The sequence below is a fragment of the Schistocerca cancellata genome, chromosome 4, assembly GCF_023864275.1.
Source record: "Schistocerca cancellata isolate TAMUIC-IGC-003103 chromosome 4, iqSchCanc2.1, whole genome shotgun sequence".
Classification (NCBI taxonomy): Eukaryota; Metazoa; Arthropoda; class Insecta; order Orthoptera; family Acrididae; genus Schistocerca; species Schistocerca cancellata.
The window spans coordinates 42,550,031-42,694,209 of record NC_064629.1 but is presented as its reverse complement, the minus strand read 5'-3'; the positions used below and the strand labels follow the sequence as shown (position 1 = coordinate 42,694,209).

At 41.7% G+C, this 144,179-nt stretch overlaps 1 protein-coding gene across 1 annotated transcript; it reads left to right on the top strand.

The window, feature by feature from the left end:
* Window positions 1-45,409: 45,409 nt before the first annotated feature.
* Window positions 45,410-135,145, top strand: LOC126184669 (speckle targeted PIP5K1A-regulated poly(A) polymerase-like). The gene is made up of 8 exons (XM_049927154.1): window positions 45,410-45,510; window positions 57,729-57,840; window positions 61,664-61,755; window positions 62,891-63,193; window positions 75,788-76,010; window positions 99,294-99,520; window positions 109,335-109,663; window positions 134,449-135,145. Exons 1-7 carry the CDS (start codon window positions 45,465-45,467, stop codon window positions 109,655-109,657), a joined length of 1,326 nt encoding a protein of 441 aa, XP_049783111.1. The 5' UTR covers window positions 45,410-45,464; the 3' UTR covers window positions 109,658-109,663; window positions 134,449-135,145.
* Window positions 135,146-144,179: the final 9,034 nt, after the last annotated feature.

Here is a 144,179-nt window from a genome sequence, read left to right as displayed (position 1 = left end):
TCAAGTAATGCTACAATCGGAGTGCGCTTGAAACTTTTCCTGGGAGTCCAGTACTAGTTTGCGATGCACTGCAGCAGTTTTACTGCAGTCATTCGACCTTCAACGTGACGATGGAACACAGAAATTACATCGCTATTGAATGAAACAGGCACCATGACGACTTACGTTAAGTGAAGTAACGCTACAATCGGAGTGTATTTGGAACCTTTCCTTGGAGTCCAGTAGTAGTTTCCGATGCACTGCTGCCGGTTTACTGTAACTATTCGTCCTTCAACTATACGATGGAACACAGAAATTGGATAGCGTTTGAATAAATCATGCACCATATCAACTTATGACCAGTCAAGTAATGCTACAATCGGAGTGTGCTTGAAACTTTTCCTTGGAGTCCAGTAGTAGTTTCCGATGCACTGCAGCAGTTTTACTGCAACCATTCGATCTTCAACTTGACGATGGAACACAGAAATTACATCGCTATTGAATGAAACAGAAACCATGACGACTTATGTCCAGCGAAGTAATGCTACATTCGTAGTATGTTTGGAATATTTTCTGGGAGTCCAGTAATAGATTCCGATGCACTGCTGCAGGTTTACTGTAACTATTCGACCTTCAACTATACGATGGAACACAGAAATTACATCGCTATTGAATGAAACAGGCACCATGACGACTTACGTACAGTGAAGTAACGCTACAATCGGAGTGTGTTCGGAACCTTTCCTTGGAGTCCAGTAGTAGTTTTCGATGCACTGCAGCAGTTTTACTGCAACCATTCGACCTTCAACTTGACGATGGAACACAGAAATTGCATCGGGATTGAATGAAGCAGACACCATGACGACTTACGTCCAGCGAAGTAATGCTACATTTGTAGTATGTTTGGAATATTTTCTGGGAGTCCAGTAGTAGATTCCGATGCAGTGCTGCAGGTTTACTGTAACTATTCGACTTTCAAAGTGGTAAGCACGTGGTACTGGTCTCACAAAGTACACCCCATGTGGGTTGAACATAAAGAAAAGTTGCTATATTGAAAAATATTGTCAAGACGAGAAGTTATAATCTCATGCACATTCGCATTTAAGATTGATGATATTAGTTAGAGTTACTGATCAACACGTGCTTCCACTTTACTCACAAAGTAGTGACAAAGTAACTAGTGGAAGATATTCTGAACTTCACACTCGAAATACACTGCGCTGCAATTTAAGATAACATTAGATATTTTAGAGCTAAACCTGAAATAAAGGTGATTAAATTTTCAGGTAGGCTGAACTTAAGAAATCCATTGTCCTACGGACTTAGCAGACATGCGCTTAGCTGGAGATCTTACCACTTCAGACGCTCGCCACGGACAGACTGCCCTGGTCCCTTCCTGAGGGTGGCTCACAAATACAAACGGAAGTGGCCAGAGGGGCAGCTTCCTATACCAACATGACAAGGGACGGACAGGACCATACTAAGGATAGAAACCTCTTTGGTTTTAGAAAGCGTAGCTACCTGTTCCGACGTTGGTCCTACTGTTCTCTAGCAGACAGGCTTGTCTGCTACCCTCAAGCATGCAACTAGAAATACATTTGCTCATTCATCCTCTCACACAGAAGGGAAGGGGGGTGACAGTATCTTATCATATACAGTATATAAAAGAAAGTGGATGTAGGTTCCGTATGAGACTGTGTGACATGAATTACATATAAACTGTTTTAAAGTGTTGTATTGTGCCAGATCGTTCTTGTTTATGTGTAAAAGTAACACGTTCCACTACTCAGTCTCCTCCCAGATAGTCAGAAACGCCACAGTAAATTTAGAAGAGGAATTTATGCCGTAAATGGCAACATATTTTAGAAATTAACATGAAAGGAATTCAACAGAGACCTTTCAAAGTAAACCAAAATGTTGCATTAAAATCTCATTAGCAGTACTGGTAAATGTTCTAAGTATGTGATCCTTATAGTCTTTACGTAATTGTGCTACTAACAACCAAGAATGCACACACACAATAACACTGTGTCGTCTGGTCACAATAACAATGCATTCGTAATTTCTGTTTAAATAAGTTCTCTTGGTTCTTGACTGGATATTTAACTTCAAACATTGTTGCATGTTAACAGGTTCTAAGTCTGACAAAGCATACTAGCGATGTAAAGTGAAAAGTTATATGGCAAAGACAAAGTTAAAAAACAGATTATCTTTCAATAAACGGTTTTACATGTAAAATGTGGTGCAATCCTTTACTCTTCCTAGTACGCAGAGGTTCAACTTGAACGGAATTATCATGCGGTATACGTCGGTGAGGAATGCTAAAATTTTTCTCAAGGTTAGCGTCTATGTTATTTTTCTCTGAGCCAGCCGGCGCACGCGATTGCCTGCGGTGCGAGTCATTGTCTGTTCCTTTGTTGGCGCGCGTCGTTATTGGGAATAGGAGACCTAACTTCTACAAATTCACCTTGACGAGAAGGCTCTGCCCTGTTTGAAGCTCGCCAGTTCTGATGGAATTCAGATCTGTCTTTTGACGGTAGTTTACATAGTTTCTTGTTTGTCGGTCATGTGATGGAGAATTTCTCCTGGAATAGTAACTGCGTGGTGGACCGTTGCGTCTGAAGTTATTCTGTCTCCCTTGATAATAATTATTTTGGTTCCCATATTGTCTGTTTCTATGGTTGTCTCTGTCACATTCATTACTACGGAAAAGCGATCTTTCTCTGTAACTATTCTTCTGCCAACGGTTGACATACGGATGGTGTCTGTTTTGGTCACGATTTGTGTTGTGAGAATAGCCTTGTCGTGTCCAGTTATAATTTCTTTCATCGCGGAATTGTGACGGATGTGATCTGTAATTGTTGTGCTCCTGTTTTCGCGTTCCGCGATTGTCAGTGTCAATTTCCAGTTCTTGTAACAGTCCCTGAAAAACTTCAATGTCATCTTTGCAACGTCCTGCTAAAATAATATGTCGTAAATGTTCAGGCAGTTTGATTAAACAAATGCGGATGAGTTCTGAGTGGCTGTATGGGTTTGACAGGTACTGATTCTTGTGCAACATGTCTTCAAAATATTTAACAAGACTGTAAAATTCAGATTGTTCAAAGTGTTTCATCGTCATGATGCTATGTTTTACTCGGTCTTGTGTAGCTTGAGACCAATATGCTGAGAGGAACGCATGGTAAAATTCTCCTTCACTGTGACAATCGTGAATGACCGATCGCATTCTTTCAGCTGGTTCATTCTGTAAGTATCCACACATAAATTCTCTAACGACCAGTTGGGAGGAAAACAATGAGAGAATTGATGGAGCCATGCTTGTGGATGAATGTCGTTGCTAGAATTCTTAAATGTTTTGAATTTACGTGTAGTAATGAACAGCTTATAGTCAAAATCATCATGTCGACGAGTCGCATGTCGGTCATTGTTACGTCATTTCGGCGGTTCCATCTCAAAATTCGGTGTGCCTTGCCAATTTCTTTCATAATTTCCGAAGTGTCCTGTGTTATTATTTTGTGGTTGTTCCGTATTTCTAAGTCCCTCTTCCCGTGTTGGAGCGCGAGTGTCCTCTGAAATATGTAATTTTTGTATTACTTGTGCCAACTGATCTTGTACTTCCCGGATTTCTCTTTTGTGTTGCGTATTAATTTGATTCTGATTTTGTTTGAATTTCTTAATTTGTTCATACTCTTCTGTGTCAGTGATGGCTACAGGTCTTGTGTCATTCAGATCATCATCTACCTTTGTAGATAAGTTAGTGAACTGATCTGAAAGTTCGGCTACTTTATCCGTTGCTGAAATTATTTCCTCTGTTTGTTTTTCTGAACCAAGTTTCAGAGTGTCTATTTGTGTTGAAATCGTATCTACTGTGTCCTTTAAGTTTTCCTGAGTTTTTACAAGTTGCATAACCAAATCGGTAGATGCAACTGAGTCAATTTTAGCTTGCAAGGTGTCGTGATTTTCATGAACAATAGTTTGCAGTTCTTTTATGGCTGTTTCATGATTCCGTAATGCATTTTCATGACGCGAAAAAATAGGTTGGAAATGCTCACAAATTTGTGTTTTTACGTCATTACAGACTTTTTGACATTTCGATTCGATTTTATGTAACTCAGTAGTTAAATCTTCACGTGTTTGTTCAAGTGTGGTGTCTAACTTTTGAAGATTTTGTTCCATTGCGTCTAACTGTTGCTGTGTTTGTCTCTGGTGTTGTTCCATTGTGTCTAACTTTTGAAGATTTTGTTCCATTGTGTCTAACTTTTGAAACTTTTGCTGTGTTTGTCTCTGGTGTTGTTCCATTGTGTCTAACTTTTGAAGCTTTTGCTGTGTTTGTCTCTGGTGTTGTTCCATTGTGTCTAACTTTTGATGCTTTTGCTGTGTTTGTCTCTGATTTTGTTCCATTTGTTGAATTAGCTATAATAACAATGCATTAGTGTCTGGAATCTGTTCCTCTACGCTTTTCGGCAGTGCATTTGCACCGGCAACATTCACATTTTGACAAGCAGAAAATGTGTCTTGACTTATTTGAGAAAATGGTGAGGCCGCAAAACCTGAATCTACAGTATTTGTAAAATTGTGTTGTGTCATTTCGGATTCCTGAGGCGAGCTGTTGCCAAGCGATCGATCGATAATGCTTCCCTGTTCACTAATTGTTTCACTGCCTACGCCATTGACTGCCGCCCGCTCCATTTCCCTATGCACAATTACCAAATTACTATGTTGAACATTAGTTAATTCATTACACGGTGGCACTAACACACTGCTTTCGTCTTCACTGTCATTTCTCAGTTTACTTTGGATTCTAGTATTACGTTTTTCACACGCCATTATTGTCACAATATTTCACACGACAACACAGAAAAACACAATTTGAAGAGCAAAAATAGGGGAACACATTAACATAGCACTGAAAATAATATCTAGTTAATTGCAAGCGCAGCTGCGAAATACTTGGTGCAACTCTACATGCATGCCACAACTGTTTTACTGTACAAGAATGAAAAACTACAACTACAAAGGAAATTCTCTCTACAATTACGCGCTAGCAATAAACAATAGCTACACTAATTACACAAACTACAAGAAAAAAAAAATCGGAAGATTCCAGTGAGGTATCCTCGGCTAAGGGTCGACATATGAAACAACCCCTTAGAAAAATTATATACGACTGTGCTTAAACTGACACACAATATTTTTAGCGCAACGCAATCTGACTTTCAAAAATCCCTACAAAAGAATGGCCCTGACTAACATTAACCTATACCTTTCACAAATCACTTACCTCACAAAAATCTTCATTACTTGAACTACTGCAATACAGCGAGCGCCACTACTGCCAGCTAAATAAAAGATTCAAACTACGGAAGGCACTAACTACTGATAGGGATAGTTAGCAAATGAAAGATTTTAATAGAGAACCAACAATGTATTTACCTTAACAGTCATAATATATATAGCAGTTCATGACATCCAGTCTTACAAATTTCAAAACTCCTCCATCTCTCTCCCCACATCCACCACTGCTGGCGGCTCACCTCCAACTGCACAACGCCACGCGCTGTTCACATCCAGCTGCCCAACACTACAATGGCAGACAACAATGCAAACTAGCCACAGACTGCACACAGCACAGCCAGTGATTTTCATACAGAGCGCTACGTAACGTTGCCAATAAGAAAACATAAACAGCCTACTTACACATGGCAGACGCTCTATCCATCTGAGCCAGCGAGAACACAGACGAATAGCGCGATTGCAGGGGCTTATGCCTTGCACGCTTCCCGTGAGACTCACATTTCCAACTGTCCACAATTCTACATATGTATTGTACCTTATAGACATTTGCCCACCCACTCATTACTCGCGCACGCTTTGGCGATTCCCGTAAGAGTTTGGGCAACCTGTGCGCATTCGCACAGACGAAGGTCAATGGCTGGGTAGCCTTTAACTATATATACGAAGACAGTAACTAGTTCTCGAAAGAACAGTTACTGTTGATAACCGTGCAGCTTTTCCCTGGAATAAATGATGACTAACTGACAACCTCAGCTGCCGACAGGTGTTGTTGATGCGAGTAATGAGTGGGTGGGCAAATGTCTATAAGGTACAATACATATGTAGAATTGTGGACAGTTGGGAATGTGAGTCTCACGGGAAGCTTGCAAGGCATAAGCCCCTGCAATCGCGCTATTTATCTGTGTCCTCGGTGGCTCAGATGGATAAAGTGTCTGCCATGTAAGCAGGAGATCCCGGGTTCGAGTCCCAGTCGGGGCACACATTTTCAGCTGTCCACATCGAGGTATAACAACAACACCTGTCGGCAGCTGAGGTTGTCAGTTAGTCATCATTTATTCCAGGGAAAAGCTGTACGGTCATCAACAGTAACTGTTCTTTGGAGAACTAGTTACTGTCTTCGTATATACATATTGAAGATATTTATAAATAACTACCTGGTTCAGAAAAAAAAAACGCGATGGTTTCAAACCAACTTTCCAGAATGCATTAAACAAATTTTAGTATGTCTGTGGCGATATGCTAATGTAGTACTGTACTTAAATAAAGGCAAGTTTCCACTATTTCACTTATTCAACTGTAGAGCCCTTTTCTGTCTACAGAACATTGACTGTACTGTATTCTATACCGTATTTTTATCCTTTTCTCAATAGCGGACACTCCTTAAAGCGGATAGTTTCACCATAGGTATCTGTTATTCAGACGTTTTACTGTATTTTAACAAGACACTTGAAAACGTTCTAGTAATGGCATTGCATCATACGACAATTCATTGTTTTTCCAAGAACTTATTATAATTCAAAACAGTGAGCAATTTATAGATTGATTGCTATCAAATGAACAAATCATTGAGAATTTTATAGACTGATTTCTATCTAATTAACAATAATGTAGGCATCAAAAATGTGTAGATCATTTACGTACTGTATCACGCACATTGCTAGTAACTTTGTACTTACCTGAAGACATATCTTTCAAAAGGTTTGACTTGGTTAATAGTGGCCGAGCGGTTCTAGGCGCTACAGTCTGGAACCGCGCGACCGCTGCGGTCGCAGGTTCGAATCCTGCCTCGGGCATGGATGTGTGTGATGTCCTTAGGTTAGACAGGTTTAAGTAGTTCTAAGTTCTAGGGGACTGATGACCACAGCAGTTAAGTCCCATAGTGCTCAGAGCCATTAGAACCATTTTTTTTTTGTGTTAATAGCAGACTGTATAACTCCTTGCAGATAAGGTCTTCATAATGATGTTTACCTATTACAATTGCTTCAATAGTTTGAGCGGTAAAACGGTTCTTCTCATTAATCAAAAGGGAACTCACAACTGAAAATAGTCTTTCCACAACAGCAGTTGTGACTGGTGTAGCAAGAGCAAAACTCACAAGCGTCTCTCTATTTTTACATGAAGTACCTGTACTTTTAAGGGGGTGGAATACATCACACTATCTCTTAGCTGCTTCCAAATTAGCTTCTTCCCATTCCTCAAGTTTCTGCGACACAATGTTGTTCACACATCCTATCTGAAATTTTGCACATCAGTCTACTGTCTTCAGAATTATCAGAAAATTTAAAAGTTCAGCCCAAGAAACAGAATTTTTTAGCGTTATACAATGAAATGATTTCAGAGGTTGAAGTGGAGAACTCCATTTTTCCAAATAAGTCAGTTGAGTGTCTTAAAATAAATTGATAACAGGCTCGTATTTTGACTGAGTAAAAATACTTTCTTTTCCAAGTTAATTAAAAATGAAAAAATTATTGAAGTTTGAAATTTACCAAACTTCCTCTTAACGGTTTTTTCTTTAACTATTGCAACTTTTGGATTGAATTTAAAAACATTTTGAATTGACATTGTGTGAAATGAAGCCAAATAAGTGACTGTGGCTTTTCGAAAAATTGTTTCAGCAACGTAGGACACCTACCCTGAGATAGAAAATAGGATTTCCAAGGTTCATACATATCAACTCCTCTTAAAATCTCCTCTCAACAATGTCAACAATCTAGTTTTAGTGCTACCTAGAACTTTTTTGTATACGGTATCAAGGAAATCACAGAATGATTTCAGTTCATCCATGTCAAAATATTGACAAATTTAATTCACTGTTGTTTCTGTGTCAGTGGGAAGAACTTATTTCTGCAATTGATCTCCAGTGTGTACCACATGGACTGCACAACGGGTGCCTTCCATGCTCACCTCGAGAACACTGTTCAGTTAGGAACAGACTGTTTATTCCACCCATCTTGTGGCCACCAAAGGTAGTATTACAATTACCTGCACAAAACGTGAGACTCTTGTCAACTGTATTTTTCCTTTTTAATCCAGGCTATATCCCAGCTAATAATCCTGTCGTTTCTCCGCCGGTGTTCGGAAGACAGATTACTTTGCACTGAACACCTTTCGCAGGAACGAAATATCTAGCTAGAATCAGTAATAACATTAAGATTTCGTGCGTCAACCATGACAGACACACACTTAGCGTTTTTAAAACGTTCACTAAAATCGACTCCTACTTTGTCTTAGAACATTCAAATTTCTTCTCAAACTGCTCTCTGACGAGAACAGTGGTGCTGTCCATTGAACGGAAAGAACAATTGTGTTTTGTGGTATGGAAGCCAAACAGGACTTCTTCCACAGCGATACGTTTCTGTTCCTCTATTTGCAGTATGTGACATAAATTTCAGTTTCATACGCCAAACTATCCCACAGAAAAAGACTCTACAAAGAACGAAATGGAAAACGACTAACGGATAAAAGAAAAACCAGCGTACTTTTTCGGGCTATGTAATTACAAATTAAAAACTCTCCATTACTTTCCTTTAATCGCAGCGCGAAGCTTTGTTTCTTTTCACGTCTCATGTTTTCATTGTTATAGGTCAACGCAAATAACGCTACTTCTCTTGACCGTGCATCGTTTCGACTGTCAAAAAGTGTCACATGAGTGGCCGTAACTTTTCTCTGGCTTCACCTACAAGCACAAAACTTTTCCACCACCAACATGCCATAGACGCTAGTATGTGACATAATTTTCAACTTGATACGCCAAAGTCTTCCTCTGTTTGTAGTTCATCCGCACTTAAAAAGAAAGTTATGCTGCCAGAAATTCTCGCAGAAAATGCAAACAGTCGCTTCTTTTTCTTTGTGCGTTGCGTTTTGCCCAACACGTCCCCCATGTTCAATAGAAAATACTGAACGACACAGAGTACATTTGTATAGTCGTGCTTTACTTTAAGAAAGGGAACTCTTCTTTCATGGTTTTAAAGGAAGATCACTTTCTTCTCCTCGTATTAACGGACACGAGTTTGTCTCACATGCAGCAAACAACAGACAATGGAGCGTACTAAAGCGGGCCTGCCGAACCCTGTGTTGCAACTGCCGGCTGCTTCTAGCTGTTGTCTGTAACAGTCTGAAGACATCGTGTCGGTTGCATCTGCGCGCCTGCCCCCTCCGGAGGTTCGAGTCCTGCCACGGGCATGGGTGTGTGTGTTGTCCTTGACGTAACTTAGCTTAAGCTGGATTAAGTAGTGTGTAAGCTAAGGGACCGATGAGCTCAGCAGTTTGGTCCGATAGGAACTTAACACCACCACCTCGGTTGAACCTAATACAAATTTGTCACATAACAGTGAATAGCTTATCAGTAACTATGAATACAATTGAACATTGATAGTCCTTTATCGTTCTTTGATGACAACTTGTTACATCCGTGCTTCACTTCTGGGGTAGCAAATGATCGAGACGAATCGCGAAGCTCGCGCATAAGTCACTGGCAGTGAGAACGAGGACGGAAAATCATCTGTTCACACCCGTCCTCATCCCGTGACCAAAATACAGCGTCTTCGTTTCCTCTTTGCGTTCACCGGAAGCAGTATTTGGTAATCGGTTTACGAAATCCGGTTTTGGGAGCCCCATGTAGGAGGGGATGTGTGTTACCAGCTGTATAGCGCGGAACGAGATGAACGGCCTGTGGCGTGGATGGGACGTAGGCGGTCCGGCCGTGCCGACACCGACGTAGACGCCTCGCCCGCGCTGCTACAGCCGTTCCCTCGCCTGCCTGGCAACGCCGCCCCATTGACGTCAGAGCCGGGTGGGGGCAACCGCGCGCCCCGGCTGTCTGTGCGGCCCAGTTGTTACGGGGCGACCTGAGAAAGGTAAGGCGGCCAGCTGGCTACTGGAATTTCTGGACGCTGCCGTTGTTCTGCATGCTTTTGTGTGGTTTGACGCGTAATTTACGAAGGCAACGTCAAGGAACTGCTCTTGTCTAATATAATGTCTTACTGTTAAAAATCACGATGGCTGCGAACAAAGGGGTCGCGAACAGGGTGTTAAATTACCGGTTTGAGTGTTTAGTAATTTATTGCTCGTTATTTATCGCCTCGCCTTTTAACCGGTCAAAACTTGAGCGAGAATAAGGTAGAACGGATGGAAAATACCACCACATTCAGTCGGCTAGTATTTCGATGTGGCAGTGTAGATTTCTCCAGAATTCTCGTACCAAAGGTATTTAATATGAAAACCTCGCGTTCTTGATTATGTTCGTAGGACGCAAGTTTGCGAAAACCATTAAATTCGGCACTTGTGACTACGTGAGTTTTATGGCGAAACGGCGTCTTCTGCCACAGATTCCAACAGCCGTGGTTGTCTGTAACAATGGACCGCCTGCCTGGAACCGGAGGTCGTTTACAGGTTGCCTATCTAGCAGTTTGCAGGGATGACAAAAATTTGTTTTTCAATATTTCGCTTACTTTTGCCGACATTAAACATCTAAAATGTTGTCCTACCGTACTCATTCAGAGGTATAATCTGACATTACGGGGTCCACACAGTAACATAACTACCGCAGTTAGTAACTTGGCGTGTTTCGAGGTGACGTAAGTCATGGCGGTGAAATACGCGGACGTTATTCAGCCAGTCTTTCAGGATGACGGCAGTTAGCGATTTGCAATAAACTCCAGACGACATTTCAAACACTAAAGATATTTTTCGCCCCCCCCCCCCCTTACACACACACATACGTGAAGTAGCACATTTCGCCGGTCATGCAGTCACCTTCGGCATCAGACTTAACGTTTTAATTTATTACTTCGTTGGAACTGACTCTATATTGCCAACAGTTTGCAGACTGTATCCACGCACCCCATACGAAGTGTTGGCAGAATTACATCGTCGTACAGATATAACGTCACACACGTTTAGCCGCGCGAAAAACTGGCTTTTGTTTTGGCGACTTCGAAAACACGTTAAGAATAATTTCAAACCGTCCCTAAACTTTTTCTCGCCTACAGGCTTAACATCAAGTATTACACACGTTAAATCGTCTGGAAAGTAATCAGACGTCGAAAGTTGTTTTGTGCATGGGCATTCCGAATACTGTGTAATCCACTCGCGGATCACGGCACGTGGCGCCATGCCGACGTGACGTACTTCTGGCTATGAAAGGCAGCACTCGCGCTCATTTCACTACTTTTACGATTCTGTGGAGTTGAGGTTGCGATGCGCGAGCGATTTGTTGCTTTGCTTAATATCCTGGTTAGACTGAGGCGAAGATTTGATTAGTAGTTGGCGAATTCTTGAGAATTTATCGTAATGTTTGTGCCTCTTGAAGTAAACCTTTCGTATTGTTGTTTATCGTTCTGTGACGTCACGTCCCCTAGTATGAGATTACTAATGAAAGGGAAGCGATAACACACCACAATTTTTCTGTACTACACGACGCTGCAGCGCTTTGTCTGTCCGTTCTCGTGTTAATATTTGTCTGATAAGAGAGCACGGTGTGTCGACAAAGCAACGCATCGGCGATCTCTTTGAGACGCGTCGTGTTCTGCGTGGCTTGTCGTGCTTGCGCATCGTAAGTGACGAAAGAATGAATGTTACCGATTGTGAAACTGTCACTTACCAACTTCTGTACTTGAGGTTCAAATGACACGATTAAAGTGCAGTGTAAATTTTTGTGTGCAGGCTATTAACGACGGTAGAGTAGAGATTTAATTTCTCATTTCCAGTGCAATGGTATCGAACGTGGAGATACATTTCTGTTGCCACTTTCCGTCAGAGGAGTGAATCACGTCAGAATGGTAACATTTGTAGACAGATTTGCTAATTATATTTGACTGAAACCTATAGTAAATACTTCGTTTAACCACTTACTGTTAATGAAGCCTTACCCATTATCGATGTTAAGTCTCTGTTTCGGAATTACGGGCTGGCACTAACGTCTTACTGACGCAGTGCTGAAAATGTGTATCAGTTAAGAGTGCACATCGCCATAAAACGCAAATTTGAGTACCACAACTATATAATTTTCAATTTGGACGATCGGTGTGTTGATGTACCGGTTTTCGTAGTTAAGTTTTCTTCCCTGTCGCAGGGACAGGATGATTTGATAAGTCGCACGAATTCTGTGAATAATAATTACCCCGATATCGGTGCTCTAAATTGCTTTCACTCTGTTGACGTTGAAGTTTGTGTGGTGGTTTTCGTATTTATACTGGTCTATCAGAAAATATGCAACGCAATTGATGCACACTGTATTAAAGACCTCTCCAAAACGTCTCGTGTGTAGCGAGATTAGTTGTGTCGAAGTGTGGGGGAATGTGACGTTGACGGATGAACAGTAGCCGCAGCAGAAAAACAGTTTCATAAAAAGGCCGCCAGTTATTGACGAATGTGTAGATGGTTGGTTGGTTGGTTGGTTTGGGGAAGGAGACCAGACAGCGAGGTCATCGGTCTCATCGGATTAGGGAAGGACGGGGAAGGAAGTCGGCCGTGCCCTTTGAAAGGAACCATCCCGGCATTTGCCTGGAGCGATTTAGGGAAATCACGGAAAACCTAAATCAGGATGGCCGGACGCGGGATTGAACCGTCGCCCTCCCGAATGCGAGTCCAGTGTCTAGCCACTGCGCCACCTCGCTCGGTACGAATGTGTAGAATCCACGCTTTGAGTCACACATCGATTGTCCATAATAAGGGACTAAGATCACTTACGTCTTACGAGTGTCTACAGTGTTCCTTGGTGCTTTTAATTCTTTAGGTGTTTTGTCCACGGGCAAAGTGTGTGACAGTTGCGTAACTTTCCTCAGTGCGGTGCTTGACATGGTACTTGGGCCGGCAGTAGCCGCGACTCAGGTGGAGACGGTGGCGAGGCAGCGCCCTGACGCGAGGCTGAGGCAGTGGCAGGGCTCCCCCACTGGGTGGCCACACTCAGGCGTTCAGACACTCGCCGTTAGCTGTCGTATGGCCGCGAAGCTCGGTAGCTATACTGATGCGTCAATGGGGAACGCATTTACACTGGAAAGAAATTATTTCCAATTTTGGAAATGTTTCTATAAGTAATGGATTGGGAACGGAACGTGGGCAGCAAGGGCGAAACAAGTTGAAAAAGGCGGAATGTTGATTTTATTATTAACCGCCACTTGCACAATTTCCTTCAGTATGAGCACCGTAGACTTCGGCGAGATGTAGCACAGCGAGAGATTCGCACCTGATAACCTTTCATATAGCATATCTACCAAGTTTCGTTGTTACACGCCAATTACAGCCCACATTGGACCTCCATGACTACATTGCATTATTTATAAACACCCAGTACATTCATGCCTCTGTTGGCGAAAAGCGGTTCGTAAAAATTTTGCTGTCGCCTATGTGGTCCATTTGGTCATAAATTATTTAGTATCTGGTCAGTTAAGAAAATAAACTGTTCTGATTTTCCTCGTGTGTTTCAGTTTTCTTAAAGCATCACCATTCGTTACGTCAATAACGAACATCAAAACCGATTCAGGTATTAGTGAATATTGTAATCCCCAAATCCTCGAAAAATAAGCGAAAAATATACCTATTCAAAAAAGCAAATAAAAATTCACTTGACGCCTTCCTCAGAGGCAATCTCTACTCATTCCAAATTAATAATACAAGTGTAGACCAGATAGGCTTAAATTCCAAGAAACAGTATCGGCAGCAGTTAAGAGATTTATACCGAATACATTAACAAACGACGGAGTTGATCCTCCTTGGTGCACAAAACGGGCCAGAACACTGTTGCAGAGACAACGAAACAAACGTGCTAAACTCAAACAGGCGCAAAATCCCCAAGACTGGCGATCTTTTACACAAGCTCGAAGTTTAGCGCGGACTTCAATGCGAGATGCTTGTAACAGTTTCCACAGCGAAACTGTCTCGAAATCTGGCAGAAAATCCAGAGAGATTCTGGTCGTACGTGAAGTGTGTTAGCGGCAAGAAACAATCAATGCCTTCTCTGCACTATAACAGTGCAGATACCATCGAAGACAGTGCTGCCAAAGCAGAGTTACTAAACACAACCTTCCGAAATGCCTTCACAAAAGAATTCGAATCGAGAACAGTTGCCAACATGAGTAACGTAGAAGTAAATATCCTCGGAGTAGTACAGCAACTTAAATCACTTAATAAAAGTAAGTCTTCTGGTCCAGACTGTATACCAATTACGTTCCTTCCGGAGTATGCCGATGCATTAGCTCCAAATTTAACAATCATATACAACCGTTCACTCGACGAAAGATCGCACCCAAAGACTGGAAAGTTGCACAGGTCACACCAATATTCAAGAAAGGTAGGAGCAAACCACTAAATTACAGGCCCATATCGTTGGCGTCGATATGCAGCAGGACCCTGGAACATATATTGTGTTCGAACATCATGAATTACCTCGAAGAAAACGGTCTGTTGAAACAGTCAACATGGGTGTAGAAAACATCGTTCCTGTGAAACACAACTGGCTCTTTATTCACATGAAGTGTTTAGTGATATTGACAAGGGATTTCAGATCGATTCCGTATTTCTGGATTTCTGGAAGGCTTTTGACACTGTACCACACAAGCGGCTCGTAGTAGAATTGCGTGCTTATGGAATATTGTCTCAGTTATGTGACTGGATTTGTGATTTCCTGTCAGAGAGGTCACACAGTTCGTAATAATTGACGGAAAGTTGTTTAGTAAAACAGAAGTGATTTCTTGTTCCCCAAGGTAGTGTTATAGGCCCTTTGGCGATCCGTATCTATATAAACGATTTGGGAGACAATCTGAGCAGCCGTCTTGGCTTGTTTCCAGATGACGCTGTCTTTTATCGGCTAATAAAGTCATCAGGAGATCAAAATAAACTGCAAAACGATTTAGAAAAGATATCTGAATAGTGCGAAAAGTGCCAGTTGACCCTAAATAACAAGAAGTGTGAGGTCATCCACATAAGTGCTAAAAGGAACTCGCTATCTTCTGTTACACATTAAATGAGTCTAATCTAAAAGCCGTAAATTCAACGAAGTACCTAGGTATTGGCCGCGTGGGATTAGCCGAGCGGTCTGATACGCTGCAATCATGGACTGTGCGGCTGATCCCGGCGTAGGTTAGAGTCCTCCCTCGGGCATGGGTGTGCGTATTTGTCCTTAGGATAATTTAGGTTAAATAGTGTGTAAGCTTAGGGACTCATGACCTTAGCAGTTAAGTCCCATAAGATTTCACACACATTTGAACATTTTTTGGACCTAAGTCTTACAATTATAAACAGCTTCAATTGGAAGGAACACTTAGAAAATGTTGTGGGGAAGGCTAACCAAAGACTGCGTTTTATTGGCAGGACACTTAGAAAATGTAACAGACCTACTAAGGAGATTGCCTGCACTACGCTTGTCCGACCTCTTTTAGATTACCGCTGTGGGATCCTTACCAGATAGGACTAACGGAGTACATCGAAAAAGTTCAAAGAAAGTCAGCATGTTTTCTGTTATCGCGAAATATGGGGGAAAGTGTCACAGAAATGATACAGGATTTGGGCTGTAAATCATTAAAAGAAAGGCGTTTGTCGTTGCGACGGAATCTTCTCACGAAATTCCAATCACCAACTTTCTGCTCCGAATGTGGAAATATTTTGTTGACACCTACCTACATAGGGAAGAACGATCACCACGATAAAATAAAGGGAATCAGAGCTCGTACGGAAAGATACAGGAGTTCATTCTTTCTGCGCACTATGCGAGATTGGAATAATAGAGAATTGTGAAGGTAGTTCGATGAACCCTCTGCCAGGCACTTAAATGTGATTTGCAGATTATCCGTGTAGATGTAGACACGTTGTGCACAAGACCGTATTTCCGGTACGGGCGGCTGTCCACCGATACCAGGAGTAGACATTTCCCCGTGGCGTAATGATGTGCTGTGTGATGTCATATACAATTACGGATTCAGCAGAACGCAGTGATGTTTACGTGGCTGCTACATTATTTTTTTTAATGTAGGCTGTGGTGGAAGAGTGATGTGTTGCATAGCCCGAGGTCTAGGTTAGGTTAACAGGTGACAGTGTGCTGGTCAGTTAGCGAAGCCAAAGAAATGGTACATCGTAATAACAGTATTCTTGCTATTGCAATTATATCTTCGTTTTGAAAGAGTGTCTTGTTGGTGATGTCCTGGAACTAAACAGTTGGAATCGGCAGGTTCAGTATTTTTGAGTGTTGGGCACCGTTCGTCCCTAGTGTAGAGGCGATGGTACACACAAATTGTGTCGCGATTCAATACATCGTCCTCCAGCCGACTTGTCTCCAAGGGTCTATTGCTGCCTCGGGCACCTTATGGTTGTTCTCCTGTGAGTCTAGTTTTTCGAATACGACGTAAAACTGACATTTAATTGTAACGTTCCGACCCCTTACTGACGATGGAACACACAAATTGCGTCTCGATTCAATACATCGTCCTCCAGTCGACTTGTCTCCAAGGGTCTATTGCTGCCTCGGTCACCTTATGGTCTATCTCCTGTGAGTCTAGTTTTTCGAATCCGCCGCAAATCTGACACTTAATTGGAACCTTCAGACCCACTTAATGACGATGGAACACACAAATTGCGTCGAGATGTAATACATCATCCTCCCGTCGACGCGTCTCCAACGGTCTATTGCTGCCACGGTCACCTGGTGGTCGTTCTCCTGAGAGTCTAGTTTTTCGTGTCCGACTCAAAACTAACAGTTTATTGCAATGTTCCGATCCTCTTAATGACGGTGAGACACACAAATTGCGTCGCAATTCAATACATCGTCCTCCAGCTGACTTGTCTCCTAGGGTCTATTGCTGCGTCTGTCAGCTCATGGTCGTTCTCCTTTGAGTCTAGTTTTTCGAATCCGACGCAAAACTGACATTAAATCGTAACGTTCCGACCCTGCTAACGACGATGGAACACACAAATTGCGTCGCGATTCAATACATCGTCCTCCAGCCAACATGTCTCCAAGGGTCTATTGCTGCCTCGGGCACCATATGGTCGTTCTCCTGTGAGTCTAGTTTTTCGAATCCGACACAAAACTGACAGTTAATTGTAACGTTCAGAGCCTCTTAATGACGATGGAACACACAAATTGCGTAGAGATTCAATACACTGTCCTCCAGCCGAAATGACTCCAAGGGTCTATTGCTGCATCGGTCACCTCATGGTCGTTCTCCTGTGACCGTAGTTTCTCGAATCCTCCGCAAAACTGACATTTAATTCTAACGTTCCGACCCTGCTAACGACGATGATACACACAAATTGCGTTGCGATTCAATACATCGTCCTCCAGCCGACTTGTCTTCAAGGGTGTATTGCTGCCTTGGGAACCTTATGGTCGTTCTCCTGTGAGCCCAGTTTTTTCGAGTCCGACGCAAAACTGACATTTAATTCTAACGTTACGACCCTGCTAACGACGATGGTACACACAAATTGCGTCGCGATTTAATACATCGTCCTCCAGCCGACTTATCTCCAGGGGTCTATTGCTGCTTGGGGCACCTTATGGTTGTACTCCTGTAGTCTAGTTTTTCGAATACGACGTAAAACTGACATTTAATTGTAACATTCCGACCTCTTACTGACGATGGAACACACAAATTGCGTCTCGATTCAATACATCGTCCTCCAGTCGACTTGTCTCCAAGGGTCTATTGCTGCCTCGGTCACCAGGTGGTCGTTCTCCTGAGAGTCTCATTTTTCGAATCCAACGCAAAACTGACAGTTTATTGAAACGTTCCGATCCTCTTAATGACGATGGGACACACTAATTGCGTCGCGATTCAATACATCGTCCTCCAGCCGACTTGTCTCCAAGGGTCTATTGCAGCCTGGGGCACCTTATGGTCGTCCTCCTGTGAGCCTAGTTTCTCGAATCCAACGCAAAACTGACAGTTAATTGTAACGTTCAGAGCCTCTTAATGACGATGGAACACACAAACTGCGTCAAGATTCAATACATCGTCTTCCAGCCAACTTGTCTCCAAGGGTCTATTGCTGAGTCGGTCACCCCATGGTCGTTCCCCTGTGAGTCCAGTTTGTCGAATCCGACGCAAAACTGACATTTAATTGTAACATTCCGACCCTGGTAACGACGATGGTACACACAAATATCGTTGCGTTTCAATACATCGTCCACCAGCCGTCTTGTCTACAGGGGTCTATTGCTGCCTCGGGCACATTATGGTCGTTCTCCTGTGAGTCTAGTTTTTCGAATCCGACGCAAAACTAACAGTTAATTGTAAGGTTCAGAGCCTCTTAATGACAATGGAATACAAAAATTGCTTTGAGATTCAATACAACGACCTCCAGCCAACTTGTCTCCAGGGGTCTATTACTGCCTCCGGCACATCATGGTCGTTCTCCTGTGAGCCTAGTTTTTCGAATCCGACTCAATAGTGACATTTAATTGTAACATTCCGACCCTGGTAACGACGATGGAACACACAAATTGCGTCGCGATTCAATACATCGTCCTCTAGCTGACTTGTCTCCAAGGGTCTATTGCTGCCTCGGTCACCTTATGGTCGTTCTCCTGTGATTCTAGTTTTCGAATCCGACGCAAAACTGACAGTTAATTGTAGCGTTCAGGGCCTCTTAATGACGATGGAACACACGAATTGCATCGAGATTCAATACATCGTCCTCCAGCCGAAATGTCTCCAAGGGTCTATTGCTGCCTCGGTCACCTTATGGTCGTTCTCCTGTGATTCTAGTTTTCGAATCCGACGCAAAACTGACAGTTAATTGTAGCGTTCAGGGCCTCTTAATGACGATGGAACACACGAATTGCATCGAGATTCAATACATCGTCCTCCAGCCGAAATGTCTCCAAGGATCTATAGCTGCTTCGGTCACCTCATGGTCGTTCTCCTGTGAGCCTAGTTTTTCGAATCCGACGCAAAAGTGTCATTTAATTGTAACATTCCGACCCTGGTAACGATGATGGAACACACAAATTGCGTCGCGTTTCAATACATCGTCCTCCAGCCGACGTGTCTCCAGGGGCCCTTGGTAGCTTATGGTCGCTCTCCTGTGAGTCTAGTTTTTCGAATCCGACGCAAAACTGACAGTTAATTGTAACGTTCAGAGCCTCTTAATGACGATGGAACACAAAAATTGCTTTGAGATTCAATACAACGTCCTCCAGCCGACTTGTCTCCAAGGGTCTATTGCTCCCTCGGGCACCTTATGGTCGTTCACCTGTGAGTCTTGTTTTGTCGAATCCGACGCAAAAATTACAGGTAACTGTAACGTTCAGGGCCTCTTAATGACGATGGAACTCACAAATTCAGTCGAGATTCAATACATCGTCCTCCAGTCGAAATGTCTCCAAGGATCTATTGCTGCGTCGGTCACCTCATGGTCGTTCTCCTGTGAGTCTAGATTTTCGAATCCGACGAAAAACTGACATTTAATCGTAACGTTCCGGCCCTGCTAACGACGAATGAACACACAAATTGCGTCGCGATTCAATACATCATTCTCCAGCCGGCTTGTCTCCAAGGGTCTATTGCTGCCTCGGGCACCTTATGGTCGTTCTTCTGTGAGTCTATTTTTTCGAATACGACGCAAAACTGACAGCTAATTGTTACGATCAGAGCCTCTTAATGGCGATGAACACACAAATTGCGTCGAGATTCAATACATCGTTCTCCAGCCGACTTGTCTCCAAGGGTCTATTGCTGCCTCGGTCACCTTATGGTCGTTCTTCTGTGTGTCTAGTTTTTCGAATCCGACGCAAAACTGACAGTTAATTGTAACGTTCAGACCCCCTTAATGACTATGCAACACACACATTGCGTCGAGATTCAATTCATCGTCCTCCTGCCGACTTGTCTCCTAGGGTCTATTGCTGCGTCTGTCAGCTCATGGTCATTCTCCTTTGAGTCTAGTTTTTCGAATCCGACGCAAAACTGACATTAAATCGTAACGTTCCGACCCTGTTAACGACGATGGAACACACAAATTGCGTCGCGATTCAATACATCGTCCTCCAGCCAACTTGTCTCCAAGGGTCTATTGCTGCCTCGGGCACCATATATTCGTTCTCCTGTGAGTCTAGTTTTTCGAATCCGACACAAAACTGACAGTTAATTGTAACGTTCAGAGCCTCTTAATGACGATGGAACACACAAATTGCGTAGAGATTCAATACACCGTCCTCCAGCCGAAATGACTCCAAGGGTCTATTGCTGCGTCGGTCACCTCACGGTCGTTCTCCTGTGACCATAGTTTCTCGAATCCTCCGCAAAAGTGACATTTAATTCTAACGTTCCGACCCTGCTAACGACGATGGTACACACAAATTGCGTTGCGATTCAATACATCATTCTCCAGCCGACTTGTCTCCAATGGTGTATAGCTGCCTTGGGAACCTTATGGGCGTTCTCCTGTGAGCCTAGTTTTTTCGAGTCCGACGCAAAACTGACATTTAATTCTAACGTTACGACCCTGCTAACGACGATGGTACACACAAATTGCGTCGAGATTCAGTACATCGTCCGCCAGCCAACTTGTCTGCAAGGGTCTATTGGTGCGTCGGTCACCTCATGGTCGTTCTCCTGTGAGCCTAGTTTTTCGAATCGGACGCTAAACTGACATTTAATTCTAACGTTACGACCCTGCTAACGACAATGGAGCACACAAATTCAATACAGCGTCCTCCAGCCAACTTGTCTCCGAGGATGTATTGCTGCCTCGATCACCTTATGGTCGTTCTTCTGTAAGTCTAGTTTTTCGAATACGACGTAAAACTGACATTTAATTCAAACGTTACGACCCTGCTAACGACGATGGTACACACAAATTGCGTCGAGATTCAGTACATCGTCCACCAGCCAACTTGTCTCCAAGGGTCTATTGCTGCCTCGGGCACCTTATGGTTGTTCTCCTGTGAGTCTAGTTTTTCGAATACAACGTAAAACTGACATTTAATTGTCGCGTTCCGATCCCTTACTGACGATGGAACACACAAATTGCGTCTCGATTCAATACATCGTCCTCCAGTCGACTTGTCTCCAAGGTTCTATTGCTGCCTCGGTCACCTTGTGGTTGTTCTCCTGAGAGTCTCGTTTTTCAAATCCTCTAAAAAACTGACATTTAATTGTAACGTTCAGACCATGCTGATGACGATGTAACACACAAATTGCGTCTCCATTCAATACATTGTACTCCAGCCGACTTGTCTCCAAGGGTGTATTGCTGCCTCGGTCTCCTTATGGTGTATCTCCTGTGAGTCTATTTTTTCGAATCCGTCGCAAAACTGACACTTAATTGGAACCTTCAGACCCACTTAATGACGATGGAACACACAAATTGCGTCGAGATGTAATACATCGTCCTCCCGTCGACGCGTCTCCAACGGTCTATTGCTGCCACTGTCACCTGGTGGTCGTTCTCCTGAGAGTCTAGTTTTTCGTGTCCGACTCAAAACTAACAGTTTATTGCAATGTTCCCATCCTCTTAATGACGGTGGGACACACAAATTGCGTCGCAATTCAATACATCGTCCTCCAGCTGACTTGTCTCCAAGGATCTACTGCTGCCTCGGTCACCTTATGGTAGTTCTCCTGTGAGTATAGTTTTTCGAATTCGACTCAAAACTGACATTTAATTGTAACGTTCCGACCATGCTGATGTCGATGGAACACACAGATTGCGGCGGGATTCTATACATCATCCTCCAGCCGACTTGTCTCCAAGGGTCTATATCTACCACGGTCACCTGATGGTCGTTCTCCTGAGAGTCTCGTTTTTCGAATCCGACGCAAAACTGACAGTTTATTGCAATGTTCCGATCCTCTTAATGACGATGGGACACACAAATTGCGTCGCGATTCAATACATCGTCCTCCAGCCGACTTGTCTCCAACGGTCTATTGCTGCCCCGATACCTGTGGTCGTTCTCCTGAGAGTCTCGTTTCTCGAATACGCCGATAAACTGACAGTTAATTGTAACGTTCAGACCCTCTTAATGACGATGGAACACACAAATTGCGTCGCGGTTCAATAGATCGTCCTCCAGACGACTTGTCTCCAAGGGTGTATTGCTGCCTCGGTCACCTTATGGTCGCTCTCCTGTGAGTCTGGTTTTTCGAATACGACGCAAAACTGACAGTTTATTGAAACGTTCCCCTTAATGATGACGGATGTTTGTGTCGATTGTTAACGCTCGGTCGCCGGCCCTTTGTGGACGAGCGGTTCTAGGCGCTTCAGTCCGGAACCGCGCTGCTGCTATGGTCGCAGGTTGGAATCCTGCCTCAGGCATGGATGTGTGTGATGTCCTTAGGTTAGTTAGGTTTAAGTAGTACTAAGTCTAGGGGACTGATGATCTCAGATGTTAAGTCCCGTCGTGCTTAGAGCCATTTGAACCTTTTTGTTTTGTCTACCTGGTGAATCCACAGGGAAAATGCTAGTGTATTATTTACATGATCCACCCCGCCTCTGGCTGGACGACTTGTCTGGCACAACGATAATAAATTATACAGGGTGGAGAAAAAGTGTCACGAAATTTTAACCCTGAATAGTTTACGATAGAAGGAACCAAAATTACTAAAGTTGCGTAGCTCGACAACGCACAATTTTTAAAGTACGGAAACTTGGCGCCACGCGCTCCGATTGGGCGCGGGATTGCCCTGTTGCCTATTCGACACGTGTGCGTATCACGATGGGGCAGTGATGGGGCGAGAGACGTTTGTATGTCTGAACCGACAAGCATTGCGCTGCCCGTTAATGGACGAACGGCAACAGGGCAATCCCACGGCCAATCGGAACGCGTGGCGCCAAGTTTTCGAAGTTTAAAAATGGTGCGTTGTCGACATACACAACATTAATAATTTTGGTTCCTACTGGCATCAGCTATCCAGGGCTAAAATTTCGTGACAATTTTTCTCTACCCTTTATAGCCTGCTCAAACCTTCCTCGGACATAAAACTATGCTGGTGCCTTCAGCTCATCATAGTTTAATTAGTTTTCACGAAATATTTATGAAGTATGTACACAAACCTTCCTCGTCAGTCAGTCTATTGGTGAAAACGGTATCAAAATCACTGCAGTACTTCCTGAGATTAACCTTCATATAGAGACGAGAAAGCGTGGCGGGGTAACTATAATGTACAATATGTATACTGAGAGCCTATGCAAGTAGTGTGAGGACAGCATAAAATTTTGTTTTGTCTCATGTTGTACATGTGGCTGAAATGATTCTCCTAAAATAATTTTAGTATGCTGAGTAGAAAGATCATAATTTCATAAATGTATACGGAGGAGACAGTTAGGATTTGCAATTAAAAAAGTAATGGATGCAAGATACAGTTCACGTGAATCTGACAATGTTCTTCTGCTGTTTCAGTAATCAACGTAGGACACGGATACCTAATTCGGCGACAAAGCCAGTATTCCTATAACAGCAAAAAGCAAAAGGAAACAAAAAGTTAGCAAAAATTAGATATTTATAATAAAAATAGCCTTTATAAAAAATAACTTTAGTTCAAATCCCTAGTAAATTGTTTAGGTTTAAAAGTTAACATTAATTAAAGAAAAGGAACTGAATAATGTTAATTTATCAGCACATATTAAAAGATTAGCCTATTTCTTCTTTTCTAAGTAATATCACCTCACTCATTGATGAAACTGCAGAGATCACACATGCAAATATGTCCCATTACAAATTCGCTTCGGGAGAGTTCATGGTATGGAGTGAGGCAGAATGATCATTGCACCCATTTCCTTCCACTTTTTTCTCTTTTGTCAGTTAAATATTGGCCGCCACATGTGTCAGAAGTCCAGTCATGTTCACTGGGTTTTTTAAAACTTTTCTAGCTTTTGTATGCTGTGTGAGAAGGGAATGTAAGTAAACAGATATCACTTTGGTTAGCAAGCTCAAGTACTTGTGAAGAAATAAGTGCTGCAAGTGAATCCATCAGCAATGGCACTGGCGTTGTTCTGTTAGATTCAAGAAAAAATTTTAATGTTTTAAAAATAATTCTTCGGTAATTCACCCTTTTTCAGACAGACGAACCTTGGTGTACAGCAGACAGTCCCTCCCTCTTGTAATCTTCATTCCACCGAGAACCTTTGAAAATTATAAACGGGGTTATCCTAATGCCATTAGCACAAACACAGCCTACCAAAGCTTAGTTTCTCTCCTTTCTGTGTAGGTACAGCTACATGTGATCTTTCCAATGTCAGTTGCAACCTCATTAGGCCTAACAAATATCAAGCTGGTTTCTGGGACAATGCACAAATGATCGTCCAACTTGCTTAGAAGAGACAAGCCTGGTTTCTGGCATTTGAAAGTCTGGTAAAATAATAGTCTCTCATAATAGGATTAGCCATGGAAGCACAGTATGGAAATAAATTTTTCTAATACTCTCAAAGTCAGCCCATATCGACATTTATAGCTAACTGAACCAACATTTCTTTCTTGCAGTTTTCTTTTAACTGTTAATAAAATTCTCACGGTGAACCACACCTACCAATCCATTTGCAATCACCCTCACTTGTTTGGCAATAAGTCAAAATCCCATCACTTGCATTGTTATTAGGGTTACCGTATTCTGGAACGCTAATATGAGGATAATCCCTCAACACGCTTTTAATTTTAAGACGGTTTGAGTTCAGATGTCAATAAAAGGATAGAAGAAAGTAAACAATACTGATGTCATGTGCTAGAATTTTTTTAATGCAAAACTGTGATTGACACACGTCTAACCCATAGCCTAGCTCGGCTAATCGGATCTAGATTTGGATTTTTTTTGTTTTGTTTTAACTAAGAAAGTACGATTCCCGCACAATCTGGATTAATCCCTTGAGAACTGCCGAATGGTACATTCTTAGTTCAATTTTATGATGTCAAATGGCTATATTTCATACGAAATAAGAGATAAATAAAAATTTTACACCCGTGTCTACATTACTTTAGAGCCCATGCCCCGTGTATATTTTCCAGTGGACTGGATCTTCTTTAAAAGTTCTTTTTGTTGACACAAATAAAATTTTACGCAAATTAAATTTTACCATTACAGTCTCTTTTACAGGTTCAACTGTTAAGTCGTTTCTCTACTTTGCTCACTACAGTATGCATGTACGAGGGTTGGAACTTTAATAGTGGCAACTATTTATTTACCGCTCGTACAAAGTAGATACGTGTTTCAAAGTTTTACTGGCCTTCAAAGTAGTCAGCAGCATTGTGTATAACCCGTTGCCAGCAATGTGGAAGTCGTATGATACTCTTAGCAGTGCCAGTTGTGTTGACAGTTCGAGCGGCGCGGTCTATTGCCCGACGAATTTTTAGTAGTTCTGAAGCGAATGCCATGAAGCGTTTCCTTCAGTTTAGAAATCGAGTTGAACTCACGAGGGCTTAAGTCAGGGGAGTGCAGCAGGTAGTATAGCACTTAGTAGCCCCATCAGTCAAATAAATCAGTAACAGCTTGCACTGTATGTGCTTGAGCATTGTCCTGCAAAATGATGGTAAGGTCCTGCATCCTTGGAACACAACCTACGACCAGCTTAGAGACAGAAGTGATTACTCATTTTCCAATGCTCGTATTAAGAACAACCTCTCAACAGAGGCGTTACTGACGAACACAACAAATAAGAACCGCGCAGTTTTAATTAATTCATAAACTGTTCTTCATTACATATTACATCCCGAGTACATGTCCATGGTTGAGAGCCGGCCGGGGTGACCGCGCGGTTCTAGGCGCTACAGTCTGGAACCGCGCGACCACTACGGTCGCAGGTTCGAATCCTGCCTCTGGCATGGATGTGTGTGATGTCCTTAGGTTAGTTAGGTTTAAGTAGTTCTGATGACCACAGAAGTTAAGTCCCATAGTGCTCAGAGCCGTTTGACCCATGGTTGAGAAAAACTTATCCCCCTTCAGACAATCTAATGCATTGTCAATTCGTGGAAGAGGGTAAATGGTTATCTTATTAAGTTTCTGTAATCAACACAAAAGTTCCAACTGCCATCCTTCTTCCTGACGAGGACCACTGGTGATGACCATGGGCTCTGGGAAGGCTGAATGATGTCATTCTTCATCATTTTCTCTACCTCGTCGCGAATTATTCGGTGTTCCATTGCTGACACACGGTATGCTCTCTGGCTTATTGGTGGATGGTCTTCAGAGCTAATCCGGTGCTTCACCGTCGATTTTTCTAATTTGCTCTTCACCTGTGGATTGAAGCATTCAGAGAACTCTCGAAGAATAGCAAATAGCTTCTTCTGTTGTTCTTTAGTGAGATCCGGTGATAGTCGAGCTTGAAGATTTTGTCTCGTAGTGGTAGCGCTAATTTCGCCCACAGACTCGACATGGGAGGTTTCTATGATGCTCAGCTGTTCTTCAATTAACGGCTCAGCGTTTGCTATGCACATGCATCTTGGAAGGATCTGCAGTTCTCGGCGACAGTTAACTATTCACAATGCACCGAATCCATTCTTAAACGAGACGACAAAGGCTGGGATGACCAAGTTATTCTTCAGTGGTATGCTTCTCTTACATTCCACTACAAGATCCATGAATTGATGCACGGCATGACACATGACAGTTACCTTTATAGCGCTGACTGCAGGAATGATCACTTCATCCAGCACACATATTCTCCACAGACTCAGATGCACATCTTCCTGTCCACAGCATCCCATCCCGTCTAGCATAATCCTCGAGCAACCACAATCTATAACTGCCTGAGAAGCTTTCAAAAAGTCCCATCTGAGAATGACGTCATGACTACACACTCGTAAGATGATGAATTTGGGCTGCATATGGCTACTTATACCCTCATGAATGTTACATCTTCCTGTTGGTTTTAGATGTTTCCCATTAGCCACCTTCAGCAGAGATGTTTTGTTGTTCAGGAATACAGTTTTCTGCAACTGGCACCAGTACTACTCCGAAATGACTGAATATGACAGGTCGGCCATCCATGAGGATATCAAGGTAGGTTTATCTTTTTTGTAGTGATCGACGGAGGAGGATTTTTCTCTCGGCGGCCTCACCTCCAAGGAATGTCGCACCCTTTAGTTTTCCAGGTGGCGACAGCTACGTGATCGGCTGGAGCTTCTAAACGGCGGTGGAGACCTTGATTGGCGTGTTGAGGGACGTCCTCTCCAGCGGCTAGCTTGCGGCGATGGTGATCTATGTCGTCCTGCATCCACTTCTTCTTGTTCATCTTCGTCGTTTCAGAGTTGGCGTCGGTTAGGATCGGTCTGCTGTCTTATGCCGTGAGCGTCATAAAATATTCGCCGCCTTTCTAGACAATAGCGCCCCACATGTCCCGGTCGTGCGCAGTGGAAACATACTGGTTGGTTATCCTGCGCCCTCCAGACATCAGTCTTCCTTGGTGCCCAAACAAGTTCCTCGTGTGGCATTGTAGGAACGGAGCTCCTCCTGGATTTCGACTTTTTCACTGTTTCAAAGGGAAATGAAGGACGAAAGACTGGGTTCGATATCTGTTCCACTTCCTCCCTTAACACCTCTTGAAGCGTCTCAGTTTTGTGCTCCCCGTACAATCCAAGTGCCTTCTGAACTTCCTCTCTTACTATCTGGCGAAGAACACTTGTGAAATCAGTTTCTTCATCACTGACGTCGATATGACGTTTGGAAGCCGTTCAAACTTCTTGCATGTAATTCTTTTTTGATGCATTGTCTCGGTATACTGGCACTATTTTGTTAAGTCGTCTGCTGTCGAAACCTCCTTCAGGAGTAGGTATTGATAGATGCCCACAGTAACACCCTTCATGAGATGTGCAATCTTATATTCCTCCTCCATTCTAGGATCCACTACTTTACACAGCTCCAAGATGTCTTGAGTGTAGGATGCTATAGTTTCTCCTGGACGCTGTGCCCTGCAGTTTAATTTATCTTCAGCCTTGCACTTCTGTCATTGTGTGTTGCCGAAATACTTGCGCAATTCCGCCTGGAATACTTCCCAGAACTTCTCCTCGTTGTTCTCATACCATTCCTTGGCAGTGCCCTCCAAGTAGAAAAAAATGTTAGCCAAATACACGATGTCATCCCATTTGTTAAATTTGGCTGTTGTTGTTGTAGTCTTCAGTCCTGAGACTGGCTTGATGCAGTTCTCCATGCTGCTCTATCCTGTGCAAGCTGCTTCATCTCCCAGTACGTACTGCAGCCTACATCCTTCTGAATCTGCTTAGTGTATTCATCTCTTGGTCTCCCTCTACGATTTTTACCCTCCACGCTGCCCTCCAGTACTAAATTGGTGATCCCTTGACGCCTCATAATATGACCTACCAACCGATCCCTTCTTCTGGTGAAGTTTTGCCACAAACTCCTCCCCATTTCTATTCAATACCTCCTCATTAGTTATGTGATCGACCCATCTAATCCTGAGCATTCTTCTGTAGCTTCTGGCTATACGCTCATATACCTTCAGGCACTTGTTGGGATCTTGGCCATCGTCACCAGAGAACCAGGAAGGATGTCTCATTTGGTGGCACACAGTTGCTGTCATCATAACGTCCTTGTCTTCTTCTGTCTCCGACAGATTGCAATCTGTTGAATAAGGTTCGAACTCTGGTTTCTCGCCGCGTAAACGGCGGCTCTGTCGTGGCCTGATGGGAGCCACTGTGTCGTCGATAGTGTGTGCTATCGCAAGTTCCAATACCCGGCGCCTCCCCAAGAATAATGTCACTTAGACGAAGGTGTAATTAGATGAATGACAAACACTAACTTCACTTAACGAAGGTTTATTCAGCACTTGCACATACGAGAGTGCGGAGCGAACTGCCTCCGGTCAGAACAAATACGGTATATATACAGTTACAGAACATTCCAGTACAATGATTCTTGACATTTGTGGATACTTCTAGAATGTACTCGAACTGAATATAGAAATTAAGATTTTACAGTTCACGTGAGTTTTGAACTCAAGACCATCCATGCAACAGTCTAGTATCATAACCACTATATCATAGTAGCTGTGCTACTCAGCTTCTTCTGCGACAATATCGAAACGAACTGATTATAACAAAACTAATTAAGAGAAAGATTCAAAAACAAATTTTCATTTCTGTTAAGAAGTACTCTGGTAATTTCTGCAACTATAAAAGCACAGAGAACCTTTAAATTGCATTATAGTGAAGCACATGGCGAAGTCATACTGTTATAACACAGCATTAATTTTACTATTATTTATTAAATCTAATGGGAAGAGCTCAGGAAAGCTGGGGTATTGAGCAGAGAGAAACCAAAATGTATCAGAAAAACGGGAAAATTAAATGAATGACAACAAATATGAAACAGCAGCATAAAATGTGGAGAAACAGACACACTAAAATTCTATAAGAAAAGCCAGTGCATGACAAACGAATACCTACAAAAAATAAAGATAACTAGAACTAACCTAAGTCGGTAAATTCCAGTTACAGATTCCAACCGCTCCATAATTCATGTGTAAATTATTTTTGCAGTTGTGTGCACTTAGACGTGATTAATAGCATTTCTACATCTGTGATTGCTCCCTAAACCTACTGCTGATTGTAGCAAAAATTGGAGTCAGTAAATAGAACCGACCTATGTAGGTCAAATCTAGTTCAGACAGCAATTACAAGTGACAATTTAGTGCACACGCTCGTTGTTACAACGATCTAAATAACGAACCTTGGAATGTTTGGAATTAACCTACGTAGGTCAGTTCCAGTTACCGATTCCAGTATTTTTTAGACCCTACTTTTTGTCAATTTTCGTTACCTGTTTAGTCGTCCTGTTAGATTTAACAATTAGTATTGAAATTTAACGCTGATTTAAAATATGATTTCGTCATGTGCTATACTGTACCTGATTTAAAGGTTCTCCGTGCTTTTCTTACTCGAATAAATAACGATAATTTATTTCAGATATGTACACTTCTCTTTTATGTTATTTATTTTCCTTACCTTTAATTCTTGTCGGTATAATTTGTGGCTAAGTAATTATTCATGTGAACCGTGTTTGTAATTTTATTGTATGCTACCTTCGTTTGCTTACGAATATGATCAGTTGCTTTCATTGGTCTCTATACTATGGAGATCACTGGTTGCTTTCAAAGATTGCCTCTATGTAGCGTAGGTATGACTCAAGCCGACGAGTGGAATCGGACACTAGTACTGACCCAATATTTTTACTAAAAAGCGTAGCTGTATGCATCTACTAATAGTATTGAAAACTACAGATACCGTAATAATTTGAATATAAAATACGATTTTTAAAAATTTATGCCTGCACGATTACTTTCAAACATCCTTGAGAAACTATTTTCCCCTGAAAACGCCATTGCAAAGAGTATAAAGTAAGTTAAAAAAATATGCTTTACGTAAACTCCTGCAAAGTTTTGAAAGTGGAGTACACTTGACCGATTCTCTTTACATTAATATGTATTTAAGAAATAAAATGAAGTACAAATTTACTCGTAAACAAAGCAAAATCATTGTCGCGATACTGCGCGCTGTCCTTTTATATTTGCTACAGTGAACAATGATAAAACGGTGGTTCTGCTTGAGCAGTACGAAGAAGTCATTTTGCGCCAACTTGGTGTACAATCGAGGTAACTTTGTACCATTTACCATTTTTTGTGAATATTGGACACAAAATGAATCACAAATCGCAACAGACATTGTACCATTTTACATCTGCAGTTGTGAGTGCTTGGAAAAATGAAAATGTAAACTAACTATGCCTCATTACAGTAATTTTGATGCTGGTACAAAGTTAAGCTTACAAAAACAAAAAATCTATATCGAACGCAATTAAAGGGTAATCACAAGCCTTAAGAGCTTCTGGTGAGTTGGAAGGACAACAAATACTGAACAGAAATCGCAGAGGAAATAAAACTGTTACTTTTAGTACGGTACAAAATAGTGGAAGTAGTTGGAGCAGAACTGGTAAGTGGTACAAAGACCCTGCTCGTAAAATGTTACCCTGATGACTTTATCACCAAATAAGGTTTCCTCACCGTGCGATATTTTAACATCCCCAGGAAACTGTACCATGCGACAGAATTGTCTGTGACCGTACGTAGGCGTCAATACCTTGTAAAATGATTCGACATTCCGTATCGGTAACCGTGATAGAGGCAAAACGCTGTATGCACTGATTAATTTCTAATGCAAAACGTATGAGAGACTACAACAAATGAGAGCGCAAAACGTGGGAACCTTCCGCTCTAGAAATGTCACTTATGCAATACGTGCAATAAACTAGGTCTGAATTTAAACGTTGACATATAGATGATATAATTTTAACTGTGTATACTCTGGAGCTAGTAGTTACTATGGCAACAAGCCAGAGATCACATCTCAACTGACGCTACTGCATTGCCAACCACGAAATACTGAATGAAGTTCCTTCCGTTGATTACTATAAAATTTTACACAAATAGCCTTCTAAATTTCTATGAATGGTGATAAGTGACCCTCATTTCTCGTACATCAGCTGAAATCATCATTACTGTACTAGGGAAATTGATTTCAACTAAACGTTATTCTTTGGAATAGTGTTAATACAAAATGGAAAAGGTAATTATACCCGCACTGCCCTTCAAATATACACTCCTGGAAATTGAAATAAGAACACCGTGAATTCATTGTCCCAGGAAGGGGAAACTTTATTGACACATTCCTGGGGTCAGATACATCACATGATCACACTGACAGAACCACAGGCACATAGACACAGGCAACAGAGCATGCACAATGTCGGCACTAGTACAGTGTATATCCACCTTTCGCAGCAATGCAGGCTGCTATTCTCCCATGGAGACGATCGTAGAGATGCTGGATGTAGTCCTGTGGAACGGCTTGCCATGCCATTTCCACCTGGCGCCTCAGTTGGACCAGCGTTCGTGCTGGACGTGCAGACTGCGTGAGACGACGCTTCATCCAGTCCCAAACATGCTCAATGGGGGACAGATCCGGAGATCTTGCTGGCCAGGGTAGTTGACTTACACCTTCTAGAGCACGATGGGTGGCACGGGATACATGCGGACGTGCATTGTCCTGTTGGAACAGCAAGTTCCCTTCCCGGTCTAGGAATGGTAGAACGATGGGTTCGATGACGGTTTGGATGTACCGTGCACTATTCAGTGTCCCCTCGACGATCACCAGTAGTGTACGGCCAGTGTAGAAGATTGCTCCCCACACCATGATGCCGGGTGTTGGTCCTGTGTGCCTCGGTCGTATGCAGTCCTGATTGTGGCGCTCACCTGCACGGCGCCAAACACGCATACGACCATCATTGGCACCAAAGCAGAAGCGACTCTCATCTCTGAAGACGACACGTCTCCATTCGTCCCTCCATTCACGCCTGTCGCGACACCACTGGAGGCGTGCTGCACGATGTTGGGGCGTGAGCGGAAGACGGCCTAACGGTGTGCGGGACCGTAGCCCAGCTTCATGGAGACGGTTGCGAATGGTCCTCGCCGATACCCCAGGAGCAACAGTGTCCCTAATTTGCTGGGAAGTGACGGTGCGGTCCCCTACGGCACTGCGTAGGATCCTACGGTCTTGGCGTGCATCCGTGCGTCGCTGCGGTCCGGTCCCAGGTCGACGGGCACGTACACCTTCCGCCGACCACTGGCGACAACATCGATGTACTGTGGAGACCTCACGCCCCACGTGTTGAGCAATTCGGCGGTACGTCCACCCGGCCTCCCGCATGCCCACTATACGCCCTCGCTCAAAGTCCGTCAACTGCACATACGGTTCACGTCCACGCTGTCGCGGCATGCTACCAGTGTTAAAGACTGCGATGGAGCTCCGTATGCCACGGCAAACTGGCTGACACTGACGGCGGCGGTGCACAAATGCTGCGCAGCTAGCGCCATTCGACGGCCAACACCGCGGTTCCTGGTGTGTCCGCTGTGCCGTGCGTGTGATCATTGCTTGTACAGCCCTCTCGCAGTGTCCGGAGCAAGTATGGTGGGTCTCACACACCGGTGTCAATGTGTTCTTTTTTCCATTTCCAGGAGTGTAGAAGACCGCACGACCTCGATTGAAATACTAACTTCGCTTGAAATTGTTATACGTTTGAAGAAATTAAGACAGAAAGAAATATATACGCCGGCTTGTCAGAGTTAATCGATATAAAGCTACATGTACGAACAGATGTTTGTATACTGTGTTTTGTAGTAGTTTTATGGAATGGGTAGCTGGTAGCTGTTTGGATGTGAGATTGAGGAGATGAATGTAACTACAGTTCTTGTTACTAGCGATATTTTGTAACTTAAACTTGTAGTAAATTAGGAAATGGTATATATTGATTTAAATAGCATGTGATTTGAGGTATTCCCCGTAAAGATGGCAAGTAGCCAAAGTCATTTACTGGGGCTTGAAGGAAGGACGGTGCAACTAATTTTGTGTGTTAGTTCATCAGTGAGACGAGCAGTTTCATTATTGCTTGTCATTTATATAGCTGTTGTAAGTGAATACTACCTTTGTCTCTGGGACTGAGTTACGACTCAACAGGAGAATGGTAAAATAGTTGTCAACACAAATTTAATTTGCAACAGTTAGTTGCATTTTATAATTTTATTACAAAGTTTTTTTACAACCGTCATTCAGCTATGTTAGACATACTCATGGTTGCAGGAACACCCGTTAGGATTTGATATAGCATTTGTTGTGACTTGGCAAGACAGCCAAGTCACTATGCGAGGATGCCGAAATGCACGCGCTTAGCTCACGCAGGCTTGCGTGAGGTCTGGAACAGTGTAAGGCTAGGCGCGCACAGGCGACTTTTCAGTCGGCGCGACTTAACAATCGCTGTCGCGGAAATACATTGTGGTGCGCACACAGCGGCAGGGAAATCGCAACTACTCTCAGTACCAGCATGGATTTCATCGACACAGCTTGTTTGGCGGCGCTTTTACTGCGAAGAAGAGCGAGAAAACAGCGCAAATGTCGTTAATGGGTGCATCCGATTGTATGTCAAAGACTAGTGAAAGGGCAGTTTTACAAATTACACGAAGAGTTACCAAAATCACCCAAATAAATTATTTCAATACTATCGAATGAGTAAGAATAGTTTTGATACACTGCTTCAGACAGTAGGACCGAATATAACAAAACAAGATACGACATGAAGTGTATACCACCTGAGGAGCGCTTATCAGTGACTGAGGTGAGCACACATTATTTCATTCAACAGCTTTTATTGCCCTTTTACATTATTGATTTCATTCTAAAATTGTTGGTGCCATTTTACATTACCGATCAGATACATCAAGAGAATCACTACTGCAAGTCGAAGTTGGCGAACTTGTTTCATGAGAAAACTGCAAAACCATGCTGCGCATAGAGGTTTCTGTGGTCTTGTTGCGGTTGTCAGCAGAGGGGCACACGAACAAATTTTGTGGAGGTTCCGTTTCATTTGGGACATTTGAAGAATACGGTTGAACGAATGAAGATCCTGGAGAATAAGTTGCTTGAGTGGTGTTGTAAGTCGCTTGACTTGTGTTATAACACATGTTCGGATGCTGTGGAAAAATCGGTGAAAGCTGATAATATCTGGCATTCCTCATCACATTCAGTATTTCTATTTTCGCGTAATGTTTCTGTTCTTCGTTTAACTTCGCCGGCATGGGGACAAGCATTAATGGAAAGTTCTTATCCTCGTTAACTTCTTTTTGTCTGTCTTTTAATATATTAATAGAGATTCCTCGTAGGACGTAACTTTCTTGGCTTCTCTTTTCGTAGGATGTCTTACTTTTGTGCTCTGTGCAGTATCGTTGTTTTTTTGTAGACAAACTAGGGGGAGAACCTACTTCCTTGTTTCCTGTGATACTGGGCATAATTTCGATATTGCTGGTGGTCGGTTTGTCTTCCATTTGAGGAAGCAGAAATAACATTGCATGGAAGTATAGATATTTCCTCCGTTTTCTTGCAGCCTCGCCAGACGAAGATTTTTTCTGTGATGCCTGTTCTCTCGCGAAGCAGTCCTTCAGATTTTTCCACTTCCATTGAATTTCTTTACCTGTCACAAATGAAATTATCACTGTATATAATTTATCGTAAGTATTTACCTTAATACTTCCATGAATAAATATTAATGCTGTTACTGAATATTAATACTTCCAGATACCTTGCAACTGGAAATGGCTTTCGCTCATTACACTACGAATACCTACTGGGAGCCACTATAATCAGAGAAATTGTGAATAGATGCGAGCAGTTGTGGCAATGACTACAGCCTATTCATATGGCAGAAAAAACTGAAGATGATTGGAAGATTATTGCCAAACAGTTTTTAGACAGAACTGACTTTCCAAATTGCATTGGTGCTGTGGACGGGAAACATGTGAGACTGAAGAAGCCTGCTGACAGTGGCTAAGAGTTTTATAATTACAAGAATTATTTTTCGAAAATACTTTTGGCCGTAGTGGACGCTGACTATTGTTTCACTGAGGTAGGCGTGGGCTCGTACGGAGCCAGTGGGGATTCTGATGTGTACAAGAAATCCAACTTCTATCAAAAACTGAAATCTAATCAGTTAAACATTCCAAATCTTCAAAAATTACCGCACGACGAGGAAGGAGAGCCTCGACCTTTTAATTTTCTAGGAGATGAAGCATTTGCAATGTCTAGACATATTCTGCGGCCGTACTCTAAGAAAAACCTGACAATGAAACAGTGGGTTTTTAATTATAGACATTGTGCTCGTAGAACGGTGGAATGTACTTTGGGGATTTTGACTAACAAATGGAGAATATTTCATCGACCTATGGATGTGGATGTTGGTTTTTCTGACATAATCATAAAAGCATGTTGTATTCTGCATAATTTCGTAAGACGAAATGACGGTGTACGAACTGAGGACGAGTCGTACGAATGTCTTCTGCAAGGCTGTGAGCCTGTAGGAACAAGAGCTGATGCGTGTGGTATGCAGATAAGGGATTATTTTGCAAACTACTTTGTGACTCCAGAAGGATCAGTATCTTGGCAATATGAAAAAAAGATTGTTGTAACTGTGATATCTTCATGAATGAATAAAATAAGTGAACCATGAAATACCTTTGTTAGTCTTTTCTGGTCCAGGCAGTTCAGTCCAGTTCCGAATTAGGCTGCAGCATACTTCTCCCCAAAGTTTCTCTTTCAAAGTGCGATCACTGTATTCTTTTAATTTCCTGTTGTAGAGAGCTGGTCACTTTTCTACTTCTGCAATTAGTCTTTCTGAATCGACATCACAACTTACAATGTCATCCGTAGTGCAAATCCCATTATCAGACATGCTGCTGGCGCACTGAACTTGTGTGTATGCATCACAGAGCGAGAGCGACTGACACAAACCGCGTCGCTAGTGCGCGCGGGCCCATGCCAGTGCCTGTGAATCATTCCACACCTGCGACAATCGCGCCGCGCATGAAATAGGGCCGGTTGCGTCTTTTAAATCGCCGCTACTTTTTTGTCGTATGTGCTTGCGCTCCTATTCAAGCCACTGTGTTTCATTCTTGCGACAAATAAACCGCGCGACGGAAACTCGCCAGTGCGCGCCTAGCCTAAAGTAGTTCATATAGCAAATAAAGTACGTAGTTGATGTAATACTTAACTTTAATCCACAATTGGTGAACATTGCTCTTGTTGATACATTATATAATCTCAATATAACTGGTCATGGCGCCTTGCTAGGTCGTAGCAAATGACGTAGCTGAAGGCTATGCTAACTACCGTCTCGGCAAATGAGAGCGTATTTGTCAGTGTAGCTTCGCTAGCAAAGTCGGCTGTACAACTGGGGCGAGTGCTAGGAAGCCTCTCTAGACCTACCGTGTGGCGGTGCTCGGTATGCAATCACTGATAGTGGCGACACGCGGGTCCGTCGTATACTAGCGGACCACGGCGATTTAAAGGCTACCACCTAGCAAGTGTGGTGTCTGGCGGTGACACCACATTCCGCCCCCGCAAATCGGCGTACGGTTGTATAAGGCTTCCGCCCGCCGTGGGGAGGACCCCATGTTGACGTATGCGATGAGGTGGGGAGCCTAACAACAGGCGAGGCTGTGCCACCCGCACCCGGCCATTCGGTCCGAGGGGAGCTAGGAAACGCCTGAAAACCTAGTCCAGGGTGCACGCCAACATGCGGTGTATGCGCCCGTAGATAGGAGGGGCCGAAGGGTCGACCTCCATCGAGTCGGAGCACCTGACGGGCGAAGACGACAGATGGTCCGGAGCGGGCAAGAGTTCCATGGCGGAGGACAACTGGTCACGGGAAGCGATCGGCGGCACGTGACCCAGGGAGGTGCTTGGCGGTTGCAGCGACTCGTCCACTGTGGGCGTCGCCGGCGGGAGAACAGGCGGCGGCAGCGGCGCGTCGCCATGGGGCAAAATGTAAGGCAGCGTCGGTAACACCTGGGGATGAGGCGAGCCAGTAGATGGGTCCCCAGGGCGCTGACCGGACGGCACCGTCGCTGAAAGCAGACGGGGAGCGGCAGATCCCGGGCAATGACAGAGGCGCAGCTGAGTGAGATGCCGACGCACCTCACCAGAGGCCCCCAAAACCAGATACACCGCGCGGCTGAGGCAGCGAAGAATGCGCCCTGCGAGCCAACGCCGTGAACCGCGATAGTGGCGGTAGTATACAACGTTGCCTGGAGCAAAAGCAGGCGTCTGCCGCTGCACGAGAAGCTGATGCGGCGGATGTAGCAAAGACATCAAGGTTCGATGAGGGCGACCATGAAGCAACTCAGCCGGCGAGCGACCATCTCGGGGCTGAGAGCGATACGAGGACAAAAAGAGCAATAACGCGTCCTCCCGAGAATGGGACTCTTTCAACTTCAACATCTGTGACTTGAAAGTCCAGACCAAACGTTCAGCGGCACCGTTTGACTGTGGCGAAAACGGCGCGGACGTCAGATGTTGAATACCATTGGCCTTGCAGAATGAAATTCTGCGGACATGAATTGTGGGCCATTGTCAGAAACAATAGTCTGTGGAAGACCTTCAATGCAAAAGATAGCAGATAACGCTTGGATGGTGGCAGAAGACGTCGTGGAAGACATCCGGACAACAAAAGGAAAATTACTGAATGAATCTACCACAACCAACCATCGAGCATTCCAGAATGGACCAGCAAAATCGCTGTGTAAACGTTGCCAAGGGGAAGTGGCTTTCGGCCATGCAAAGAATTTCCGCAGTGGTGCGGATTGTTGTTCGGCACACGCCATGCTAGAAGAGCATATATTCGAAATCGCAGCATCGATTCCGAACCAAGTACAGTGCTGACGAGCAAGTTGTTTCGTTCTCACTATACCCCAATGTCCTTGGTAGAGAAGCTGTAAGACAGAGGACTAATGAATGTGGGACCACGACCCTGGACTGATCATTATCAGAACGCAACAGCAAAACACCACGTCGTACAAAAAGTCTCTCTTTGTGAGCAAAAAATCGGCGAACCAACGGATCCTCGATCCGTAACTTTGACAAGGGCCATTGCGTAGCAACAGAACGCAAAACGGTAGCAAGGACAGGGTCTGCAGCTGTGGCTGTAGCTACACGACGAAAATCAATCGGAAACGATTCGACCACGTCATCGGTTTCCGAATCAATGAACATGCAAGCAAGTTCGGAGGAATCGAATGCTCTATCCTCAGCAACAGGCAAACGGGACAACGCATCGGCGTTTCCGTGCTTAGCAGTGGACTGATACAAGATATCGTAGCGGTACTGCGAGAGGAAAATAGACCAGCAAATGAATTTCTGCGCTTTACGCGGAGGTACAGGCTTGGTGGGATGAAAAAGCGACGTCAAAGGCTTGTGGTCTGATGATGGTAAAGTGACGATCACACAAGAAATCATGAAACTTGGTAACACCAAAGACGAGAGCCAATGCTTCTTTCTCGATCTGTGAATAATTGCGTTGCGCAGACGAGAGCAATTTGGACGCAATGGCAATAGGGCGATCCATCTGTGTGCGCAAGTACAGAACCGATCCCGAAATCCGATGCATCGGCCATCAACAAAAGGTGTTTCTGGGGATTGAATGGCGTAAGGCAATTAGTGGAAAGCAACGCCGATTTCAACTGGCGAAAGGCGTGTTCGCATTCCGTCGTCCAGACGAACGGAACACCTTTACGGTGTAAGCGATGAAGCGGGGCTGAAATGGAAGAGGCGTGTGGGATATATTTATGATAATGGTTGATTTTTCCCAGCACACACTGTAGCTGCTTCAAATTCTGCGGCGAAGGCAAGTCTTGTATGGCACGGAGGTGCTCGGGACTGGGATGTATGCCTTGGGCATTGAGGACATGTCCCAGATATGGCAAGTTGCATGGGGGCTTAATTATTTAAATATTATGCAAATAATTTTACTGTCTGTCCGGTTACGCTGTCTCGTATCCAGTTGGCCCTGACTAGTATTACTCCGCAATCTGACTGCATAGAATAACAACAAAGAATGAAAGAAAACTTCCGTTAACACAATTAATTAATTAAGTCCCCAGCAACTATAAAACTTACGAAACAACAAAACACAAGTGTAGCTGTTCTGTGTGTTGAAGTGTGATTCAACGTACTCATCTGGCACGGTTCTTCCTCAATAAGACAAGATATTTTAAATACCATTTACACTGAATTAATTAAATAAAACTGAAATACTATAATTGCACATAGAAACCACAATACAGTCTGATACAAGAACACGAGCCAGATGCTTGTTGACTGAACCTGTTACCAAGAGGCATTATTGTTTAAGACATTGAAATAGAAAAAAAGGAATTTTTTACCTTCATATATACTGACGAAAAGCACATTACAGCATCCCTAATCCAACAACATCTGGTTTCTAGCCCATCAAAACTATGTCAACATCTGAACAAGCACTCTCCATGGGAACTTCTCAACAACGACACGCTACTGCAACATCTCCACAAGCACTCTCTACCACCGCTTCTCGACAAGAACTCTCCACTACCGCTTCTGAACAAACACTGCCAGTGGAGGCGGCTGAATACTGTGACTCAGTGTAGCCACCTTTCATATGCCCCTCCTCCATGGGCTATAATTTGATGGTATTTTTGCCAGCATTGGTGGTGAAAATACCACCAAATTCGTCCAAAAAATACAGACAAAAATTAAAAAGTAATATTAATAAATAAATATCACATAAATAAGTTTTGGCTTTGCACTGACCGTTCCATAACCTAATATATAAAATACAGTAAGGAATACAAATGCTTTCATACATGTGATTTTACATAATAGTTTACATAAGTATTATTCAATCAATGGCAACAGAAATGACTAACAGGTGCAGGTAAGAATCTCATAACATTTCATAAACAGTAAACACAAAAAATCAGTTTTTACAAATATTCACATAAAACCCTTTCAATAGTTCAATAAACAAGTAAAATTCCTCAGAGCAGTTGACAGTTCCAACAGTAGCACCCAGCAATGATTAACAGGTGCAAAAAGCAGTCTCATAACATTTCATCAACAGTATTTAAACAGCTTCAACAGTGGCACCCAGGAATGTTGAGCAGGTGCAGACACCAACAAGTGACATTATTTCAGTAGAAGCAGTCCATCAGTGGCACCCAGCAATGTTGAGCAGGTGCAGACACCAACAAGTGACATTTCAGTAGAAGCAGTCCATCAGTGGCACCCAGCATTGTGGAAAAGGTGCAGACACTAACAAGTGACATTATTTCAGTAGAAGCAATCCATCAGTGGCACCCAGTAATGTTGAGCAGGTGCAAGTAACAGTCCATAATATTCACTATCACTAATTAGACCGTTCATCAGAGCTCATCAGCAGAAATTAAACATTTCCAAGTGGCACCCAGCAATGTTGAATAGGTGCAAGCACGAACAACAGTTTGAATGCACACACAATTGCTTTTACAAAATCATTATCAATGCTCTTACACTAAACATACAAATTATAACAAACACACAATTGATATCAGATTGTCATATTAACTATTACAAAGACACAAATATCAGTAAACATACAATATTTATGGGTGTCAGTGCAGGCCACAACAAACAAGTAAAATAATATTCAGGAAATAGGTCGGTACCAATTATTTGGGATTAGGAAAGGAAAACACACTCCTCTTTCATCCACATTAAGTACTACTGTGTAATTGAATAGTGTTAACTGTGTAAATGCAATTCTGTCCTAAATTTTATGTTCAACTTGTGTATCAAGTAGTAGTGCAGCAATGTATAACAGTCAACATCGTAGTCATCATGTCAAGACTAATGTTTGCCAACCAAATCAAAATGTACAGTTGCTGAACAACTGTCAGTGTGCCAAGATATGCAAATGCTTCCTCTCTAAAAAAAAAAAAAAAAAAAAAATATACTGCTTATTGATTTAACAAAGTGTGTGTGTAGACAATCTTCTTTCCACTTGAGTGTTCTCGTCTGCTATCTTCATCCTCCTTGCTCCATATAGACCAACAAACAAACAAAATGCTCTTCACTTACTTCACCTCTTATCCACCAAAACTCCAATAATCATTAGCATCACATAATCTTAATACTTCAATAATACCTCTTACGTCGATACATATAAACCTTATCAATATCATTTACCTTACCTCTTGTCCACCAAAACTCCAATAATCATCAACTTCACACAATCTCAATACCTCAATATTACCTCTTCAATACGTCGATACATATAAACCTTATTACCAATATGATTTCACTTCCATAACAACTCTTTCCTCTAGTCAGTCTCCTCGAACAAGTACAGATAATATCCTAGTGCAAACTTCAATTCATCATTCCATACAATCCGAAGACACAATGTCCACACACAACCTCTGTGTAATCCACCTGAGCCAAATCGTCTATTCATTATGAATTATAAAATACATTTTGGTTACCTTGTCCATCATAAAATAAAAGAAATGCATACATGACCTCTAACAGCCTTTAGTTTGAATAACTTTCAGTAAGTAGGTGCAAGTACGTAGTATGAAAGATCACATAAGACTGAGTGAATAAATCGTAATATTTCACAGTGTGCACACCACTTCAAGAATCATGGCAAAACAGAAGCAAACATGTGGAGTATTTCTTGTGTCAAGTGTCACTCTTTCAATTGCTCACGAAGAATGCAGTGTAATAACTGTCAGTCTAAACCTAGTGTTGGTATGTCATGTCGTTAGCTTCCTTTCTATTAGCATAAATTTATACAGCTTCCATAAAATCTCCAGCTCATGGCAGTTCATTTTCTTATCTCAAAATATAAAGCACCGAGCGTAAGCAAAACATTCAATAGCGAGTAAATATACCAGTAGAGAACAGAATGTTAACAAGTGGATGTAACACAAGCCTATTCACCGAGAGCTGGGACGAAACATAAACAGCGTCACTTGAGTGACTACGCTCGTTTCCAGAGAAATCATTCGGTGTTCACGTGATACGTAGGGGTGTGGAAAATCCTTGGCGCACGCTTTGCAGCTGGCGGCGTTCGGCTGGCTGTCGAGCTGTCACAGCGGACCGTGAGAAACCTGGGCAACAATGTACGAAATAAGTTTAACAGTAATGTTGAAATAATGCTAAACTGAGTTCATTATGTCGAAGCAGTTTTGTTGTCATTCAGGTTGCTAACAAAACGCTTCATTCAAACACAATTAATTGTTAATTTTAATAACAATACCAGTAATAATAATGATAAAGGACGAGACAAGGTTCACTCTGTCGAACTGTTTTCATTGAGGTTTATAACAAACCGCTCCTCTCTCTCCTCTATAATGCAGTCTAATTTCCAAATTTCAGTTTCCACTTTTTCTACGACATGGAGGACGCACTTGCTCCAATCCTGTGCAATCACTGTTCTTACTGCTTCTTCTAGCAGTACTTTAACTTCCGGCATTTTGCATGTTTTGTTTTTCGCTGCAACATAGCCTTTGATTCTGTCCACACTAACTCGATGGCGTTTAATTCACAGTGGTACGGAGGAACTCTGAGAACAGTTTTTCCTGCATTCTTCCTCATTTCATCTATTGCATATTCGTTGTGCGCTGTTCTGTGATTTTTAACTATATCTAGAAGTTCTTTCTTCAACATACCGTCTTCGAAATCGATGTTTTTAGATTTTAGCCACTCTGATATTTCGTTGGTTGGTTGGTTGGTTGGTTTGGGGAAGGAGACCAGACAGCGTGGTCATCGGTCTCATCGGATTAGGGAAGGATAGGGAAGGAAGTCGGCCGTGCCCTTTCAGAGGAACCATCCCGGCATTTGCCTGGAGTGATTTAGGGAAATCACGGAAAACCTAAATCAGGATGGCCGGACGCGGGATTGAACCGTCGTCCTTCCGAATGCGAGTCCAGTGTCTAACCACTGCGCTACCTCGCTCGGTCTGATATTTCGTGCTTATTGGAATTCGCATTGGTAACTTCTTCTTTTCTCCGAGAATGGCACGGCGCGTTATCAAGAACAATAACCGCATTTTACCTGAAGCCGAGGAAGAACATCTTGAAACCACTTCTCGAAGGTTTCGGCGCACATCTCCTCATGATAATCTCCACTTTTCTTGGATTCGAAAGTCCATACACATACTTCAACGAACCCTGCTTTGCTGCCAATGTGTGCGATAATCAGACTTTTCCCTTTACCTGATGGGCCCTTGCTTCCGGTGGATAATGCGGACAGAAACGCTTGTTTTGAGGAATTTATAGTGTCATCTACCCAGACGTAACTTCGGGTATGTCCTGCGTTCACCCACGTCTCGTCCAAATAGTAAATGGGTCTGCCTTCATCTCTCAAGTCTCTCAACCGTTTCATGGTTCGAAGATAACGCCGCCTCCATAAAATCATGTCATCCCTGTCTATAAGCATGCTATCGCGCCCACGCCGGACATATTTGAAATTCATTTCTCTCAATAACTTAATAAATGTACTTCTCCGAAAATTGCCCAGATCTGCATCTACGTTCACGACTGTAAGCACTTTGTCAATTGTTCGAAATTCCTTACAAAAAAAAAAAAATCGTGTACTTTCCTTCGTATCGCATTTCTATCGAAGTCATCAACACTTTCAGAAAGTTTCTGTCGTAATTTTCCTTTCTTGGGAGACTTCAAAGAGTGTGTGGCCTTGTACTCACTCATCACACGACACATTGTAGAATGTCCAACACCTGTAGCTGCAGCTGTTTTCGAAACAATGTCACTCATCGACTGCTCTGGATGTAACAGTTCCGTTTTATACACGTTAAGCACCATGTGCTTCTCAGGAGAACTTAATGATTTCTTCTTTGCTCGCTTCTTTGGTAGACTCAGAACTGACACGTCAACCTCGCTCGCTGAATCCGTGGATGACATAATGAGGACAGCCGTATGTGATGCTAATGAAATAAGTGAATATATAAAATAAGAAACCATGCTATTGGATTCACACACAAACAGTGAATGCTCAGCGTGACTACAAACAGATATACTTACTCTAATAATCAACAATTAGTCTTTCAAGCATCTTTGCAGAAGAACTTAAGATATCCTGAAATGGGCGCTGCACAACACCCACTAACGAGCTCACACCTGCAACTGAGACGGCCACAATGACTGAGCGCCGCGCCTGCGAACCGCACAATGCATGGCTCATAAAGGACAAACGGTTCCACCCATCGCATTCGAACAAACTACAAAATTAAATTCAAACCTTTATGAAACTTTTATCGCTTACACCCCCACAAAAAAATTCAAAGGGGAAAAGTTTGTCGCTTACTATATTTCGGATGATGATTTGGTACAAGTTCTGCATCAGACGTGAGATTTTAATTTATTTCTTCACTATTAGTGACTCTATTGGACAGGAAATTTGCAGACATCATCAACATATAGTACTGAGGGCAATTATAAAATTATTTTGCTGTGCGACAGACAGTTTAGGAGATATGGCGTGATAAATATAGAGTAACGCGAAAAAACAACTTTTCCTGAAAGCTTAAATATTTATCTTTTTCAGTGACAATAAATTTTAATGTAATGTAAAAAAGGTTGTTGGAAGGTAGTTCTCGGATCACTTTATCAAGTTCAGGCGCCAAATTATAAAAAACACGACTTTAATTTTTTAATTTCTGACGCCCCTGCCCCCTGCCTTGTACACCCCTCGACGGCACCGCTGTGGTCACGCGCCTTGCCGTGTTTGCAGTACGTCTCTTGTTTCGGTGAATGGAGCAAGTGTGGTGTCTGGCGGTGACACCACAGCATTTACTGTAGTTCGTGGGCTACTGAAAGACGTGACATACTACAGGAACAAAATGAGTCAGGGAGCAGGAGATGCCGTTCCTCGCATCTTATTAAAAGGTACGTTGTAATCTTGGGCAATATATTGTAATCTTTACCGATATGTTGTCAGTTTCTCCCTGGTGAAACTTACGTATTGACGCCGCCCCCCTCTCCCCGAAATCTCAGTTGTGGTAAATGACTGATCTGTAACGTAATCCGACGTCTAGGTTTGGTTCTAAGTTGACGAAGCCAACAAATGTGAAACCGGAAAATTTGATAATTGTAACAGATTGACAGATATCAAAGCCTAATGTTTACGTCCCCGCCGTATTGGAAAAGTTTTTAAGGGGTGGGGGGAGGGGGAGGGGTTGTATGCTGGGGATGGGAATGTTATCAGTTGTCATTATGATGACAGACAACTTATACTGCTTTCCGTTGCAAATAAGGTTCATTCGAGCTTAAGTAATTACTTCAGCACAGAGTGAAAGACGATTAATTCTCCACAATAGTGGAAAAAATAATAGTAAAACTCAATAATAGCAGTCTGAAATTGAAATGTAGGCCTACTCCTAAAATTGTTAGGAAACGCCGTGCTTGAAATGCACTCCCACCAGTCGGTCATAACAGTGCAACGACACTTCAGGATGTTCAACAAAGATCCACCAATTGCTAACTCCATTCGGCAATGGTATGTGCAGTTGAAAACTTCTGGGTGCCTCTGTAAGGGGACATCAACGGGTCGGCCTGCAGTGAGCGAAGAAACGGTTGAACGCGTGCGGGCAAGTTTCACGCGTAGCCCGCGGAAGTCGACGAATAAAGCAAGCAGGGAGCTAAACGTCCCACAGCCGACGGTTTGGAAAATCTTACGGAAAAGGCTAAAGCAGAAGCCTTACCGTTTACAATTGCTACAAGCCCTGACACCCGATGACAAAGTCAAACGCTTTGAATTTTCGGCGCGGTTACAACAGCTCGTGGAAGAGGATGCGTTCAGTGCGAAACTTGTTTTCAGTGATGAAGCAACATTTTTTCTTAGTGGTGAAGTGAACAGACACAATGTGCGAATCTGGACGGTAGAGAATCCTCAAGCATTCGTGCACCAAATTCGCAATTCACCAAAAGTTAACGTGTTTTGTGCAATCTCACGGTTTAAAGTTTACGGCCCCTTTTTCTTCTGCGAAAAAAACGTTACAGGACACGTGTATCTGGACATGCTGGAAAATTGGCTCATGCCACAACTGAAGACCGACAGCGCCGACTTCATCTTTCAACAGGATGGTGCTCCACCGCACTTCCATCATGATGATCGGCATTTCTTAAACAGGAGATTGGAAAACCGATGGATCGGTCGTGGTGGAGATCATGATCAGCAATTCATGTCATGGCCTCCACGCTCTCCCGACTTAACCCCATGCGATTTCTTTCTGTGGGGTTATGTGCAAGATTCAGTGTTTAAACCTCCTCTACCAAGAAACGTGCCAGAACTGCGAGCTCGCATCAACGATGCCTTCGAACTCATTGATGGGGACATGCTGCGCCGAGTGTGGGAGGAACTTGATTATCGGCTTGATGTCTGCCGAATCACTAAAGGGGCACATATCGAACATTTGTGAATTCCTAAAAAAAACTTTTTGAGTTTTTGTATGTGTGTGCAAAGCATTGTGAAAATATCTCAAATAATAAAGTTATTGTAGAGCTGTGAAATCGCTTCAATCATTTGTAATAACCCTGTATGTATAATAGTGAGTTGTGACCATCCTCTGCCAACAAAATATATCTTATCTGTGCAGTGTCAGTACATATATTTTGGTAGTGTAACACATTGCTTCCCCCATCTTTTGTCCCCACTTACTTGGTGCAAAAATACCATTAAACTGCAATTGAAACAGTAAGTTCTGTTTCTTATAACTAAGTTTAATCAGCAGTTCTATAAGATAGTGTTTCACAGCATGTGAAAAAACAGAAGTAAAATGCATTTGTTACCTGATGTAGGTATTCCACTTATTATTGAAATTTTGAATGTTTTGTTATTATGAGCTGATCTATGAAATGTTCATTTTTTTTTTCAAACATCTTTCCTTTATCCCTTTTTGTTTCTAAACTCTGAGCTGAATAGCAAATGTATAACTCATTTTAAAGCTGAAGATAATGTGGGAAACTTTTAGGTAAGAACATCAACTTTAATGTAACAGTAACATGTTCTGCTATTCCTATACATGTGAAGTGTTGGAAATGGTGGTAGTGCTTAGACTGCAGAGATTTATTTTTAAATATTCACATTGTTAACTTTGCCAGGTTTATATCAATGTGAGATTGAAAAAGGCTGCAGAAAATCACGTCATATCTAACAGCTGGCCTTAATAGGATGCCACGGTTGTCATGTCCGTTATTATTCTTACTGCTCTGTTGCTATATGCCATGTCTCTCTGCTGTTTACTATACCAGTGACAATATGAAGATAACCTACCCCTCTCTCCCATCCTCCCCCTTTCCCTGACAAGAGAAGCAACTAATAGTTCTGAAAGCTGGAGAAGTGTGACAGGATTGATCTTGTTTTCTAGATTCATAAGGAATCTGATGGGTAGGGTGAGCAGCAGTCTGACATTGTTTGCTAGTTATGATGTAGAAGTACAGGAATGTCATGTTTCTGTGACTGGAAGAATACAAGACAACTAAAATAGAATTTCTATTTGGTGTGATCAGTGAAAGATGTAAATGTGGAAAATGTTTGTTACGGAAGATGGGCAGGAACAATAATTTTGCGCAGTTTGTCCTGTGTGACACCATCACATCATTTGATTATACAGGTGTAATGTTGCAAAGCAGTGTGAAAGGAAACAAGCGCGTGTGGTTGCTTGAGGAAGGTGGATGGGTGACGTAGGTTTGTGGGGGAAATCTTAGGAAAGTGTAGCTCATCTATAAAGCAGTCAGCATATACATAACTTGTGTAACCCATGCATTAGTACTGCTAATGTGTTTGGTATCCCTACCAGCTCGAATTAATTAGACCAATTCAAAGGCATGTTTCTAGATTTGTTACCACTAAGTTTGATCAACACACAAGTATTGTGAAAATGCTTCATGAACTCAAAAGGAAATCTCTGGAGGGAAGATATTATTTTTGCAAAACATTATTGAGAAGCTTTAGACAACGGCCATTTGCAACAGACTGTGGAAGAGTCTTATTGCCACCAATGTACACCTCGCATAATGACCATGATGACAAGATAAGATATAGTCAGTTTTTTTTTTCCTCGCTCCATTTGTGACTGAAACACAAAATGGAATGAAAACATGTGTTACTGGTTACCCTCCCTTCCAAGCACCTTATTGTGGCTTGTGAAGTATCTACATAGATGTAGTGCCGTGTATGTCATTGTGTGTCTACAGGGAGTTTTAATATCTCACCTTCTGTAAATAATTACTAGGCAGCAAATCTCCCATAATTTGACCGTTTTCTTGAATAAATTTCTTTTAATAAAATTAAACGTATATTTACAAAGACTGGGACACACAATGTTTTGATAAAAATGTTTCTGTCCTTACTATACTCTTAACTCACATCATGATTTATTTATTCATTCATTCATTCATTCTTTGATCACTGTTTAGAGGAACATTAGATGCATCAGAATAGGTTGATAGTTGCAGGTACAGGGTAAATGACAAGTTGAGCACATGTATTATTATTTTACAACTAACTTGCACATACATGTAATGTACAATAGTTAATGAAAACATAGGCTAAATAAAAACTTTAATACTAATTTAATTTAGTATATATAGGCAACAGATTTCAATTTCTGCTGCAATCATAGGGTATTGGTGAAACATAAGAAAATTTTCATGTTTACTTTTAATTGAAACAGTATACGTTAGCAGTTACAGTTAATTCCATAAATTATCTGGGAGTACGCATTAGGAGTGATTTAAAATGGAATGATCATATAAAGTTGATTGTCGGTAAAGCAGATGCCAGACTGAGATTCATTGGAAGAATCCTAAGGAAATGCAATGCGAAAACAAAGGAAGTAGGTTACAGTACACTTGTTTGCCCACTGCTTGAATACTGCTCAGTGGTGTGGGATCCGTACCAGATAGGGTTGATAGAAGACATAGAGAAGATCCAACGGAGAGCAGCGCGCTTCGTTACAGGATCATTTAGTAATTGCGAAAGCGTTACGGAGATGATAGATAAACTCCAGTCGAAGACTCTACAGGAGAGACGCTCAGTAGCTCGGTACGGGCTTTTGTCAAAGTTTTGAGAACATACCTTCACCGAAGAGTCAAGCAGTATATTGCTCCCTCCTACGTATATCTCGCGAAGAGACCATGAGGATAAAATCAGAGAGATTAGAGCCCACACCGAAGCATACAGACAATCCTTCTTTCCACGAACAATACGAGACTGGAATAGAAGGAAGAACCGATAAAGGTACTCAGTGTACCCTCCGCCACACACCGTCAGGTGGCTTGCGGAATATGGATGTGGATGTGAATGTAGATGTAGCTCAGTACTCAGAATGTTGCTTTAGTACTGCAAATTCTTTCTAATATTCCTTAACACTATTCAAGCATGCTGTTTTTAAGCACTCTCGTACTTTTATTTTGAAAAGGGGTTGGGAAATTTTAAATTTTGTAAATTGCTTGATAGTTGTGTAACAAGATCCTTCCTTTAGTAGCATCTTTGTCAGCCATTTAGAGTGGGGTACTGTTGATGTGATAAACATCTTTGGCTCTTGTGCTGTAATTGTTTAGCCCTCTGTTTAACATTGGTCTAAACTTTAAGATCTATGATAGTTTCAAATATGTACGTGGGGTACTTTCAAAAATCTTATATTCCTTGAATTTCGTTTTACAAGACTTACTTAATGATTCTTCTCTTCCTCCCCCCTCCCCTCCCCCCCCCCACCCTTCTCACCTCCCTCCTCCAGTAGTCTGCTAATATGCACATTTGCTACCGTACCCCTGTATTATTATTACTATTAATAAATGAGAATGAGTTAGTCCATAATGTCTTTGATTTTTCTTCATTAAAATATGTTACTGCTTATTTTTGAACAAATATTTTGTAGATAATTTTCCCAAGTCGTAAATCTGTCCATTGTCATCCCCAGAAACGTTTTGCTGTCGGTTTCTGTTAGCAGTGTGCCCCAAGTCTTACATTTAGTTTCTCTCCATTTGTTATTCTCTTTGCAAGTATTTCCAAGTAAGATGGGTGTCTTTTAAAATATAAATAGATTCATTTACTGAGCTACACTTATGAGAGATGTATCATCTACATACATGATTACATTTTCTTTTATTGCTGTATCATTCACATGTAATATGAACATTAGTGGACCAATTACTGAGCCTGGTGCTACACAATACTTCACCAATTGAAAATGAAATTTGAATGTTTATATTATATTGTTTACATTATACCAATGAAAATAATCAATTTTTGGAAATACAGTATAAATGGATGGATAAAAAATCAAAACATTAAGCGACAGCGGTGCGTGCAAACACCCCCCCCCCCCCCCCCCCCACCACCACACACACATACACACAAAATATCTGTGCAGTTTATCTAACATTGTAATATGGCATACAGTAGATGGTTTTTGATGTATCAAGAAACATTCTGCGAACTTTCTACGGTTCTTTCAAAGCTCTTCGATCATATTTAGGTACCTGATGCTATCAACTCACACGTAACTCACACACACATGACTGCAGTCTGAGACGGAACTTCCTAGATGTTGACTTCCACCTCAGAGTTGGCTACCTCAGTACCTCCACCCATAGCAAACCTACTAACCACCAGCAATAGCCTACCTCCACTTAAACAGTTGTCACCTGTTCCATACCAAGAAGTCCCTTCCATACAGCCTAGCCACCTATGGTCGTCGCATCTGCAGTGACAAGCGGTCCCTCTCAAAATATACTGAGAATCTCGCAGAAGCCTTCACAGAACGTAATTATCCTCCCAATGTTGTACAAAAACAAGTCTCCCATGTCTTATCTTTCAAGTCTCCCACCACCTCCCAAAGTCCCACTGTCTGGCCACAGGGGAGCATTCCCCTCAGTACCGCTCAGTACTGGAGCAACTGAATTACATTCTCCACCAGGGTACCAACTACCTCTCCTCATGCCATGAAATGAGAAATGTTCTGCCCACTATCCTTCCCAGCCTCTCGCAGTGTTCTTCCGACGTCAACCGAACCTACACAATATCCTCATCCACCCCTATACAACTCGTTCTCCCAACCCCTTACCTCATGGCTCATACCCCTGTAATAGACCTAGATAAAACACCTGTCCCATACATCCTACCATCACCACTACCACCTACTCCAGTCCGGTCACAAACATCACCTGTCCCATGAAAGGTAGGGCTCTGTGAAAGCTGTCATGTGATCTACAAGCTAAGCTACAACCACTGTGCTGCACTTTATAAGGGCATGATAACCAGCAAGCTGTCTGTCTGCATGAATGGCCACTGACAAACTGTGGCCAAGAAACAAGTGGACCATCCTGTTGCTGAGTGTGCTGCCAGACATGATATCCTTGACTTCAATGACTGCTTCACAGCCTGTGCCATATGGATCCTCCCTGCCAACACCAGCTTTTCTGAGTTGCACAGGTGGGAACTTTCCCTGCAATATATCCTACGTTCCCATAACCCTCCTGGCCTGAACCTAGTCATTGTCCTCACCCATCCAGCCCCTTCCCTGTTCCCATTCCAGTACAACACAGCCGTAATTCCACCATCACACCCAGTCTTTTTACTTCTCTCCTTTTCCATTAACCCACCTCTCACCTGCCCTCTGTCTGACCTCCAGACTGCACATTGCTGCCCTATTCTTTCTCCACCTTGTCCCTGCCATCTCCCCAGCAGCACCTAACTGTCTGCCACCCCTACCCTACTATCCCTCCCCCTCCCCACCCTAGCCTCCTCCTTACCCCCACCCTGCCGCCACTCCCATCGTGCATTGGTGCTGCTACTCGCTGTGTGGCGTCAGTTGCCTGAGACTACTTAAGTCTACTATAATAATTTAACCTGTAAAACTCTGTTTTATGCCACCATTATCACTGTTTTTATTATTTATGTAGATTGTGCAGATTGTACCAGAACATCAATTTAACAAAAAAAGTGTGGTAGGGGACAAAAGTAACACTGTTCCTTTTGTCCCCGTCACTGAGAAAATTGTATTAGATTTTTCCCATTAGCATCAGTAAATTACGTATAATATGTTAGGAGACATTGCTACAAATCCATTGTTTACTTAGTTATTTTATTACAGGAAATTATGCCACGAACGTGATTTAGGACAACTACGAGAGGACTAACTTCTTTACCTGTGTATCAAATTGTGACAGTTGATGTTAAAAATTAGAACATAAGTGTTAGAGTAGCAGCAAAGAAACACAATGTGTGCCATGTGACTTTGCATCAGTTCATTAAAAAGAAACATAAGTGTGAGTGATGGCAGCACCATGATGCCTCATGTCTGATATAGAAGCATAAAATGAGTGTTATCTGATGAAGAAGAAAAAATAATGGCTGAATGTGTGATTAATGCATTGGCAATATTTTACATCCTTGTACCCAAGGATATCTGGAAATTAGCTCACAAACTGGCTACAATAAACAATATACCAATTCCATCGACTTGCGTAGGTAAACAAACTGCTGGTCCAAACTGGTTTTGAGCATTCATGAAGAGGAATCCGCAGTTGTTTACCCAGTCACCTCAAGCCGCAAGTCTTGCTTGAGCAACGAGTTTTAATCCGACAAATTTGAATCCATTTTTTGGCAACCTGGCCAAGGTTATGGAAAGATTAAAGTTCAAGCCAATGGAGATCTGGATTATGGACAAGACAGGTATCACCACTATCCAGAAACGAAACAGGATTGCTGCTGAACAGGGAATAAAGCAGGTAGGAGCCATCACTTTGGTTGAAAGGGGCACCCTCCTCACAGCTGCTATTGCTATCAATGCTCAGAGAAACAGAACTTATCCTCTCTTTCTATTCCCTTGCTTAAGGTATTGTGACCATTTTGTTCGAGATGGTCCTATTGGTTGCATTGGAGCAGGAAATGTGAGTGATTGGATGCAGGAACAAAAATTTTTGGCGTTCTTGCACCACTTTGAAAAATTTGGTAAACCAACTCCTGTGCACTAATGTTTGCTGCTTCTTGACAGTCATGAATCTCTTAAATCCATCAGAAGCCTGAATATTTGTGAAAACTGCCTGCTTAGCTGGATGGTAACATGCTTGCTTCCCATGCAGCAGGCCCGGGTTCGATTCCTGGCCAGGTTGGAGATTGTCTCCCCTCGTGGACTGGGTGTTGTGTTGTCCTCATCATTTCATCCTTGTACTGGCACGTGAGTTGCCCAATGTGGCATCGACTGAAATAAGACTCGCACTCGGCGGCTGAACTTCTCCGATTGGGTCTCCCCGCCATGGCGTATGCTAGTTTCATTTCTTATGTTGTCATTCCCACCACACTGTATGCAGCCTCTAGACCGTTCATTTTATGACCCATTTAAAAATATGGTCAATGCTTTTGCTGAGGCCTGAATTGGGAATCGTCCAGGAAAGACCATGTCAGTTTGACATCCCTTCAATTGTAAGGGAAGCACTTCCACTTGCTGTAACTCCCAAATCATTGCAGTAGGCTATCACTGCACAGGCATTCAATAGGAGTGTGTTCAGTGAAATTTATTTTGGCCCATCTGCTGTCACTGACCACCCAGCGCCACAAACTTCTGATCATGAAAAGCAAACTCTGACCTTGGCAGAGCCGTTAGTGATTTTCACTGGACCGTCTGAAGTTTTGAACATATTTAATGCTGATCCAGCAGCAAGACACGAGAAATCATTTCCAGGTTTCGCAACCTGCAACGCAGGGCCTAGATACTTTACAGTCGTCTCATTCAATTTGCCTAGCCTTTTCACCTGAAGCTATTCGTCTGTTCCCAAAAACAGGCCTGAGGCAAAACACAAGAAGAGGGAGGCAGCAGAGAAAGTCTGCAATTTTGACCGATACTCCAGAGAAATTGGCTTTAGAGCAAGAGGTAAGAGCCTGTTCACAGACGAAGAAAGTGAATTAGTAGCTAAATTTAAAAAGCAGCAGGCCAAGAGCGCAACAGCAGAAAAAACCTAAAGGAATATCATCAGAAGATGAAGATAACTACTGCTTTGTATGTCTTGAACCTTACCGCCACAATGGTTCCAAAATGAAGTGGGAGTGTTGGGAATTTAAGGGTTGGTCTAATTTTGCTTTGTACCTAAGAGGAGGATATGCATGTGTGTCACAACTCCAGATCTGAAAAGGACTTAAGATATGCATTGCTTTTATGTGTAATTGACTCACAAACATTTAATCATAACGCATGGAGTCTTACAGTATTATTAAGTTATGTCAGTTAATTTGAAAATTGCAAATGTAACTGAAGTTTTATGTTTTTCTGCTGTTTATGTTTGTCTAATATTTGTATTGGAAATTTACTTTAAGGAGATCATGAACTATTTAGATGACAAAATGTTTGCTTATTAGGCTACTTTTGCACCCTACCAGTGGTAATTTTTGTCCCAGTAACACAGACAAATCTAACACATACATTGATGCTTTCAAATTAATTTCGCAACTATAAGTTATATGTAATTTTAGGGAAGCTAAATTTATTTGTGTTAGGAAAGTCCCACAGCGCGCGCGCGCACACACACACACACACACACACACACACACACACACACACACACACACACACACACCAGACAGTATGCCTATTGTGTTTGTCACTTTGAACTGCAAAAAGGACAGTGCTTGCAATTTTTTACTCATGTTAAGAGTATGAGTTTGATGCTGACAGTCCGTTGGGTGGTTAACAGCCAATTGACAAAGTGTCCTCTTAACTTACACATTTCTGTGTGTATTTTGATCTGCAAGTGACCAATAATGCTCAAAACTAGCTATAAAATTTCCTATAATTAATCTTAGCTAATAAAGATTTTTACAAAAAAGTCAGTATTCACTTGTTGTATGTGTCGTGAAACTTGCCTTTTGAAATTTTTTTTAAGATTTCCCTTTCCTAAATTAGCAGGCATAATGTCTTTAGCGCTGTTTTGATTCATTATGGGTTGTGATATTTTTTTCCAGGGGTATTCACTAACCTGCTGTTTTGCTCTACCAAGCTATCTCCACCAGCCTAGATTCAGGCATGTACAGCAAGTGCTGTAAAGAGCTATTCCTGTAATTGAAAGCGTCCAGTAGTCGATCTGCAGCTCAGTTTTCCAATTCTCTCAGATTTTCTGTCTCGCTGTACTATGTAAATGCAGTAAGGGTCCTCCTACACATTGCCCTTGAACTGTGAACCACCTCCTCCCCCGTGGAGTTTGATCCGCAGCATCAGTGTGGTGAAAGAGAATTTTTCTTCTGTCTTTTGGCGTAACACGCCCAGAGAAGTTGAACACGATGTATTTCCTATAACGTGCAATCCTGACCTCTTCCCCTTGATTGACTGCATGGGTGTGAAATTCCAGTTAGGTTTTTGTGCAAGTGTGTCTCACAGTAGAGTCAGAACAATTTTTTACAATAAAATCTGAACATCTGTTGTCTTTTCAGCAATGGTTTCTTTGATGCCACGGAGGTTACATCCACTCCAAGCTCTTCACTCCTGGCTCCACAGAGAAAATGACTCCACTGAGCAGGTAGAAGCACCCGTCTGTGGCCCTCATTGCTGATAGCACAGGATCGGTATAACTTTGATCTGCACAAACCGCCAGAAACTTCCCAAAAGTGGGGTGTTTCCTACTTACTAACTACCTTAACCTATGAACATCTTTAATCAGCCAATGGAGATCAAGGATCTGGAACATCCCATTCTGCAAATGATATTTTACATCTCATTACAAATGTATTCTGTAAGTATGAGCGTAAAAGTGCTGATGACAGTTCTGTCTCATTCTGCAAGCAAAACAAGAACAATACATTATTTAGCATCTGTCACATGAGTTCCACTGTTTCTTGGAACTTTGACTGCTGTCATCAGGAGCAACTCACAGACTACCCTTATTAATTCAATGCCCATCCGTCCAGTACCCCCCCCCCCCCTCCTCCCCTTCCCCTTTTACAATAAGTACAGAAGTAACTATAATTTATCAGGATCAAGCAGTAGAAAATTCACGCTGGAATAATGACAACATTATGAAAAGGATTGATTGCTATTCATCATATAGCAGAAATGTTGAATCTCAATTTGCTATAAGGTGAGTGGCAATCTGTCCTTTTCATAATATTCTGATTATTCCATCCTGAGTTTTCTATTGTTTGATTTTTGCCTAATGGCTTTCTTCCATCTCATAACCCAGAGCTGTTTGCCTTTGTTACTATTTTCGAACGTATTACTATACTCTGTGTCTGTCCTCCTTTCTCTTCTGTCCTGTGTTTCACTTGCCTTCCAAACTGCAGCACACCCTCTTATTTATAAGCTGCACTGTATCAACTGTCTCGTCTTGTACAACACATGGTTGCAAGACTGTGCTGATTGTTGGTGCAGCATCTCGTGTTCCTCATTACTCCCATCGATATCATAAAACTAGATGTTCAAATTGATCACTCTTCCTGCATCACTCTCGCATATTTTTGCACTTTATTTTCCATACTTTCCTGTGCCACACAAATTTGTACCTCATCCTACCAACCACTCCACACCTTCCCCTCACTCCTCTCTCATTCCAAAACTTGTGACTCAACATCTTTGCTATATGGTGGGTAGCAATTTATCCTTTTCATAATATTTTCATTTATCAGAATCTGTTACATTTCTGATTTAGTATCCTCGCCAGCAGTGGATATCGATCACAGCTCAGAGACATTCTTGCGATCAACAATCGTCACCAGACATGTATTCGACACATCGTGTAGTACGATCCACTCTTGCGTGAATGAGGCCTGGAACATAGCTGCTTGTTTACTCGTGTATAGCACATTGCATGAGTTACAACCAGTCACTTCTTGTTGCTATCTGGATAACCACTCTGCTTAGGACAAAGACACTCTTGTTTCCACTATCAGTTCGTATTCAGTACCCATCACACAATTACATTGGCTTTATGTATGGAACACACATTCGTATTTGGTGTGGACAGAAAATTGGGGACAATTGATGCTAGAAGATATTCTTGGAATTGAAGTTGCATAAATACTGAAAAGTTTGTTACTGTATTTCAGCAGGTTACATATAAAATAACTTTTTAGTTACCCTATATTAGTGATTAAAGTACAATATGTTTGGTTGCAGAGGTTCCGAAAGGTGCGAAGATAATTGATATATATTGGGGACTTCAGAAATTCGGTGCTATTACGTACATTGGACTTGGCAATGACATAGCTGTAATAGAGTTTGCAGACAGGTAAGTTTCTCCAAGGGGTGATGTATTATTTCTATGTACTTTCAATGTTATCATGCATTTTCTGAAGTGATCTTTAGCAGATAATGTCCATTTTAAGGGAAGTCTTTCAAAATTCATTATAATGTTAAGTTATTGGACATGATAAAGCTATAAGTTTGGATTGTTCATTTCAATCAAGTCACCTACCTTTCACGATCTGTTTGCTACTCTTTAATTCCATTACTGATGATAACTGTTGTTAGGATTCCAGTCTGAAGATGTCCTATCAACCAATCCCCGTTTTAGTCAAGTTGTACCACAAAGGCCTCTTATCCTAATTTGAGTGAATAACTCTTAATGAATTCTGGGATCTAAACTTCTGGTCTTCAGTATTCTTATGTAGCACCACATTTCGTCTGAACTGTTTATCATCCACACTTCACATCTGTAAAAGGCCTACTCAAGATGAGTACCATTAGAAAAGACTTTGTAACAAATCCTTCCTAGTAATTATGTATAAGTGTTCAGTGTGGTGCCAGAATACATGTGAAATGACAGTGTAGAGCATTGGCTCTGGCAGGATTAGATCTTAGAAAGGTGGGGATTTTGTTCAAAAAAATTTTAAGTTTCACTTTCCTTTATTGTCAGTTTCTGTGCAGTTAAAAGTTCAGCGTTTACTTACTTTCCTGTTGATGACAACTAATTTACACTGCACATTAATAAAATATTGCAATTGTTAATATTAACTCTATTAGGTTTATATATCCACTGGATAAATGAATTTATTAATTATGTAACAGTGTGAAGTATGAAATGAAATGCGTATCATATGGGGTGATTCAAAAGGTTGTGCACAAATTGAAGGGACTGACTGCGGAATTAAAATACAAAAAGTTTGGAATATTAACTTGATAGCTGCATCCTGCTGTTAAACAGTTTTCATAAAGAAATGTTAATGCCGAAAATCGCTATCCACACATATGTGCAACTAAAATAGTTATCTTTTCGAGGTATTGAGGCCTGAGCCAGTTGTGACCCAGCAAACCTCATGAGGGGTTGGGGCGAGGGCAGGGGCACTAAATTTTGGGACAATGTGAGAAGCTGACAGAATACATGTTACTCACAACTCGCTTGATTACACAAGGAAAAAACTTTTTGCAACCAAGTAGCTAATTACAAAATGTGCCAGGAAAGGAAGTAAATGATTACATGACTGTTTGCACACTCCTAGCACGGAAGAGATTGCCTCATGTGACCGTCACGTTAAGAGTATGACACAGCATGGAAAGGGGATGCGTTCTGTCCAGACTTTGAAGGGGCATACTCCTGTACTATCACAAATGCAATGTGGGGAGCCATCTGGTATGACTTCAGGTCATGTCTGGTAATGTTCCAGTAATTTGAACAGCACAGTAGTGTACCATGTGATACCTCTTGTGAGACAGTACACTGCTCTGATTTTTCAACAGGACGACATTCACTAACATACAACACCTCCCTATGAACTGCCTGTGTGATGTTGGTGTACTAGGTTTGCCCAGAAAGTAATGTCACTAACAAGGAGAGTGGGATAGTTTTTGAAACCATTTGGACTGTGATGTAGGTTAGAATTCGAGGTATCTTACCCTGGTGGGCCCACATTTGCAAGTAATCCATAAAAAAATTTCATAATTTTGTTATGTTTTAGATCCTGAAAACTGACAGTAATAAATATAATTGTAGTGTAGTGCCTAACTTATCAGACTGATATGCAGAAGGGTATATGTTTGAATCGTGTCAGGTGCTTCAAAATTTTTTGATTTTGAAATCTTTGCCAAAATTACTTTGATCATTATTTTTACTCAGTTAATTGGTTTAAATATAATCTTTTTTAAAATTTTCAAATCCTGCGTTGTCATTTTAACCATAATATTAACTTTCACATGTACTCTAAATTTTTTTTTTCCTTCCTGTAATTTTTTTCCATTTTGAAGCTTTGTGCATGACTGTAATTTTTTTATAATTAATGTGCTTCTGTTTCATCATCTAATGTTCTTGTCCATGTCATTGCATTCATTATTTCTGTTCCACAATTTGCATATTTATTTATAATCTGTTCTTTTGTTTAAATCTTCATCATAGTTGTTTTGTCCAAAGTGCAAATGTTTGTATGATGATTAATATATACACGGGACCCTAACCTACATCACCATACACATTGTTTCAAAAACTCAAACAGACCACTGGGGGACTCTCCTTGTAGGTTTACAAAAACTAATTTATTGATAAATACAGTACAAAGCCTCAATATTCTCCAAAATGGGACCCACCTACGTAAATACATTTCTGCCACTAAGATTTCCAAATGTTGGAGGCATCCTGGAAGGCCTGTGTTGGAATTTTATTTAGGCAAGTGTAACAGCAATTTCTGTGTTGTCAGTAGTCTCAGGATGGTGGCCTTTTAGATTATCTTGAATCAGAAAAACAAAGAAGAATCTTGGGGAGTGGGACTGGTGCAGCATTGACACTTCGTTTTTAATCAGATAATACCTCACCGAGAAGGCAGTGTGGCTGGGAATGTTGTCTCAGTGTAGCTGCAGGGAACTTGTGATGTGTGGTCTGACGTGACAGACACTCTCCCTCCCTCCCTCCCTCCCTCCCTCACTCGCTCACCCACCAGATAATACCTCACCTCCACATGGAGGTGAGCGAGTGCCCACTCACCTCCATGTGGACACTTCCACATAAAAGGCAGCAGTGACAGTCTCTTTGTAGTGGATGTTACCACTAACGTAAAAGAAGATGATGAGCATTGCCTTTACTTTGGATCTACTCATGCATGCATTCTTTGGGTGTGGTGACGATGAGATGTGCCCCTTGGAGCTCTGTCTCAGGGTCATGTTCAAAATCCCAAACTTCATCTCCCATTATAAGATTGTCCAAGAAAAGTAGCATCATTTCTTCACTGTTCCAGAAGTTCTTCAGTCAGCCACCCAGTTGAACTTCTGGCCATCGGTCAAAATTTAAAGTTCACTCCCGTCACAGTTTCTTCAGTTTTTGATATTGGAGTCATTGTGGCCTTTCAAAACCACCTCGTGTCATTGGAAGACCTGCTGTTTCAACAGATATGCATATGCCTGTTCAATCATTGGAACAGTTTTTCAAGTGAATGGTGCATTGTGGCTAAAAGTGGAGCACCAAACGTAGTTTCACATTGGTAAATGTCTTAACTCTTGAGGTGTTTGAAGAGAGCTGGGGTCAGTTGCATTGGGATGCTTAACAACCCCCGCCAACTAGCCTAATGCATAGACAACACTTCAACTTATAGGAGCGTCAAAATAGAACTGGAGCTGATACTTTGTGGAGAAACTTTGTACTTACTTGGTCAGTGAGATTTCACAGTCTGCCCTTGAAAGGCGATGTAGGACCAGGTAGGGGCCGAATCCACGTTTCTGCCAATATATCCAGGATGTGGAGAGTCAGTTAAAACAGCTGAAAGCCAGTTTACCTCAGGAAAGAAAACATGTACCTGATATGCTTCGCAACCTGATCATTGTGAGCATCTGGGTCTAAGGTAATGCAAATTCCCACTGACAAGAAACCAGCAGTTTGCTCATTTTGAGAATCTAGTTGTTCATTTGCTATGATTTTTTAATCAATGAAGTACAGTCACATCTTTAAGAGCCACTAATTTATGTGTGGGGCTTATGTGTGCCACTTGTGCAGAAAGAGCACACTTTATTTAAATAAATAATTGTTGTTTCCTTTTTAAACTTGCATCTGTTTTTCATATTAGTCCCTACTTCTCTTTGATCATGGAAATCAGTCTGTGGTTAAGATAGCAAAGTGTACTAATTCCTTTCAGGATCTCAGTTGGTAAAGTACTGTCGAGCCACCCAGTTCGAGTGAAAACGAATACAGTGCGTGCTTCACATGAGGCCGAATGGAAGTCCATTTGTGAGTATTTTGGACTACTGTAACAGATACACATGTTTAGCCTAAGTACTTGCATGCTGCTATATCTGTATGGAATTGCTACAGGCATTTCTTTTTATATTTTCTCTCTTCATACCGAACACTGAACTGCATTTAAATGACACACATGGTGTTTGGCAGTTGTATAGGTTTAGGTGTAAGATGTTAACACCTTTACCTGTTTTGCCAACACTGTACATGTTCATTCATTTAGTTATTTCATTTGGTTGGTTTGGACCTCTTGCTTGGCTTGCACCATATGTGTACCTTATATTGTTCTTGATGTGTTGGCAAATGTGCCAACACCTTGTAGATAGAGGAGGCCGAAATGCACGCTATAATCTAACGCAGACGGGCGTGAGGTCTGGAACAGGATACGTAATGAATGCTATAAAGAAAAGTACGTAGCTCCTGGAATACTTAACTTTTAATCCATCATTTGTATACAGCGTTCTTGATGATACAAGTGAGACTCTCTCTAGATATGGTTAATGGCGCCTTGCTAGGTCGTAGCCATGGACTTAGCTGAAGGCTATTCTAACTATCTCTCGGCAAATGAGAGAAAGGCTTCGTCAGTGTAGTCGCTAGCAAAGTCGTCGTACAACTGGGGCGAGTGCTAGTACGTCTCTCTAGACCTGCCGTGTGGTGGCGCTCAGTCTGCAATTACTGACAGTGGCGACACGCGGGTCCGACATGTACTAATGGACCGCGGCCGATTTAAAGCTACCACCTAGCAAGTGTGGTGTCTGGTGGTGACACCACAGTTCTAGTCCATGGTGCCCATCCAGCTCCTGGTGTCTGCTTTTTCATGTAGTTCATATTATCCATCATAATCTATTCACTACATTTCAGTTAAAATACACTTGTGTTAGGTGACAGTTTAATGAGTTTAATGTCTGGAGATTTGGCGCACTGTAATCTGTAACAAATAATTTTGTTAAATATTGTCAACATTTCATTATGAAAGCAAATCACAGAGACTGTGGAGTATGTAGTATGGACTGCTAGATCATGAGAACTGGTAGAAATGCCCAAGCCTTAGGGACTTGACAGGGCTGTTCGAAATTGTGTCCAATGGAGATGTATTATTTATTATTGTGTGGTTATTTTTCTGCAGCGGGACTGGTCAAGATGCAAGAGATATTTACACTAGATCCAGACATAAAGGCAGTCTTGAAGAATGAGGACTCTTTTAACCAGAAAATTGCCGATCTGGTTAGTACGGCCGATAAATTGACTTTGGACTTTGATGATAACATCGATGATGGTGTCGGCAGTCGGGAACGTCATCCGGTGTGTGCCGTGCTAGAGAGGATACTTCATGACGAGTTAGGTCCCAACATGAGAGTGTACCCATTTGGCTCTCGTGTCTCCGGTACTGCTCTGGAGACAAGTGACCTCGACATCTTCATAGACTGTGGTAAGTACTGGCTTGGAAATTTACATCTTTACAATATGAGGAAGTGTTGAATGAAAACCTGGTTAATTTTAAATATTATTCACTGCACATTGTGTATAAAGCTTGGCATTTTGATTAGTCTCCTTCTTTGACCCATAAGATACACAGTTCATTCCTAGTAGTCTTTAACATTAATTTTAGCCCTACATCTAATGTACTAAAATCATAAATATGAGGTACTTCAGTCTCACTTTTTACAGACATTATAATTTTTGATGTACTATTTATATGTATGGATTACTAACAGAGACCTTTATTTTTGGAGACAGAGACCAACCAAACTTTGCTTATAACATCTTCACTGCTCACTCTACTGTGTTTTAAGTACTCTCTCCCTCAATGTAGTCCCCTCCACTGGCAATACATCATTCCCAACATTTCTCCCACTTTTGGAAAACCTAGAAAAAAACTTTCAGGGATTGAATGAAGGGTTCTTGTCACATTATTCTGAATCTTCTTCACGATTTGGAAATGACGTCACTTTACGTAGGGAAACAGGAAGAGGTCTGTTGAAGGCTAGGCCTGGAGAATAGGGTGGATGGGGCACAACAGGAGACTCGGGTTTTGCCCAACAGCTGTTGACAAGGAGCGATGCCTTAGCCAGTGCATTGTTGCTAAAATTTGATGACACAGTCCTGTGCTGATGCATACTTAGTTAGTAGATTTTTAAATAGTTAAATGACAGTATAAAGAGATCACAGCTCAAAAGCCCCCAAGGGGGCTCACCACTCTTTGGTGAGTTCGTGCTTGGCTACCACAGGGCTCCAGCCTTTGCAGTATCTTTTCTCTTTTGTGCTGCATGTCGATCCTCTCTGTGGTGTCACCGCCAGACACCACACTTGCTAGGTGGTAGCTTAAATCGGCCGCGGTCCATTAGTACATGTCGGACCCGCGTGTCGCCGCCATCAGTACTTGCAGACCTAGCGCCACCACATGGCAGGTCTAGAAAGACAGACTAGCACTCGCCCCAGTTGTACGGACGACATTGCTAGCGACTAGACGTACGAAGCCTTCCTCTCATTTGCCGAGAGACAGTTAGAATAGCCTTCAGCTAAGTTCATAGCTACGACCTAGCAAGGCGCAGTTAACCATATCTAGAGAGAGTCTTACTTGTATTCACCATGGAGATGTACCACACAGGAGAATAAAGTTGAGTATACGAGAAGCTCCGTTCTTTTCTTTATAGCATTTATGAAGTATCCTGTTTCAGACTTAACGCAGGACGGCGTGAGTTCACGCGTGCCCTATTCGGCCCCTTCATAATAACACTGTGTCGGCACTTCTGTCGACACACACAACACTCTCCATATTCCTCCCACTTGATGAACATGTCTGGGATGTTTTTTGGAATGTATTCTGCATTTTCAGTAGCTTAAAATCAGAAAAGTCTCTCCACTGCTTTTTGATCGTCTTCCCTTTCTTTGTTCCCCTTCTCCTACCCTTCCTCTTATTCTATGTTTGAGGTTCCCCTTTTTCTTCTTCCTCCCTGTGTGGTCCTGAAGGCTGGCTCACACGTCTGACACATGACAGATATCTACATGTACATCCATACTCTGCAAGCCACCTGACGGTGTGCGGAGGGTACTTTGAGTGCCTCTATCAGTTCTCCCTTCTATTCCAGTCTTGTATTTTTCGTGGAAAGAAAGATTGTTGGCATGCCTCTGTTTGGGCTCTAATCTCTCTGATTTTATCCTCATGGTCTCTTCACGAGATATACGTAGGAGGGAGCAATATACTGCTTGACTCATCAGTGAAGGTATGTTCTCTAAACTTAAACAAAATCCTGTACTGAAGTACCGAGCATCTCTCTTACAGAGTCTTCCACTGGAGTTTATCTATCATCTCCGTAACGCTTTCGCGATTACTAATTGATCCTGTAACGAAGCGCGCTGCTCTCCATTGGATCTTCTCTCTCTCTCTCTCTTCTATCAACCCTATCTGGTATGGATCCCACCCCGGGGGGCAGTATTCCAGCAGTGGATGAATAAGTGTACTGTAACCTACTTCCTTTGTTTTCGGACTACATATCATTAGGATTCTTCCAATGAATCTGTTTGGCATCTGCTTTACCAACGATTAATTTTATATAGTCATTCCATTTTAAATCACTACTAATGTCTACTCCCAGATAATTTATGGAATTAACTGCTTCCAGTTGCTGACGTGCTATATTGTAGCTAAATGATAAAGGATCTTTCTTTCTATGTATTCGCAGCACATTACACTTGTCTTCATTGAGATTCAATTGCCATTCCCTGCACCATGCGTCATTTTGCTGCAGATCCTCATTTTGCTGCAGATCCTCCTGCATTTCAGTACAATTTTCCATTGTTACAACCTCTCGATATACTACAGCATCATCCGCAAAAAGCCTTGGTGAACTTCTGATGTTACCCACTAGGTCATATATATATGGAATAGCAATGGTCCTACGACACTCCCCTGCGGCACACCTGAAATCACTCTTACTTTGGAAGACTTCCCAACATTGAGAATGACATGCTGCATTCTGTTATCTAGGAACTCTTCAATCCTATCACACAATTGGTCTGATAGTCCATATGCTCATACTTTGTTCATTAAACGACTGTGGGGAACTGTATCGAACGCCTTGCAGAAGTCAAGAAACACGGCATCTGCATGGGAACCAGTGTCTATGGCCCTCTGAGTCTCGTGGACGAATAGCACGAGCTGGGTTTCACACAATCTTCTTTTTCGAAACCCATTCTGATTTCTACAGAGTAGATTTAGTCTCCAGAAAAGTCACTATACTAGAATATAATACGTGTTCCAAAATTCTAAAACTGACCAATGTTGGAGATATAGGTCTATCATTCTGCACATCCATTGGATGTCCCTTCTTGAAAACAGGGATGACCTGTGCCCTTTTCCAATCTTTTGGAATGCTATGCTCTTCTGGAGACCTACGGTACACCACTGCAAGAAGGGGGGCAAGTTCCTTCACATACTCTGTGTAAAATCAAACTGGTATTTTATCCGGTCCAGCGGCCTTTCCTCTTTGGAGTGATTTTAATTGTTTCTCTATCCCTCTGTCGTCTATTTCAGTATCTACCATTTTGTCATCTGTGTGAAAATCTAGAGAAGGAACTACAGTGCAGTCTTCCTCTGTGAAACAGCTTTGAAAAAAGACATTTAGTATTTTGGCCTTTATTCTGTCATCCTCTGTTTCAGTACCATTTTGGTCAGAGTGTCTGGACATTTTGTTTTGATCCACCTACTGCTTTGATATAAGACCAAAATTTCTTAGGACTTTCTGCCAAGTCAGTACATAGCACTTTATTTTTGAATTCATTGAATGCCTCTCGCATGGCCCTCCTCTCATTACATTTCGCTTCGCGCAATTTTTGTTTGTCTGCAAGGCGTTGGCTATGTTTTATGTTTGCTGTGAAGTTCCCTTTGCTTCCCGCAGCAGTTTTCTAACTCGGTTGTTGTACCACGGTGTCTCTTTTCCATCTCTTACGATCTTGCTTGGCACATACTCATCTAACGCATATTGTACGATGGTTTTGAGCTTTGTCCACTGATCCTCAACACTATCTGTACTTGAGACAAAACTTTTGTGTTGAGCCATCAAGTACTCTGAAATCTGCTTTTTGTCACTTTTGCTAAACAGAAAAATCTTCCTACCTTTTTTAATATGTCTATTTACGGATGCTATTCAATCTGTATATTGAGCAAGCAGTAAAGGAAACAAAAGTTCGTAGTAGGTATTAAAATTCATGGAGAAGAAATAAAAACTTTGAGGTTTGCCAATGACATTGTAATTCTGTCAGAGACAGCAAAGGACTTGGAAGGGTAGTTGAATGGAGTGGACAGTGTCTTGAAAGGAGGGTATAAGATGAACATCAACAAAAGCAAAATGAGGATAATGGAATGTAGTCGAATTAAGTCGGGTGATGCTGAGGGAATTAGATTAGGAAATTCCACTTAAAGTAGTAAAGGAGTTTTGCTATTTGGGGAGCAAAATAACTGATGATGGTCAAAGTAGAGAGGTTATAAAATGTAGACTGGCAATGGCAAGGAAAGCGTTTCTGAAGAAGAGAAATTTGTTAACATAGAGTACAGATTTAAGTGTCAGGAAGTCGATTCTGAAAGTATTTGTATGGAGTGTAGCCATGTATGGAAGTGAAACATGGTCAATAAATAGTTTGGACAAGAAGAGAATAGAAGCTTTCGAAATGTGGTGCTACAGAAGAATGTTGAAGATTAGATGGGTAGATCACATAACTAATGAGGAGGTATTGAATAGGATTGGGAAGAAGAGAAGTTTGTGGCACAACTTGACTAGAAGAACGGATCGGTTGATAGGACATGTTCTGAGGCATGAAGGGATCACCAATTTGGTACTGGAGGGCAGCATGGAGGGTAAAAATCGTAGAGGGAGACCAAGAGATGAATACACTAAGCATATTCAGAAGGATGTTGGCTGCAGTAGGTACTGGGAGATGAAGAGGCTTGCACAGGATAGAGTAGCATGGAGAGCTGCATCAAACCAGTCACAGGACTGAAGACCACAACAAGAACAACAACAACAACAACAACAATTTACGGATGAAATCGCTGGGTAACGTGTAATTCACAGCCCTGTGTCAACAGGTAGGTTTTGTACGTACCCCCTGCTACAGGCCAGGCCCAGGGAGGGGCAATTGCCTGAGCTGTTATCTTTCCAAATTGCCAATTGGTCCCTCTGTCAGGTGTTTAGGAGGTGTGACTTGATGTGTGAACGATCACCAAAGATGGGTGCGCCCCCCTGAGAAGGCCCCATTTGAAAGGAGTGCACCATCAGAGAGGCTGGCAATCTGGGGGGATTCTCTCACAATGAGCCAGTCATCTTCTTCACAGTCAACATCTACTAAGCGGAAACGAAATGAGGCTAATGATTCGAAGACCCTCCCAGTTGCACCTCACTTCCTTGTGGTTTCATGTACTGGAGACGGTCAGTCCTTTGCGATGGTAAATCTGTTAGTTTTTGAGAAAGGTGTTGATGCAATTGCTGGTCCCGTGAAGTCCTGCTCTCATTTACACAATGGCACTTCGCTTTTGGAGACGATTTCTGATTCTCAAGCCCAACAACTGCTCGCAGCTTTGCTTCTCGTGTCGAGGCCCATAGCACACTGAATTCTTCGCACGGTGGTATTTACACTAGGCTGCTCGATGGTCTGATCTACGCAGAAATCCAGATGTACCTCTCCGATCAGGGTGTCATTATAGTCCATCGAGTGATGAAAAAGGTAGATGCATCCTTAATGCCCACATGCACTTGTTTTGACATTTGATAGAGTAGTACTTCCCTCCAGGATCAGAGCAGGATATGAAGTTATCAAAGTCAGGACCGACGCACTGCTACTGGTGTAACAGTTGCAACCACACTCGCACGTCCTGTCGACACCTGGCCAAATGTGTAACCTGTGGTAAGGATGCTCACGAGGGTGATTGTCCACTTCCTTCTCACTGCCGCACCTGTTGCAATTGCGATTGTGCAGCCTCACAATGAGATCGTCCCATGTATCTCAATGAGCGGACTGTCCGGGAGATCCGGGTCAAGGATCTCCTCTTGCAGCTGTGCAACAAACCACCAAACTTCCTCACGGGGCCGACTCACCTGCTACACAACCGGCAGGCTGGAGAGGACACACGGAATACTCCCGCAAAGACTTTTTACATCCCTCCAGGCAACAAATGTCTGAATCGTCATATGCCACACTCGGAGGCCTCAAGAAATCAAACTGAGGCAAACAGTCTTCTCCTTCACCGACTCTGAGATCCTCTTCAGTGGTGTCACCACGTGATACACTCACCCGGCCGACCTCCGTTTCCCCGCTTTTCACCGCCAATTGTTTTTCTGCCCCAGACTCCGCAGACCTACAGAAAGAGAGGCATCAGTCTCTGTAGATCTTGTGGACCGAGATCCTCCATCTTCCGCACCCTGTAGCAGTGAGTGTTTGAAGGCCGGCACTTGGCAGCCGTCCAGGTGACACCCCATCATTTTTCCCTGCTCCCCTTTCCTTGTCATGACTCAACTCCAATGAAACATTTGTGGCCTTAGATCAGTCAAATTACAGTTGCTCTTGGAATCACAGCGTCCACTTTTTCTGCCTCCAGGAAGCAAAATTGTGCCTTTATGACCACTTTGGCCTCTACCATTTCTTTCCAGTCCACTTTGATCTCCCCCTCCCCCCGAGCACGGCATTCCATCTCGTGGTGTAGACTTGCTGCTCATCTGGAATGACATTTTTAGTCAAACCGTCTTCCTGACTAACTGGCTTCAAACTGTTGTAGTCAGCATTTTGCTTCCTTACTTCACCTTTTCCCTTTGTACCGTTCACATCCCTCTGTTGTTCAGTGTCACCGGGGCAGACTTCATCCAGCTTATTGGGCGACTCCCTCGGCCCTTTATGCTGCCCGGTGACTTCTATCCGTACCACCCCCTTTGGGGTCCTCCCAGAATCTGTCCGAGAGGAGCCCTCTCGGCTGACCTTCCAATCAATTTAATCTCACTTGCCTTAACACAGGAGCACTCGGGTTCCTTTCAGATTCCACGCATACCTATTCCCATTTGGACCTCTCCTTCTGCACTGCCCAACCTGCCTGTCATCTAGAGTGGTCTGTTCCCTCTGACACATACTCGAGTAACCGTTTCCCTTGTGCTGTCTGTTCGCTGACTCCCACCCCATCTATGTGCACACCTAAAAGGCCACTGAAGGCTTTACTCCTTCCTGGTGACCTTTGACGGACAGTATTTCTCCAGGTGTGGTGACCAGGTAGAATACCTTACCAATGTTATCCTTACTGCCGCAGAACGTTCCATTCCTTGCACTTCATCTTTTCTGCACCGTGTCCCAACCCCTATGGTGGACTTGAAGTGTTCTGTGACTCAGTTTGTGTGTGGAGTCATGTTCTCATCATTTTTTAACTGTCATCGTATGATGGCTAACTGCATTCATTATAACCAGATGTGTGCAGTGTCATTGTGTTCTTCGGAATAGCAAAAAAAAAACAAAAACGAGCTGGATATCATTTACTAGTTCTTTTAACAGTTCCATTCCCTCTTCTGTTTCTCTTTCTGTCTTACGGGCCAACCTCTGACGGCTCTCTGGTACAAAGGTCCATTCACAAATTTCCAACCTGACAGTAGTAGTGGATGTCATAGTGGACCTTATTGCTATCTCCGTCACCTTGGGTCACTATTTTGCAGAGATTTCGAGCTCCACCCAGTATCATCCTGCCTCCCTCAATTGGAAACAAGTGGAGCAGGCTCGGGCAATACCCTCCTCCTCTCAGAATCGTGAGTGCTGCAATGCTGCCTTTACTATGAGTGAGCTAGATCATGCTCTTACTTCATCCCAATCCTCCACCCCAGGGCCGGACAATGGTCACATTCAGTTGTTGTAGAATCTTTCTCTTGCAGGCAAGCACTTTATCCTTCATATGTACAATCACATCTGGGCAGAGGGCACATTTCTCAGATGCTGACGTGAAGCCACTGTCGTACCCATACCTAAGCCTGGTAAGGGCAAACACCTTCCTTTTAGCTACCACCCCATTTCTCTCACCAGCTGTGTGTGCAATGTGTTGGAATGTGTGATTCGCGCCTAGCTGGTATGGTGGCTCGAGTCTCACAATTTACTAACCCCACTGCACAGTGTGGCCTTAGAGTGCACCATTCTGCAGTTGGCCATCTTCTCACTTCGTTAACCCATAACATGGTTTTCTGTGGAAATCCCAGACTGTGGCCATGTTTTTTGATTTGGAGAAAGCCTACGACACCTGCTGGAGGACTAGTATTCCCAGTACTCTCAACTCGTGGGGCTTCAGAGGCTGCACGTGTCGTTTCCTCCAAGAATTTTTAAAAGACGGAGTTTTCAAGGTACATGTGGGTTCTGCCTTCTTGGACACCTTTATCCAGAAAAATTGTGTGCTTCAGTGTTCCATCCTTAGCGTTGTCCTCTTTGGTATCACCATTAATCCTATTACGGTATCTCCAGCTCCCTTTTCATTAATGATTTTGCCTTCTGTTGCAGTTTTGCACGGACTTGTCATCTTGAGTGGCACTTCAGCATTGTCTTGACCGTCTTTACTCATGGAGCATCAACAATGGCTTTTGCCTTTCCACTGACATAACCATTTGTATGATTTTGTGGTGGTGCGATTGGTTTCTTCCACTGTCTCTACATCTTGAGCATGTTGCTTTTCCATTTGTTGAAACTACAAAATTCCTAAACTTTTTTGGTCCTCCCACACATCTTACCTGGCCGCCAGCAATGTGGTCCCTCAGTGTCCTGTGTGTCATCGGCAGTATTTCCTGGGGAGCGAACTGGACCACTCTCCTCCGTTTGTAACGGTACCTTGTCCGTTTGGCCACTGGTACCTTTTACACTAGCCCAGTTAAGAGTCTGTTTGCAGAAGCTGCCAAACTACTGCTGTCATTCTGCCGTGATTTTTGTCAGCAGATACGCATGTCGTTTGTCTGCCATGCCTGGCCACCCATTGTATGCGTCCTTCCTCAATGACTCCTTTGATTGCCAGTATGGGGCATGCCCATCTTCTCTATTACCTCCTGGACTTTGCTTTCAGCTGTTGCTCTGGCAGCTTAACTTTACACTACCTGCCACCGATGGGTATGAATCGTTCACGACCTTAGCTTTGCGCGGCAACCTGTGTTCACCTTGAACTTCATTCACTTCCTAAGGACCACTACTCCAGCCTCGTTTTATCACCATAAGTTGCTCAGGCTTCACACAGAAGGCTCTCAGACTAACCGTGGTGTCAGGTGTGCCTTCATCATTGGCGCCTATGTTTTTCAGCATCGGCTTCCGGAACACTGAGCAGTATTTACAGTAGCGCTCTTTGCCCTGTATCAGGCTACACAGTACATCCGGTGGCACAGGCTTTTTAGTTGTCATCTGTCGCGATTCTCTCAGTGCCCTTCAGAGCCTGTGTGTGTTGTACACCGTCCATCCCTTAGTGCAACAGTTCCAGGCCAGCTTTCACTTCTTCACTCTTGATGGAGCCACTTTAATGTTTATGTGGGTGACATTGCTCTGAAAGGAAACAAGGTCGCTGCTGATGATGCTGCTGCTGCTGCTGCTGCTGCTGCTGCTGCGAAGACTGCAGTCCTTGTACCTCGCTCTGCTAGTTCTTTCGTTCCCTCCCATGATCTCTGTGTTGCCATCTGTCGGCAAGTGGTGTCGCTTTGGCATCACCACTGGTCTTCCATTCACGGGAACCAGCTCTGGAGAATTAAACCTCTCCCAGTGGCTTGGACGACATGTTCTCAGCACTCTTGCCAGGAGGAGATAATTTTAGATAGGTTGCATATTGGGCACTGTCTTTTAAGCTTTTGCCTTTTCAAAATTAATAGTGACCTAAGGCTTTTTTCCAGAAGATGCAGATATCCCTAATGAAGCACTGTCTGAAAAAACGCTGCAGAAATATTCAGTCACTTATAAAGTAGATTTTAAAGTGGTAGAAAAACTGCCAGTGTGCTTTAAACGTACAGAAATGAAAAATAATACTCTTAAAAATAATTAACATATATTAGACACACACACAATATCCTCTGATTACATTATCAGTTATTCACAATTTAACCAGTTAACTCTTGCAAAAACACCTGCTTGTAACAATTTGTGGGGACATAGCATGCAATGCTCACATAGGCTCAGACAGAGTAAACAGGCGGCAAACTGTGGCACATTGGCAGAATATTCCGAAAGTAGTCATTTCATGGAGGAGACTGCTTACAAATCTCTTGTTGGTCATATCTTAGAAAATTACACAAGTGTGTGAGACATATACCAAATAGGACTAACACAAATTGAAAGTGTACAAAGAAATTAGGTGTGAATGGCTTGGTTTTGCTTGATTTACAGGAGAGTGTCATGGAAATGTTTGTGGAAGGACATTCAGATAAGCCTTGATCATGTGTAATTGTGTCCTGAATACTTGCATTAGGCATTTATATCTGTTACATGGATTCTCCAATGTACGGTCCAAGCCCGTATAGTATAGAATCTCGACTTACTTACATTTCACATACTATAACATCATTATATTCTCACATGACATTCACACTATCAGATTCATGCTCATATTTATGTATAAATAATTACTCGTATTGCAGTGTGGCCCATTCCTTTTCATACCAGCTACCTAAATTATTTTTCTCCTCGTTACTGCTATCTGTCCTTGCATCATTCCATGTTAAAAAAACCACTTAATATTAAAACTTAGCAACTAAGTATATTGTTGTTCCAAAGCGAACCACCATGTCATTCACACTTATAGCATATATCTTTTTGCACTGTACGCAAATGTTTTTAGTTCATTATTTTTCTGACTAATTCTCAGAATTCAACCCTTTTTTTGTGAGAGTGCAGATACTAACAGCATGCTGATCACTTCGACTTACCTTTTCCACCTCTTCCATATTATTGCACATGAAACTAATAGGTATCTTCCTAGCCCCTTGTAGCTTTTCCAGCATGAGCATATCCAAGAACCATCATTCCTTCAAGATATATACAGATTTCCTATACTATAGTGCGTAGTTTTTGTATGTGCCCATAATGTAGATTTTTGTGTATATGTTGTAAATAGTGACCTAGTGTGTAAGCAGCATGTTAGTCCCATTTGTTTTTTCTTTACTTTCTCCACATCACATTTATCAGTTTGTGTTTGGAAGGTGTCTGTATTTTAGTAATGAATTCGCATAATGGCAATTAAATTCAGTTTATCACTTATTTCACAACATGCTTTTGTCAGCGAACACATTCTGAAACAATTAATGACTTACCTTATTTATGTTTACACACACATAAACAAGAGACACTTATCCTAAACCTAAGTGAACATCTTTCATAATTTAAAAACAAAGATGATGTGACTTACCAAACGAAAGCGCTGGCACGTCGATAGACACACAAACATACACACAAAATTCAAGCTTTCGCAACCAACGGTTGCTTCGTCAGGAAAGAGGGAAGGAAAGGGAAAAGACGAAAGGATGTGGGTTTTAAGGGAGAGGGTAAGGAGTCCATCCAATCCCAGGAGGGGGAAAAAAGGACAGGTATACAGTGGCGCGCGCGCGCGCCCACACACACACACACACACACACACACACACACACACACACACACACACACACACACACACATTCAAAGGCAAAGAGTTTGGGCAGAGATATCAGTCGAGGCGGAAGTGCAGAGGCAAAGATGTTGTTGAATGACAGGTGAGGTATGAGTGGCGGCAACTTGAAATTAGCGGAGATTGAGGCCCGGTGGATAACGGGAAGAGAGGATATATTGAAGGGCAAGTTCCCATCTCCGGAGTTCGGATAGGTTGGTGTTAGTGGGAGGTACCCAGATAACCCGGACGGTGTAACACTGTGCCAAGATGTGCTGGCTGTGCACCAAGGCATGTTTAGCAACAGCGTGATCCTCATTACCAACAAACACTGTCTGCCTGTGTCCATTCATGCGAATGGACAGTTTGTTGCTGGTCATTCCCACATAGAAAGCTTCACAGTGTAGGCAGGTCAGTTGGTACATCACGTGGGTGCCTTCACACGTGGCTCTGCCTTTGATCGTGTACAACTTCCGGGTTACAGGACTGGAGTAGGTGGTGGTGGGAGGGTGCATGGGACAGGTTTTACACAGGTGGCGGTTACAAGGGTAGGAGCCAGAGGGTAGGGAAGGTGGTTTGGGGATTTCATAGGGATGAACTAAGAGGTTACAAAGATTAGGTGGATGGCGGAAAGACACTCTTGGTGGAGTGGGGAGGATTTCCTGAAGGATGGATCGCATTTCATGGCAGGATTTGAGGAAGTCGTATCCCTGCTGGAGAGCCACATTCAGAGTCTGATCCAGTCCTGGAAAGTATCCTGTCACAAGTGGGGCACTTTTGGGGTTCTTCTGTGGGAGGTTCTGGGTTTGAGAGGATGAGGAAGTCGCTCTGGTTATTTGCTTCTGTACCAGGTCGGGAGGGTAGTTGCGGGATGTGAAAGCTGTTGTCAGGTTGTTGGTGTAATGGTTCAGGGATTCCGGACTGGAGCAATTTCGTTTGCCACGAAGACCTAGGCTCTAGGGAAGGGACAGTATGATGTGGAATGGGTGGCAGCTGTCATAATGGAGGTACTGTTGCTTGTTGGTGGGTTTGATGTGGACGGACTTGTGAAGCTGGCCATTGGACAGGTGGAGGTCAACGTCAAGGAAAGTGGCATGGGATTTGGAGTAGGACCAGGTGAATCTGATGGAACCAAAGGAGTTGAGGTTGGAGAGGAAATTCTGGAGTTCTTCACTGTGAGTCCAGTTTGATGATATCTTAATGATCTGGAGAGGAGGGGGGGGGGGGGGGAGGAGATCAGAACGTATATCCAATTCCCATGCTTATTTAGCTGTTGCAAATCATTGCTGGGTTCGCTAGTAAAATATAATAATCAATTCTTCTATACAGTCATTATTTTTTACCCACAACAGAGTAATCATGTTTCACATTTGCAAAATAAGTAACACCACAGCACTGTCGTGCCTTCAGGTGACATGTTCTACGGCAAGTATGTCCCGAGCGTGGAGGAGCTGGTGTCCATTGTGCAGAACGTGAAACGACAGCTAGGTAAGGCGTGGCCCGAGTTCGACCACGTGACGGCCATTCCCAGGGCACGTGTGCCCATCGTCAAGTTCCTCCACTGTCCCAGCAACACGCGCTGTGATGTAGCCTTCAAGAATGGCATCGGTTGCCGCACTGCTCGGCTGTTGAGGTAAGCTACTGCTCGGGAATGTGCATAGACTGCACCCTCCTCTTTTATGAATTTTGCTGTGGTTATGTTAGGATTCAGGAGAACTGTACAGGGCGTTCCATTCATCTTGATCACACCCGATAACTTCTTATCCAGAAGCACAATAAAAAATGAATCAATCAGCCATAGCGTTAACTGCAGGATGTTAACTACTTTTATTGCCTTCCCTGTAAATTTGTTCATTCCAAAGATTTGAACAGTAACACTTTTTGAAATAGCACCCATTTTTTATTTGGTTATCCCCTCCATCTCCTCAAGACTTATCTAGAAAGTATCACAGTGTACCATTAATATAAACATGTCATTATTTTTAAAAAGGGAACATAAAATGAAATTTGGCTCAACTGTACCAGCACACAGTGCAGGCTTTCTGGGTAATGTATTCCATCAACTTGCTGAAGTTGACACTAAACAAAAGGAAAATGCAGACCAGTCAGTCAGTGAGCCGTCTTCAGTTGAAGGTTTGAGCAATCACAGTGTACAAAATGAGATGTGATCAAAGAGTAATGCAAATTTTTTTAATTTGCTGGCTTTTCAAAATTACTTTTTATCTTCCAGAGTGAAATTTTCACTCTGAATCAGGCTGTGTGCTTGCATGAAACTTCGTGGTAGATTAAAACTTTGTGCCGGACTGAGAGTTAAACTTGGGACGTTTTCCTTTCACAGCCAAGTGCTCTGCCAGCTGAGCTACCTGGGCACAAATCGTGACGTGTCCTCACAGCTTTATGCCTGCCAATACCTCACCTCCCACCTTTCAAAATTCACAGCAGCTCCCCTGCAATACTTGAAAGACTAGCACTCCTAGAAGTTTCATGTCAGCACACACACACACACACACACACACACACACACACACACACACTGCTGCAGAGTGAAAATTTCATTCTTGAAACAACCCCCAGGCTGTGGCTAAGCCATGTTTCGCACTAGCCCTTCTTCGAGGAGTGCTAGTCTTGCAACAGTCACAGGAGAGCTTCTGTGAAGTTTGGCCAGCAGGAGACAAGGTACTGGCAGATGTAAAGCTGTGAGGATGGGTCGTGAGCTGTGCTCGGGTAGCTCAGTCATAGAGTACTTGCCTGTGAAGCACAAAGCTCCCGAATTTGTGTCTTGGTCCAGTACAAAGTTTTAGTGCAACTGGAAGTTTCATTTTTTGTCTTGTTGGTACAAGTGATCATCACGTATCTTCTCATTTTCAGCTCTTTTAAATATTTAGTTTATTGTTGAAGGTTGAACAGGGTTATACTTGTTTTTGACTGCTCAGTGAATTTTTACTTTTGAGAAAGGTGGCTGAAAGAATTTGTATTAAATTTTGCTTGAAAAAAGGAATAAAGTGGAGCACCAGATTTGAAGTATTGACTGTGGCTTTTGGTGAATGAATAGGTCAAGAGTTTACAAGTGGTTTAAATTTTTGAAACAGGGTCAGCAACACGTTGGAGATGACAGCTCTGGACACTCGAGCACATTAATTACTGACGACAATGTGGAAGAAGTAAAGAAAATGGTTTTGGAAAATCACCATAAGAGAGGTTGCTGATGTTGAAATAGCCTTTGGCTCATACCAAGTAATGTTTTTGGACATTGTGGCCATGAAAAATATAGCAGCAAAATTTGTTCCAAAATTGTTGAATTTAGACCAAAAGCGACATTGCATAGACTTAGCTCAGGAATTGCTGAAGGAAGTAAACAGTGGTCCAGAACTTCTAAAGGAGATTATAACAGATGATGAAATGTAAGTATAAGAGTGTGACATCGAAACAGGGACCCAATCGTCCCAATGGAAACTGTCTGAAGACCCACGACAAAAAAAAAAAAAAAAAAAATAAAAAATAATTCCAGGTTTGATCACACATAAAGGTTCTCATCACCATTTTCCTAGATTACAATGGGATAGTGCTTCATGCATTCTTGCCTTATGCTCATATGGTCAATAAGAAATACTACATGGAAGTTATACACTGTTTGCATGAAGCAGTCTGAAGAAAATGACTAGAATTGTGGCAAAACCACTTGTGGAAATTGCATCACAATAATACTCCTACTCCACCTCAATGAGTGTTAAGAGTTTTTTGTCAGAAAATAAAACTGGTATGTTGCCTCAGCCACCCTATACACTGGACATGATCCCCCTGCAAGTTCTTTCTGTTCCTGTAAAAGGACATCATTTTGCCACCATTGATGAAATAATGCTTCTAAGATTGTAAAAAATGCTGGCACAAGTGTTCATCTGAGGGGGTTGGGGGATTATTTTCAAGAGGAACAAGTAGATGTTGGTGAACAAATAAAAATTCTTTAAGAACAACACAAATTCCCGTTACTTTCTGATCACGTTTTCACACCAGCAAAGAGAAGGTAGAAGTGCTGCTTATCTATCAGTATTGTATTACATGTGCCCATTTTATAAATATGAGGAATATCCAGAAAGTAAGGTTACAAGAACTGTAGCTCTACCAGGGATTAGTATTCTTACTGTTGTGTGTGGTAGCACACGCTGAAATGAAGTAATGGTAACAGTTGTCTGCATTTCCTACCACGTGCAAAACACATGGTGTGTACACTACCTGAATGCTAAGGGTAAGGTGCTGCTGCAATTCATCGCAAAAAATATCCATGTATGGGAAAGAGGTCATGTCACAGCAACACGTGACAAACTTGGTATGGAATTTCACCATTCAGAAGAATGGAAATTCACACTGTAGAGAGAAGTGGCCACCCATCCACAGTGACTGATGAATTGGTGCGAAAACTGGAACACTTTCATTCTGATTGCTGTGTAACCATTGATGATCTGCACAAACTGTGTCCTCAAGTTTCTCAAACCGTTGGTCACAAAATTGTGACTGATCGACCAGGATATTGCAAGTGGCGTATGTGATGGGTCTCAAAAGTTCTACTGCAGAACACAAAATCAAGAGAGTCTAGGCCATGCAAAAGTTTCTCAATTATTTTGCAAGTGACAGACTTACCTAGACTCTTTAGTGATAGGGGATGTAGTATGGTTTTACTACCATAACCCAGAGAACAATTCACAATCAGTGCAGTGGCAACACACTCGTTTCCCTTCTACACAAAAAAATTCAGAACTCAACAATTGCCTCTAAAAGTCATGGTAACTGTTTTCTTGGACAGAAAAGGGTTTTGCTTGTTGAATTCTTGCTGAGAGGCAAAACAGTCATCTGTGCACGATACTGAGAGACCCCCAAATAACTCCGCAATGCCCTACAGAGCAAATGCTGTGCATTTTGACGAAGGGAGTCTGCCTCCTCTGTGACAATGCTGAACTGCAATCTGCTAGAGCAATGTAGGGGTTCTTGACCGCATTTCATTGGAATCCCTCAAACCGCCCCTCACTCTCTCCCGATTTTGCACCTAGTGACTATTATTTATTTCCTAAATTGCAGAAATTTTTCGATGGTGATGGGATGAAAATCAAAGTGGAGAAACAGTTTAAGGAGTTGGCAGAAGACATCTACAATGCAGGTGTTACAAAACTTATTGCACAGTTGTCAAAATGTATTGAAGTAAATGGTTATTGTGTGGAAAACTTATGTAATACCTATGCTGCTGTTCCTATATGTTTTGTTGAAATATACTCATTTATGTTTCTGTAAAAAAATCTTGTATTCTTTCTTTCCAGATATCTCTCTTAAGAAAACATTGCTATTACTGTTCTGCTAACAATGCGAGAGGTGGTGTAGTTAGTGGGTAGCCCACTAAGTTTGCTTTCGGGAGGTTGATGGTGCAAATATCCATCCAACCATCGAGATTTAGTTCTTCTGTTGTTGCCCTACATCTCGCAAAGCAAATGCTGGTATGGTTCCCTTGTAAAGGACTTTTCCGGCTCCCTTCCCCATCCATTCCCTATTCCAATCTTTGCTCCATTTCTAATCACCCCATTGTCATCAGGATGTTAAACTCCATTCTTGCTCCCTTCTTTGTTTTGCTAACTTGTATTCTCCATAGATGTTTCCATTTGCTTTCTGTCATCTCCAGTTAGTATATGAGTTTTGTTACCCAAGGCACCTACACTGTGCATCTGTATATGTGGTTTGATCAACAGGAACATAATGTTATGTGAAATCAGGGTAGGTGTGCATCTGCAAATATGGACTTTGATAGAGAAACTGATGTGTGTGGCTAATTCAGGCATCAGCCATTGTTAGTGTGTGTGTGTGTGTGTGTGTGTGTGTGTGTGTGTGTGTGTGTGTGAGAGAGCAAGTAGACCCCATAAACTTTCTCTGATCAAATTGGCAATAGACGTGGTTGAAATTTGAGGTTGTTTCTTTTTATTTCATGAAACTGATTTTGATACAACACCTTTATTAAGCAAATGGAACACTGGTTGGTCAGTTAGGTACAGGGTACAATTTATATGCCACTTGTAATTGTGATGTAAAACCCTGCTGACTCATCTGATGGCTGTCGTGCCTGGTGGTAAAACACTTGTCTGGAAACTGGAAGGTCACAGAATCAATGCCCAATTGTACCACAAATTATTTAAGTCTGCCTTGAACTTAGCCTTAACCTCTCAAGTGTGAAGATTTGCCTGGAATGACAATCGGTGTGGACTCCACGTTAAACCGTAGGTTCCCTTTATCTGCTTGGATCACTGGAGTACTTTATGGACAAAGAAGATGCCAAAGCGGCATCCAGTTGAAAGCTTTGTACCAGGCTGTTGAGCCACACAGAATTATTATTTAGATAAGTGAACGTTTTGAACTCTTTCAATTACTAAATTAGTAAGGAGGATGATTTTATCCATGTCAGTAGTAATCCTACCTGCTGACAAAGGCTAAACCACTGTGGTCTTGAACCGCAGGGATTACCTGGTAGGGGACACTGCCAGCTGTTAAATTTGTGCACCTGCAAACACTGCCAAAGTGACTCCGTTCCAGAAGTCCAACAGGATCTCCTCAAATCCTTAGGCCTATCCCAGAACCTCTCCCCTGAGTCCATCTGAGACCTTACCCACTATCCCTTTCTGCACTCCAACCTTCTACATGCTTTCAAAAGTCCATAAACCTAACTACCCAGAACACTCCATTGTGGACAGTTACTGTGCCCCCACTGAGAGAATCTCTACTCTCATGGGCCAGAATCTTCAGCCTGTTGCCCAGAAATTACCCTCCTATATAAAAGACCACTTCCCCATCCAACTCTCCGCAGTTCCTGATCCTTTACTGTACGGTACCCTGCTGATCACATAACTTGTACACTAAAATCCCCAACGCCTGTGGCTTTGCTGCTATTGAAAACTGCCTTTCCAAATGCCTGACTGATTCCGTACTTCGACCTTCCTTCGTGGTCACCATCACTAATTATATCCTTGCCCACAAATGCTTCTTCTCTAAAGTCGTCACCTGCAGACAAATCCATAGTACAGCAATGGGTGCCCTCACAGCACCCTCTTCTGCTAATTTACTCGTGGACCACCTAGGGGAATCCTTCGTAACAACCCAGAATGAAAAACCCCCTCACATGGTTCAGATTCACTGACGTGGCTTGGACGTGAACCGCTGATTGGACCCCACAACCCAGTTTTCCAGATAATGTTTAAGGAGGTTGTTAGGCACAGTCCGGCCCCGGTAACTGAGTGGTCAGCGTGACAGAATGTCAGTCCTAAGGGCCCGGGTTCGATTCCCGGCTGGGTCGGAGATTTTCTCTGCTCAGTGATTGGGTGTTGTGTTGTCCTAATTGTCATCATTTCATTCCCATCGACGCACAAGGTGCCGAAGTAGCGTCAAATTGATCGACTTGCACCTGGCAAACGGTCTACCCGACGAGAGACCCTAGTCACACGACGTTTTATTTATTAGGCACACACACTCGCACAGTGTTCAATGTGTCCTATTTTGAAAAGACATCATTCAAATTGGGAACTATAATTTAATTAAGGTTGATAACTGTTGTGATGTCATTTGTTCAGGCTCATATGAAACTGTGAATTTTCTTTAGTGTTGGATTATTGAACTTATTTGATCAAACTACTTCCCATGATGATGATTACCCAAACTACTTCTGATTTTCAGATTGTTCCCTGAATGAAACAGTAACACTGAGCGCCATAAACTATGTTTAATATGCTCTTGCATACTGATCTTTAAGAAGCAGCCAACACCATTTCTTCTGCTTAATTATTCATATAAAAGTGTTAATTACACGATGAAGAAATACAACCTATGTCAACAAGGTTATAAAACTACTACTTCCAGGCCAGCTGTCCGAGTTGTACATTAAAAAAATTAAATAAAAAGAAAATTCAGGTTATAGTGAGGCCTTCAAACAGTATTTGTTTGCATAATATGTTGTGTAATAAATAACCTGGTAGTGTTACAGAGCCACATTCACAAATAAGCAAACTACATTAATATTAACTAGGCACAAAAATGCAAAATTTATTTCCAAATTAAAAAAAAAAAAATGTAGTCAGTATATTGCCACAAAACAACTGGTGGTCTTCACATTCTAATCGATATCATTTCTATGATGTGAAACAAAACCAGTGATTCTTTGAAATGAATTTTAGTGCCAAAAGTTGTAATTTAGAAACAAACAAAAGTCTATACTCAAAAATTTTATCTGCTCTTGTGCAAAGTTGATCTAGAAATCTAGCAGCATTTTCAACAGTGAAATTAACACAGCTGCAGAATAATTGCACATCTGCCAATTCATTGTGAACTAACTTCACTCAAAATTATGATCACATTTATCCACTTTTTCTGGAACACCATTCTTTTGGTAAAATAGTCTGTCATCTGCTAATCAACAAAACTAATAAAATTTTTAAAATATAATGTAATTGTACCCACCAAGTAGTGGCAGGAGAACAATGTACAAAAGTGTTATCTATGTAAGCTTTTGGATCCAGAAGGGTTGAAGGGGAAAAAGAGGTGTGAATGAAAAGGACTGGTGAGGTTTAAGAAAAGGGGTAGAGTTTAGAAAAGTTTCCTAGAACAGCGGGTCAGGGAGCCTAACCAGAAGGGATGAGAATGGTAATCCAAATGTCGGGGACTGCAACGGATGACTGGGGGACTGCACCGGACAGGATTTGAAAACCTATTCAGATCTCGTTGAGTGCAGTCCCCAGCATCATATCCAGTAAGTCACCCCTGACCTGGAGTTCTGGGTGACTTTTCCGAACCCTGCCTCATTTTCCTAAATCTCACCAGTCCTTATCCTTCACCCCTCTTCCCTCACCGGAGCCCCCAACAACATAGTTACTTTGGCATATGTACTGACTTAAGCACAGCTTTCTCAAATGTTTAAAACTACTTCTACTACATCTACATCTACATCTACATCCATACTCCGCAAGCCACCTGACGGTGTATGGCGGAGGGTACCTTGAGTACCTCTATCGGTTCTCCCTTCTATTCCAGTCTCGTATTGTTCGTGGAAAGGAGGATTGTCGGTATGCTTCTGTGTGGGTTCCAATCTCTCTGATTTTATCCTCATGGTCTCTTCGTGAGATATACGTAAGAGGGAGCAATATACTGCTTGACTCTTCGGTGAAGGTATGTTCTCGAAACTTTAACAAAAGCCCCTACCGAGCTACTGAGCATCTCTCCTGCAGAGTCTTCCACTGGAGTTTATCTATCACTTCCGTAACACTTTCACGATTACTAAATGATCCTGTAACGAAGCGTGCTGATCTCCGTTGGATCTTCTCTCTCTCTCTCTCTCTCTCTCTCTCTCTCTCTCTCTCTCTCTTCTATCAACCCTATCTGGGACGGATCCCACACTGCTGAGCAGTATTCAAGCAGTGGGCGAACAAGCATACTGTAACCTACTTTCCTTGTTTTTGGATTCCATTTCCATAGGAGTCTTCCAATGAATCTGTCTGGCATCTGCTTTACCGACAATCAACTTTATATGATCATTCCATTTTAAATCACTCCGTACTCCCAAGATAATTTATGGAATTAACTGTTTCCAGTTGCTGACCTGCTATTTTGTTACTAAATGATAAGGGATCTTTCTTTCTATGTATTCGCAGCACATTACACTTGTCTACATTGAGATTCAATTGCCATTCCCTGCACCGTGCGTCAATTCGCTGCAGATCCTCCTGCATTTCAGTACAATTTTCCATTGTTACAACCTCTCGATACACCACAGCATCATCTGCAAAAAGCCTCAGTGAACTTCCGGTGTCATCCACAAGGTCATTTATGTATATTGTGAACAGCAACGGTCCCATGACACTCCCCTGCAGCACACCTGAAATCACTCTTACTTTGGAAGACTTATCTCCATTGGGAATGACTTGCTGCATTCTGTTATCTAGGAACTCTTCAATCCAGTCACACAATTGGTCTGATAGTCCATATGCTATTACTTTGTTCATTAAACGACTGCGGGGGGAACTGTATCAAATGCCTTGCGGAAGTCAAGAAACACTGCATGTACCTGTGAACCTGTATCTATGGCTCTGAGTTTCATGGACGAATAGCGCAAACTGGGTTTCACACAATTGTCTTTTTCAAAACCCATGTTGATTCCTACAGAGTAGATTTCTAGTCTCCAGAAAAGTTATTATACTCGAACGTAATATGTGTTGAAAAATTCTAAAACTGATCGATGTTGGAGATATAGGTCTATCATTCTGCACATCTGTTCGACGTCCCTTCTTGAAAACAGGAATGACCTGTGCCCTTTTCCAATCTTTTGGAATGCTATGCTCTTCTAGAGACCCACAGTACACTGCTGCAAGAAGGTGGCACGTTCCTTCACGTACTCTGTGTAAAATCGAACTGGTATCCCATCAGGTCCAGCGGCCTTTCCTCTTTTGAGTGATTTTAATTGTTTTTCTATCCCTGTATCATCTGTTTCAATATCTACCATTTTGTCATGTGTGTGACAATCTAGAGAAGGAACTACAGTGCAGTCTTCCTCTGTGAAACAGCTTTTGGAAAAAGACATTTAGTATTTCGGCCTTTAGTCAGTCATCCTCTGTTTCAGTACCATTTTGGTCACAGAGTGTCTGTACATTTTGTTTTGTTTCACCTACCACTTTGACATAAGACCAAAATTTCTTAGGATTTTCTTCCAAGTCAGTACATAGAACTTTACTTTCGAATTCATTGAACGCGTCTCGCATAGCCGTCCTCACACTACATTTCGCTTCGCGTAATTTTTGTTTGTCTGCGAAGCTTTGGCTATGTTTATGTTTGCTGTGAAGTTCCCTTTGCTTCTGCAGCAGTTTTCTGACTCAGTTGTTGTACCACGGTGGCTCTTTTCCATCTCTTACGATCTTGCTTGGCGAGATCGTTACACCCAAATATTTAATAAAAAAGGTATGTTTTCATCATTACTTGCTACTGAAGAAAACAGAAAAAAATGTTCTTTGCACAGATAACATACAAAGTTGGGTAGTTTTACATTGCACTCAGAGTTGACTCTCAATTGCTAATTGGATGGCATGTTGGTGCGTATTCTAATATGGTTCATATCAAATTTCACAAAAAATTAAAAAGAACAGTAATTTATTTCCCAGTAATCAGAATTTGCAACACTATGAAGTGAAGTGCTGCAACATGTCGTGCTAATGATGATGACTTGGAGTTGTGGAGAATCAGCTTCTCCGCAAGAAAAAACCTCAGTACCTGCACATTATAGTTACTGCCAGTTCGATCATAATCTGCTGTGGTATTAAGCTATTTCAGTTTCCTCATACTGTATGGCAGTCCTCTGCGTTTCATTGTAAAATTTTGTCATTGTCAAGAAAATGTGTGGCCGAATTTCAAAGCACTTTAGAAGACTTCTGTGTAAACTAGACTAATTTGGTAATCTGTCTGTAGTTTGTAGAAATCTTACTGGCCCAGTCCTAACAAATAATCATCTAAAACAAAAATGTTTGTAGTAACTTGTTTGTAGAATTGTAAATGTTGTTGTGGAACCTACACATTTCAGAGACAAGTTGGCCAGAGTGCTGGGGACTCTGTGGCAGTTGTGCACTGCACAGACTTGTTGCACACACTGCAGAATTCTATGACAACTCCTTGTCGCTCCAAAAACTTGGCAACACACACTAACATGCGGAGAAACGGTATACATTCTCTTTTACAACAATAAATGCAGTTTTTATTTTCACTTCAGTATGCAGATCTCTCAATTATAACAAAATTTTTGAGCGAGCTAACTTTCAAATGTTAGTCTAATGGTGGAGCAAAAGTGTGGCAAAAATACTTTCGTATCATTACAATTGCGACTGACTCGGCATTTTCATTGCGGGAACAAAAAGTAGGCAGGAGGTAGTTGAGGCTTTTACAGGCATCGGGACAGCATTATCACATTGTTTTAGGCTTGACAGTTGCAGACTAATGAGCAGATTTGAATTGATGCGATGCTGAGGCACAACCACTAATTGGCAGGAGTCTCTTAGACCATTTTGGGTCTTGTAAGCACTTCGACCAGGAGCCTGGATGGTGCTTGGCTAAGCAGTTTCCATGGTGCTGTCTCTGTGGCAGTGTATTTTATGATGCATTTGACACTTTCTTCTAATCATTTATCACTTCAAACGTGGTCCTTTTCCAGAAAAATATTTGGTTGTGGGACAGTGGAGCAGTATCAAATGACTCAGTTCATCCAAGCCAAACAGATGTCTTCAAACCTTACCTAGACCTTGCACTACACTACAGATCAGTCTGTAACAACTACTAATCTTTTCGTACTCGCACACCTTTCACCAAATCTAGACCTTGAGCTTTGCTACACATCAGTCACTCACCATGATCTACATTCCAAAAATAAAGTAGTCAGAAGAAACATTATCAATGTTCTGTTCTCTTCTTGTTTGCACGTGTATGATGTGGACACCATAACATTGTTGTTGTTGTCTTCAGTCCTGAGACTGGTTTGATGCAGCTCTCCATGCTGCTCTATCCTGTGCAAACTTCATCTCCCAGTACCTACTGCATCCTACATCTTTCTGAATCTGCTTGGTGTATTCATCTCTTGGTCTCCCTCTAAAATTTTTACCCTCACCATAACATTATTAGGTGAAAAAGAGAGAGAGAGCTTACACCACGATTGTCAACCCTCTTCTGGAGTATTACTGTGAGGTGTGGGATCTGCATCAGATAGGACTGACATAGGCCATCAAAAAAGTTCAAAGAAGGGAAACTCATTTAGTGTTATCACAAAACAGGAGACAGAGTTCTACAGATATAAGTAAATTGGGGTGTTAGGTTGAGTTGACCCCTTGACTCTGAATTGGCACAATTTGTTCTTCATTCTGTAGCATAATTCAAAAACAGTCTTATACCCTTTTTCTTGTCTTAAAATTAAAAAAAAATCTGTTCTGAAAATATTTTTAATTTGTCTAGATCACGTATGTGTACACAAATTAAAACACATTGATTAGACTAGTTGCAGTTGTCAATGCAACCTCCTCAGGTCTGTGAACAAGCATAAAAAAAGGTCACATTAGGCAAAATTTCTTTTTGGCAGAATAATCTTTAAACTTAGAGTTTTTGAAGGAACACACACATACAAATGTGATAACCTATCACTTGTGGTAAAAATTCCAACATACAACTCACAGAATGAGCATAATATATAAATATTATATCAAAATGAACTACGTGCAACTTTACAGTATTACACTGAAGGTAAAACATTTTACACATGATGCTCATATTGACACAAGTTGAAAAAGAAATTGGATGTACCAGGAATGGTCGTATTGTGCAGTAACTGGCACTGGTATAAAAGCCAAGATCATTGAAATATTTTGGTTGTGACAGCACAACAAAAATAAGACAGGTTCTAAGCCTGTAAAAATAAATGAATCAAACAAATACATAGTAAACAATGAAACATAAAATCTGATGTTAAAATCTGTGACAGTATTAAAGAGAAAGAACATGCTCTGGGTAATGAAATAATATTCAAATGTAAAACATAAAAAGGTCATTGTTAAACCACGTAACATTTTTACAGCAAAATAAACTGTTTCTGTGTCCAATAGACGGTAGGACTAGCTTGACTGTTACCCATTCATAGCCATAACATAAGTAAATGCTGCATGCACTTGTGCCAGCCAAAACAAAATTCTCTAGTATTTTTGGCAAACTGATATAGAATTTTTTGGCTCATTATTATGAAAATAGATTGCAACATTTTGGCCCCAGGACTGTTTGCTTCTAGTGCTGCTTTCCGCCATCTAGCTGCGCTTTCGCATTTGACTAAAAGTCAGGTTGCCTTCTCGTCACGAGGTGGCGCCCCATCTGCATCAGAGGTCTTCTCGCCATACATTTTAATTTAATGTTGTGATATATGATATGTTGACAGTATAATGATTTTTAAATCTTTTCTTACATTGCAGCAGTGGGCCTCATTGCGGTTTCATGTTCTACTTGTAATTTTCTTGTAACTAATACGGACACTGGCCTCTGATTTCTGTATAATTGGGATTTCCTTCTCAAGTATTTTTAATTATTACATTGTTGTTTCCACACATAGTTTTAAGTTTTACCTTTTATTCTTTTTTATATGTTGATCTATGTAACTGTATACATTTGCTTGTGCTTGCACACCATCTGTCAACTTTTGAGTTCACATGCACAAGTGCACGCAGCTTTCAGTTATGTTATGGCTACGAATGTCTGGATCAGACTCTGAATGTGGCTCTCCAGCAGGGATACGACTTCCTCAAATCGTGCCCCAAAATCAGATCCATCCTTCATGATATCCTCCCCACTCCACCAAGAGTGTCTTTCCGCCATCCACCTAACCTTCGTAACCTCTTGGTTCATCCCTATGAAATCCCCAAACCACCTTCCCTACCCTGTGGCTCCTACCCTTGTGACCGCCCCCGGTGTAAAACCTGTCCCATGCACCCTCCCACCACCACCTACTCCAGTCCTGTAACCCGGAAGTTGTACACGATCAAAGGCAGAGCCACGTGTGAAGGCACCCACGTGATTTACCAACTGACCTGCCTACACTGTGACGCTTTCTATGTGGGAATGACCAGCAACAAACTGTCCATTCGCATGAATGGACACAGGCAGACAGTGTTTGTTGACAATGAGGATCACCCTGTGGCTAAACATGCCTTGGTGCACGCCCAGCACTTCTTGGTACAGTGTTACACCGTCCGGGTTATCTGGATACTTCCCACTAACCCCAACCTATCCGAACTCCGGAGATGGGAACTTGCCTTGCAGTATATCCTCTCTTCCCGTTATCCACCAGGCCTCAATCTCTGCTAATTTCAAGTTGCCGCCACTCATACCTCACCTGTCATTCAACAACATCTTTGCCTCTGCACTTCCGCCTCGACTGACATCTCTGCCCAAACTCTTTGTCTTGTGTGTGTGTGTGTGTGTGTGTGTGTGTGTGTGTGTGTGTGTGTGTGTAGGGTAAGTCTTTCCGCTCCCGGGACTGGAATGACTCCTTACCCTCTCCCTTAAAACCCACATCCTTTCATCTTTCCCTCTCCTTCCATCTTTCCTGACGAAGCAACCGGGGTTGTGAAAGCTCGAAATTTTGTGTGTGTGTTTGTGTGTTTTTTATTGTGCCTATCTACCAGCGCTTTCCCGTTTGGTAAGTCATGGAATCTCTGTTTTTAATATAAATATGAAGTTAGTTCTTCTAGACACACAAATATTTTGTTTTGCTGTTGACAAGTTATATTGTGTAATGATGACCTTATTGTGTCTTAGATTTGACTTTGATTCTATTCTCCATGGTATGTTCTTCCTTTTGAATAATACCACAGCTTTTAACTTCAGATTTTATGTTACTGTTTACTATGCATTTGTTTATTCCTACAGGTGTAACACTGTATAGTTGCTTGTAGTTCAGTCATATTTATATATATAAAAAAAATCATACTCATTCCGCACATTATCTGCTGACATTTTTAACATGAATGGGAGATTATTACTTCTGTATTTGTGTTTCTCTTCAAACATTTTAAGCTTGAATATTATTCTGTGAAATAAATTTATTTTCCCTAAGGTGACTTTTTTGTGCCTGTGAACAGATCTTCTGTGAAATAAATTTCTTTTCCTTAAGGCGACCTTTTTTGTGCCTGTGAACAGATCTGAGGATGGTTGCACTGTCAACTAATCTAGTCATCATGTTTTAATGAACATATATCATGCACGCATGCACACACTCTTAAGATTTTTGAGAAAGAACTTTTTAAATTTTAAGAAATTATGTAAGATCACTTTCTCCCACCCAGAAAATGCCAGGCATTACTAAAGTCACTGCTTTCTGTAAGTGTGTCATATTATTATCTGCTATTTCTAGACTTAAGTCCTTTTGCCCCAAGAAGACCAAATTGTGGGTTGCTTTTAAATCGCAGTGCAAAATGTGGTAGTAATATGATTATGGTGTCATTTAAAATGGAAAACTGTGTTAAAGTAATGGTTTTTTTGCTATGTACATTTCAAACTGTCATGACAGCCACGAGAGAATTGTAAATAAAAATAGTTCTATATACTCCTTTTTGAGCAGTACAGTTCTTAGTATTCCTGTCTGTTGAGAGCCTCCTGGAACATCTTGTCTCAGAACTTGAAATTTTCAGAGGCTCTTGGACCCAAACATCTGCTAAAATATTGGGAATGTCTCAGGCATGGATTTTCATGCCACATATGAACTTTCACAATCAGTTGCTCGCAGAATGTTGCATGTACAAATTGAATACAGGGGATGGGGGATGGGGGAAAGGGTAGAGGGCGGGTAGGCCCCTAAAGTTTCTCCCTCCCTATTCAACTCTTGCCTACCTCTCATGTCCTTTGCATCTTATAACTGCCGTCTGGCTTATATACAAGTTTATTTTCACACAGATCTTGGTCAGATTTCGTACACTTTATTACCAGTTTCGGCTTAGTGTCATCCTCAGATCTGTTACAAAGATAAATATTGTGTAAGCGACAGGTTCAATAAGTAAACACTAAATCTAAAAAGTCTCAGTGATATATAAATATAAAAGATTATAAAATGTTTATAGCCACTTATGGCAGCCATACACATGATAAAAATATTCTGATGTAAATCATCGTCAAGTTAAACATGTGAGTACATGGTATGTGCTGGTAATAATCAGATTGCATCTGGTATTTATACAAGAGACTAATGCCAGCCGAGGGCACTTTAGCTAGAGCACATATTATAGCAGTGTTGCCAATGTGATGATTAAATTGTGGCATGCACAGTCATTAGTTAATTTTTTTTTAAACATTCATACTTAAAATACCATAAAAAGCATAAATACCAATATAATACAGCCACTAGCTTGACTAGGTATAACATACAACCTGCATAAGTGAATATAAACAGTGTAATAATAAAATAAAATATCTAAAAAATTTTCCAGCCTGAAAGATCAGTTACCATAAACACAATTGTAATACAATTAATAAAATAGTAACTATATGTTACAAGTAAAAAAAATTAGGTATTTTATTTTATTGTTACACATTTTATATCAGCTTATACGGGTTTTATGTTTTACCTAGTCAAGCTTGTGGCTGTATTATATTAGTATTTGTACTTTTTGTGGTATTTTAAGTATGAATCCAATTTCACATCAGTTAAGTTTTATTGTCAGATGCTCATTTTGCTATGGGTAGTAGTTAAAAAAATTTTAACTAATGACTGTACATGCCACAATTTAATCATCACATTTGTGACACTGGTTTAATAAGTGCTTTAGCTAAAGTTCCCTCTGCTGGTATTAGTCTCCTGTATAAATACCAGACACATTCCGATTATTACCAGCACGTACCATGTACTCACATGTTTAACTTGACGATGATTTACATCAGAATATTTTAATCATGTGTACGGCTCCCATAAGTGGCTATAAACATTTTATAATTTTTTATATTTATGTATCACCAAGATCCCCCCATGAACCATGGACCTTGCTGATGATGGGGAGGCTTGCGTGCCTCAACGATACAGACAGCCGTACCGTAGGTGCAACCACAACGGAGGGGTATCTGTTGAGAGGCCAGACAAATGTGTGGTTCCTGAAGAGGGGCAGCAGCCTTTTCAGTAGTTGCAGGGGCAACAGTCTGGATGATTGACTGATCTGGCCTTGTAACATTAACCAAAACAGTCTTGCTGTTGTGGTACTGGAAACAGTTGAAAGCAAGGGGAAACTACAGCCGTAATTTTTCCCGAGGGCATGCAGCTTTACTGTATGGTTAAATGATGATGGCGTCCCCTTAGGTAAAATATTCTGGAGGTAAAATAGTCCCCCATTTGGATCTCCGGGTGGGGACTACTCAAGAGGACGTCGTTATCAGGAGAAAGAAAACTGGCGTTCTACGGATCGGAGCGTGGAATGTCAGATCCCTTAATCGGGCAGGTAGGTTAGAAAATTTAAAAAGGGAAATGGATGGGTTAAAGTTAGATATAGTGGGAATTAGTGAAGTTTGGTGGCAGGAAGAACCTGACTTCTGGTCAGGTGAATACAGGGCTATAAATACAAAATCAAATAGGGGTAATGCAGGAGTAGGTTTAATAATGAATAAAAAAATAGGAGTGCAGATAAGCTACTACAAACAGCATAGTGGCCGTATTATAGTGGCCAAGATAGACACGAAGCCCATGCCTACTACTACAGTAGTACAAGTTTATGTGCCAACTAGCTCTGCAGATGATGAAGAAATTGATGAAATGTATGATGAGATAAAAGAAATTATTCAGGTAGTGAAGGGAGACAAAAATTTAATAGTCATGGGTGACTGGAATTCGAGAGTAGGAAAAGGGAGAGAAGGAAACATAGTGGGTGAATATGGATTGGGGGAGAGAAATGAAAGAGGAAGCCATCTGGTAGAATTTTGCACAGAGCACAACTTAATCATAGCTAACACTTAGTTCAAGAATCCTAAAAGAAGGTTGTATACATGGAAGAATCCTGGGGATACTAAAAGATATCAGATAGATTATATAATGGTAAGACAGAGATTTAGGAACCAGGTTTTAAATTGTAGGACATTTCCAGGGGCAGATGTGGACTCTGACCACAATCTATTGGTTATGAACTGTAGATTAAAACTGAAGAAATTGCAAAAAGGTGGGAATTTAAGGAGATGGGACCTGGATAAACTGACTAAACCAGAGGTTGTACAGAGTTTCAGGGACAGCATAAGGGAACAATTGACAGGAAGGGGGGAAAGAAATACAGTAGAAGACGAATGAGTAGCTCTGAGGGATGAAGTAGTGAAGGTAGGAGAGGATCAAGTAGGTAAAAAGACAAGGACTAGTAGAAATCCTTGGGTGACAGAAGAAATATTGAATTTAATTGATGAAAGGAGAAAATATAAAAATGCAGTAAATGAAGCAGGCAAAAAGGAATACAAACGTCTCAAAAATGAGATCGACAGGAAGTGCAAAATGGCTAAGCAGGGACGGCTAGAGGACAAATGTAAGGATGTAGAGGCTTATCTCACTAGGGGTAAGATAGATACAGCCTACAGGAAAATTAAAGAGACCTTTGGAGGAAAGAGAGCCACTTGTATGAACATCAAGAGCTCAGATGGAAACCCAGTTCTAAGCAAAGAGGGGAAAGCAGAAAGGTGGAAGGAGTATATAGAGGGTCTATATAAGGGCGATGTACTTGAGGACAATATTATGGAAATGGAAGAGGATGTAGATGAAGATGAAATGGGAGATATGATTTCGCGTGAAGAGTTTGACAGAGCACTGAAAGACCTGAGTCGAAACAAGGCCCCGGGAGTAGACAACATTCCATTAGAACTACTGACGGCCTTGGGAGAGCCATTCCTGACAAAACTCTACCATCTGGTGAGCAAGATGTACGAGACAGACAAAATACCCTCAGACTTCAAGAAGAATATAATAATTCCAATTCCAAAGAAAGCAGGTGTTGACAGATGTGAAAATTACCAAACTATCAGTTTAATAAGTCACAGCTGCAAAATACTAACACAAATTATATACAGGCGAATGGAAAAACTGATGAAGCCGACTTTGGGGAAGATCAGTTTGGATTCCGTAGAAATGTTGGAACACGTGAGGCAATATTGACCTTAAGACTTATCTTAGAAGAAAGATTAAGGAAAGGCAAACCTACGTTTCTAGCATTTGTAGACTTAGAGAAAGCTTTTGACAATGTTGACTGGAATACTCCCTTTCAAATTCTAAAGGTGGCAGGAGTAAAATACATGGAGCGAAATGCTATTTACAATTTGTACAGAAACCAGATGGCAGTTATAAGAGTCGAGGGGCATGAAAGGGAAGCAGTGGTTGGGAAGGGAGTGAGACAGGGTTGTAGCCTCTCCCCGATGTTATTCAATCTGTATATTGAGGAAGTAGTAAAGGAAACCAAAGAAAAGTTCAGAGTAGGTATTGAAATCCATGGAGAAGAAATTAAAACGTTGAGGTTCGCCAATGACATTGTAATTCTGTCAGAGACAGCAAAGGACTTGGAAGAGCAGTTGAACGGAATGGACAGTGTCTTGAAAGGAGGATATAAGATGAACATCAACAAAAGCAAAACGAGGATAATGGAATGTAGTCGAATTAAGTCGGGTGATGCTGAGGGAATTTCATTAGAAAATGAGTAGTAAAGGAGTTTCGCTATTTGGGGAGCAAAATAACTGATGATGGTCGAAGTAGAGAGGATATAAATTGTAGACTGGCAATGGCAAGGAAAGCGTTACTGAAGAAGAGAAAAATTGTTAACATCGAGTATAGATTTAAGTGTCAGGAAGTCGTTTCTGAAAGTATTTGTATGGAGTGTAGCCATGTATGGAAGTGAAACATGGATGATAAATAGTTTGGACAAGAAGAGAATAGAAGCTTTCGAAATGTGGTGCTACAGAAGAATGTTGAAGATTAGATGGATAGATCACATAACTAATGAGGAGGTATTGAATAGGATTGGGCACCATACACAATCATTAACCTGGCTCCAGGGAGGTAGGGTGCCCTTCCCTATTCCTCCACTGGGGTAATTCCTGTCTGGCGCGTCCACGTCGCGGGGGTGGGCATCCTACACTTCAGTAGGCCGGAGTGCTAGGATGGCTGAGTTCAGGCAGGGACCCAATCTCGTGGGGTATAACACGGAACCCATGCCCAGGGTTACGGGTGAAGACCTTAATGGCAGCAACGGCGGAGTAGGAAGACTTCGGAACGGCGTAGCTGGCAGATGAGGCAACCCTCCTTTCTGGGGATTAAATGAGAAGGGAACCACTGCCTTGTGGTGGAGGAGAAACTCCAAAGGCTAAGGGAGACAACCCCAACAGAAAATCCTTCCTTGCGTTAGGCCTAGCAAGCCAGTAGGAAAGTGTTCATATATTGCTTTCAAAACACAGACGAGCCTCGGAACGAACCACTCAGGATTTGACCCCACTGCTTCTTCAAGTACTGGTGCAAATGACGGGAGACCTGATGTTACTCATCAGTACAAGAAGAAGAAACCAACTGGACTAAAAAATAACCTAAATATTGGCACCCTTAATATATTAACCCTCAATGGAAAAATGGAAGAAATGACAGATGTACTGACAGAGAGGAAGTTAGATATATTGGGATTAAGCGAAACAAAGTGGAAGGGAAAAGGTGAGAAAAATTTGAGAGGAGGAGGAAAACTGTACTGGAGTGGGAATAACAGGTCTGGAAGAAATGGTGTGGCAGTGATGGTGAATAAGAATGTACAAAGCTGTATTGAAAATGTGAGATATATATCAGACAGGATCATAATCTTAAACCTGAGATTCCAAAAAGAAACACTAAAAGTAATCCAGATTTATGCACCCCAAGTGGGATGTAGCGAAGAAGAGAAGATGGACTTTGAAAATGTGTTAGAAAACCATATAGAGAGTGCTAATATAGTGATGGGAGATTTTAATGCACAGGTAGGCAAAGACAGAAAGGGATTTGAGCAAGTATTGGGATGTTTTGGATATGGAGGTAGAAATGAAGAAGGGGAAAGACTCCTGGATTTGTGCCAGAGAAATGGAATGAAAATAGCAAACAGCTGGTTTATGAAGAGAGAAAGTCATGTTATCACCAGATACAGTTGGGATGGAAGAACGAAGAGTGTAATTGATTATATTCTAGTAGATAGGGAATGGGGAGAGAAAGTAACAAATGTGAAGGTAATTCCAAGTGTGAGTGCTGATGGAGACCATAGATTACTGGTGGGACAATGGAAAATGATTCAGTGTGTGAAAAATAGAAAACAGAAGAAAGTGACGAGGATACGGGATTGGAAATTGAAGGAGAGTGAATGTGCTGAGAAGTACAGAGAATTAATAACACAAAAATTTCCAAAAGAAGTTTTCTGCGATGTAGAAAAAGAATGGAGCTTATTCAAAGACACTTTAGTCGAAGCAGCACAAAAAGTATGTGGCAGAACATCTGGAAAGGAAAAAATAAAACAGACAAGTTGGTGGGATGATACCACAATCCAAGCAGTTAGAAGAAAAAATGGAGCATGGAGAAAATGGTGGAAAACTAAAAATGACGAAGACCATAAAAGATATATAGAGGAAAAGAAGAAGTGCAAAGAAATAGTGGAAACAGCAAAGAAAAAGGCATGGGAAGAGTTTACAAAAAAACTTGAAGAAGATGTGAAGAGCAATAAGAAAATGTTCTATAAAATGATGAAAAATAAAAGGAAGGCTTCTGAAGTACCAGTAAAGATGGAAACAGAGGACGGTACCATTATTGAAGATCCAGGGAATATAAAAGATCTCTGGAAAGAACATTTTAAGAAGCTGTTAAACGCTGAGGACCAGGTACATGAGGAAACAACAAATAATGGAGAAATTGAGAGAAGTTGGGAAGCAGAATTAGGACAAATTACACAGGAAGAAATGGAAAAAGCTGTGAAGAAGATGAATGGGGGGAAAGCCCCAGGACCTGATGAAGTATCAGTGGACATGATAAGAGCAGCAGGTCCAGTGGGAATACAGTGGCTATATAGAGTACTATCAAGCGTGTGGAGAAATAGTAAAATACCTGGCGACTGGAGAACAGGAGACATTGTTCCCATTTTCAAGAAAGGCAATAAAAGACTTTGTAAAAACTACAGAGGAATAACCCTCATGAGTCATACAGCCAAGATTTTTGAAAGAATTTTATTAAATCGAATAAGTGAAAAGATAGAAAAGGAGCTGAGTGAAGAACAGCATGGGTTTAGGAAAGGAAGGAGCACAATCGACCTGATATTTTCTATCCGTCAACTGATGGAAAAAAGTTGGGAGTATAACAAAAGGGTGATAATGGTTTTTATAGACATAGAAAAGGCATATGACTCAGTTGACAGGGAAAGACTCTGGGAAGAACTGAAGAAGATAGATATAGAAGATGGATACATTAATGTTATAAAGACAATGTACAGAGGCCACAATTGTAGGATTAGAACACCATTGGGGAACACTGAATACTTCGAAATAAGACAAGGACTTAAGCAAGGAAGTATTCTATCTCCTGCGCTTTTTAATGTTGTGATGGAAGGAATGAATAGGGCAGTTAAAGATATAGTAAAAGAAAAAGACAAAAAGATGATTTTTGCAGATGATATGGTAATATGGGGTGATAAAGAGGTAGATGTACAGTTACAGCTTGATGCGTGGAAGGAAATAATGAAAAGGTATGGATTAAGAATAAATAAAGATAAGAGTGAAGTAATGGTATTTGGAAGAGAGAAAGGTATCAATGGAAATATTACCTTGAATGGAGAACCCCTCAAAGTGGTAGAAAGTTTCACTTATTTAGGGAGTGAAATATCTAGGGATGGAAGGATAACTAACGAAATTAATAGGAGGTCACAGAAGGGAGGCAATTTCTACCAAACAATAAAACATCTGATTTGGAATAATGAAGTTTCAGAAAGAGCAAAACTCCTGATGTATAAGAATTATTACTTCCCTATTGTCACCTATGGTGGAGAAACATGGACAATGAAAGAAAGGGACTGGAGCAGACTGCAAGCAGGGGAAATGAAATTTCTCAGAGCAGTTAAGGGAAAAACAAGAATGGACAGAGTAAGGAATGTAGAGATTAGAAAGGACCTCAAACAAGAAAGTATGAGAGAAGAAATTGAAAGAAAGAGATTAAGATGGTATGGGCATGTTAAGAGGATGCATGGGCAGAGACTCCCCAAAATTATGGAAGAACTAAAGATGGATGGGAAACGACCTAGAGGGCGCCCAAGAACACGGTGGAAAATGGGAGTGAGAATATCTGTTGAAAGGAGAGGTGTGACCTGGCAGCAAGTGGAGGAAGAAAAGTGGTGGGAGGACCGAGCCAAATGGAGAGGACTCGTCAGCACCCAGACCCGGCAGTAGCTGGAGCGGGATTCGGATATAGATAGATAGAAGTTTGTGGCACAACTTGACTAGAAGAACGGATCGGTTGATAGGACATGTCCTGAGGCATCAAGGGATCACAAATTTAGCATTGGAGGGCAGCGTGGAGGGTAAAAATCATAGAGGAAGACCAAGAGATGAATACACTAAGCATATTCAGAAGGATGTTGGCTGCAGTAGGTACTGGAAGATGAAGGAGCTTGCACAGGATAGATTAGCATGGAGAGCTGCATCAAACCAGTCTCAAGACTGAAGACCACAACAACAACAACATCACTAAGACTTATTGGATTCAGCGTTAACTTATTGAACCTGTCGCTTACACAATATTTATCTTTATAACAGATCTGAGGATGGCAGTATGCCGAAACCGGTAATAAAGTGTAAAATATCTGTGTGATTAAGACAGTCTTGTGAAAATAAAGTGCCAAAAATGATTGCGGACTCATTACAGACTTCATGTCTTCAATTAGTTATATACAAGTTGTAAATAACCTTTCACTCCCTGCTTTTTATCCTTTATAACTTCAGAATTTTTTTAGAGGCATTCCAGTTAACATTATCTACATATGTGTGTTTGCCTTTTGTCAGTCTGTATTCTAAGATACTTAAGTCATAGAGTTAGTATTGCCTCACATGTGCCAACATTTCTCTGGAACATAAACTGATCTTCCCCAACTTGCATTATACTGCTTGTTCCATTCTTCTGTAGGTAATTTACATTAGTATTATTAGTGTTGTTTATATGAAATTAAAATTAAGTATACGGTATGTGGTCAAGAGACGATGCTTTGCCTGCAAATTTCCTTTTCCCCGAGGACTTCCTGTTAGTGAGCTATGGTAGTGAGGATTTTACTTTTTGATTCACTTTTTCAACTTTTGTCAGTAGTGATGGCTGTGTCTTCTGACATAGTCTAGCTTTCATTTCTGTTCCCAGATTTGTGTTGTCCCTGGACAGCCGCATCCGGCCCCTCCTGTTGTTCCTCAAGCGCTGGGTTTACAGCATAGACTTGACGCCGGTAGCCAGGAGCTCACAGAGACCGGAGCTGACGTCCCATGCTCTTCATATGGTCACCTTCACCTTCCTACAGACGGTGAAGCCTCCCATCCTGCCTCCCATAAAGGATATGAAGGAAGCTGCGGACTACAGCATCAAGGTTGCAGGTTAGTGATGTACGCACTTCCCCTATTCTTGCAGTAGTGTTTGTGTGAGGTCAGTTCAATAAAACAGTAAGGTTCCTGGTCACGGACTCAATTAAAATACATATCAGCAACTAAAGTTGCTGTTATTCAAAGAGTGTCAGGGTCCAGCTGGGGGATCTATTGATCTGATGGAATTAAATTTTCCTAGAGGCATGTTGAGTCTCAGCTTTATTTTTCAGTAAGGATAGAAGCTGAAGTAATGAATTAAAGTTTCTACCAAGCCAGGGATTTGAATCTTTCTTTCCTGCTTACTAGGCAGATGTGCTGTCCACTACACCACCCTGGTATTGTGAATAGCACAGCAGCAAGGATTACCCTAGTCCAGTGCCCTCTCTAACACAAACTTCAATTCACACTTCAGCCCATCTTGATTTTCCCATTCTTAAATTATGTACAATTGTGGGGTGCAATTCCATTATTGGAGAGCCTCGACAATACTGACGATTTAAGAGGGGAGGGGGGGGGGGGGGATCGAGTAGTGCTGAGGTGTAGGGGGGGGGGGGGGGGGTAGTCTGTAGTAGTGGAGGGCACATCTGCCTAGTAAGCAGGAGACTCATGTTAGTCCCAACCTTGGTACAAAATTACTTCAGCTTCTATCCTTATCAATGATACAGCTGGGGGAGGTGTGATATATTACACTGTATAGTTGAAGTGGTGAGTTGTTGTTAAGCATGTAAGCAAGACAGGATGTTGCCGGGCTTTGGATGCATCCATCTTCACAACTAACAAAATACACATATGTGTGGCTATGTTGTGCCAACACTGCAACTTAGAAAGACTCAGGTGAGGGGTTTCGTCACACCCTGTAGCGGGTGGGGGTGGGGGGGGGAAGAGGTGGTGGGGGCTGGGGAGGGGGCGGCAGGGACTGACGCTGATGTTGAATGCCGAGAGGGAGAGGTGGCAGATGCACAGCATAAGAATGATGTGGAGGAGTGGGCTGAGAAGAGGAGCTAAGGGGTTGGACATACATAGGGAAACATTGCACGAAAAGCATGCTTGAACAGAAATACAGATGCTAGCTGAGCTTACAGGTGGCACGTGTATTTGACCATGAATGGCACTTGTTCAACACCGTCAATACATTGAAAGTGTCAGTCGTGATCAGAACAGAGTTTTGTGTAGATTTGAGTGCATTACATTGGAGCTAAGTGAATTCAAATGTGGGCAAACTCTTGTTTGGTGTAGTGTAGGTTCCATAACCAACATAGCTGATGTGTTTGGTGTTGCGAGCAGCACTGTATTGAAGATTTATAGTGCGTACAGGGAAAGTGGAAAAGTCATACATTGTCACAATGTGAATGAAAGTGTGTGATAGATTGAGATGAAAAATAAGAGGACAATGCCTGCAAAAGTCACTTCAGAACTGAATGTTGCACTCGTGAACCTGTCAGCACCGAAACACTAGAAAGGGAGCTCCATAAGCTGCAATTTTTAGGGTGAGCTAGAGTTCCAAAACCACTCATTTAGTGATGCAGAAGCCTGTAATAGCAAAACATGGTGCCAAAAACATAAAACATGTGCTGTGGATTAACAGAAGAGTCATTTGATCAGTTGAGACTTGTTGCACACTGTTTGCAATTTCTGGCTAAGTTTACATCCAGAAAGTAAAACATGTTGGGGCTTCAGTGATGATTTGGGCATGCACATTGAGGTATTCTGTGGTCCCCACAGTTACCTTGCAAGGTTGCCTTACTGCCAAGGATTGTGACCATTTTGGCTGATCAGGTGTTTGTTCCCCAGTGGCGATACCGTGTTCCGAGATGACAGGGCCCGCATTCCCACGGGTCGCATTGTGCAGGACTGGAAAGTTCAAACCCACATCCTGCCATCTTGATTTAGGCTTTCCACGATTTCCCTAAATCGCTTCAGGCAAATTCTGGGATGGTTCCTTTGAAAGGGCATGGCTGATTTTTCTTCCCCATCCTTTGGGACCGATGACCTCGTTGTTTTGTCCCCTCCCCTAAACCAACCAACCAACCAGCTAGGACTGGTTTTATGAGGACAAAGATGGATTGTTGCATATTCCCCAGCCACCACAGTCAGTGTAAATATTATTTATTGTCTGTGGTCCACTTAGGAGAGAACGGTGCATGATCGCTATCCATCTGCCGTTATTACCTGAACTTGCCTCTGTTTTGCAGGAAGAATGGTATAAGATTCCCTTGAGAACCATACATGGCCTGTATTTCAGCATTCTGAGGTGAATGGAAGCCATTTTGAGTGCCAATTATTTTCCTACACAACATTGTGTATAGTAATGTGTTGTGTTTTTATTGTTTTCGAGTTTTTGTCCACCCCCTGTAGAGCAGAAGTAGTGCAGGACTGTGGAGTAGAGGGTGTGAACGTACAATGAATGAAGTTGTGGATCTGGGGCAACACGAGAGTTGGGTATGGGGCAGTGGCAAACAGAGATTCAGGGCAGGATGGTTGTGGGATATAAGGATGTGTTGCAAGAACTAAATCCCATGTACATAGTTAAGTGAAGCTGCTGTTTGGGGGGGAAGGATCCAGGTAACGTAGGTTGTAAAGCGGCTGTCGAAATAGAGCATGTTTCATTCAGCAGCTTGTTCTACCAGTGGGTGGTCAGCTCTGTTCTCGGATGCAGTTTAGAAATGGCCATTCATTTGGTTTGTCAGTTGGTTAATGTTCATGCCCACATAAAATACTGATCAGAAATTGGTATATGACATGAGTGCTTTGACAGGTGGCTCTGCCTCTGATAGGATAGGGTTTGCCTGTGATGGGAGTGGAGGAAAAAGTGGTGGAGGGCTGTATAAGATAGGTCTTGCACCTGGGTCTCCCATAAGGATTTGGTCCTTATGGCTAGAATATGGGAATGGGTGTGGGCTAGGATATTTCATAGATTGGATGGGTAGTGGAATACAACTTTACAATTTTTGAAGGGGTGGGAAGTATCCTGGGTAGGATAACACTGGGTTCAATGTGGGGCGGTGGTGGGGTGAGTGGAATGCTGTAGCCTGTTGTGGGCTCGTGAACTAGTGAGGGCTATGGTGGGTACAAAGCCTCTCGGTTGTTTCTAGGTCCCCAGTTACATACAATACAATACAAATCTTGGATATTGCATTTCTCATTACCAGGCACTATGATGAATACTCGAAGCCCTGGCAAGAGATACTCTTAAAGTTATTGAAGGGCATGGTGATGAGGGGGAGTGCTCCTGTGCAGCTGATTCATAGGATTGGTTCAAGGATTGGTGGGTGCATATGGATACGGCACAGGAACTTTGTCTGTGGCCTAGGTTTGTGAGTGATGCATGTCTTAGAAGGTGTTAGTAAGACTTCCAGTGAAATAGGCAAGGGATTGGTAGTCATAGCAGATACACTGTTCGCAGGTGGCCAAACCATATGGGAAACATCCATAAAATGTATTCACATCTGCGAATATGGACAACCGTCAGCTATATAATGGAATGAAAATAATGAACATTTGTGCCAGGCTGGGAGTTGAACTCGGATTTCCCACTTATCTCCAGCAGTCACCTTACAGTTAAGGTATTGGAGCATGACTCATGGGCAGACTCAGACTTTCGTATCTCGTCAACCACATGTTTACAACCTGCACTCGTACACCCATACACAAGCAGACACAGCAATGTCTGCTTGTGTCTGTGTATGTGTGGATGGATATATATATATATATATATATATATATATATATATATATATATATATATATATATATATATATATATATATATAATGTGTGTGTGTGTGTGTGTGTGTGTGTGTGTGTGTGTGCGAGTGTATACCTGTCCTTTTTTCCCCCTAAGGTAAGTCTTTCCGCTCCCGGGATTGGAATGACTCCTTACCCTCCCTTAAAACCCACATCCTTTCATCTTTCCCTCTCCTTCCCTCTTTCCTGATGAAGCAACTGTTTGTTGTGAAAGCTTGAATTTTGTGTGTATGTTTGTGTTTGTTTGTGTGTCTATCGACCTGCCAGCGCTTTTGTTTGATAAAGATGCCATTAGTGAATGTGAATCAGGCAAGTGGTGGCTAGGAAGGTTTCCTCGAGATGACCCACAAACACTTTGGCATAGGAAGGTACCGTGCTGATGTCTGTGGCTGTAAGTCTCAAAGGAGTATTGGCTGTGTGTGAGAATGTAATTAGTTAAGTGTGCATAAGCAATGAGGTTGTGGGTTTGGAATAAGTAGGGCACTGGGAGAGGTACTGGTGGATAGTGGCAAGGTAACTGGCACGGGTGACGATGGTGTATAAACAGGTGGCATCAACAATACCGAGTCTGAATCCAGCTGGTGGGGATATGGGGATATGTTTGTGTCTTTATATGGGAAGCTAGGTTATGGGCAGTGCATTGGAGGTATTGACCAACAAGAGCTGAGATTCTTTCTGTGATAGCATTACCTGAGTACAAATGACAGCTCCGCCAATGCACTGCCCTTTTATACCTTGTCTACGTGATACTCCAACTATCTGTAGATGTGCATATCACTACCCCATGACTTTTGTCACCTCGGTGCAAATACTGTAGAAGTAAAGAAGACCATTCACCAAAAAGAAGCAGCATTAGACATCGACCGGCAAACACAAAAAAGATAGAAAACTTGCTAACTTTGGGAGTAAATACTAATTTGAGCTAGAGCCCCGCCTGCCCTGAGCCCTGCCCCCTCCCCCAAAAACACACACACACACACACACACACACACACACACACACACACACACACACACACACACACACACACAACCTGAGGCCTCTTACTAGTTCTGGCTGGATGCACAATGCACGGCTTGTGGACTAGGGTGTGATGCGTGTTGTTGGGTGGACTGGATAGATGCAGGGAGAGGTGGGAGGCAAGCAGGAGGATTGGGGTGGGTATGTAGTGGCTTAGAGGGAGGCAGGTGGTTTACTGGCTTTGAATGTGGGAGGAAGGGCTGGCAGACGCACGGGTTAGGCATGTGCTGCACGTGTGTTGGAGCTAATGAGGAGCAGTACACAATGAAGGCAACGCTGAGAGGTGAATTGGGGGAGGTGAGAGGGGATATAACACTATAGGTCAGGATTGATCTAAGAGGTCATGAACATCTTATTTGTATCTGTCAGTTGGTATGGAAAAATTGAGATTTGGGGGATTTCTTTATATAGCTTTTCACGATTAAGTCCCGACGCTATACAAAGCTGTCATTTGGTTACGTGTGATTTGCAACCTGTTATGCGTTACTTTCCGATAATCATATTTTTTTCTGATTACCGTTAAAATATAATGACGATAAATGTTTGAGATCATTTGGAATAATATTTTAATAACTATGTAGATGACATGACGTCATTCGTTTACTCTTAGAAAGAAAAAAAGTGTGTTAATTGTGTGTTTATGGATGGTCAGTCTCGGAATCAGTGATTACGATTCCAGAAATAATTGATTGGATGAAGTTCAAGTGCACACAGTCGTGTAGGGCAAATTATGACCTTGAAATTGGTTGTAGATGTATGCAGGTCAATTTTGTGACAGGCTAGTAAGCATTGCGAGTGTGTCGTGGTATCGAGACTGCTTTCGCACCACAGACGGTTTGCTTTAAACTTGCAAAAATACAATTTACGCGAATTCTTAATTATCGCAAAAGGGTAGAATATTTGATGAGCCATTGTGGAGGGCATAAGTTTGGATAGAAAGATCATTTTCAAAATCCAATATAAATCCTGTTGATCGAAGTAGCCTAGTAACCCAAAAGCTCATACGGGGTTATCAGTAGAAACAGTGTACTATTTTTAATGCAAACATTTACACTTTACATCGAGGTGTGGATGATTTGTGGGCACAAAATAAACATTTGAAAGCATTTGATTAAATAAAAAGGAAAAATATAGAGAAGTTTATCCGTATATTTTGTTATTTCATGAACAGTGGTATTTTCTTATAGTGGTGTAGTGCCTTACGTATTATGTATATTGTGACAGACTGACCAGAAGTGCTCTCATTAAAAGTAGAGTTTTGGGCCTGATACAGAGTAGCTGGTAGTTAGTCTCAAAGGTTAAGTGGAGAATAATATCACACTCAAATAACGCAGCATCGAAACCCACTATCTTTATACTATAGTAAGTTAGCTATTCCAGAATCAGGTGATACCGTGGCCGTGTAGTTGTGTGTTGTTGACAACAAATAGGTAAACATTAACATAAACATTTCTCATGCTCTGATATCAACGAGGGAAAGAAGAGACAACAATGACAACATATACGCATACGTATACAAACAGTATACATGGCGTCTTACAATACAATAACACAAAGGACGTCTTGGTATAGGGAGAGGGGGTGTTAGGACAGAGGGGAGGATATCCGTAGGGTGGAGGGTATGTGGGGACAGTCAGTTAATGGTGATCAAGGCCAGGATGGTTCCAGGTGTGAAGAATGTGTTCCAAGGATATCTCCTGTCTGCATAGTTCAGAAAAGGTGGTGGTGGTGGTGGTGGTGGTGGTGGTGGTGGTGGTGGTGGTGGTGGTGGAGAGAATAATCCAGATGCCCCAGGTCATGAAGCAGCCACTGAAATCTTAGCATGCTGTGCTGAACTGCTTGTAGCAGCTGTTTCTTCTTGGCAACAATTTGGTGGTGGCCATTCGTCCTTGTGGACAGCTAGTACATGGACAATGAATGGTCATGGAACATTGTGTGGATAGATGAAGCCCATTTCCATCTTCAAGATCGTGTCAAGATACACAATTGTGGAATATGGGCAACAGAAAATCTAATGTGACTCTTCAAGCTTTCCCGGCAGATGTGTTGTAAATAGTCTTCACGGGTTTGCTGCCGAATCACATTGTGCAAATTCCACAATATTTCCTCCGAGCAACTGTCTGACATCTTCAGGTGGTTGAACCACTTGAAGATATCACACAGTTGCTCTGAGGAAATATTGTGGAATTTGCACAACGTGATCCGGCGGTAAACGCGTGAAGACTATTTACAACAGAAAATCTGCTCACACACAAACCAGTACCACTTCATTCTCCAAAGGAAACTTGTGTGGTGTGGGTTGACAGCATTGTTCATCATAGGGTTGTATTTTTTTGAGGAGCGAGCCCTGCGGGTCATGTTATCTGTATTGTCAGTGGTAAATGCGATGAGAGTTTTCTGCACAGCAATGCCATTCCAACACTTCAACAGTTTGGATATGTGTGTGAAGAAGCATTTTTATGCAAGATACTGTTCCTCTGCACATTGCACAGTCAGTGAAGTGACTGCTGCAGATGCATTTCGGAAATGCTAGAATGATCAGCTGTCATTTCCCTACTGTCTACCTACCCATATAATCTAATCTTAATCTGGGTGACTACTGGCTGTCGGGTTATCGGAAAGATTCTATGTTCAGTGCTCTGATTACAAACATAACTGAACTGAAGGCACACACTGCGCAACACATTCTGAACGGATCCCCTGAGACACTGTGATCTGCCATGGAATGTGCTGTCTTGATTTCAGCTTGGGGCAAAAAACGGTGGTCAGCATATTGAACATGTCTTGCGACTGTCTCACAACTAGAAACCAATGTCATATTGCGCTTATGTGGTTTTTGGCCTCAGGAATATTAGAAATGGATGGCATTTTACTTTTTATGTGGTTTTTGGCCTAAAGACAATTAAAAGGGAATATTTCCCATCTAATATGATACGATCTTTGCATGGAGGATGGGCTAAACTAACTGTGCCACAACTATTGACTGCCTTACTTGTACAGTCATGCACATTGAAAAGCATGGACACTGTAATGTGCAACTCAATCGTAGCCACCATATTGCAATTCATCTGCCATTTGTAGCCAAACCTATTTATGTTGCAATGCTTACAGCACCATCTCTTGGGAAAATTTTCGTTATATCCCCCTCCCTCCCCCCAATTACATTCCCCCCCCTTCTTTGTAATACGATATTCAAATTTGACATCATTCTCGGCAGTTCTTTCTTACAGCATTTTGAAACTGGAACTTGAATTATAGTCGGCCTGCAATTCAATCTAGCAATGGCCTTGCCACAGTGGTAACACCAATTCCCACCATATCACGGAAGTTAAGTGCTGTCAGGCTCGGCTATCACTTGGATGAGTGACTGTCTGGTCTGCTAAGTGCTGTTGGAAAGCAGGCTCCTCTCAGCCCTTATGAGGCAAACTGAAGAGCTACTTGAAACTTCCTGGCAGATTAAAACTGTGTGCCAGACCGAGACTCGGTCACAACCTTTGCCTTTCGCGGGCAAGTGCTCGATCATCTGAGTTATCCAAGCATTCTGGAAACATCCCCCAGGCTGTGGCTAAGCTATGTCTCCTCAGTATCCTTTTATCCATGAGTGCTAGTTCTGCAAGGTTTGCAGGAGAGCTTCTGTGAAGTTTGGAAGGTAGGAGACGAGGTACTGATGGAAGTGCAGCTGTGAGGGTGGGGCGTGAGTTGTGCTCGGATAGCTCAGATGGTTGAGCACTTTCCTGCGAAAGGCAAAGGTCCCGAGTTTGAGTCCCGGTCCAGCACACAGTTTTAATCTGCCAGGCAGTTTCATATCAGCGCACACTCCGCTGCAGAGTGCAAATCTCATTCCGAGGAGCTACTTGATTGAGAAGAAGCAACTCCAGCCTCATAATCTGACAACGGGTGGGAGAGCATTGTGCTGACCACGTGCTTTTCCATATCCACATCCACATCCATTGATGCCCATAGGCCAAGGATGACAAGGCGGTTGGTCAGTACCATGGTGCCTTCCGGAGGCCTGTTCAGATGGAGTTCAGTTTAGGAATTCTATCCACCGACACAGCTATTGAGGGGAAATTAACCTGTTAAATGGGTAGTTTGTGAGCACACCTCTTCCTCACATAAATTTTCCTTCATTTTTAATTTAAATTGATATTGGATGGGAATAAATAAAATATATTGCAGAAGTTAACTAAAATTTATTTTCATGATATTAAAAGTTGTTTTCAATGCAAAACATTTTAAAGTAAGGTGCTACACACAAGGATACTTGGAGTTCTGCACACCAGTATGAAGTCTCTTTCCAAAGGCCTTTCTGTGTGCACAACACACACCTTATCAGTCATTTCTTCATTGTGGGTGGCAGAAGATCTGGAAAATGCCTGGCTTTAAGACACGTCACTTTTGGTGTTCGAGGTGAGCGTCCTGCTCGTGCCCTCGTGGTGAAGGTACGAGCAACTGTTTGCCGAGACTAGTCGTGAAGCTCATTCTACGTTGTTCACCACCATGCCTCCTGTACAGAAATTGGCTAGGCGCTGTGAGCTACAGTAGTGCTTTGTTGTCAGTATTTCCGAATCAGTCACTGCACTAGCTAGATTTTTCTGAACTGGAGTCACCTTCACTAGCTGCAACATCTGTATTTTGGAAACTTTCAGAACTGTCTGTGAAATTTTTTCACTTTCTAAAAGCAGCTGCTCTGTCTCTGAATCTGATAAGGCTTCTAGGATTACTCACTAACGCAGCGGTAAATGCAGATGGAAAAGGTACACTTTTGTGGCTGCTTCGTTGAACGCATACTGTTAATGCATGCTGAAGTGGAAAATGTTATAGGTAGTCCAGAATATGCTGTGATGCTTGAAGAGCTGCCATTTTGTGGACGAAACTCAACTAATACCGCAGTTTAAATGGCTGACCGATAACTCGGTATTCCCACTTGCTATTAGCCACAGAATGTGTCAGACGTATGTATCCATCCAACACACTGTGAATTAACAGAGTGCAGACAGAGATATCTGTCATTCCTACTTAAAAGATGAATGCAACACAAGAATGTGCTTTTGATTTCCAGGTTGGGAAACCGCATTTTGCAACGACAGCGAACAGTTCCGCATCACAGATCCCCACGACAGGCGATCTGTCCGTGAACTATTGCTGGGCTTCCTGCAGTGCTTCCAGCAGATCGACTGGCAGAAGATGGCGGCATCTCCGCTGGATGGAGCGTTTTTGCCACGCCAGTCGGTGCCATGCACTGTGCCTATGAAATCTGCAGCGATGGTGGTTCTCGACCCGTTCAACCTGAGTCGAAACCTGACCGTGAACGTTAGTGACATGGCACTGTGTCGACTCTGCGCAACTTGTGCATTGACAGAGAGGGAGATGACGTCTCGCTGATGGCAGGTGAGTTACTCTTTATTACTTTCCTGATATCTGGGAAGGTCATTCTAAAAGTAAAGAACATTTTGAAATGATGAGCTGCACAATTTTCTGCCCCACCCCCACTACAGTGTTAGATCTTAACTATTGTTAGTGCCAGTATGACACTAACAGTGAGAGGGAAATGTCATTTACTGTTTATTTGTAAAATTTTAAAATGTGTTATTGTATGACAATCCCACAGAATGTACAATTTGTAGTGTGGTATGGTTTGTGTACAATTTGTAGTGTGCTATGGTCTCTGGATGCAGAAATAGTCTGCCCAGTTGAAAATTACAGGCAGATAATCAGAGTAGATGAAAATGTGATGAACGAAGCTTCAGTTTTAAAATAGTGCACCATTTGTAATGGCAGATGAATGAATATATGTGCGTGCCAGGTTTGTTCCTCGACTTATGGCTAACGAACTTGAAAATGAACGACAAATGGGAGCTGCACTGACTTCTCTCTCTCTCTCTCTCTCTCTCTCTCTCTCTCTCTCTCATTACAACATGGACGGTGAAGAATTTTTGAACCACTTTGTTACTGATGCTGAGATCAGCTTTTCACGTAAAGGTCCAGAAACGAAGTACCAGGCAATGGGATGGCATCACTTAAGATCCTCGACAAAACCAAAACAAACTGAACAAATTTTGAGGAATGGAAGGGTTATGGCAACAACGTTTTGGAATATAGAGGGCATCCTGCTCAGTTGATTTTATCCATAGAGGAGAGACCACAAATGCAGTGGCCTACTGTCAAACATGTCAAAGACTAAGTCGTGCCATTCAAAAAAAATGATGTCGATTTTTGTCCAGTGGCATTGTTATTCCTAAATGATTGTTTGCCTGGGTTCTGAAGGATTTTCATTGGCAGTTTAGATGAGAAATTTTTGAAAATCTGCCTTATAGCCCAGACTTGGCTGCCAGGTGATGACAATCTTTTCCCAAATCGAAGGATTTTTCTTGGGAGAAAAGTACTAGAAATGACAATGAAATAAGGGACCATTAGTGACTGGTTCAACAACTTAGTGGCAGTGAGAGTATGCAGAAGTCACTGGAAAGCTTATGGATTTCTATGACCAATGTTTAAATTTGAACACAGACTATGTAGAAAAATACCTAAGGTATCAAAATATGTTGTGAAAAGGGGTTTTCTTTCATTAACTTTAATGAAAATGTGTGGTGGCACAAACCTTCTTTACCTCTACAATGACCCTCACTTTTCCGCATGTTAAGTGGAACTATTTGAGGCAAGGCTACTTGATAATAAAATGAGTTGTTTCATCTATAATTCACTGAGTACTGATTTTATAAATAAAATTCTAACTAAGAAATTTATTGTACTATGAAGTGAATCTAGTGAGTTTGCTTAAATTGCATTGTGAAATGAAGAAACCGTTCTGACACAATACATAGACCTTTTTAAGGGTAAATGTTTCTGAAAATCAGAGTAGTTGAATAACTATAGATAAAGTTGCAATAATAAATGGAGAAACAGAACTTAATACCTAACTCAGAATGACTAATAATCATACGTCTGGACTATACCATCTAGATGTAAGAAGCTTATTCAGTAACAAAAATGAGCTTCTCATATCAACACTGGACAAAGAAAAATCTAAATTCATTTTTCAGATGTGCAATCCGTAGCAGAACATCTGGAAGTCACAGAAGTTGAAGAGGTGCACCTAGAGGGATACAAGTAAGATATCACATTATATAATTGTAATACGAGAAAGGGGAGTGGCTACATACATAAAAAATGCAATAAAGTACCAGGCCATAGACCTCGGTGAATACTGAATTGACCAACTGTTTGAGTGCTGTATTTTAGAAATGGTCATGGGCACACACAAGATAGCAATATATATAGAATCCAGTAGGAAATGATTAATACTTCATGAAGCGATTAGTGAGTACTATTAAGATTTAGTAGAAATAATTGTTAAGTGATTGTGTGTGAAAATTTGAATGTAGATGTCACCTCTTGATAGTTGTGATTGAGAGCACATACAGTGTAACAGTGTTATGTTCCATCCTGCCTTTTCCATTGTTTGATTAGAGCACATACAGTGAAGGAAAAAAATTGCAATACCAAAAACTAATTATGGAGAGTAATGAAATTTCAAGAATACATTTGTCTAGGTAACAAACATATTTAAGTGACTAACATTGCAAGATAACAGACTAATGTAAGTGCAGGATAAGCCATCATAAATGTGAAATGGTGGTACATTAATAACTTGTTTAATTGCCAGAATCTTGAATGCAAGCGTGAAAAGGTGCATTCATTGTGTTGTACATGTGCTGGATGTCAGTTTGTGGGATGGAGTTTCATGCCTGTTGCACGTGGTTGGTCGATACAGGTATGGTTGATGCTGTTTGTGGACGGCATTGAGGTTGTCGTCCAATGATGTCCCGCATGTGCTCGATTGGAGACAGATCTGGTCATCAAGCAGGCCAAGGCAACATGCTGACACTCTGTATAGCATGTTGGGTTACAAAAGCGGTGTCTGGACGAGCATGGGCACCGAGGCAGAACCAGCTTTCATCAGAAAATGCAACAGACCTTCACCCTGCCTTCCAATCAGCTCTCACTTGATGCCACTGAAGTAGCAGGTGGCAGCGGTTTGGGGGCCAGTGGAATGCACGCTCAGACTGTCCTGGAAGTAACAGATTTGTAATAAGAATGATATTTTCACTCTACAGCGGAGTGTGTGCTGATACGAAACTTTCTGGCAGATTAAAACTGTGTGCCGGACCGAGACTCGAACTCGGGACCTTTGCCTTTCGCGGGCAAGTGCTCTACCAATTGAGCTACCCAAGCACGACTTGCACCCCGTCCTTGCCCCGTGAAAGGCAAAGGTCCCGAGTTTGAGTATCGGTCTGGCACACAGTTTTAATCTGCCAGGAAGTTTCAGATTTGTAATAGTTCGTTGTGTCACAGTGGTGCCAACAGCTGCTCTAGCTGTGATGCACCAGAACCGTATGCCAAACACAGTGGTCTTCTCTCTCGGTACGTGTCCGTCCAGAGCCCAGTCTTCCTGTAACTGTACATCTTTTGACCACCACAGCAATCATGCATGTTGGCTACATTTCTTCCAAGTCTCTCTGCAATAATGCAGAAGGAAGATTCAGCTCTCGTAGCCAAATTATATGACCTTTGTTGTCATAAAGGTGTTCTTGGCTAACATCAACTCACCACATCCAAACCTATCTCTCACAACCATCACAGTGTGTATTTAAAGGAAACCTGATTTGCATCCTCATGGTGGCGCTACTAGCTATTCCTATAAGATTGGCATGAAATTTGAATAGACATCATCTTTCAGATGTAGAAACACATCTACCAACTTTAGGTTGTCGCATAATTCCTCCTTGGTCTTGCAATTTTTCTCTTCCGTCATTGTAGTTACTTATGTCCGGCTTTGGTTTAACCCCTCAGTAACATTATTGTCAAATTGCAGCAATAACACACTGCTACCAACCAGGTCTAATAAAGGAAAAGCATAATTTCACATAATGGTAAATGCTGACTCAGTTACACTATTCAGAGAGAATTTGCAGGATAAAAAATGTGAAGTAGTTTACCAGGGACACACAGCAAGTGAGAACTTTAATTTATAGTGGTTAGGGGGCACTTAAAATGGAAAATAAGAAAAATGGTTGTTAATGTGTGGAAACCAAATACTTTGTGTGAAGTATTAGGTAGCAACATCAGTTGAATAGTGTGGAAGGAGTAGGAATCTCCTAGCTCCATTCATATATAGTGTGTGATAAGATCGATTGCTTTTAACAGCTCTGTACACACTTTAATCAGTCAAATCATATCCCCTTTATCTCTCTAGGAGCAGAATGTAGGTAGTTGTGTAATAGTATATTCATTGATTCCTTCTCGGGAGAGTTTGTGCCTATCTAAAAGAGATTACCAGTTCAGTTTCCTCTACATCCCTGCGACACTCTCCCAAGGGTCAAACATGCCTGTGACCTTTTGTGCTGCCCTTCTCTGTATACGTTCAACATCCCCTGTTAGTCCTATCTGGTATGGGTCCCATAAACTCGAGTAGTATTCTAGAACTGGTCGCACAAGTGATTTGTAAGCAGTTTCTGTTGTAGACTGATTGCATTTCCCTATTATTCTACATGGACCAAAGTGACATCTGCTTTACTTGTTAGTGAACCTGTTTGTTTCATTTCAAACTCTACAAATTGTTACCCATATTCATACGAGTTGACTACTTCCAATTGTGAATTGTTGATATTGTAGTCATAGGTACAGCAATTTTTAAGTTTTGTGAAGGACACAATTTTACATTTATGAACATTTAAAGCAAGTTGCCAGTCTTTGCTCTACTTTGAAGTCTTATCAATTTCTGACTGAACTGTTGATTAATTGGGTTTCTGCCTGTTACTTGTGTCTTCCCTGCATGATATTTCAATTGCATGGCTCGCAGCCTTCTTCAGATGCTGTCTGATAGTGATTCCAGTGTGGAGCCAGTCTGGAATTTATGCCTATGTTGTACTAGGTGCTCCCTCTGCAGTCCATGCCACGTTTGGCTCTCTATCCTTGGTGTGCAGCGCAGACTGCAGAGGGAGTGCCTAGCACAACATAGGCATAAATACCGGACTCGTTCCACGCTGGAATAAGTATTGGACAACACCTGTAGAAGAGTGTGTGTCACGTAGTTGAAATATCATGCAGGAAAGACTCGAATAATTGGCAGAAATCCGATGAATCAACATGACAATGCCTTGCTGTGAAACCCTGAAGAATTACATCTGACTGGATGTTTGTGCAATTTCATTCAACAAACTGTGTTTGCCTTTAAAAGTCCTGTCTGGTATACTGAATTCATTATTTAAGTAGTGACAAACGTGGTATGTGACTAAAACTGTTTTAACCCTAATCCATGGAGATGGTCTATGACTGAAACTGATCGATATTAGGGTTTTAAATAAAAAAGCAGCTGATGGTGAAACACGCATTTTATACATTTATTGATGGCTGTTAATAGTCATATTCCAAAAATGTTTAAAATTTCCGTACAGACTACATATCCAACTCGCATATCATATCTGCCACACTCTCTCCTCTATTACGTGATAATACAAAACGAGCTGCCCTTTTTTGCACCCTTTCGATGTCATCTGTCGATCCCATCTGGTAAGGATCCCACACTGCGCAGCAATATTCTAACAGATGATGAACGAGTGTAGTGGAATCAGTCTCTTTAGTGACTTGTTGCATCCTCTAAGTGTCCTGCCAATGAAACACAACCTTTGGCTCGCCTTCCCCACAATATTATCTATGTGGTCTTTCCAACCGAAGTTGTTCGTAATTTTTACACCCAGGTACTTAGTTGAATTAACAGCCTTTAGAATTGTACTATTTATTGAGTAATCGAATTCCAACAGATGTCTTTTGGAACTCATGTGGATCGCCTCACACTTTTCGTTATTTAGCGTCAACTGCCACCTGCCACACCATACAGCAATCTTTTCTAAATCGCTTTGCAACTGGTACTGGTCTTCGGATGACCTTACTAGACGGTAAATTACAGCATCATCTGCGAACAACCTAAGAGAACTGCTCAGATTGTCACCCAGGTCATTTATATAGATCAGGAACAGCAGAGGTCCCAGGACGCTTACCTGGGGAACACCTGATATCACTTCAGGTTTACTCGATGATTTGCCGTCTATTACTACGAACTGCGAACTTCCTGACAGGAAATCATGAATCCAGTCGCACAACTGAGACGATGCCCCATAGGCCCGCAGCTTGATTAGAAGTTGCTTGTGAGGAAATCTAGAAATACGGAATCAACTTGAGATCTCCTGTCAATAGTGGCCATTATTTCGTGCGAATAAAAAGCTAGCTGCATTGCACAAGAATGATGTTTTCTGAAACCGTGATGATTGTGCATCAATAGATCGTTCCCTTCAAGGTGATTCATAATGTTTGAATACAGTATATGCTCCAAAAACCCTACTGCAAACCGACGTCAATGATATAGGTCTGTAGTTCGATGGATTACTCCTACTACCCTTCTTAAACACTGGTGCGACCTGCACAATTTTCCAATCTGTAGGTACAGATCTATCAGTGAGCAAGCGGTTGTATATGAGGGAGCTATTGTATCAGTGTAATCTGCTGCATGGAGTCCCCACAGCAGGCATCTGGTTTGTGCACCCATGCTGACTGCTGTTCATTGGTGACAACAGCTGGAAATCGTGAAACGTGTGAAAGTAAACTCGGCAGGAAAAATTATGGTCTAGAGAATGTTCTTGTGGCATTCCCTAGGTGATCCTAATATTCTGGAAGCCTCAGTGGATCAACGCAGGTATGCATCTATCCTTGCCCGCCATGTCCAACCCTACATGCAGTTTGTTCTTCATTGGCACGGTGGCATCTACCAGAAGCACAGCACAGTGAGTTGCACAGCTTGCAGTGTATGTGCACGATTGGAAGAACACCAGGATGAGGTTACTGTTCTCCACTGACCATCAAACTTCCCAGATTGAAACTCGATGAAGAATCTGTTCGACCACACTGATCGAGCTATTTGCACTGTGGATCCTCGACTGAGAAGCCTAGTGCAGCTGGCCACAGACATGGAGTTGGCATGGCTCCACATTCCTGTTAGTACCTTCCAGAACCTCACTGACTCTCTTACTGCATGTCAACACTGCAAACAGTGGTTATTCAGGCGCTTGACAAGGGGTCATATTAATGTGACTGGACTGTGTAAGTACGTTGTACACCACCATGTTACACACTACAGTTCAGAGCCATATCTAGTGGCATATGTAGACATGAAGAATAAAGATGTAGAATGTTAATTACATTTGTTTATTTAAAAATCTTTGGAGGCATTAGTTTTTTTGCATGACCACGTCATTACTATAAATATCCATTTCAGTAAATTAGTGCTAGCCATAATTTATTAGTATAATTTACAGAAATTGCCAGCAGTGATTGCATCATCCGATTAATGTCCGACCTGACTCATTCCACATAACTCTTGAAGATAGAAAGTATCCCAAGAAAGTCTATCAAGAAAATTTCAAGAACTGGCTTTGAAGGATGTCTCTAGGAATATACTAGAACCCCTTACATACCGCTCCCACAGGAATTGTGATGACAAGATTAGGTTAATTAAACCAAGCACAGACATTTAATAACTATTCCTGTGCTCCGTATGTGACTAGGCCGGCAAAGAGTCTCAATAATTGGTACAGTGGGACAAAAACCCTCTACCGTGCATGTCCGTGGTTCAGAGTATAGATGTAGGTATAGATCCCTGAAGGCTCCCTCCCTCATGATGGTATTTATGGAACAAAGTGTGTTAATTAATGAAAATAATTGAAGTTTGTTGTTGGACAATCATAAAGAAATGGAGAAAGATGGATAAATTTCCACTTGGTGTAATGGATGGGACCTCTTTACATGTGGATAAATGAATGATTATGTCCGTAACAAAGAAAGAGAACCTGATACAAAGGGTGTTCAAAAAGTTTTGCACAGTCGTCTCTAATTCTTTTATTTTTTGCAGGAGGATGATGAAATTTTTTGTGAACATACTTGGAACATGTAGCTATACATTGAGCCTACTCAATGTAGCCTCCATCATCTGTGATGCATCTGGCCCGACATTCTTTCCATTATGTAAATGCACTTTGGTAAAATTCTGGGGATTGACTTTTACACCATCACTTGACACAGGAAATAAGGTCTTTCTTACTGTCAAATGTTTTACCGTGTAGGTGGACCTTCAGACGACCAAAGAGGTAAAAATCAGATGGAACCAAGTCCGGACTGTAGGGAGGATGAGTTACAATTTTCCAACCCATTTTTCTGATTTTCTCCTGTGTCGTAAGGGCTGTATGGGGTTTAGCATTGTCATGGCGTAGTCTGATGAGCTGACCCTGAAGCTGTGGTCTGTGGGTCTCTGTGGCACATCGCAGCTTATCCAGTGGCGCACAGTAACAGGGAGCAACTTCCTGTGAATCGATGTGGCAGAGTCATCGACGGTCTTGAAGAGGAACTCCATCACAGACAGTTATCGCAACCTGACTATCTACTTCATGGTCCGTTATGGCTCACCTGTAAATAAAATAAAATGCTTTTATATACCAACTTATAGCTAAATGTTCCAAGTATGTTCACAAAAAATTTCATTCGCCTCCTGCAAAAAATAAAAAAATAGAAAACTGTGCAAAATGTTTTGAATGCCCTTTGTAGTATCCAACTAAAAGATTGTTGGGAAACATCTAGGGCTCATTATATTATGTAAATATTTTGTGTAATACTAAGAACTGGTGTGAATAGGGCAGACATTGGATTTCTCTCTGTCTTGACAGGAAAAGACGTCTATTGTGCAATACCACCCTTCACAGTACATAAAAGGGTATTAAGATTATAAGCGCAGATATTTCTGTTGATAACTTGGATAATGGTCAGCAACACGTTTTAATTTTGAGCATTAAGAAGATTTTGAATACGTAGGAGCTACTCTTGATAAAGTAAATTCCATGACCACTGAAATAAAAGCCCACATTTTAAGTGCTAATAGATGTTATCAGACATTTAAAAAGCTATGGACACCTAATGGTAAATAGACAGCACAAAATGACTATATACACCATGGGGAAAAATTGCAACAACAAAAAATAAAGGTAGAGTAATCAAATTTCAGGAATTCATTTGTCTAGGTAACAAGCGTATGTAAGTGATTAACATTGTAAGAGTACTAGTTAATGTAAGTGCAAGATAAGCCATTGGAAATGTGAAATGCTGGTACATCTATAAACAGTGTAACCACCGCAATGTTGAAAGTAAGCATGCATTGTGTTGTACAGGTGCTGGATATCAGTTTGTGGGATGGAGTTCCATGCCTGTTGCAGTTGGTCTGTCAATGCGTGGAAGGTTAATGCCGTTTGTGGATGATGCCGAAGTTGTCCGACGATGTCCCATATGTGCTCGATTGGAGACAGATGTGGTGATCGAGCAGGCCGAGGCAATGTGTCGACACTGTAGAGTATGTTGGGTTGCAACATCATGTGGGCAAGCATTATCGTGGTGGAAAACACCCACTGGAATGCTGTTCATGAATGGCAGCACAATAGATCAAATCACCAGATTGACGAACAAATTAGCAGCCGAGGTGTGTGGGATAATGAGGGTGTTACTGCTGTCATAGGAAATCGCATACCTGACCGTAACTCCAGGTATAGGTCCAGTGTGTCTAGCAGACGGACAGGTTGGTTGCAGGCTCTCAACTGGCCGCCTTCCAACCAATACTGTGCCATCACTGACACTGGTGCAGAACCAGCTTTCATCAGAAAACACAACAGACTTCTACCCTCTCTGCCAATGAGCTCGCGATTGACACCACTGAAGTCACATGGTGGTGGGGTCTATGGGATGCCCACTACAGAGTGTATGGCTCAGAGCTGTCTTTGAAGTAACTCAACAGTTTGGTGTATTACTGTTGTGCCAACTGGTGCTCAAACTGCTGCTGTAGGTGCAGTGAGATGTTCCAGAGCCATACACTCTGTGTATACACTGAACCTTTGGAAGGGCCACATAGCCATCCGGAGACCAACCTTCTTGCTATCATACATTCTCCTTAACCACCGTTGCGAGCAGTTATGTATAGTGGCTTCATTCTTGTTAAGTCTTTTTGCAGTATCACAGAAGAACATCCAGCTACTTGTAGCCTTATTACATGGCCTTGTTCAAATCCTTGAGGTGTCGATAATGGCATCTTTATCACCTTAAAGGAATTCTCGGTTAACATAATTCGCCACGCCCAATCTCATAGGTAACTAACACTTATGACTGTTACAGTGTGTATATAAAGCAAATCTGATTGCATCCTCATAGTGGCTCTTGTTTGACTGACACTAAATTTGAATAGACATCATTTTTCAGATGTAGAAATACACCTACCATCTTTTGTTTATGCTGCACAACTCCTTGCTGGTATGTTGATTTTTTCCCCCCTCATTGTGTAAGGTTATGATTATGACACTGGATATATATGAATATGAAGCATGGACGCTAATCAGCACTGATGACTTGAATGAAGAATACGGTGGAAAATTTATTGAGGGATTAGAAATAATGATGGTACTTGGAGAGCTAGGACCAATTCTTAGTTAGATTCTCTTGTACAGAGGTTGATATTGTAAAGCTAATTAAAAGTATAGCCTAGCTGGGGCACACCCTAAGGATGGAGGACATGAGAACTTCAAGGAAAACCTTCCTGTGGAAACCGACAGGAAGAAAATAAAAATGCCGACCATGTAAACGGTGACTAGGTGACATGGAAGAAAACATCAGAACCCTAGGAATTGGTGGATAGAGAAGGGAAGTAAATGAGAGGGCAGAATGGTAGGAAATTGTTTAGTTAGTTAATTTGTTACATGTTCCATAGATCATTTGAATGAGTCTTTTATCGAAATGATATGGAAAGAGTCAATTTACAGGATGGGTATATGATTAGTGGTAACATTAATAAACACTACTACTTCTTCTTCTTATTCCTCATTGTCGTCATCCTGTATCTCTTTTTTCTCTCTCTCTCTAAGTAGAAATTCGTCAATGGAATAGGAAGAGTTGTTCATGAGAAATGATTTTAAATTAGGTTTAAATCTCGCTTCACTATCTGTCAGATGTTTTATGTTAATGGGCAAATGATCAAAAATTTTTATTGCTGTATATTCAACTCCCCTCTGAACCTCCAGCAGCTTTAACAATGAGTAATAAAGGTTAATTTCTCCCTTCTAGTGTTGTAGGTACGTTCTTCACTGTTCTTCTTAAACTGTGATGGATTATTTATAATGAGTTACATTAGCAATTGTATCATGATAGCTCAGTTAAAATGCGCAGCTCCTTGAAGAGGTACTTACATGATGTCTATGGATGAACACCACATATTATCTCATTGCTCGCTTTTGTGCAATTGCTACTTTCTTTCTAAGTGATGTTTTACCCCACAAAATTACTCTGGACAGTATTGTTAAGTAGAAATACGAAAAGTACCAATTTTGCTTGTTGAATGTTAAGTGGAACTTGATTCACATGTATAAGGAATAGGAATGGACCCTACATAAGACAAAAGGATATGGGTTTTAAAGGAGAGGGTAAGGAGTCATTCCAATCCCGGGAGCGGAAAGACTTACCTTAGGGGGAAAAAAAGGACAGGTATACACACACACGCATGCACACATATATATCCATGCACACATATACAGACACAAGCAGACATTTGTAAAGGCAAAGAGTTTGGACAGAGATGTCAGTCGAGGCGGAAGTACAGAGGCAAAGATGTTGTTGAATGACAGGTGAGGTATGAGCGGTGGCAACTTGAAATTAGCGGAGGTTGAGGCCTGGTCGGTAATGGGAAGAGAGTTCCCATCTTCGGAGTTCGGATAGGTTGGGGTTAGTGGGAAGTATCCAGATAACCCGGACGGTGTAACACTGTACCAAGAAGTACTGGGCGTGCACCAAGGCATGTTTAGCCACAGGGTGATCCTCATTGCCAACAAACACTGTCTGCCTGTGTCCATTCATGCGAATGGACAGTTTGTTGCTGGTTATTCCCTCATAGAAAGCTTCACAGTGTAGGCAGGTCAGTTGGTAAATCACGTGGGTGCTTTCACACGTGGCTCTGCCTTTGATCGTGTACACCTTCCGGGTTACAGGACTGGAGTAGGTGGTGGTGGGAGGGTGCATGGGACCGGTTTTACACCGGTGGCGGGTACAAGGGTAGGAGCCAGAGGGTAGGGAAGGTGGTTTGGGGTTTTCATAGGGATGAACCAAGAGGTTATGAAGGTTAGGTGGACGGCAGAAAGACACTCTTGGTGGAGTGGGGAGGATTTCATGAAGGATGGATCCATTTCGGGGCAGGATTTGAGGAAGTCGTATCCCTGCTGGAGAGCCACATTCAGAGTCTGATCCAGTCCCGGAAAGTATCCTGTCACAAGTGGGGCACTTTTGGGGTTCTTCTGTGGGAGGTTCTGGGTTTGAGGGGATGAGGAAGGAAACCATAACCAAAACACTTTTTTTCTGCTTTCAACACTACTGCTGCTATAAAATGCACCATTCCCAGTTCACAAACAGTTCCTTTCACCTATTAAACAACCATTTCGGCTAGTTCTAACAACTTTCGCTTTATTTTCATTTCCGTTTTTCCCACATCACTGATCATTTTTAGCCGCTTCCCACAGGCTTTAACGTCATTATTTCTTCGTCAGACAATTGTTAGCCTCATTTTCATAATCTGCCACCACAAAACCACTACTTTTAATACATTTACACACAGTTTTTTTGAATTTTTCCCAAATTTCTCCACCCTTTAACGTGTTTTGGCGGCAACACAACCAACTAACCTTCGTGCACATCGTTGTTTACCTGCCCAAGTTCACCACAGAATCAACATAACTCAGCTTTAACCATCACTTTTTCGACTTTTTTCACACCAGATCTTCAGTTCCTTTCTAGTTCACCTGTATCTCTCCTCATATATTTTTATTTTCATTTTCATTTTCATTTCAGCCTCATGTTACACTTTCCATCTTCTAATACCATGTCACCCTCACAACATCCACACAATGACCCCATTAAGTTTTATTTACATTCCCTCCGCAAACATGCCATCACCCTAGCCAGATTACGCTCCCATATTTTATTTACTCAGGCTTGTCTGACGTTTGGCATTACTCCCAAAGCCCTCACACTTAAAGTTCCCAACTCTGACTGTAACCCTTCTTTCCATCAGTCCCTATACCAGTTCCAAACTGAACAATCCATAGCCCTCGCCCACCTAATCCTTCACCTACACAGCAACTCAGCCAATGAACACACCTGTCAACTCCTATCCTTAATAAAAGTCCTCAATCTTTCCTCTCCCACATCCACACCGGCTGTTCAGAGCATCCTCCTACAGGCCAACTGCAGATTAGAACAGCATGCCACCCTCCACCTCAAAAAACTATCCAATCTCCTGGTTTCCCAACTCCGGAAAGGCAGCTCACTCACCCTCCACAACCTTTCCAGCAAACCTCAACCTCCTCTCATTGCACACAGACCCAGTCTCTTCCATCTACTCAATCTCCCACTTCCAGCTCCACTCCCCCCAAAACCTCAAAATTCTAATCAACACAATCTGGAACCACAACACCCTAATTCAGTAGTTAACCTTTCCTCCAAACCTCTCTCCCAACCCAAAACCTCTGTCCTATCCAAAGGCCTCACCTTCAGCCCTACTCCCAGATTCAACCAAACAGCCCTCATCAAAGATTTACTGTTCTATACCCGTAGTCTCTGCTGGAAATATCACTTTTGCATGAAGAAAAACAATCCTAATCCTACTCCTAATGATCCAACTCCCCAAGACACTATCCAAATTGAACCCTGCCTGGAACAGTTCCGCCCACCGTCACAGCAGGACCCACCTCTTCCTCAAAATCACCCTCTCCAAACCTTCCAGAAATTTCTCACTTCCAGCCTTGCCTCTCAATCCTTCTTGAAAAACCTTAATCCTACTCCCAACATCACCACTGCTGAAGCCCAGGCTATCCGTGATCTGAAGGCTGACCAATCCATCGTCATTCTTCCGGCGGACAAGCGTTCCATGACCGTGGTACTTGATTGTCAGGGGTATGTGGCTGAGGGACTGCGTCAGCTTTCAGACAACACTACATACAAAGTTGGCCAAAGTAATCCCATTCCTGATGTCCAGGCGGAGCTTCAAGGAATCCTCAGAACCTTAGCCCCCTGCAAAACCTTTCACCTGACTCCATCAACCTCCTGGCCCCACAGACACCCCGCACCCCTACCTTCTACCTACTTCCTAAAATTCACAAACCCAATCATCCCGGCCGCCCCATTGTAGCTGGTTACCAAGCCCCCACATAACATCTCTCTGCCTACGTAGATCAACACCTTCAACCGATTACATGCAGTCTCCCATCCTTCATCAAAGACACCAACCACTTTCTTGAACGCCTGGAATCCTTACCCAATCTGTTACCCCCGGAAACCATCCTTGTAACCATTGATGCCTTATACACAAATATTCCGCACGTCCAGGGCCTTGCTGTGATGGAGCACTTCCTTTCACGCCGATCACCTGCCACCCTACCTAAAACTTCTTTCCTCATTACCTTAGCCAGTTTCATCCTGACTCATAACTTCTTCACTTTTGAAGGCCAGACATACCAACAATTAAAGGGAACAGCCATGGGTACCAGGATGGCCCCCTCGTACGCCAACCTATTTATGGGTCGCTTAGAGGAAGCCTTCTTGGTTATCCAGGCCTGCCAACCCAAAGTTTGGTACAGATTTATTGATGATTGATGATGATTTATTGATTATTGATTTATTCATGATCTGGACTCACGGTGAAGAACAACTCCAGAATTTCCTCTCCAACCTCAACTCCTTTGGTTCCATCAGATTCACCTGGTCCTACTCCAAATCCCGTGCACTTTCCTTGATGTTGACCTCCACCTGTCCAATGGCCAGCTTCACACGTCCGTCCACATCAAACCCACCAACAAGCAACAGTACCTCCATTAGGACAGCTGCCACCCATTCCATATCAAACGGTCCCTTCCCTACAGCCTAGGTCTGCACCAGTCCTGAATCCCTGAACCATTACACCAACAACTTGAAAATAGCTTTCGCATCCCGCAACTACCCTCCCGACCTGGTACAGAAGCAAATAACCAGAGACACTTCCTCATCCCCTCAAACCCAGGACCTCCCACAGAACAACCCCAAAAGTGCCCCACTTGTGACAGGATACTTTCCGGGACTGTATCAGACTCTGAATGTGGCTCTCCAGCAGGGATACGACTTCCTCAAATCCTGCCCTGAAATGAGATCCATCCTTCAGGAAATCCTCCCCACTCCACCAAGAGTGTCTTTCCGCCATCCACCTAACCTTTGTAACCTCTTGGTTCATCCCTATGAAATCCCCAAACCACCTTCCCTACCCTCTGGCTCCTATCTTTGTAACCGCCCCCGGTGTAAGACCTGTCCCATGCACCCTCCCACCTCCACCTACTCCAGTCCTGTAACCCGGAAGGTGTACACGATCAAAGGCAGAGCCACATATGAAAGCACCCACATGATTTACCAACTGATCTGCCTACACTGTGAAGCTTTCTATGTGGGAATGACCAGCAACAAACTGTCCATTCGCATGAATGGACACAGGCAGACAGTGTTTGTTGGTAATGAGGATCACGCTGTGGCTAAACATGCCTTGGTGCACGGCCAGCACATCTTGGCACAGTGTTACACCGTCCAGGTTATCTGGATACTTCCCACTAACACCAACCTGTCAGAACTCCGGATATGGGAACTTGCCCTTCAGTATATCCTCTCTTCTCGTTACCCACCAGGCCTCAACCACCGCTAATTTCAAGTTGCCGCCGCTCATACCTCACCTGTCACTCAACAACATCTTTGCCTCTGTACTTCCGCCTCGACTGACATCTCTGCCCAAACTCTTTGCCTTTAGACATGTCTGCTTGTGTCTGTATATGTGCGGATGGATATATGTTTGTGTGTGCTAGTGTATACCTGTCCTTTTTTTCCCTCTAAGGTAAGTCTTTCTGCTCCAGGGATTGGAATGACTCCTTACCCTCTCCCTTAAAACCCACATCCTTTCGTCTCTCCCTCTCCTTCCCTCTTTCCTGATGAAGCAACCGTGGGTTGCGAAAGCTTGAATTTTGTGTTTGTGTTTGTGTGTCTATAAACATAACAACACTTTCGTTTGGTAAGTTACATCATCTTTGTTTAGTCACTAAAATTTTCTACCTTTCTGACATCGCGTCTGAATTATTCAGCACAACCTTTCACTTCTATTTGTCAAGTAGGATTTAAACCAGCTGTGTGAAAAACCATCAGTTCCATAAAAACTTGATCTTTTCTAAAAGTGTATCATGATCTACACAATCAATGACTGGAGAGGTCACAGAAAATGCCAACTGGTGATAAATTATTATTTAATGCTTGTACTGTTTGATCAGAGAATGTATAAGAAGCATTGTCAGATGAGAAACCTTTCTGGAATCCAAAGTATGATTTGCTGAATAAATTGTTTAAACTTCAGTATACGACTGCTCTCAAGTGCGTTACTTTTTCGATGATTTTCGAAAAAACATAAACAGTAAGGAAACTGGATGATGATGATTATTTAAGTCTGTTTTGTCACCTTTCATATGAAGTGGTTTCCTAATTGCATATTTTAACCTACCTGGAAAAGTTCCATGTGCCAGTGATTCATTGCATATATCACTAAGGCCATTACTTATTAAGATGGAACAACTTTTCAGAATTGTTTGAAATTCCATCAGTCCCATAAAACCCTTTGTTTTTTAGAATTTTCATAATTTTATTAATTTCGGTGAAGGGTTGCTTAAAGCTTTGTGGAATATCCTCTTGCTTCTTCAACTGAACCATTTAGTCCTATATTTGCTGCTATGTTTAGGAAGTGATTGTCACAAGTGCTTGAAACTTGTGAACTATCAGTCATAACATTGTCATTTAGTGTAATTGTTATGAATCTTGTACACTGGCTGCACTGCTTCCTGTTTGACAATGCCCCACATGTAGTTTTAATATTATTATCTGCAGTATTTCTTTCTTTCTTTCAGGACATGCATACTTCTGGACATTTGAATGATTTTCCATAAAATGCTACAGTATTTTTTGTAGCATGCAAGTAATGTCTAGTTTTACTTACTCAGATCTTTACATAAATTTCCCTCCTCCATTTACATGAGATTTTAGTTCCCTTAGTTTTCCATGTTCATCTTGGTTTTTTAATGGATCTTTTGGATAATAATTTGAGAAAGTAACTGTCAAATATTGACACAAATTTACAAAGGAATAAATTCAATTTGACATTAGCATCTTTTTCTACATAAACCTCATCTCATACCATCCCTCTTAGCTTACACTTGAAACACGCCATGTTGTTCTTATTAGTAAGCCTCACTGCTTTGTATGAACCCGACTCTGGATTGTAAGGTGCCGTACTGTTTATTTCCATTAATTGTGCATCATGATCAGAAAATGTTACCAGTCCGTGTCCCATTATTTTGCTGCACACAAGGTGGAAAATTGACTACTTAAATTAGGCAGAAACACCAAAATAAAAATTTTAGTTCAGTTTTCCTGTCTGTATCTTTTAAGAAATCTGCACTGAAATCTCCACAAACTATTAACTGTTCCTTCTTGTAATGCCTCATTATTTCTCATAAATAGCTGAAAGTTTCCTAGAGGTAATCTGTAGACTCCTAAAATTACCAGAGAAATATTGTGCAGGAACAACTCACAGGCACATGCTTATACTAGAAGGCAAAAGCCTCTGCGAAGTTGCAAACCAAGAAAAAGGAGGAGGAGATTATGCTTCCTTATGACACCATTTAGTATTGGGTCAGAGTGTAAGTTCATAAAACATAAGATACACATAAGACTTTAGTCATCAATAGTATATTCTCCTTCACTATTTACAACAGTCTGCCAACACTGGGGTAACTTTTTGTTTCCACAACTGTTTAGTTCCCTTAGTTTTCCATGTTCATCTTGGTTTTTTAATGGATCTTTTGGATAATAATTTGAGAAAGTAACTGTCAAATATTGACACAAATTTACAAAGGAATAAATTCAATTTGACATTAGCATCTTTTTCTACATAAACCTCATCTCATACCATCCCTCTTAGCTTACACTTGAAACACGCCATGTTGTTCTTATTAGTAAGCCTCACTGCTTTGTATGAACCCGACTCTGGATTGTAAGGTGCCGTACTGTTTATTTCCATTAATTGTGCATCATGATCAGAAAATGTTACCAGTCCGTGTCCCATTATTTTGCTGCACACAAGGTGGAAAATTGACTACTTAAATTAGGCAGAAACACCAAAATAAAAATTTTAGTTCAGTTTTCCTGTCTGTATCTTTTAAGAAATCTACACTGAAATCTCCACAAACTATTAACTGTTCCTTCTTGTAATGCCTCATTATTTCTCATAAATAGCTGAAAGTTTCCTAGAGGTAATCTGTAGACTCCTAAAATTACCAGAGAAATATTGTGCAGGAACAACTCACAGGCACATGCTTATACTAGAAGGCAAAAGCCTCTGCGAAGTTGCAAACCAAGAAAAAGGAGGAGGAGATTATGCTTCCTTATGACACCATTTAGTATTGGGTCAGAGTGTAAGTTCATAAAACATAAGATACACATAAGACTTTAGTCATCAATAGTATATTCTCCTTCACTATTTACAACAGTCTGCCAACACTGGGGTAACTTTTTGTTTCCACAACTGTAGGAAATACTGTGATTTTGGGGCAAATAACTCACTGAGCCATGTTTGGAGCACATCTTCATCTGGAAAGAAAGTTTTTTGAAGGTTGTTAAATGGAATGCAGAGAAATCTGAGGTTGTAAGATCTGGTGAATAAGGTGTGTGTGGAATGACTTCCCAAACCAACTACTGTATAGTGTTTTTTGTCAGTCTGGCAGAATGTGGGCGTGTGTTATTGTGTAATAGCATCACTTCACACAGTCTTCCTGTTTGTTCTTGGACTGCATCTGCAAGACTTATCAGTTGTTGACAATAAGTGTAAGCAGTGCCGTCACTGTTCCACAAGATGCCTAACAGTATCTTTTGTGGATGCACACAGGTCTATGTAAGCGTAGCTGTTGCTTTGTTTGGGTTCAACCATTCCCATTTTCCCCCCTTATGTTAGCATAAAGACACCATTTCCTGCCATCAGTAATGATACAGGATATGAATGGTAGGGATGGTTGTTGTTGTTCGTGAGCCAATTCATATGACGAGCAAGCAGAATGCACTTATGACCACTCAGTAATTTTTATGATTTTGGCTTAGGGCATACAATACCCATACACTTGATTTTTGAACGTTCCAGATTGCAATGTCTCACGATGGTGGAATGATCACAGCTAATCACAATTGCCAGTTTTCAAGTACATTGACATGAACCATTGTGGGTTAATGCACTGAAAGGGTCATCAAACCCCAAAGGTGTTCCTGAATGTGGAGAGTCAGTAAGTCGAAATGATTCTCCTTAAAATGAAAAAAAACTTTTCCTTTCATGCTGTGTCTAAAGATATTATCCCCTTACACGATGCAAATGATTCTGGCTGCCCCTGTAACTGCCACCTCTCTATCGATAATATTTGCAGTGTGCTGTGTGTGAATAAACAAACTGTACTTCTACAGGTGTTTTTCTGTAAATTCGTGTCAGTTCCTCGAATGGGGCTTCTATACCTGCAGGAATACCATAATGTCGAGCTTAGAATATTTTCCAGTATCCCGGCAATGGACGGACATAAGTGAAATTGATCTGTAATTCTAACTAAAGAAATGTGCAAAATACACAAGCCAGGATAGAGAGTAGATGGCTTTCCACACTTTTTGTCTTTTATAATCTCAATGGAATTTAGGACAACTACTATTTTCCCTGAATGAAGAAGTTACGAGAGCTGGTAATGAGCATCTAGTCTCCTGAACTGCTAGATAGTCCCGTTTCTTCTGTGCTTTGTCTGTAGTAACTAATGCTTGTTGGTGAAAGTTGTAATTTGTTTCCATACATTATGTTGTCATTCTGTAAGGGCAGTCTATTTTGTCTGTATTGCATTGAATGTTTGGCTTTCCTATTTTTGTTAGAGATAGACCTGCGGATTACTCCACTATCTGTTCAAAGGTATCCAGACACCTATTAGCAGACATTAATAAGGGGGTTTGACCCTTCACCTTTGTGACGGCTTGAACTCTGATTGGGACACTTTCAATGAGGTGTTTGAATGTCTGTGGAGGAATGGTAGCCCATTCTTCCTCAAGGGCCAAAACCAGTGGAGATAATTATGTTGTATGCTGGGATCTAGAGCAAAGTCAACATTCTAACTCATTTGGGTTAAATTGGGTTCAGGTCGGGTCTCTGGGCAGGACAGTTCATTTCAGAAATGTTATTGTCCACAAACCATTGCCTCACTGATGCTGCTTTATTACATTGTGCATTGCTATGCCAATATGATCAGTCTTCAACTCTGAACTGTTCCTCTGCTGTACACAGTACACATTTCAGTGAAGTGTATCTATATATTTCTACATTTACAAGGGTTGTTCAATAAGTAATGCCCCGCGTTTTTTTAAGCCTTTAATATACGTAGACAAACGTCCTTGTCGATGCTTCACATTTGATGCTTGTTCTGTGCACCAGTTAAGTTTTGAACTGTTCTGGCAGGTTGCAGAGCTGTAGTACAGCATCAAAATGGCATCTACATAAAACTCACGTTACAAGCAGCATGCTATTATTGAATTCTTGTGGCAAACATCTGTAAACATTTGTGTGCAGTGTCTGGCACTGCTGCAGTTGATAGGAGTACAGCTGAGTGATGAGTAAAGAAATTTACAGCGTCAGGAAATGCAGAAACAGAGCTCTGTGATGAGCCATGCTTGGTACATCCTGTCACAGCCACTGCTCCAGACATGCTCAATCATTAGGATGCCATTGTTCATACCGACCGGAGCATCACAACTTGACAATTGGCTCTACAGTTGTCGTTCAGCTATGGAAGTGCATCTGCAATGATAGAAACTCTCTTATATTCAAAGAGGTGCTCACAATGGGTTACACAAAGGCCTTTGTCACGGATTGTTACAGGGGACAAAAGCTGGGTGCATCACTTTGTGCTAGCAACAAAAATGCAGTCCGTGGAGTGACGTCATCCTCATTCACCACAAGATAAGAAATTCGAGGCAACCCCCTCTGCCAGAAAAGTCATGGTGACAGTCTTCTGGGATTTTGATGGCGTGAGTCTCGTGGATGTGATGCCGAGAAGGTCAACCGTTAACATACTTGAAGGCTCTAAATAAACTCGAGAACTGTTTCCGACGATTTTGATTGGACGAGAATCCAGTAGAAATCTTGCTCCACCACAATAATGCATGCCCACACACAATTCTGAGAAAACAGGGAAACATAGCCAAATTGGGTTGGACATCATTGCCTCATCCACCCTACAGTTCAGACCCGGCACCCACAGACTTCCAGCTCTTCGGGTCGCTTAAAGATTCTCCACAGGGCACCACACACTTTGAAGGTGACAAGTGTCAGTCACGCAGTGAAAACGTGGCTACACGTACAGGGAATACATGCTCTTCCACAACTTTGGTGTACAGCCATAGAACGTGATGGAGACTACGTAGAAAAATAGAATGTGGACAAGACATGTTATATAAATTGTCACCAAATTCTGATTTTTAACAATAAATATGTTCTGAGGAAAAAAAATGTGAGGTATTACTTATTGAACAACCCTCGTAGTATTTTCTCGAGCACAGTGAGGGGACCACATCCTAATCGTGAGAAGAATCCCATACCGTAACACCATTTCCTCCATACTTCACTGTTGGGCATTACACGTGATGGCAGCTATCATTATCCATACATTTGCCAAACCCAGACCCTTTGATTGGATTGCTGTAGGGTACAGTTGATTCGTCACTCCAGATAACTTGTTTCGTGTCATCCACTGTCTAGGGGCCTCCCTTAATGCACCACCTGAAGCATCACTTAACACCTGACTATAGAAATATGTGGCTTATAGGGAGGTGCTTGATCATTGACGCCATTCTTTTTAACTCTCTATGCTCAGTCATTAAACTAGCGAGGCTGCTGGTAGCATTTTGGATCTCAAGAGTGATTCTTTTCACTGATTTTGTGCAATTTTTTACAACCACTCTCGGTAATGCTTGAAGGAAGTTGGTACATGAGGTCTGCCTCATTTTGATTTAGCTGTGATTGTTCTTTCAAGTTTCCATTTCACTGGCTTGGAAGGTCTAAATGACTGTCGTGGATTTGACAATATTATGGGAATGATAGATTGCTACTCACCATATAGAAGAGTCTTTAAGATGCAGACACACACAACAAAATACTGCTACATATGTGAGCTTTTGGTCAGAAGGCCTTCTGCTAAAGTAGAGTGTGCGCATGTATGCGCGCGCCCCCCCCCCCCCCCCCCACACACACACACACACACACACAGAGACAGAGAGACAGAGAGACAGAGACCTGGGGCCAGGGGGTTTATGGGAATGTAGGATACATTTCAGGGAGGTTCTCCACCTGCACATTTGAGAAAAGCTGATGTTGATAAGGATACAGATGGTGCAGGTTGTGAAGCAGTCATTAAAGTGAAGAATGTGTAAGGCAGCATGCTCAGCAACTGGGTGGTCCAGCTGTCTTTTGGCCACAGTTTGACAGTGGCCATTCTTGCGGCAGACAGCTTGTCGATTGTCGTACCCTTGTAGAACACGGCACAGTGGTTGTAGCTTAGCTTTTAAATCATGGATGCTTTCACAGGTAGCCATGCCTTCGATGGAATAGGTGATGCTTGGTACCAGACTGGGATAGGTAGTGGTCGGAGGATGTGTGGATCAGGTTTTGCATCTGGGTCTATTGCTGGGATATGGGACATGAGGTAGGGGTCGGGTGGAGTAGGGATGGACAAGGATATTATGTAGGTTCAGAGGGTTGTGGAATACCACCTTGGGAGAGGTGAGAAGGATAGTGGGTGGGCACAAAGAAACGCTCAGAGAGAATGTGATTCAGCTGCTTCAGTCAAAAGTGGTTCTGAGTCAAGAGGGGAATGCTGCTTAGTGGCCAGATGTTGGGATGCTAGGTGGTGGTGGGTGACTGAAGAGATAAGACACAGGAGATCTGTTTCTGTACAAAGTTGGGAGGGTAATTTCCATCTGTGAAAGCCTCAATGAGACCGTCAGTATATTTGGAGAGAGTCCGCTCATCACTGCCACGGGTGGCTAGTCTGTACGGAAGGGGTGTCTTGGTACAGAACAAGTGGCAGCTGTCAAATTAGAGGTATTGCTCGTGGTTGGTAAGTTTGATATGAATTGAAGTGCTCATGTAACCCCCTTTGAGGTGGAGGCCAACACGAGGAAGGTGGCTTTTTGGGTTCAGGAGGACCATGTGAGGTGAATGAGGAGGAAGTGTTGACATTTTGAAGAAATGTAGATAGGGCAGGGCTGGCCAGAAATTCTGCACGCATGCAGTGCTCTTGCACATGTGCAACTTAAGGGTCACAGCGTCCACGCTGCAGCCGTAAGCATTCCTGTAGTGCATGTTTCTACGCACAGATGTCGCTTTATCCACTTGTTGGGATACTCTGTATCGGCGTATTCTAGTGCTCTTTCCACAGCTTGCAAGCCAACCGTGGGAAGGTATTTCGCGTATTAAACATTTAAAATACCGTCGCAGTCTACTTATTGAGACTTCTACTTTTATGTTAACAGTTTAACCCAGTAAGACAAGTAATACAGTTAACAACCATGGGTTTTTATTAAGACAGCTTGACTGACGGCACATAAATACGCGTAATGTTTTTGAGGTTTCTATTAAGACAGCTTGACTAACGGCACGTAAATACGCGTAATGTTTTTGATCTAGTATTTAAGAAAGAGAGCACTTAGCAACTTCCGACGAACCTTATCCATGATTTCAAATAACATTAAACTAATACAAGGTTTCCTATAACTAATTCTCGGTGCCCTCAGTTACACCCATATAATTTCTGTCTCACTGCCCTCTGAACAGAATGATAACCGCAGACCTCTCAATGATCACCTGTTATTTCAGTACCATTATTGCTACATCTTTCATCAGCTACATCTGAAATCTGCATAATAACCAACAATTAGATGAATGTTATGTTTTATCGACTTCAGCTGAGTGTAGCCCTTCACACATAAAAAAAAAAAAAAAAAAAAAAAACCTAAATGTAAGTATACATTGGAACAATCGGTTTAATGACCTGATGACTTTCCTGATAATAATGTAACATGGCGCAGAATGAGGCAATAATGCACAGTTAGTAAACAATAATTTTTAATTATGAAAGGAATAAACCCAAACAAGTTTATCACTGGTCATAAGAAATGATAATCAAGTTGATGTGTCTCATCCATTTTCTTAGGGACATTTAATTTTGCTTGCCGTTCTTCACTCTTGAGTGCACTACACTCGTCTTTGCGATATGTATTGCAGTGTCTTTCAATTGAAAACTTACGCTGGCTGCCTATTATTTGGTGGCATAGCAAACACTGTGAGTTTTCACCAACGGATACAAAAAAGAATTGCAGTTACCCGTCCTTTGCTTTTTCACAGTACCTACCATTTCTCAGTACTTCTCTGTTAAGGTTACGGTTACCAGGGGTAAACGAGATTGGGTATGTTGTGCCCTTGCTTGTACCACATAAACAGGGAAGTGGAGCCACTGCCGTTTGTTTAGGACACATGTCTAATAACAGATGTCACTCTCGCTCGCTGTCGCACATGTGCAGCACTTCTCCACATATGCACTCTGTGCAGCGTTTGGCCGGCCCTGGGATAGGGTGTCCTCACCCTCACTGTAGATCACGAAGATGTCATCAGTGAATCTGAAACAATTCTTCCACATTCAGAGACACTGTGCTCCCCTCCCCAATCCATTCTTCTGTTGATGCTTCCCACTTGTTTTTCTGTTGCTGCTTCCCAGCTGATAATGCAACATTCCTTGTTTCATTTCATACTAGTCTGTTGATCAGTCCTGCATTACAGTGAAGTGTCGAAATACTTTTGATCAGATAGTGTATTCACTTTTTTGTGGCTCAATTGTGAAATTTGTTCTCATAATATTTTTCTTTGTTTAAAGGTGCAGCACCAGTGACTTCCAATTTTTTTTGGTCAAGCCGAGCAGCAAAGCAACTTGTGACTGTGTGATACATCATTTATCTTCCAGCTACAGTAGCATATAATCTACCCTAACCACTTCTGGTTTTGCATGTAAGATGTAAAGCAGCATATGGTATTGAAACATATCTGTACTCATGATAATATATTAATTTATTTAAGGCACTAACTTGATGCACAAGTGTCTATTGTGATTTTGCTAATTGCATTAGTAGAGCTTAAATTATGGCAGTATTCAGCCATTAAAAGTTTGGGCAAACAACCACAATATTTCAGTATGAAGTTTGTGCATATGACAGTGGAGATGACAAAGAAAATGTATAATATGTTTTGTTGACTTAGGACACTGCACAGTAAATTATATTAGTTGATTCTGTTTGTATGTATGGTCATGTCTTATCTTTTAAGTTTTCCATTGGTTAATATCAAAATTGTTAAAATGTTGCTGGAAGAAAATAATGTAATTCTACAATTAGTCTCATAAAAGTTACTGCCCAACATAAAGCTCGGTTTCTTGGAGAAACCAAACTTTTTATGGCAGTGTTGAATCTTTTCATTTTGGGAAAGGTTATGTACATATGTATAGAACAGGAATCTCATAGAAAGGAAGATGAATTAAAAAAAAAAAATTAAAAATGTATGTCAAGTTCTATGTTATTGCAGGAGAAAATGAATCTGAAGTGTTGCAGTTAAGTTTTCTTTTTTCAAAGTTTTGTAACATTTTGTTTCTGGATTGTGTTCTAATGATTATCAGCATTGTTGAACTTTTGTAGTTGTTTAAAATCATATTTGATTTAAAAGTTTAGTAGGGGTTGAAAGATAATGGCAGCTTCTTATTGTATTTAAAGTATTTCTATATTTACATACGGACAGTGAAATTATGTTTCATCATCTTTTGGATGTGCACCTGGTATAATAATACTTCCTCTCCTAATATTTCAGCTCATAACCTTACAATCTTCTTAGAGGTGAGTCACGGGCAGAATTTAAACCACTTGACACGATACTGTCGAGTAAGCACATGTGCCTCGGAGTAACACTGTTGACAATGAGTGTGTCAGTCAAAGATAAAATTTGATGCATCTGAGGCTGAAACAAAGAAAATGCAGAGTCAGAAAATCCACAGAGCTTACTATCTATGTGGCTGATTATTAAAATGGACAGCACATGTTGAAATGCCAGTTATTGAAGACTCAGAAAAATAATTCTTCTGGGTGTACACACAAAATGAGTGATTTGTTGAGCTGGAAACATTTGTCTCAATTGATCAGGTTGTCTGCTAATTATGTTTCTATAGCTCCCTTGATCACCAAATCCCAATAGAGTGGGTTTGTAGTGAGTATCTACTTTTCTGCAATCTAGGGAATGGGCAGTGTTCAGCCACTGTAGACTTGTTGGGCTTCAGAAGGCGTGTGTGTTACTGGTGTTTGATGCAATGTTCTTGTCCTGTTTGTGTTATTTGCCCTATGTAACTTTTTACACATTTGTGAGGAATTTCATATATATCTCCCCTTTGTAAAAGATAATTTTTAACAGATCCCAGAAGAGCTGCCATTTTGGCCAGCAGAAAGAAGATCCCATCCGCTTTATGCATCATGACTATTCTGGCAGTCTTTGGAGAAATGTTATCACATACTGTAGAAAGTTCGTTGCTTTTACATCTCTTTCTTCTTGCTCTTCCTTTGACCATCCGGCATTTTTGCTTGCAGAGCTCTTTTGATGTTTTGTGTATCCAGTTTTATTGAATACCTTTTCCACATGAACCATTTCACCATAGAAGCTATCTAGTGTCAAGTACTACATGGACCCTACATACGAAAGTTTTAAGTATGCTTATAGTTTGCGAGTGATGGTGGCAGCTATACACCTTAAAGTATAAATTGGTCAGCATGAGCTTACAGTACGTGCAGTACACTAAAAGCCTGTCCTCCTTATGTAAAACTATTACAGTCAAAAACAGTAGACAGTCATTAATTTACTATTCCAAGGTAAGTTTGAGATTTTAATGAATAGTTAAGATGTTCAAGAAACTCAATCACTTTTTTCCTTGACACAGGGCCAAAGTGTGAATGTGTCAACATATCTACAGAACAGTGTCAGTTTTAAAACTGAAGATTGAGTGAATTTTCTCCAAAATCCTCCATTTAAAACTAGCTACCACAGGTGAGAGGGGGCAAGCCAGGGTGGTGTCATACGTTTGTTCAAAATGTGGGTTATCGAATAGAAAGTAAGTGGAGGTTAGCACCTGCATAAATAATGCAGCTGTGTCTTCCTAAAACTTGTTACTAATCAGGTAAACAAGGAGATGACATCGATGTCAGTAGTAAATCAGAACTTTTAAATTTCAAATTTGTTAACCTACTATTAAAATCTGCTGAGTTACGGGTGCAATGTTCTCATTTACCATTAAAAGGTCTCGACAACAAGGCTAAATGTTTGACCAACCAATAAGTAGGTCCACCTGTGTTAGTGACTATTGGTCTACTAGTTAACATTTGTAGTATCTGCTGCAAGTGTGGTTTATGACTTAATTTTTTTTCTGGACCACTATTTTGTTTCTATATTACATTGTAGAGCTTGGGAAAGCTGTATAATTTGGAAGGTACAGATCTGAAACTAATCAGTCCATTGTAGTGTCCTTGCACAGAGAGGTATATTTCAGAAGCAAAGCAGTATTTCTTTGAAAGTGGAGCTCTTGTCAGTATTGAGATAATATGCTGGGTCTTCAAATAAGTTGTTCTTCTCGACATAGATGTCTCTTAGTAGCAAAACAGTGGTGTTACCTTTGTCCGCAGAATGACTCACCCTCTGGGGATTGTTCTGGCAGTTATAAAATGTAGCTCTATCAGACAAGGACTTGTTACTTTTGTGCATTTGGCGTCTTGTTAATACTTGGCACTTCACGCCCTATTTCTTCAGCAGCATTATCTTGTAGGTTTCAGACAGCTTGGTTCAGTTCTTTCAATAAAAGATGTTAATGAGGAGAGCTTCAGTGTGAAAGCAGAATTCAAACCCTTTCTTAAAACAACTTTTGTCAATCTATTCCCCACATTTTGTCAGTGGAATAGTGTCTGACACAGTACCAAAAAAAAAAAAAAAAAAAAAAAAAAAAAGAAAAGAAAAATGAAGGTTAGGAGGAAATTGAGGAATGATCGGTCACGAAATGGAAACCACAGTGAAAATCAAAACTGTTATATTTGCATTAGTTAGTTGCACCTTACTTTTACTTCTGCAAGAGTCGGCGTTCCGACTTGGACATCTGTCGTAGTGTTGTACAAACTTTCCAACACCCTCATTGTATAAGGCAGCCTCCTGTGCTTTCCAACAATTTTCTGTGCTGTACTGCTGCTCATTGTGTGTGCCAAAGTGTTGGCTTCATAGCCAATGATTCACTTGAGCTGAGATGAAAATCAGAAGTAGCCACGTCCGTGCTGTACACTGGATGATCACACTTCGCACCAAAACTGCTGCAGGAGCGTCTTCATTGGCCCAGCAGTGTACAGTTGAGAATAGTCACAAAGAAGTAACTGCACGACAGTTACATTATGTGGGCTTTCACGAAATCGGACAATCTCTCTGCAGGCACCTGTACTTTCTGGGAGACAATATTTTCTAGGCATCTTTACGCACTTGCTGGGCATTCAGAACTGAGAAGAGTGATGTGACACTATCTACAGGCATACTAGTGACACTGCCCAACACTGTGCAAAGCTTCATCAGGTTTTCTCAGTGGTTTCCATTTCGCAACTGATTGTTCCTTACTTTCTGAATTGCCTGGTATACGTTTGTGTCTACAATCACAATTTATTTTGCCTACTGGTTACCAGTTTCAGTACACTGTACCATCCTCAGTCCATCCTGTCCCACCAAGTGACGTTCTTCCCTCGACCTGTCCTGGTGGGAATTTACCGTCCTCTGCCGTATCCGTATCGGCCGTACTAGGTTGACCCGCAGTTTTTTACTCCAAAAGGAACAGATTCTCATTTGTAGTTGCAGGGCTCCCCTCACAGTGATCCATATTTTGCTGGGCTGCCCCCGCATTTTCGCCCTTCACACTAAATATGTCCTCCCACCTTCCTTGTCTCGGGTGTTAGCGGATGACCCTTGCACGGTTAAGTCTGTCCTCAGTTTTCTTCATGAAAGTGGTTTCTCCTCCTCTTGTTGCTGCCCTGGCATTTCTTTTCCCTCTTTGGTTGCACGTTATTGCTTTCCCTTGGCTAGACTGTGCTGTTTGTGTTGTTCCTCTCTTGATTTCTGCCATGTTAGATCATGGGTCCGTTGACCTAGCTGTATGGGCCCTTCCCCAAATCAGTCAACCAACCAACCGAGCAATTCAGGGCCATCCCCTGGGACACAGTTGTCACACTTCCTTCTCAAGAAGGTTCGTCAGTATTTGACACATCTACTTGGGAAGCGATTATGATGACTGCTTGCCAGGGTATGGCCTGAGGATGGCACTTTGTACCGAAACCCTTAGCCTCTAGACAAAATAAATAAATTGCGACTGCAGACATGTGCACATACTTTTTCAGCTATTGTTGAGTTGTCCAGATCTTAATCCTTGTTAAATTAAAAACAGAAAATTTAAAGACGTATCTCACTGTTTGGAAGGTAGGAGAGAGGTTCTCATAGAATTGAAGCTGTGTGGACAGGTCACAGTCGTGCCTGGAAAGCTCAGTCGATAAAAACATTGCCTGTAAAAAGCGGGGTTCTGAGTTTGAGACTTGATTGAGATGTAGTTCTAATTTAATAGGCTGTTTCAGTGATCTCCTCCTCTACAAAACTTGCTCTGAGATAACACAGAGCAGGGCTTTTCAGTCGACACACTCTACGAGTAGACGGCAGCCTGAGCCAGTGAGCAGCGAATGCTGTATCTCCTCCCCAGCATCGTAACAATGTGGGGTAGCTTGTAGAGAGCTGTGAGGAGACTTGAGATGGAATGATGCAGATACCGTGTATTTCTCAGGCTAATTAATTTTTCAGCCAGAAACATGCAAGTCCCTGCAAATGAGGTTACACTGCTATAAATTAGACAAGTAAACAAAGCATAAAATTTACTATTAAGTAGTTACATATTTCTCATTTTATTTAGTCAGACATTACATATGCAACAATTTTTAATCAACTCCCACATACTTTATCTTATTTTCCCCCCTGTTTTACGAGAGTGCCTGTATTCAGTGCAATTGTTTGTGTGTGTAGTAGACATAGTGTGCACTTGAGATCCCGGTCTGACAGATTCTCATCAGAGGCATTTTATTGTCTCTCATTGTCGGAAACACTTGTTCTAATTGAACAGGGAACCAAACAGTAATATTATACCTGCAGCCATCTTGTATAAACTAGTAAATTGATTCTGAGGATAACGCTTGTAGAAATCTAGAATTTGTCTTTATATTCCTTGCCACACAACTGGTCACTTACGTTAAGTTGCAGACAAGCTCAAATCTCGTTGATATTTACAGAATACAGACATTAAAAACAACCTCTAGCACTATCACCTTGTTAAATCAAAATTGGAATTCTTCCTAAAGATTACATTGAGTAGGAGGCTAGCATTCAAAGTTTGTATTAATATCAGAGTCCTTCAGTGAATGTATTTTTGGAAAATGAGCTGCATTTCCTTCATGGTGATTTGAACTTGAATAAAACCGTAAACAGCTGTTAACTGACGATTTATTCACACCCAGATTTGCAGCACCCTCATGTGGTTGTACATAGAAAGGAAAGCAACCTTACATATTTAAAAAATTAAGGATAGCGAATTAAAATAAAAAAGAGTAAAAGTATGTAGTGTAGTGTCACATAGGTCAGCACACAGAGATGCCTCAAACATTCATATTCATAGAACACAACCCCATGAAAAGGGGAAGGAGGATGAGACACTGTGGCATAAAGAACGGTAGTTACTGTAATAAATACAACTGAAATGTAATACTAGGAGCATAAAATTAGATACCATCAATATAGTGTCTGCGTGAGAAACGAAACCCGTTAACCAGTCCCACTACTGCAGACATAAAAAACCCCAGAAGGGAAAAGTTATGGAAGATTAAAAATCGGGAAGCAAGAAGTAGAAGTTAATTAAGCTGCTGGGTGGACATGTGTGTCCATGTGGAAACTGAATGCAGATGAAGGAATAAAAGTATTAAAAAAACCTAATAAGGTTATGAAACTTAGCAGTAACAAGCTTTCAGAATCAGGAGTGTACATCAGGTAATAGGAGACTCTGTTTATAATGGTAAACCTACGAAAGCAGAGCAACAGACGAAAGGCTGTGGCTGCTGATATTATAAAGCTGTATGTACATTTCCTTTGTGTAACCTACTGTCCCAAAGTGACAATGTCATTTTGAATGCTGGTATACAGTTGATGGAAATTCATTATCAGTTGATCCCTACTCAGAAGGGAAGTGTTCAATGATTTCAGATTGTATTGGCAAAGACTGTGAGGTCACTTTTCCAAGAAGGCTATTTCAGTTCAGCAACATGCGTTACACATTTCTGTAAATATATCTCTCATCCAAAAAGATAAGGAAAAAAAAAAAAAAGTTGACGATTGGATCCTACTAACCCAGTACACCTGCACTGCAATAATACTGACTTCCATGCCGGCTGCCAATATATTCAAGAAAGTTCTGAAACTGGGGCTCTTGCAATCTGTGCTCCGATACTTTATTAGTCATAAGACCACTACCACGTGTTACTTTTTCAAAGTGACGTTCTTTGCACTTAAATTCCCCAGGAGAGGCACAGAGTGAGAGCACCTCCGATTTCAGTGGATACTGAAGTATTTTTCATTCTCTCATTCAGTTGCATTTATTTCAAATATTCTTCTCCACCATTTTCCCCATCACTTCATCCAGAACCAGTGAAAAGATAGTTGGAGATAACGCACATTCTTGGCAAATTCCAGACTTAACTGGGGAAGGATTCTTAACTTTATCCTTGTGGATTACTCCACATGTGTAATTGTTGTAAGTCTCCCTGATAATCTCTCTGAATTTCATTATCAATTTGAAATGTAATTCACTTGCAGCCACTGAGCTTGAACTTAAAAGCAGCACATATGCAATTTCACTCCACCAGATCTTCAGACCCCCTTTTGCAATCTGTTATGCAGTTTATTCTGTTGAGCTTTCTGCTCGTAATTATCTTACCATTTACAACAGTTGTTCAATGCTACATCATTTCTTTGTTGCTTATTACATTTTTAATGTCCCATTCCAGCTCAAGCCATACTAAATAGGCAGTGAGTTATCACCCTGTCTGACCCTGGATTTCATTTCAAACTTTCCAGGCACACGTGCATCATCACAAATGCCAAAAAGAGTCATTACCATCAGTTCTTTCAGTATGACGCAAGTCATTAAAGACTTTGCTAATATATGACACTCCACCCACATCACCATTGTATCCTGTTTAATAACTATTAACTGCACTGCCTAAGGTCTCCTGTTAATGAGAGGAGTCCCACGAGTGGGCATTCCTTAGCCCATTAAAGAGGTGAGAGTTTTCAAAAATCATTGTCATTATTTTTATGTTCCAGGAAGCCAGGTACATTTGTAGATATGCCTTACCCAACTTTTCTTGTCCTTCTAAAGCTGTTTCTCCTTAATTTGATGTGAGTCAGTGCCTCAAATTTTGTGGATCTGCTTCTCCCAGTTGTCAAAAGGTCACCTTCTCAGTGTCTTCCGTGACACATAGAAATAATCCTGAGGGGTGCCCGGCTTCTGCAAGTGCTTTGATTAGAGGGTCTCAAATGGGCTTCTTTCTAATCCTAGCTGTTGTCAGATCTTCTTTTCTTATTTTATCTGCTTTTGTTTTTTATAGACAGATACAGAACAACATACCGAAGTATCTAACACCCTGTATGATAATATTTGTAAGTGGTTTCCAATCTCTTGATGTATTGTGTTGACGGAGGAAACATTATGTAAGTACCAGAACTTGTCCACTGCATCTATCCCCTCAAGTGCAATCTGTACATGGGCTGTTGTCAAGTTCCTACTCAGTAACAAATCAGTTGTCTTGGTTTTACTGATTTTAAGATCATTTTTTGTGAACTCTTAATGCAAAATACCTAGTGTAGTTCATACATCCATGTACATCTGTCTACCCAAACAATTCAATCATTGGCAAAAACTTAAGTATTAATTGTTGGATCATTTCTTTTGAATGCTTTTAAAATGTCATCCATTATGATGAAGAGGAGAAATGGAATGCATCTTCATTGTTGGACTTTACTCTGTTTCAAATGAACCTGACCTTCCATTTAGTTACGTAATCCCATAACTGTCTCACTAACTTAAAAGTGTATTTTGTGGAAAGAAGTGGCATTTTCTACAGTTGAAAACTTCAGTATGATCAGCTCTTCTTTTCAATCACAGTTGCCTTTGTCAAACTCATTTTGGATGTATTGTGGCTGTAGAGCGTACTCTTTTAGCAAATAGTTGTTACTGTGAATATGGTGCGTCTTGGTCAAGCAGCAGCTTGTCCTTCCAGCAAAGTGAGTTAGTTTCATGTTCTGTGGATCATTTGCAATGAAATTGAAATGATGTGGAATGAGCTATTTTATGTACACATCACAACTTAATGTTTAAATGTGGCTAGATGCTGAAGATTTACAATTAATTTTTTTTAACCATTTTGTCCATCTTTTATACATGTTAAATTTCCTCCTTTTTCATGTTAACTCTACACAAAAATGATGCTAGTCTGTAACCTCTGATACATAACTTCTCCATCTCTGTGGGGTCATGGTGTTCAGAAGCACAGAACATATCACGACAGAATTCTCCACATCTTCTAAGCATACAAGAAGCTCATCTATCTTGTTTTTCAACCTTCTGACATTCTCAAAGTTGGTGACTCCCTAACTTTCACATAACACATGCTGCTTATTTCCCAAGCAGCAAAACCTATATCTGTGAGAGTGCTTCTGAGTAGCTGTCCACGTTTTCAAATTAGACACACAATTTTTTGTCGAAGTCTATCAAAAATACAAGTGCCAATTGATGTCCCTTTCCTCATACCCATACTAGTTACATAATAATCTGATTCTATTTGTTTTTGTAGAGATATTAGGGCATTGGATTTCATTTTTCTTTCATCCAACAATTTTTGGTAAGATAGAGATCAGTGGTAAATGTTACTTTCAAAACACTTGACTGAAATGAATATATATATTGTCTATGACCTTTTCAATTTGGTTATTGTTAAAGATGTGGTGTCTGAGAACTATCCAATATAATAAAGAGAAAGATGCCATATTTAGACCGAATCATGCAAAATTAAAAATACTGATTCTTGCAACTGATAACTGAAGAAAGAAGAGGAAGTCTTGGCTGTGGTACATAGATGGTGGACATAACTACATGATATCACTGAATGTGAAAGACTACTGAAACTAGTTAATATTCATTGGAAGGAGGAGATGTGATTGAATAGTTGTTAAAATGCAAAGAATATAAGGCTAGTTTTGTTTTCTTACACTTCCTATGGAGTATTATGCCTTCTCTAGTCATAGTGTAATTGTATTTAGAAAGAAAATTGCAGTATTTAATAATTGTACTTTTTAGTCACATCTGATTTGGTAGATTATTCATAAACTCATCTTCATTTCTATTAAATAAATGTAAAATTTTGTCGTTGAGAAAGCGTATTGGTTTTCCATGATAAATGGAAGGTAATC

What these genes read in the sequence shown, in the direction of transcription:
- LOC126184669 (XM_049927154.1), top strand. Translation starts at nt 45,465, where the DNA reads ATGAGTCAGGGAGCAGGAGATGCCGTTCCTCGCATCTTATTAAAAG. An exon ending in TCCTCGCATCTTATTAAAAG is followed by an intron (nt 45,511 to 57,728) that starts GTACGTTGTAAT and finishes GTTTGGTTGCAG; the next exon opens with AGGTTCCGAAAGGTGCGAAG. An exon ending in CGCACTGCTCGGCTGTTGAG is followed by an intron (nt 76,011 to 99,293) that starts GTAAGCTACTGC and finishes TTCTGTTCCCAG; the next exon opens with ATTTGTGTTGTCCCTGGACA.